This window comes from Saimiri boliviensis, chromosome 14 (assembly GCF_048565385.1).
Source record: "Saimiri boliviensis isolate mSaiBol1 chromosome 14, mSaiBol1.pri, whole genome shotgun sequence".
NCBI classification, from domain to species: Eukaryota; Metazoa; Chordata; class Mammalia; order Primates; family Cebidae; genus Saimiri; species Saimiri boliviensis.
In genome coordinates, this window is record NC_133462.1 from 2,475,617 (window position 1) to 2,617,270 (window position 141,654).

Sequence of the window (141,654 nt, forward strand, 5' to 3'; positions counted from 1 at the left end):
CCTCTGGACTGTCAGGGGCTGCTTCCTCAGCTTGGGGCTTTGACTTGATTGTGATGTATTCCGAAGTTGATTCCTGTAACTTTCCTGCCAAGGAGGGTGGAAGAACAACAGTGTAGGGCCCTTCCCAGCTTGGCTTAGGGAAGGAGACAGAGGTGAGAGATTTAGTAATACCAAATTTTTTGGGTTAAATAGACATGGTTCCTATTGGAAGTGAGCTAGAGAGGTTACATCTTTAACCGATTTAGAGGTTTCCTGCCTGAAAACAATTTCTGAGCATATCGGTAAGTTTTATCTATTCCCAAGTGAAAAGCTTGGTGAAGGATTTTAAGGATTTTCCATTGGCTGGAGGCTGGCAATCTGACTGTATCCATCCTGAGGGCTGAAAAGTATGCCTTCGAGAAGTGGCCTATTCTATTTTTGTAGGGGAATACTGAGGTTTAATTTCTCTTATGGAGCTTTTCTAGATTAAAAGGGTCTTGAAGTGCGTTAATGACTTGAAGCTTTCATGCCTTTGACTTAGCTGCCTGGTCAGTTAATTTATTTCCTCTGGCTACCTTTTTTCCTTTTGATGTTCCCTTAAAATGCATCCCTGCTATTTTTTTGTGGAAGATCAACTGAGGATAATAACCTGCTAATTATCTGGGGATATTTTATAGGAGATCCATTTGTGGTAAGAAAATTTCTTTTCTTTTAAATGGCACCATGAACATGGAAAGCTAAGAAAGCATACTTAGTGTCAGTATAAATATTAGCTACCTTTCCCTTGCTTAATTTAGGTGTTCTTGTAAGAGCTATTAGCTCAGCTAATTGAGCGTTCCTGGGGAGAGTGACTGCTGCTTATCCTGCCTTAAGTACTTCTTGCCCTACTGGCCGTCAGCTAAGAGCTCCCCCTAGAGGACAGAGATCCTGTCACGTGACGTGGACTGTTAACTGTTAAATTATTTCCTAGGTTTAAACTTGGAGGCTTTTCTTTTTTTTTGAGACGGAGTTTCAATCTTGTTACTCAGGCTGGAGTGCAATGGCGCGATCTCGGCTCACCGTAACCTCCGCCTCCTGGGTTCAGGCGATTCTCCTGCCTCCGCCTCCTGAGTAGCTGGGATTACAGGCACGTGCCACCACGCCCAGCTAATTTTTTGTATTTTTAGTAGAGACGAGGTTTCACCATGTTGACCAGGATGGTCTTGATCTCTTGACCTCGTGATCCACCCGCCTCGGCCTTCAAAAGTGCTGGGATTACAGGCCTGAGCCACTGCGCCCGGCCAGAGGCTTTTCTAATAGAGCTATCGTGACAATGGCTTGGAAGCATTTGTCAACTAAGATTGAGAAAAATATTGGATTAGATTACTTCAAAGTATGTGGCAATATAGAATATATTTTTGGATTAGACTCTTTCCTGAGATGCCCCTTACAGTCATGCTCTGGGAAGAGGGAGGTCTGGATTAGAGAGGAGAAAAGAGAGAGAGACTGGGTCTATTGTTTAGAAGGAGGTTTACTTTTTTTTTTTTTTTTTTTTTTTTTTTTAATTTTTGGAATCATTTCAGGCTCATGTGCTATAATGGCAGTTTGAACCACTGGAGCCGAGATTTCAGCCCAGGGAACAATCAATCCTTCTGGACCATCTGTGAGACTGGTCCTGAACCCAGTGACCTCCACCTGTGGGGACAATTCCATCTCCAGTGGTTTTTGCCACAGGCTGGAAAGGGTCGAGGCTGCTCAGTCTTGCCGTTAGGCAATCCATAAATGCCCTGGCCATCCGCATCAATAGCAACTAGCAGATGCACCTTGGGGATTCTGGATGTTACAAGCCTGCAAAGCTGCTGCTAGAGCCTCTGTCATTCTCCTAGAGCCTCTGAGCTTTCTGTCTTTCTTTTGGGCCTCTTCCTCCTCCTGGTTCCTATTATTAAAGACAGAAATGGCCACTTTCAGGAGGTTCTCTAAGGTGCTATCTGGTCCTATACCTTGCTTTTGTAGATTCCTTCTAATATTGGGAGTTGTTTTTGTAATAAACTTGTCCTTCAGGGTGAGCTGTTTCTCTACTGAATCAGGGGATAAGGAAATGTACTCTATTAGTGTGTCTCTTAGCCTTTCCATAAAGCCTACAGGATTCTTATCTTGCTTTTGGTCCATTATAGACAGCTTAGAGTAATTAAGAGGTTTGGCCCTGGTTTTCTGTAGGTCTTCTAAAATGCATAATAAAAAGTGCTTTCTTTTCCAATTATCCTCCTGAGTTAATGGGGTTCCAATCAGGGTTTTTAGGAAAACTGTGTACCTTTCAACTGGGAATGGTCTTTCTTCACTTTTCCTGTCTACTTTCCTCCTTTTTAGGTGTATTATAGGAGATATATTGCTCATCTCCAAAATTTTCTGCTGCTTGCAGAGCTTCTTGCTTTTTAGCTGCTGTTAGGGTCTGGTTTAGGAGCAACATAACACCCCTCCATGTGAGGTCAAATCCCTGAGCTGAATCTTGGAATGCTCCTATATACTTATTAGGGTTTTTAGAAAATCAGCCTGTGTTTCCCATTATTTGCCTAAGATCCTGTAACGAGAAGAAAACTTGGGGGGACCCCAAATAAAGGTAATCCTCAGATGCTTCCCCTCAAATTTGCTTTTTAATTTTGGGAAACTATTTTCCCTGGGCCTCAGTGATATGATGGCCAAAAGAGCTGGGTTGATCTTACAACGTTTGCAAAGCTTTGGTATAAATGTCATGCCTTTGAGCAAAAGAAAATTAGTTGCTTTTCTCTTCAAAGTTCTGAGTTTAAGAAAATTCCAGTGTTTCAGAATGCACTTCAAAGGAGTGCAAGTGGAAGATAATTTATTACACATCTAGAAAAAAGAAGCAAGAATAAAAGCATCCTCTTAGGTTCCTTCCTTTCCATATGACCCAGAGCAGAGGAGAAGACATGGAGCATCCTTCGACTGTTTCCCCTCCCTGGTTTCTGAATCCTGACACCTTGTTTAATGTAGCCCATGGTTGTAGGTGTGGTCCTCCAAGCTATGGAACCAGATGAACTAAGTGATTGGTTTAACCAGCTTACCCACACAACCTTAGCTTATACGCCTTGTGTGACTTCACTTGGACTTCCTAAACATGTGTGATTTGCCTGGCTTCCTGAAAAACGGATCTCCATAGACACTGTGTCATCTTTGGGCAAAGCTCCTTTAATGGAGCAGCTAGATGACCTGCTATTGTGGCCTGTGATAAAGCATTTACCCTTAAAAAAATGGTACCAGTTAACTTCTGAACAGAACACCCCCTTAATAATTAACTACTACTGTCTTAGAGACCAAATAGGTGCCTTAAAAAAAAAACATAGGAACCACATGGCCATTTTCCTATGGGACAGTATTGGGACTAAAATCTGGCTGTGGAAGACATGGTACTTCTAACTGTTGAAAGCAGAACTCTCCCGTCAACAGGAGTAGCATTAAAAAAAGCACAAAATGGAAAAGTTGTGAGGCTGCAGTGTACTGCAGAGAACCAGCAGTGTGTCTGATGAAGAGGATTTCTATTTCCACTAGGTGGCGATGTTGGATTAGAAATACCATGTGCCCGTTGGGCGTCGGCAGGGAGGTTCCACAGGCTAATCATGGTCAATCAGTAAATACAACTTAGCTGTGACTTATTTTATCGGAGAAACCCAACTCCATAACAAGCATAAGCCAGAAACTTAAAAAACCCTTGGGAGTCTCTCTTCACAATATCTCCACATTCGCATATTTCCTCCAAAATATCCCCTAAATCATTTCCTACTTCATCTTTGTAATGGCTTTCACCTTAATTTAGATAATCTATGTGTCTTACCTTTACTGTGTAAAAAGCTTGATTACAAGTCAGAGGAGCTGAGGATAATTCTTTGTGTGTTTGTGTGCGTGTGTGGCTGGGGGAGTGTTTTGCACAGGAAAATGTTGAGCAGCATCACTGGCCTCTAAACGCCAGTCACAAATCCTGCCGTCTGGCAAAGATCCTCTGCTTAACTTGATTTTACTTATGCTTCCCTGAGCCTTCTTCTTTGCTAGGTCTAGACCTTAGACTTCTGTGTCCATCCTTGCCACACCACTTTTAGCAAGAACCTGCTAACTAGGTTTCATGAGAATTCCCCTATCCTTGATATCTGATCATGTTCCTCATCACCCACCCTTTAAAGTGAACTAAATATGGCCTGAGAAAGACTCTGTACTTCTATATTTGAGTCACTGTGGACGAACTGCAACCTAACTTAATAGGTCGCCAAGACTGAAAACCTAACTTGGGAGTATGCACCTGTAACAGTAGCTGAGTCCTGTCCAATCTCAGCAGCCATACTTCAATCATTCATTCAAACTGCTGAGTGTTTGAACTGTGTTTAAATAAGGCAAACGCCAACCCTGGAACTAATCTTTGTACTTCACTTCTAATTTCTGTTTGTCATTTCCTTTTCTTTTTTTTTTTTTTTTTTTTTTTTTTTTGGTCTGTAAATCTCCTTCCACCATGTGGCTGCCCTGGAGTCTGAATCTGCTGTGATTCTGTGGGCTGCCCGTGAATCTTTTATTGTTCAATTAAATTCCTTTAAATGTAATTCAGCTGAGCCAGGCGCGGTGGCTCAAGCCTGTAATCCCAGCACTTTGGGAGACCGAGGTGGGTGGATCACGAGGTCAAGAGATCGAGACCATCCTGGTCAACATGGTGAAACCCCGTCTCTACTAAAAATACAAAAAATGAGCTGGGCATAGTGGCGCGTGCCTGTAATCCCAGCTACTCAGGTGGCTGAGGCAGGAGAATTGCTTGAACCCAGGAGGCGGAGGTTGCGGTGAGCCGAGATCGTGCCATTGCACTCCAGCCTGGGTGACAAGAGCAAAACTCCGTCTCAAAAAAAAAAAAAAAAAAAAAAAAAAAAAAAAAAAAATTAACATTCTAAATTGACTAGACCTGTGTCAGATTTTCAGGATTCACATTTTGGTAATCGCAAAGAGATTCTAAGTATCAGTACCTGACCTTTGCCAAATCTTGTATCAGGGCATGGAAATCAGCTAAAGCTATCTTTATGCCTCAAACACATAGGACAATTTGTGGCCTGGAACACCCCCTCCAGAGAATCACTGATTTTGCAAAATTCAGTTGATACCAAAAGTTTATTTTGCTGTACAACTCTGTTGTTTATTTAGAGTTTTACTTGCTTCTAACACACAAAAAAAGGCCAGGTTTTCCTTCTTTGATAACGGTGGAAGAGAGCAACTCCTTTATAGAGTTTGAGCTTGCTTCCAACAGGAAAGATAAAGTTTTTTTTCCTTGCTCCCCTCATGGTAGAGAGCAGTCTTCAACCTGTGACTCATCCCTAGATAATTAACTGAGTTGGGGATTGTCTTGGCTAAAGATAAAAGTAACAACCAGCTGGTCTCAATTTCTCCTTAACATTAGAGTACTCCGTAATCATTTGTGTGATCATTTGCTTGGCTTAACTTTTTTTGTTGTTGTTGGTTTCTGTTTTTGATGTTGTTTTGCTTTATCTCCCATTGGGTTTTACCAGCTCTACCTTGTTTTGTTTTTTATGTTGAGCAAAAGTTTTTTCTTTTCAACTGACTAGAGTTTTCTTCATTTACATCTGCTGTCTCTCCTTTCTCTTACACCCTCTGCTGCATGACAGACAAAACATAACCGTGTAATAGTCTGGAGTTCCTTAAAGAAAATGGAGGAGGTGCAACTCCCATGGGGGAGAAACATGTTTTTCCTTATCAAACCCCAAGTTTGTAAACAGAAAACTTCATCTCAGCTCTTGAAGTGCTTGCTTTTGTATTGTGTTACCTGATTTATTGACTAAAATAGTTATTGCAACAGAGGCTACTCTTCGGGTTTTAAAGAAGAGTATAGTTTAGGCAGTTAGAAATGTCACCGTTTAGCCAGGCACGGTGGCTCAAGCCTGTAATCCCAGCACTTTGGGAGGCCGAGGCGGGTGGATCACAAGGTCGAGAGATCGAGACCATCCTGGTCAACATGGTGAAACCCCGTCTCTACTAAAGATACAAAAAACTAGCTGGGCATGGTGGCACGTCCCTGTAATCCCAGCTACTCAGGAGGCTGAGGCAGGAGAATTGCTTGAACCCAGGAGGCGGAGGTTGCGGTGAGCCGAGATTGCGCCATTGCACTCCAGCCTGGGTAACAAGAGCGAAACTCCGTCTCAAAAAAAAAAAAAAAAAAAAGAAATGTCACCGTTTAAAAAAATTTTTTTTTCTAAGTGCACTGTAAAAACATCACATGGTGTTTTATAATTCTCCCTTTTTGGATACCCAGCATTTAATGTGGGTTTCTGCCCAGAGCTCAGAGAGCCACTTAAAAGATAGATAGTCCCTATCTAAATAAAATTGGTCTCCTTATACAATCCTATGATAGATTTTTAGAATTTTATATTTGATTTGGCATCCCTCTTTAATCTCCTAGCATGCCAGACCTTTTCTCCTAATTATTTATGGTGCAAATTTTTCTATTTGATGTCCATCTGAGTTGTTTCCTTTAATATGCAAATTTAAGGCTGTTTAGCTGACAACTCCCTAGGGCTGTGCTATTAAACGCGTGATACCTCTTCTGCTTCAGTTTCTGGCTTTGCTTCTTTCTGTTTCAAAATATGTAGCTTCCTCTTTCGTACAACAAAAAACTCATTCTCACTTTTGCTAAATATACTGTAAGAGTTATCATTGATTTCATTTTTCTTTCTTATGCATCTGCAAAGATGTTTGGCATATGAATGTAATACTGAAGTTAATGATGCCATAACTTGCAATGTTTGCTTCATGTCAACCTTTTTTAAGGAGTGAAAAAGCCCTATTGTTTTTAAAGAATGGCAAGTGTAAGCTCAGCACTAGGTGAATATACACACTGCACGTGTGCATATGTGGTACTTTTATGTTTGGACTGTTAAATACTATGTGTGAGGCTGGATTGCCATTTTTATAACTGTCTTGGTGTTTTATGGCCATTATTTATTACTTTTGTTGTTCAGAATGAGCTACATGCATTTATAGACCCAAAAGAGGATGTATTTAATGTACCTTGTTTTTAACTGAATAAGAACTGGAAGCATGAATCAATAAAACTGATTAAAATGGTTAAAAAAAAAAAGCTGGTGAAGTGTTAATGTTTTTCTTTAAAACACATGCAGAACACACACATGCACACTTGTGCGTGCACGCACACACACACTCACACATACACCAGCCACATGGTGTATCTAAATGGAGCTGTGGTAGTAAGAACTCTGGGCAATGGAATCTTACCCCAAATGTGCAGTGCTCCGTTTTGGACATAGTGATGCCCTTTTTATTTCAGATATAAAACAAGGCAGGCTCTATCCTGAAAATCATTATCCAAACAAGAAAAAGGAATGCTGCCTTCCCAAACAGGAGACCTTCCTGGCCTATGATGAACCTTTGGGCCTGGCTCTGGCACGCACAGCCTTGTCCTACTCTGCCCTCTCTGTTCTCATCCTTGTGGTGTTTGCGTGGCACTGAAACACTCCTCTGAGCTACGCCCTCCTTGTCTCCCTCATGTTCTGCTTTTTCTCTTCCTTGCTCTTCATCGGCCGCCCCGCCCCTGCTACCTGCCTCCTCTGACAGACCACCTTTGCAGTTATGTTCACAGTGGCTGTGTCTTCTGTTTTGGTGAAAACCATCACTGTGGTCATAGCCTTCCAGGCTAAAAGGCCAGGAAGCAGGATCTGAAAGTGGATGAGTCCCCAGAAATTCTTCCTGTTGTTTTTCTTTGCTCCTTTATCCAAGTGACCCTCCGTGGAATCTGGCTGCAGGCATATCCTCCCTTCATAGACAAGGACCCTCAGACCACACCTGGCTACATGATCATCCAGTGTAATCACTGCTTTCTATTCTATATTGGGCTATTTGGGCTTCTTAATTTTGGGGACCCTTGCTGTAGCCTTTCTGGCAAGGAACTTGGCTGATGCCTTCCATGAAGCCAAGTTCCTCAGCTTCAGCATGCTGGTGTCCTGCAGTGTCTGGGAGGCCTTCCTCCCACATTACCACAGCACCCAGGGTAAGGCCACAGTGGCCATAAGATCTTCTCCATCATGGGCTCCAGCGCTGGGTTACCTGGCTGCATCTTTGCTCCCAAGTGCTGTGTGATCCTCCTTCATCCAGAAAGGAACACTCTTCAATGTTTAAAGAAGCAGCCTAGACCGGGCGTGGTGGCTCACGCCTATAATCCCAGCACTTGGGAGGCCAAAGGGGCTAGATCGCTTAAGCCCAGGAGTTTGAGACCAGCCTGGGCAATGTGGCAAAACCCCATCTCTACAAAATATACAGAAATTAGCTGCAGGTGGTGGCATGCGCCTGTAGTCCCAGCTATTCAGGAGGCTGAAATGGGAGGTCAAGGCTACAGCGAGCCGAGATCACACCACTGCACTCCAGCCTGGAATACAGAGCGTGACTTGGTCTCAAGAAATAAATAAATAAGAAGCCCAAAAAACCAGAAAGAGACCAAACAATAAACAGACTGAGAAGGACTGTAATGATCATTAGTGGTAGTGAATTTGTAACCTAATTGAAGAAAGCGTACCTGAAAATTAATAAAGATTGAACTATTTGAAAAAAATGGCAATGAAAGGAAATTTACAGAGGCAAAACCTGAATATCCAGTGAATAATAAAAGGATTCTGGCTGGCTCAAAGGTAGTGGGTTTTACCAACTGATTGTCCACAGTCAGTCACAGACCAAATTCCTTGTTCTACTCTTTCACCCCTCCTCACTAATGCACTTGACTAGTCATTAATGAAGAAAATAAAAATGCTAAGCCTAATTGATAGTCAAAAATTCAAATTAAAAAAAGTTATTTACTTCTCACTACAATGACAAAAATTACAAATCTGTAATCACTAAGTGTTGATTGGGATGTGGAGCATAAAGAGAGGTCTGTGAAGATGCTAGAACTACTGACTGGGATTTTAGCACCGAAATCAACCTCAAAGTTCAAGTGTGTACCCTTTGGTTACGTTACAGATGGTGCCATGCTGGGCCACAGAGCTTGCCCCAGGTCCCGAAGCAAAGTGGCAGTGCCTGGACTAGAAGTTCATCCCCATCAATTTTGACTTATGGAATCTCAGGGCTCAGTAAAGAACGATGACTGACGGAGTCACACAGCAACCGGTGTGACAGGGACAGGTTTCCAGAATTCCAGTGTCTTAATACGAAGCCCTTGTAGCACTTCTCAGAGAGAACAAAACCATTGGTCTTGTGTGCTCAGAAGAAAGCTCAGTGGTCATAAGATCCGATACATACAACTTGCAGATCAACACACCAAGACTCTGGAGGAAGTGAGGGCGGTCACTTGTCCAAATCTCCAAAGAAAAGGTAAGAATGGTGATCATCAAAGCTGCTGACACTTAAGTGGTCACTCTGTGCCAGCTACTGCTCTGAGGTTCCCTTAATTCTTATAACCACCCGTACATTTGAACATCAAATTCTAACATCATCCTCACTGTACCTGTGGGGAAACTGAGGCATAGGGTGTGTGTGTGTGTGTGTGTGTGTGTGTGTGTGTCTGTCTTGCCTGAGGCCCTAATACTAAGGGAGCAGATGTGGGGCTCCATACACTGTTTCACAAAAAGGGAAACCGAGGCCCAGAGAGGGTGAAAAGTCACCGGCTCACCCTCTCCGGAACGAGTGGTACTGGGTAGGTGGCCTCAAAGACATAGCTTGACTCAGAACCCACAGCCCCTTCAACTCGGCTTTCTCCCCTCCGTGGGCGGCAGTGAAGTCGCAGGGGAACAGGGAGGGGCCGTTACCATGGAGACTGGCCCATTCAGAAACAGGGTGGAAACTGGGAGTTGCCCTCAAGTCCCGGGCCACCACTTTGGAGCCAGCATTTTCGGTCTCGGAAATGAGACCCAGAGCGCCTCGCGCGAGCAGCCCCAACTTCTCCGCAGGCGACATGCGGCAGCGCCCGGGTGACGGAAGCACCCGGACCCCTGGACTTCGCAGACGCAGCATGAGGGCCGAGCCGCCGCAACGCGCGTGTGCAACTCTGTCCTGGCCTCGTGGCATCTCCACCAATCGGAATCCTGCTTTTTGCCTGGCCCCGCCTTATTCCCAGACTTCCGGTGTCTTGCGGGCTACAAAACCACCTTAAAAGTGGAGGACTCGGCGACTTCCAGAGACTTCTGGGTATTGTAGTCTCAAAGGTGCAGAGCAACAGGTGGCGCACGTTTTAGTAAAAAGAAGCTTGGAATACAAACGCCTACACCAGTGATGACTTGGCGGGTTGGAAACGCTTGTTAGATTCTTTCACCTGCTAGTATTTGTGGGAAAAGCAGGAAGGGAGGAGAAGGAAGGTGGCCGCAGAGGCTTCTGGGAGTTCAAGTTCAGCCGACGGAGCAAGGGCTGGGAGCTGCGACCCCCGCCCCGGATCCGGAAGTGGTCGCCGAGGCCTCCTAGCAGCCAATGTGAATGCGGGAAGTCCCCGATCCAGGCGTCCCGCTCTCCCCGGCCCCGCTCTCCAGGTCCTACCACGATGACTGACTCGTTTGCGGCTTTGGGACCGGTTGTAGGGGGCTTGACCGTCACTAGTAGACGTTTCTGATTGTGTCGCGGTCACCATGGTAACGACTTTCGCTTCCCTTCCGCCCTCTATGGTGACGTCATTGGAGGAGGCCGGGCTGGGGTGGCTGGAGGACAGGGAGTGCGCATGCGCCTGGGGCGAGGAGGCGGGAGGAGGGGAGATCCGTGGGAGGACCGAGCTCAGAGGTGGGGTTGGAGGAGTTCCCTTGACCTTCAGGGTTGTTAGTGCGGAGGGGCAGCTTTATTTAAATAACAATATGCGTGCAGGCGACCTGCCTGATTTCTGGCGGCGTGCTTTCTAGTAAGTGCGCCGAGACTTTTTGCAAGAATTGGTTGACTTTTTTCCCCTCCCTTCCCGGTTTTTGGTTGGAAACCCAGACTTTGTTTCACGCCTGTCGCCAGGTTAACTAGGTCACTGTTTGCTCTCAGGAGCAACCCTTCCTCCCGCAGTTCGCTTGGTCCTTGATTACAGGTTCGTGCTGTGCATTCATTCATTCAGTGAGTGCCGAATAAGTGCTAGTGGCCAAGGATACAGCGGCGAGCTCCGCAGCTGAATGGCTTCAGACCTTAGGAGTCCCTCAGTACCAGGGTTATTAACATTGGGGGCTGACATTGCTTTGTTGTTGGGGGCTGGCTGTCCTGTGCGTTGTAGGATGTCGAGGATCTTCCCTGACCTCCACCCACTGGATGCCAGGAAAAATCCTCTCCAGCCTCCAGCTCCCTCGTTGTGACAACCAAAAGTGGCTCCAGATATTGCCGAATGTCCTCTGGGGGCTGAAGTCAGCCTACTGAGAACTACGGCCCTAAAGGTTTTCCTGAACACCCTTCTATACCTTCTGATAACTTGGTCACCCAGTAAACTCTCACCAGCTTGTTGAAATCTCATATGGATGTCTGGACATGATCTGACACATTAATTTCATTTTAAATCAAATTTAAAAGCATTCCCACCATCAAAGGGAAGGGATGATTAAATGTACAAAGGCCATTAATGGTATGCAGGAGAAGTTACAAAAAACTAACATCAAGCACCTGGGCATATAATAATCTGGTTAGCATATAAAACCTTCTAATGATAAATGAATTTATAAAGCTAGTTTAAAAATTAGTTACTACTGGGTTCCACCAAAATAAAATACATTATTTTTGCCGAAGTTATCTATGGAGGGATTGGCATTCTCTTCTGATATGGTTTGGCTGTGTCCCCACCCAAATCTTATCTTGAATTCCCACATATGGGAGGGACCCGTGGGAGGTAATTGAATCATGGGGGCAGGTCTTTCCCATGCTGTTCTTGTGATAGTGAGTAAGTCTCACGAGATCTGATGGTTTTTTATAAAGGGGAGGTTCACTGCACAAGCTCTCTTCTCTTGTCTGCCGCCATGTGAGACGTGCCTTTGACCTTCTGCCATGATTGTGAGGCCTCCCCAGCCACGTGAAACTGTAAGTCCATTAAACCTTTCTTTTGTAAATTGCCCAGTCTTGGGTATGTTTTATCAGCAGTATGAAAACAGACTAATACATCTTACATCTGTCTGTCATCAACTTACTGGGTGGTTTCCGTGGCTTTTAGCAGTTTATTACATTTTAAAGGATCGTTTGCACATGAATTGCCATAAGAAAAGACAAGAGCTTCCTATGAGCTGCTATGCAAACACAGCCATATCAACTCAGTCAGAATGTTACAAATAAAAGATCATAATCATAGCAGCAGCGTGTAGTAACACTAACTGGTGCTAGCAGGCATGGTGTGGTGACAATGCCTGAGCTATGGTTGCAGGATTTCTGTGGAAACACTGTCTTTAATTCCCACAGTGACCATATGAAATAGGTACAGTGCGTATCCCCATTTAACAGAGGAGGACATGGAGACACAAGTAAAATAAGTGCAGCTGAAGGGTGAAATATTTTTTATTTTACATTTTTAATTTTGAGATAATTTTGTGTTTACAGAAAAGTTGCAATGATATAGTACAGAGCGTTCTCATGTATCCCTTCCCCGCTTCCTCTACTGTTAACATCTTGTGTAATCCTAGTAGATGTGTCAAAACTGTAACATTGTTGCAGTACTGTTAACTCCAGACTTTGTTCACATTTCCCCAGTATTTCCTCTAAAGTCCTCTTCCTGTTCTAGGGTCACATGTGGGACACCACATGACGTTTAGTTGCCATGTCTTCCTGCCCTCCTCTGATCCGTAGCAGTCTCTGACTCTCCTTGTTTCTGATGACCTTGACAGTTTTGAGGAGTACCGACTAGGTGTTCTGTAAAATGTGTCTCCATTTGGAATTGTCTCATGCTTGCTCATGACTAGACTTGGGTTATGGGGAAGGGAAGGACTGACTTAAAAATTTTTTTTTAATTTTAATTAAAAATTTTAAATTGATACTTGGTTCAATTATTAGACAATCTTTAACCCATGTTTGGAAAAACCTAGATATGTGAATCTCCTTTTTAACTATAAATGTTAGAAAATGTAATTGCAGATCAATTTTAGCATTCAAATTGAGATGTGCCACAAGTGAAAAATACACAATGGATTTCAAAGACTTAATACAAAAAGGAGGATATAACAGATCTCATTAACAATTATTTATATTGATTACTTGTTGTAATGTATCTTGGGTATATTGAATTAAATCGTACATATTGTTCAAATTGATTTTACTGGTTTCTGGGCTAGCAGGAAGTGTGAATTAAATGTGGCTCACAGATGTTTATTGGATAACACTACCCTAAATAGTAGCAATACATTAATTGAGAAATATGTGCCAGGCAGTGTGTTTGAGAAATATTATCTCATTTAGAACACGTGGACACAGAGGGGGAACAATGCACACTGGGGCCTGTCAGGGTGTGGGGTTGTGGGGAGGGGGAGCATTGGGAAAAATAGCTAATGCATGCTGGGCTGAATACCTACGTGATGGGTAGATAGGGGCAGCAAACCACCATGGCACGTATTTACCTATGTAACAGAACTTCACAGCCTGCACATGAACCCTGGAACTTAAAAAAAAAAAAAAAGAAAAAAATTATCTCATTTAAACTTTATGAGGCAAGCTCAATAGACTGTTTCTTAAACTCCACTTTTGAATGATCCGTGGGGTAAAAGAAGATTCCATCCCTCTATGCAATATACCAACTGACGCTTCAGGCTCACCGAACGCCCCTGGCTAGTACAGTGCTTTCTAATATGCCTTCATCTTCTCTGTAGGTTCAGTTGTGTGATTACCAAGAGCTGCTTGTATTTATTCTAAACCTTTTCATTCTAATGGATTTTATTTAAATTATGTAATGCAATTACATTTAACATAAATGAGGAAAATATGAGTATGTAGGCAAAGAATATTTTCCCATCAAAACAATAATTTAGTGGGAAAGATGTGGTAAAGGCTGACTGTTAATAAGAGCCACAACAAAAAATATGTGAAGTTGAAATGGGCAAGGTGGCTACTGGGGTAATCTTTTTCTTTATTTTTTAAAGTAGTGAGAATTTTGCTTAAATAGCTTTGGAAGCATGCCTGTGTCTCTACTGACCTTTTAAGGGACAGACTGGAAATTGTAGGTCCATAGACAGGTACAACAATAACAACAACAAAAAACCCTGGTATTGTATCAAAATATTGGCAAATGAGTGTACAGTTTTATATTTTAAAACAAAGTGGTGAAAGTATTTTTAATTACCTATTGGAACCAGCTTATTTGATGAACCAACAAATGATGGTTCTGATCATGATGATAAGAGGACTTCTACCCTGCTCTTACTATCCCCATTTTACGATGGTAAAATAAGGCATTAAGAGACAATAACCTCCCCAAGGCTGCATATCCAGTAAGGGGTGGAGCTGGGGTTCAAACCCAAGAAACCTGTCTCTAGGTTGACAAGCTGTCAACCAGGACATGAAACCTCCTCCAGAATAGGCAAGAAACATGCAGGCTGGAGAGCTGGACACATCTTTCCCTTGGAGCAGCCACATCCTCACATCTGTATTTCCTCGGTGGGGGAGTCCCAAATCTTTACACAAAAGAATACGGAATTTGCAATGAGTCAAACTGGGTCAAATCTCAGGTCTGTAGCTTAGTGTGATGTTGGGCGAGCCATCAGTCCCTCTGAACTGTAGTTTCTTCACCTGTAAAGTACACAATTAGCTGGTATTGTTTATGATTCTTGGTAAACCACCAGCATACCTGTTAATTCTCAATGTTGGTCGAATGGAATAACCAACCCTTTTCAGCCATTTCAACAAGTATATGTTTTATTATGGAAGTAGTGGGGAAAGTTTGAGAATGATCTGGAGGAGAGATTTTAGGAGAAACCCCTGCAGATGCTCTCTCAGACGCTCTGGGTGCATCCTCCCAAGGCACGGCTCCCACAGAGACCTTCCAGCCATGCCTCTGGGCACCCAGGTGCCGTTCCTCAAAGGACCCAGTTCATTACACTCCACACAGAGAACTTTCTTCAGAGGTAAGAATGCCAGGGAGATGGAGGCCTTGTGAAGGCTCAGCTGAGATGGAGCAGGCTCACTAGAAAGAACAGCAGGGATCATCCCTAAGAACGGAAAGAAAAGAGAGAGAAATCTGTGCATTGATTTCCATCATGCATTCTCAAAACTCCTTGCCTGGTGCCGTCTCTATCCTCCCCTACAGGAATCTCTGTGACCCGCCTGAAGCCCACCTCCTCCCTCCATCATCCTGGTCCACTCTCCCCCATCACTAAGTTCCACCCACTTTGTTCCTACACCCACCAACCAGGCTGTTCCAGCACCTGGAACACACTTCCCTCAGATCTCACGGACCCTAGGTTAGCCCAGTCACCAGGGCAACTGTCTCCTCCTCAGAGCAGGGCTCTTTTAGAGACCAGCCAGCAGAAGGAACCGCCCCGCCACCCCGCCCCGGGCCCTCCCCCGCCCCGGGCCCTCCCCCGCCCCGTTCCTCACTGTCCCAGCGCCGGGCTGGAGCGCGTCCTGCTGCCCCACCTCCCACTAGAGGGTGAGCCCCACAGGAGCAGGGACTGCCCAGGCCTGCCTGCACTGCACCCTCAATCTGGTGCCCTGGAGTCAGGGTTGCAGGAAGAGAACTTAGTTTGCCAGTGGAGGCTGGAGTTCCAGGGATGCATCAGGGGTACTTCTTGCTCCCAGAGGGGCTCACACGTCTGTGTGAGCTGGGGTCCTCAAACTGTGTTCCACAGGGCCAACTGCGGCTGCATCCCTTTCAATAAAGTTTGTTTTTGTAATTGAGGTAAAATGCCCATAACATAAAATTCACCATTCTAACCATTTTGAAAGTGCACAATTGAGTGGCTTTTACTAAATCTATGCACAAATAGATGTTGCGCCCTTGTCACCTCTAAGAGTGGCACATTTTCATCAACCGAAAAAAGAAATCTCTTAAGCAGTCACTCCCCTTATCCTTCTTCCCCTCAGCCCCTGGAAACCACTAGTTGACCTTCTCCAAATCTGTGTATGTAATACCTATGGCATCATATACTGTGTGGTCTTTTGCATCTGCTGCTTTTACTCAGCACAAGGTTTTCAAGGTTCAGCCATGTCGTTGCACATGCCGGGACCTAATTCCTTTTTTTAGGGCTGAGTAAGAATCTATTGTATGATTGTACCATGTTTTGCTTAGCCAATCGTCAGTTGTTGGCCACAGTCACAGCCATCGGTGTATTCTCTGTGATTGCTTTGACCTCCGACAGCAGAGTACAATAGTTGCAACAGACGCCATATGCCCTGAAAAACCAACACTTACTATTTGGCCCTTCACAGGGAAAATTTGCCAACCTCTTGGCTAATGGGTCGGAGGCACACCGTTATATGAAAATAACTATATGGTTTGACTGGTACTTTAATGTTTGGTTAAAGAGAGCCTGAAAAACCAGTCAGCACTATTCATTTCCCTCAGCAGTCTTCCTCAGTGAAATCTGAAGGATTGCTGAACCAAAGCATTGCTTAGGTGAATCGAGAGGATTTTTCTAGTTAGACACAGATCAAGGGATCAATGTGTGTAGTGGCATATGGAGTTGGGGGAAAATGTGGTATTTTCAGGGGAATCCAAAGTGGTTTAATACAAGGTGGGTATGGTGGCTCATGTCTGTAATCCCAGCACTCTCAGGACGGGTGTTCAAAACCAGCCTGGCCAACATGGTGAAACCGCATCTCCACTAAAAGTACAAAAATTAGCCGGGCATGGTGCATTCACCTGTAGTCTCAGCTACTTGGGAGGCTGAGGCAGGAGAATCGCTTGAACCTGGGAGGCCAAGGTTGTACTGAGCCGAGAGCCTGGGCAACAAGAGCAAAACTCCATCTCAAAAAAAAAAAAAAAAAAGTTTAATATGGACAGGGGATGGAATGTGGGACAAAGAGAAGTGGAGAAAAATTTAGAGAAGCAGGAAAAGTTTGGAGTCTGAGAACCCTTGGGTTCCACGCCAGGAAGCTGAACTTGATCAATGGGTCAGAGGCTTCCTGCCGTGTTCCCTGAAAACCTGGGATGTTTTAGGGATTCCACAAAGGTTTGCTTTGATTTCCATTTCAAAAATGAAACTGTTTCTTAAAATGGGTGTGTACCTAAAACACAGCCCATGGACTAAAATTTTTATTCACTGGAGAGCCACACCAACCTGTTGCATGCTTTACATATAGAACTTGGAAAAAAAATTTTCATTAACGGAAGGGCATGTAGAGTTTACAAGGCAAACTGTTAGATAACTGTTAACATTTGAGTGACTTATCTCTGGGTTAAGATTTTTTTCTCCATATGAACAACTGAAAGGAAATACTGAAAGAAAAGGGATAATAATACAAAGAAGCATAAGACTGCAAAGGCCTCAGCAGATGAGAATAGTTAGGAGGTAAAGAAAGAAAAAAAAAAAAAGACTGCAAAGGCCTTCAGAGTAAGATGTAAGACCAAAAGATCTTCAGAGTTCAACGTAAGACCGCAAAGGCCTTCAGAGTAAAACGTAAGACAGCAAAGGCCTTCAGAGTGACGTAAGACCGCAAAGGCCTTCAGAGTAAAACATAAGACCGCAAAGGCCTTCTGTAACCTGTGCTTGCAAATCTTATCACCTGACTTCATCATAGGTAAATGCCACATAGTTAACCTTATGAAAAGTATTTCTGGTAATGAAAAGCAACTTTGAATTTTTTATAGATTGGGATTCCATGTAAGATTTCAGTAGAAACATGTTTTGGATTTACTTTCTTTTAAAGTGTGAAAGACACTGATAATAGTTGATGAGCTTTCACTGGTGGATTTAAGCTGGAGTGTAGCAGGGGGTAGAGGTATATTATATCACGCCACTGCCTCACGTGATATAATTTACACTTTTTAATGTAAAGAGAGCACTGGGGATGCCAGTGGCAGGATGAAAGGCAGACAGCGTAGGAGAGGCTCTTTGTAGCTGTCAAGGGAAGAGAAATATCCCATCTGTCTTTAGTACTTTCTCACCATGCCCTGGACCCTAGCCATGACCAGGCTACCATCATCTCATGGAAACCGAATAGCCTCTCAACTGGCCTCTGCACTTCATGTCACTGAGACATGTCCCATTCCCTCCGACAGCCTTTCTGTGGCTTCGCCTGACTCTTAGGGTTGGGTCTAAATGCTTGCTCTCATCTTGTAGGTCTGAGGTGGTCTGCTGAGCATGCCACCCACGCTTCTCCCACAGTGCTCTCCCACTCCCTCCCCTTCTTCTGCCCCATTTTTCTTTCTGACTCCAGGCACGTCTAGGCCACTCTCCACCCCAGGGCATTTTTACAAGCCAGTTCCTTCACCTGGAGTCTCTTTCACGTGTTTTCTGTCGGGCTGGCAACCCCTAATTCTACAGGCCTTTAATTCAACGTCACTTTCCTAAAGAACCTTTCCTCCATCACCCAACTATCCAGGGTCAGGTTCTTCAGTTTTCTTTTGTATAATAGTCTGTGCTTTTCCTCTGTAGCTCTAAGCATCACCTGTAATCATCTAATTGTTTTCTTGTGAGCACAGGAATGTAGTCTGCCCTGTTCACCACTGCATCCAGGACACATCAATGAGTAGATGTAGACACAGAATTATCATATGACCCAGCAATTCCACTCCCAGGTATATACCCCAAAAGATTTAAAAACAGATATTCCAACAAAATTTGTTTATAAATGCTCATAGCACCACTACTCACAACAATCAAAAAGTAGAAACAACCCAGTGCACTTTACCTGATGATGGAGAAACAGAATGTGGTGTATCCATGCAGTGGAGTACTCAGTGGGAGTGAATACAGTACTGATACAGGGTAGAACATGATGAACCTTGGGAATACTATGCGAAGTGAATGAAGCCAGACAGAGGGCCACGCAGGTTGTGATTCCATGGGTATGACGTGTCCAGAACAGGTAAGTTCTCAGAGACAGAGCAGATTAGTGGTTGCCTGGAGCCAGGGGAGTGGTGATGTCATTGCTACCGAGTTTCCTTTTAGGATGATGGAAGGATTCTGCAAACAGTGCTGATGGTTGCCCAACATTGTGAGTGCACCGAATGTCACTAATGGTTCATTTTATGTTGTGTGTGTTTGGCCACAAGTCCTGAGACTTGCGGAAAAATGATAAAGTGAGTTCATAAAGGAGCTCCTCCTGCCTGAGACGTCCCTGTCATTTACACTGTGTTTTCCGGCCCATGTCGGGCAGTGGCTTGCATTTAAGGGTGACAAACTTGGGACTTATGCATTTCTGGGTTTCTATGATCATAACTTCCAAATCCACCTGTGTTCCTGACCTCAAATGCCAGGCAGTTGGGATGAACCTCCCCCACCCCACCTCAGCGGTGGAAAAAGCCCCACTTCCCTGCCATCACATACCTGATGTCCAGTTCCAAGTTACAGTAGTGGCAGTAACACTTGGGAGGAAAAGGTGAACCGGAAACAGAGAAGGAAACAGTTGGGGTGAGGCGAGGGAATTCCTTCCCTCCCTCCCTTTCTCCCCATCCTCCTCTCCCTTCTTTCCTGCTCTCCCCCTCTGCTGTTTCCCTCCAGTGGTGACATCCCGTGGGCTCTATTCAGCTCCCCCCTCTCACCACTCCCACCTTCTTCCCCATCTTCCAGCCAGTTCTTCTCCCCAGAAGCGGCACAGTCTCCTAAGCTGGGGTTTCTCAGCCTCCGATTCCCGCCATGTTGACCTGGGTTCTCTCTGTCGTGGCGAGCTGTCCTGGGCCAGGTAGGATGTTGAGTGGCATCCCCGGCCTCCACCCTCTAGATGCTGCTAGTGCTCCCTCTGTCACAACCAATCATGTGCTCCAGACACTGCTGAGTGTGCCCTGGGTGGCAATGTCACCCCAGTTTGAGAACCACTAGCCCGTCACTGTCCCAGGCTCATCTCCCTGGCCGCTCCGTTTTCCTCACTCCTCACACTCAGCGCATAAGCAGTGCCTGTAGAACTGCTGCGCGGCTCCCATCTCCACGGGCACCACGGTATCTCCTGCCCTGGCAGGGGACTCCCCCTCTCCGCCTCCACTCCCGCCTGATTCTGATTTAACTCCCCACAGGCAGCACCCAGAGGGACGCTGTCATAACCCAGAAGGGATCTCACTGGTGGCTGTCCACAGGTTTAGAACACACACTTCCTCCTCGTGTGGTCTGTGAGAACCTTGCGTGACCGGGGCCCCCCTGCCCCTCTCAGGTCACATGGATTTTCCTTTGGTTCCTGGACGGCACTCAGCATGTGCCTTTCCCAGGGTCAGCTGCGTGGCCTGCTCTGCTCACGGTGGTTGCCCCCAAGCTACTCTGAAGGCACGGTCCTTCCGGTCTGTCATCTCTATGTCCTGCCCGGGGAAGTGGCCCATGGCCCTGCTCACTCAGCGATCTCACCCTGATTTACTTCATGCTTTCTGGAGCTTGTTTCTCTGCAGTCCTCCTGCTGTTAGTCACTGTCAATCATGCGAGCTCCGGGGACTCTAGGACCTTATGGGCTCTGTCGTCCTCTGAGTCCCCAGCATCTAGGGGGGGTCCTCTGCCCACATGAGTGTCTCAAGACTGAATGAATGAATGATGCCTTGTCACTTCTTTCTTTCCTGCCTTCTTTTTGTTTTTCTTTCCTTCCTCTTTCCTTTCCTTTCCCTTTCCCTTTCTCCCTTTCTTTTCTGTCTTTTCTTACCTTTACTTTTTTGAGGCAGGGTCTCACTCTACCACCCGGGCCGAAGTGCAGTGATGTGATCTTGGCTCACTGCACCCCCCCACCTCCCAGGTTCAAACAATTATTCTGCCTCAGCCTCTCAAGTAGCTGCAATTACAGGCGCCTGCCATCACACCTGGCTACTTTTTTTTTAGTAGAGACGGGGTTTCACCATTGCTGACCAGGCTGGTCTCGAACTCCTGGCCTCAAATGATCTGCCTGCCTTGGCCTCCCAGAATGCTGGGATTACAGGTGAGAGCCACCACGCCGGCCTGGCTCGTGGTTTCTTGCACCCTGCCATATTTTCACATCTCTGAGTCCTGCACATGGTATTTAATCCTCTGGAAGGCGTCCCCGGCTTCTTCTCTTCAATTGGCTGATTCCTTCCTGTCCTTAACCCACAGCGGAGGGGTCACCTCCCGTAGAAAGCCTTCCATGTGCCCATGCTTCCCCTAGGCCGCAGTAAGCCCCACTGCCTCCTGCGCTGGCACGTGCTCACGAAGTGCCACCACTCAGTGATCTGGCTCTCTCTGCGGAGGCCTGCCTCCCTTGCAGTATTAGGACCTGCTCGAAGGTAGCTCAACCATCAGAGTCCCCAGCAACCAGTCAAAGCCTTGGTCCTTATGAACGTCCCTTAGAAATGGCAAGAGACAGTGACAGAGAGAGAGGCAGAATGAGTGACAGTATTTCAGAGGAGCCCCCGGGGCTGTGTTAGTGCAGAAGGGAGTAGCTTTTGTCCCAGTCTAGAGGTGGAAGGGAGGGAAGAAGGAGAGAGGAGGAGGAAGGTGGGAGGGAAGAAAAGGGGGAGGAAGAAAAGGAAGGGGGGAGGGAGAGAGGAAGGAAAGAAGGGCAGGAGGGAAGAAGGATGGGGAAGGAAGAAGGGAGGGAGGAAGCAGAGGGAGGAAGAAAGCGGGAGAAAGGCATGAAGGGAGAAGAACAGAGTGGAGGGAGGGAGGAAGGAAAGAGGAAGGAAGAATGAAACGCGAGTGGAGGGGGGGAGGGAGGGAGGGAGGGAGAAAGAGAGGGTGTTTTACAGAAGAGCTCTCCCGGCATTTCCCTCTGGGCACCTCAAGGCTCCCTCCGTCCCCTCCTCTGTGTCCCCACCTCCCTCCTCCTCCCTCCTCCTCTGTCCTTCCTCTCTTCACCCTCCTCCCCTCTGTGCTGGCCTCCTCTTACCCAGTCCCCTTTGTTGTAGGTCACGAAGAGGTAGGTTATCACCATGTAGGCACATTTCAGGAAGTTCCATCTGTTCCTCCTCTTGGGGGGTGGTTTCCTGGATGGGGTGGTGGCTGCGAGAGGCTTAACTGAAGAGAACCGTGGAGACGAGTTATGCTGACGGCCTTCCCTCCCTGCCCTAGAGCTTCCTGCCCCTGCTCTTTCTCCATTCTGATCTCCAAACTCACATCTCTGCCTGCCTCCGGAGTTGGAGTTTTGGTCCACACCTGCCACCATTGCCAGCTTCCCCCTTCTCAGTGACCTCCATACCCCAGACAAACAGTCAGGGAAGCCTTTTGGCTGTCTCACACCTCACATCCAAGACATCACCGAGTCTGACCCTGTCTTGCCCAGGTTTCTCACCAAACTGTCAGAGGGGTTTGAACCAGAGCGGCTCCATCTTGAATCGGGGCTGGATGAAATGAGGCTGAACCCTACTGGGCTGCATTCCCAGGAGGTTAAGATAGTCTTAGTCACAGGATGAGAACAGGAGGTCGGCACAAGATACAGGTCACAAAGACCCTGCTGATAGAACAGGTTGCAGTCAAGAAGCTGCCACAACCCACCAAAACCAAGACGGTGATTAAAGTGACCTCTGGCCGTCCTCACTGCTCATGGTACACTAGTTATAATGCATTGGCATGCTAAAGAAGATGCCTACCAGGGCCGTGACAGTTTACAAAGCCATGGCAACATCAGGAAGTTACCCAACTTGGCCTAAAAAGAGGAGGAACCCTCAGTTCCAGGAAATCTCCACTCCTTTCCTGGAAACCTCGTGAATTATCCACCCCTTCTTTATCATAGAATCAGGAAATAACTATAATATAGTCAATACAGGCCGGGCGCGGTGGCTCAAGCCTGTAATCCCAGCACTTTGGGAGGCCGAGGCGGGTGGATCACGAGGTCAAGAGATCGAGACCATCCCGGTCAACATGGTGAAACCCCGTCTCTACTGAAAAAAAATACAAAAAATTAGCTGGGCATTGTGGCGCGTGCCTGTAATTCCAGCTACTCAGGAGGGTGAGGCAGGAGAATTGCCTGAACCCAGGAGGCGGAGGTTGCGGTGAGCCGAGATCGCGCCATTGCACTCCAGCCTGGGTAACAAGAGCGAAACTCCGTCTCAAAAAAAAAAAAAAAAAAAAAAAAAAAAAAAAAATATATATATATATATATATATATATATATATATATATAGTCAATACAGCAGCCTTTGCTCTCGGCCTATGGAGTAGCCATTCTTTTACTCCTTTGCTTTCTTAATGAACTTGCTTTCACTTTATGGATTTGCCTCAAATTCTTTCCTGCATGAGGTTCAAGAACCCTCTCTGGGGTCTTGATTGGGACCCCTTTCCGGTCACAAGGCCATCACCTCTCCCCCATCCTAGTCTCAGGCTCTGCTCTTGCTGGCTGCCTCTGCCTCCTCTGCCATACTTTCTCTTTCTCATGAGCGTGAGCAGGATCACTGTAGCACCAGATCAGACCGCGGCGCGTTCTTATTTCGGACCTCACGTGCTGCACGCATGCTTCTTTTGCCTGTGTAACATTTCCCCCGTCTTTTTATTTCGAAAGTATTACACTCAGAAAATCTGTTTTTTACAGGTAGACCTGTCTGTCAAAAGAGGTTTTCAATAAAAAATAAAACATTATCAGTGTAAACGCAAATGCAAATCAAAAAAGGAAAAAAGTTACTTCTCCCATTGACAGCTCAGGAAGCGATTCCTCCCTGTCCCCTTTGCTTAGCGCGTTTACTTTAGAAACCTTGCCACTGCAAGTCTCTGTCTCTTCAAAGGGTACACACATCTTTTTCAAAGCTAAGGAAGCCTGCTGCCAGCACTGTGAGCCAGGCAGGTGTTTTCAACGACCTTGAAACCATCCCTTGGAAATGTAAACACTGAGGAAGGTACTACCCACTTCTCCCCAGCTTCTTGTTAGGAAGGATGGAGCCTCACTTTGGTGGGCACCCCACTGCTAGTAGCAAATTTATCTCCTGTAAGAAACATATTAGAAGTTTATTTTTGGGCCAGGTGCCGTGGCTCATGCCTGTAATCCCAGCACTTTGGGAGGCCGAGGTGGGCAGATCACGAGGTCAAGAGATTGAGACCATCCTGGCCAACATGGTGAAACCCCATCTCTACTAAAAATACAAAAAATCAGCTGGGCGTGGTGGCGGGCACCTGTAGTCCCAGCTACTCAGGAGGCTGAGGCAGGAGAATTGCTTGAACTCGGGAGGTGGAGGTTGCGGTGAGCCAAGATGGCGCCATTGCACTCCAGGCTGGGCAACAGAGCAAGACTCCCTCTCAAAAAAAAAAAAAAGATTTATTTTTCCCTTAGATTAACAAAATAAACACAGATGGCTGCCTCAATAAGCAGGTTAATTTCAGATGAACCATGTACAGCAAATAGAGTTGCTAAGTCCTCCTCTTCCTTGAGGACTAGCTGCTGTTTATCTTGAGAGCGGGTATGTAATAAGTTGTATCTGTTTGGCTATATAAAAGGGTGAACATTTTTTTTCCGTCTTTGCAGTCTCTTTGAATATCACGTTCTGGGTTTAATACTTACCCATCAATAAAACTATTTTCGGCCGGGCGCTGTGGCTCAAGCCTGTAATCCCAGCACTTTGGGAGGCCGAGGCGGGTGGATCACGAGGTCAAGAGATCGAGACCATCCTGGCCAACATGGTGAAACCCCATCTCTACTAAAAATAAAAAAAATTAGCTGGGCATGGTGGCACGTGCCTGTAATCCCAGCTACTCAGGAGGCTGAGGCAGGAGAATTGCCTGAACCCAGGAGGCGGAGGTTGCAGTGAGCCGAGATCGCGCCATTGCACTCCAGCCTGGGTAACAAGAGCGAAACTCCGTCTCAGGAAAAAAAAAAAAAAAAAAAAAAAGAAATAAAACTATTTTCTTTCTCTTCTACCTGTGTGGAGAAGATCACTGGGTCTGGAGGATATTTTGTGTTTAATTATATGTCACCAACACCAGCCTATCCCAGGCCTCTCAGAAATCCCCTCCCAATCAAAGGTACACAATCACATCTATAAAAAAAAAAACGAGGCTCTTCTTTCTTTCTTTGTTTGCAATCCTTTTGCCTCTTCTTTCCTTTTCCTTGCCTGGCTAGGACTTGCACTAGCTAGAACACTCAGTGCAATGTGAAATGCAAGCGGTGATAGCAAGAACATCTCAACTGTGACCTCAGAGGGGACATGCTCTACCCCATCAGCCCTCTGTGTCGCTGGATTCCACGTCTGAGGACTCGGCCAACAACTGGCCAAAAATACCTCTAAAAATCCCAAGAAAAATAGCAATACCACAATTTAAAAAATACAAAAATATAACAGTATAGTAGCTAAGGAGCATTTACATGGGGTCAAGTATTATGAGTAATCTAAGATGATTTCCAGTGTGCAGGAGGCAGGAGGCTGTGCATAGGTTAAATGCAAGCACCGGGCTATTTTGTATCATGGACTTGAGCATCAGTGCATTTTGTTATCCGCACAGAGGTCCTGGACCCAACCCCTGAGGATACTGAGGGTTTTACCTTAAATAGGTTGTTCCTTGTCATTTTTTTGGTAGTTATTACTTATTATATTAAGATGTTCCCTTCTACTCCTAGCTAGCTGAGGTGTTTTCTTGTTTGTTTTTTTAATTTTGTTTGCTTGCTTGTTTTATCATGAGTAAGGCAGGGCATGGTGGCTCACATCTGTAATTCCACCACTTTGGGAGGCTGACGTGAGAGGTCTCTTGTGCCCAGGAATTTGAGACCAGCCTGGGCAACATAGGGAGACCCCCAACTCTACCAGAAATTTAATATATTAGCTGAGTGTGGTGTTGCATGCCTGTGGTCCCAGCTACTCAGAAGCTGTAGGGGGAAGATCACTTGAGCCCAGGAGTTTGGGGTTGTAGTCAGCTGTGATCATATCACAGCACTCCAGCCTGGGCAACAAAGCTAGACCCTGTCTCAAAAAAAAAAAAAAAAAATCATGAATAACTGTAAAATCATACCATATTCTTTTTCTGTATCTGCTGAAATAATGTGCTTTTTTATGTTAATAAGGTGGGAATACTATGTATTGGTTTTTATCTATGAAACCATTGTTGCATTGTTGGAATAAAGGGAATTTGGTCATGATTCTTTAAACTATCTTGCCAAATTGGATTTGCTAATATTTAGTCTAGGATTTTGCATCTATGTTTGTGGGAAAGAGTGGCCTGAAATTTTCCTTTTTCATATTTGTCAGATCTTTTATCAAGGTTACTCTGTCCAAAAATGAGTTGGGAAATGACCATTTTTAATGTTGTAGATTTCATGTAGGATCAGTGTGATTTCTTCCTTAAGTGTTTGAAAGAATTCACCATTAATGCTGTCTTGAACCTGGAAGACGCTTTTGTGTGGGGAAAGGATATTTAATTACAGATGACTTTTTTTTTTTTTTTTTTTTTTTTGAGACGGAGTTTCGCTCTTGTTACCCAGGCTGGAGTGCAATGGCGCGATCTCGGCTCACCACAACCTCCGCCTCCTGGGTTCAGGCAATTCTCCTGCCTCAGCCTCCTGAGTAGCTGGGATTACAGGCACACGCCACCATGCCCAGCTCATTTTTTGTATTTTTTAGTAGAGACGAGGTTTCACCATGTTGACCAGGGTGGTCTCCATCTCTTGACCTCGTGATCCACCCGCCTCGGCCTCCCAAAGTGCTGAGATTACAGGCATGAGCCACCGCGCCCGGCCCCAGGTGACATTTCTTTAACATGTGGAGGATTGTTCAGATTTTTTATATCATGTCATTTGTTTTGGTAATTTGTAGTTTTCTAGGATTTTGTCCATTTTATCTAAACTTTCGATTTTATTGGCATAAAGTTTCTCCAGTTATCTCCTTACTGTTATTTTATTTATGACGTTCTCGCTTCCTTCCGAATATCGACAGTTTGTTTCTCCTCTGTTTTTTCTTATCAGTAATGCCAAAGAATTAAATTTCTATTACTCTTTTCAAAAGAACCCACCGTTAGTGTTGTTCTGGTTTTTTTGTTTTTTGTTTTTATTTGAGGCTTGCTTAGTTACCCAGGCTGGATACAGTGGCACAATCACGGCTCACTGCAGCCTCCACCTCCCCAGCTCAAGTAACCCTCCTGCCTCAGCCTCCCAGGGAGCTGGGACCACAGGCGCTGCCACCATGCCCAGCTCTACCTATTTTAAAGCGCTCATCTCCACCATCTGGGTCACTTGGAGGCTTGCTGCTATTATCTGGTTTTCCTTCCCTTGGTTTTCTGCCCCACAGTCCTGTCACCCAGGACTTAACCTGGTAATTTCTAGTGGGGAAGAGAGGACTCAACAGTCCCCAGAAGCAGCAGCTGGGACAAAAATGTCTCCCACTCACATCTGAGTATGTTGGGTCTTCTTGATGCCCATGAGCAGTGTAAAGGGGGCAGGTGGCTTGCAGACTTTGGATACCCTTTGGGAAGGCAGCCTCTCAGGTACCAAAGCCCCTGGTCTTATTACCTGAAATCTTCTTTTTTTTTTTTTTTTTTTTTAAAGACAGGGTTTCACCATGTTGGTCAGGCTGGTCTTGAACTCCCAACCTCAGGTGATCCGCCCGCCTTGGCCTCCAAAGTGCTTGGATTACAGGTGTGAGCCACGGTGCCCGGCCCTACCTGAAATCTTCTAAGGCTTTATCCTAGCCCAGACTGAGGGACACACTGTCCTGTGGATGAGGAATGGCGTGACTCCATGCACTCACCTTCCTCCTTGCAGTCACTTGTTTCTTCTGAAAATGAAAAGGAGGAGGAAGAGGGAAGGAAGAAAGGGGGCGAGAGAGGGAGGGAGGAAGAGGAGGAGGAGGAGGAGGAGGAAAACAAGGAAAAGGAACCGTCAGGTGAATGATGAAGCGGATGGAGACCAAACTCTAAATAGGGCTTCTGGGTGCCTCAAATGAGAGAAGAGAATGCAGTTAGTTTCCTCCGTGTCCCTGGATCCCAGGGACTCTCCTGCCTCAAGACCTTTGTTAGGACTGTTGGCCCCACAGGGTTGTGAGGTGTCCCTTATGCTGTGCTGAGATGCGGGATCCGAGAAGTAAAGAGACAGGACGCTGAAGAACTGGAGATGAGCAGCTGGACTCGGGGCGGGGAGGTGGGGGGCACGCCACCTGTGAGTTGAGACAGGCGAGGCCTTGAACACCCAGAAGCGTCTGTATTTATTAGGTACAGGCAGGGGGCAGGGTTGTGAGTGAGGTCATCATCTATAAGCTTAGTGATAAGGCATACATAATCACGTGAGTGACAAGCGAGGGGGCCACCCCATTACGTCACCTGGGCAGAGAGGTGCGCCGTGAGCAGTAGGGGGCCATGCCATGCGCAGTAGTAGAGGGTCATGTACAGAAAAGGGGTCCACCCCCATTAGGTCACTGAGGCAAGAAGGTGGGCTGTGTGCAGCAGGTGTCGTGCGCAGCACTTCTTATCTGGGGGCTGGAGACTTCAAAGGGTTTCTAATAGAAGGATACTGTAAGCCAATGCAGCGGGAGCTGACAGACATGTGCTCTTCTCTTAAGATCTTTATGGGAGGATGATCTGAGCTAGCACAGAAGCGAGGAAAGGCTGACAGGGTGTCCAGCCACCGTGACTGGTCACACCAGAGGGGTTTTTCTCCCTCGGTTGTTTGTGGGATCTCAGGCCTGAGGCCTGCTTTCCACAGGAACTGGATGCAAGGTACTACAACTCCTTTATCAGGAGGAGTGGCTCCTGCTCCAAGCCTGCCATACAGCGTATGTCCTTTCAGGCAGGGACGCCACCCCCGGGGTCTTTGGTTCTTGTCCTGGTCTGACTGTTTTCCCATGTGCGGCTTCTGTTCTGTGACTGCTCTAGGCATTCCTCCTACTACAAACTACTATATGGTTATATGGAAGGATTCTATAAATCGGCACTAAATGTGTCGGTACAGCTCCGACTACAATACCGTTATGATTATATAAGCTAGATAGATGTAAGCAGTAAGTTATACTTCAGGCAGTAATTCCATAAACTAATATATGATTATATATAAAGGATTATATAAAGGAAATAGCTGAGTAGTAACACTACAAGATATTCTTCAGGCACTAATTGTGCCTGGGGTTTGCACAGCTCTCCTTCCTTGGTGCCCATGTGGAGGGTTACCCACACATTTGCACATGCTGTTCTATCTTCCTGGAATGCCCTTCCCCAGCTACGTGTGCCTCACCTGCCCTTCTTCTTCAAGGCTTTGCTCAAATGTCATGTTCCCCTGACTGCCCTTTAAAAACTTCTTTTTTTGAGACAGAATTTCGCTCTGGTCGCTCAGGCTAGAGTACAATGACATGATATCTGTCACTGCAATCTCCACCTTCCAAGTTCGAGCGATTCTTCTGCGTCAATCTCCTGAGTAACTGGAATTACAGGTGCACGCCACCACGCCTGGCTAATTTTTTGTATTTTTAGTAGAGACAGAGTTTCACCATGTTGGCCAGGCTGGTCTCGAACTCCTGACCTCAAGTGATCCACCTGCCTGGGCCTCCCATAGTGCTAGAATTACAGGCATGAGCCACCGCGCCCGGCCCAAAAATTTAACTTCTCCCACACTGCATTCCCTCTCCATTACTCTGTTGTCTTCATAGGACATGACAGCACCTGACAGACCTGTAACCTGCCTCTTTATGTGTTTTCTCCTCTGATTGGAATACAAGTTCCACTTGGTCCCAGGCTTGTATCTGTTTTGTTCTCTGCTGTATCTCCAACACCTAGAATAAGATTTTGTATAGGATAGCTAACATCAATTCATATTTGTTGGACAAATAAAAACAGGCTAAACATTTGTGATGCAGATGATGGTGTGGATAAAAAGTGTAAGGTCTGATGCTATTTAAGGCTCCTCCACCATAGTAAAAGGCCAGTACCGTATATTTCTGTGCACAGGAGTCAACACAAAATAGCACAGTCAGCAGACTTACCATGCAGTACTTGGAGGCTCAGCAAACCTAATAAGGAAGACAGGGGCATACAATGCAAGTCAGAGGGAGCAGCATGAGAAATACTTCCAGGCCAACAGGTCCAGCAAGCTCGCCCCAAGCACTCTTCCTCCGAGAAGCCCTTCGGGATTCCCCCATCTTCCCCTTTCACACTGTCCCCAAGGCCACCTCCTCCTGGCTGTAAAGTAACTGCCTGTGACTTGTCCGTCTCCCCCCCCTGCATTAGACTGTCAGTTGGTGTGAGGGTGTGAGCATGTCAGATCCGTCTTTCAGCTTTCCCACATGGCCCTGCCTACTATTCATACCGAATGCTAGGTATTATAGAACATTCTTCCCAAACCAGCTTCCCACAAAGTCCGGGGCATGCACGGACTGAGGTTTTACCTAGGATCTCTGATGTGATCCATCCGGAAGGAAATGGGGTGCAGGAAGCAAGACATAGGTCAGGCGAGCAGACAGGGCCCAGAGTGTGGAGTTCCAAGGAGCCATGAAGGAGGCGGCCGCATGTGGGGAAAAACCACAACATCAGAAGACGGAGGGAGGAGCCCTGGGTGGGTCGTGGTGGATGGTCAGGACGTGCAGAGTTAACAAGGCAGACAGTCGAAGGCTGCATGGTGGGTCAGAGGGGATGGCAGTGCCTTGCAGGACTCTCACAGCAGCCGGGTTAGGCTGGGAGGGAAGCTGCCACGCCGTTCCCATCTTTTCTGTTTGGAGACGGAGTCTCATTCTATTGCCCAGGCTGGAGTGCAGTGGTGCAATCGTGGCTCACTGCAACCTCTGCCTCCCAGGTTCCAGCGAACTTCCCGCCTCAGCCTCCCGAGTAGCTGGGGTTACAGGTGCCCACCACCACGCCCAGGTAATTGTAGTTTTGTAGAGATGGAGTTCTGCCATATTGGCCAGGCAGGTCTCGAACTCCTGACCTCAGATGATCCACCTGCCTAAGCCTCCCAGAGTGCTGGGATTACAGGCGAGAGCCACTGCGCAAAGCCTTTTTCCTATGTGTTGTGTGTCCCTCTAATGTGAGCACCTACATACGTCATCCAAGGGGTGGCACACTGCATTCCCTCCAGTTCTTGTTGTTTTCTTAGTAACAGCTTGCTTGGTATATTAATATAATTCACGTAACTTACGAGTCACCCGTTAAGTGTACAAGATAGTGTTTTTTAGTACATTTACAAAGCTGTGCATCTGTTACCACAATCAATTTTAGAACATTTTCATCACCCAAAAAAGAAACTGTGTACCTGTTGGCCATTGTCCCCCAAACCCGGTGCCGCTACACAGTCAGTCCCTGTTTCTCTGGGCTCACCCTCCTCTCCCGTGGTCCTGGGCAACCACTAAACTGCTGTTTCTACCTGTGGACATTTCATAGAGCTCAAGTCATAGCCTCTGTGCTTTTGTGTCTGGCTTCTTTCACCAAGCACTGTGTTTTCAAGGCTCATTGATGTCGTCTCCTGTGTCAGCACTTTCTTTGTGGCCGAATAACATTCCATTATATGAATAGACACATTGCGTTTACCCATTCATCAGTGAGTGGACATCCTGACACCTGCTTTTGTAGATAAAGTTTTATTGGAACAGAGCCATGCCCATTCACAGCGTGTTGGTTACTACTTTTGTAAATAAAGTTTTATTGGAACACAGCCATGCCCATTCTCTCTGTGTTGGCTACTACTTTTGTAAATAAAGTTTTATTGGAACACAGCCATGCCCATTCTCTCTGTGTTGTCTGTGGCTGCTTTCAGTCCACAAAGGCAGCATTGAGTATCGAGTGGCCGCAGAGACCACCTGGCCCTCAAAGCCTAAGATATTTACTATTTGGCGCTTTACAGTAAAGAAAAAAAAATTGCTGATTCATCCCTGCTTTATATCATTGAATTCTCAAACAGAAAAATATTATCTCCATTAATCAAGTAGGAAAACAGAATCTAAGGAAGTTTGAGTAAGTTATACCCAAATGACAGGTGATGGGAGTAGAGTTCTCACCCAGATCTGTTTGCCCTAAAACTCAGGCTGTCTCGGCTGAACCTCACGCATCCTGGGTAAATGTGCAGGTCAGGGAGAAAGAGCCCCTGTGCCTCGCCGGGCACAGAGCTTGGCACCTGGCGGGCCCTTAGGCCTTACTAAAGACGGGGTTTCACCATGTTGACCGGAATGATCTCAATCTCTTGACCTCGTGATCCACCCGCCTCGGCTTCCCAAAGTGCTGGGATTACAGGCCTGAGCCACTGCGCCCAGCCACTTTAACCATTTTCTAGTTTACACTGTTTAATAGCACCGTTTGGGGATCAGATTGGGCTTCAGCTATTCTCTGCACCTTACTGGCTATGTGAGCACGGGCAAGCTACTCGCCTTCTCTCACCATCATGTTTTCAGTTGTAAAACAAGGATGATGGCTTGGGGACTATCACGAATCAAGCACTTACAACTGTGCCTGGTACCTGAAATGTGCTCTCGAGCTGCAGGATACCCTTTTTCAATTTGTTTTTTCATATCAGGATGTCTTGGGTTTCACTGAGGCTCTGGCTGCATAGAAGTTGGGTTTGGAGGTAGGTGAGAGACGTGGACAGGATGATGTCTCAGAACTGGGTTTTAGATGGCTTTGAATGCAGACCAAAAGAGAAGAGTGTGTCCTCAGCCAAAAGGTAGAATCAACCCGAAAGTCTATCAATGGATGGTTGAATTAAAAGTGCAATCTATCCATATAATGGAGTATGACTCAGCCATGAAAAGGAATGCAGCACTGACACAGGCCACAGTCTGGATGAACCTCGAGGATACTATGCTGAGTGAACGAAGCCAGACTCGAAAGACCACACAGTGCATGATTCCACGCCTGTGAGGTACCTAGAATCCTCAAATTCATAGAGACAGAAAGTGAAGTGGTGGTTGCCGGGCTTGGCCAAGAGTGGACCTCCCTTGGCAGAGATGAGAACAGAAGCAAAATACAAGGGGTCAAATGTGAAAGAAGACTTACGTTTCAATACTGTTGAGATGCCAGGAGCAGACAATCCAGTGGGCATTGTTGGGCACCAGTGGAGGCACCGAGAGGAGAGGAAAAGGAAGAAGTTAGTAATGCCTCCTCCTAGCTCCTCCCACCCTGCTGGTTCTCAAAACAGACCTTCCCAAAAATGAGAAATAAAGTATCTTCCAGATTTGATGGGTTAGGCTGGGGCCCATGGTGGATGACTTGAGATGCTTCTTTGAGACTTTACTCCTTTAGAGATGCATTAATCCAGGTGGACAGAGCCCCAGGTATCCAGTTTCCATGGGGATTAATGTTCCAGAGATTAAGAAGCTATGAGAGCATCCCTTTGAGTCTCCAGGGTTCTCTCTCCTTTCTCCCCTGAGGGTCCGGAGGGACAGAGCTTGGGGAAGGAGCAAGGCACTCCTCTTTGGTTCTCTTCTCAGTCACCCTCCCAACAAATCTGTACAACTCAATACTTTCTTGTCTTCTGGGGCAATACTGTGAGCTCCCTGTGAGCTCGGGGACGTGATATGCTAAGGGCTCACACACTCAGTCCTGCATGTAGCCCCAGACCCACCCATACACCAGACACACCCTCACAGCTCTCCACACAATCTGGGGCTTGCTGTCCACCCTGAAACTCCTTCAGAGAAGGGGGCAGCTGATGGAGGGTCTCTCTCAACTTGTGTTCTACATGGAGAAGAACTATCCGAAGATTCCCTTCTTTTTCTTGTTGCCTTTTCTTCCCAGCACTTGAATACTTCCAGGTGACCCATAGGAAAGGAAAAATAACTTACTTTTTACTGGAGGAAGTAGCAGAACCAGCATTCAGGGAGTTAGTATGGAAAAGAGTGAGCAAGAGAATAGAATCAGCAGACATGACATTCAGTTATTCCTCCATTCAGTGTTTTAAACTCTTTATGTATTAATTTTCAATAGAGAAGGGGTCTCCCTACGTTGCCCAGGCTGGTTTTAAACTCCTGGGTTCAAGCCATCCTCCCACCTCTGCCTCCCAAAGTGCTGGGATTACAGGCATGAGCTACCACATCTGGCCCAAAGAATCACCATTTGGGAGGCAAACACAAGAGCTTAGAAATCCATCACAGACATCCTCCTTCTTTGATATGAAGTAGGGTCCCGTACCATAATTTTAAACAAAGACCCTGAGAAGCACTGCTCTAGCTCAGAGGTCAACAAATGTTCTCTCTAAAGGGTCTGATAGTAAATAGTGTAGGCTTTGCAGGCTACATGGTCCTTGTCACAGCTAGGCAACTCTGCCATTAAAGCACAAAGACAACTACAAATAATACCTAAATGAATGGGTGTGACTGTGTGTCAGCAAAACTTTATTTATAAAAGCAAGCAGTGGGCCTGTCTGGAGTTTGCTAAGTCCTGCTTTATCTCAATAGTTCTCAAACCGTCTGAGCCAAATCATCAGAAGCACCTGAGAAACCTTCTGAAAGAACAGATTCCTGGGTCCCACCCCTTGGTATTCTCATGCAGAAGGCCTAGATAGAACACAGAAATCTGTCTTTTTGAAAAAGTTTCAGATAATCAGTTTGGGGAAACTTCCCTTTGTAACTTGTGTTCCATTTGACCGGTGCTTTTGTAAGAATTCAGTAATATAACAGAGGCAGGTTCTCCAGTATTAGTTTTCTTCAACTCCTTCTAATGAACAAAAATAACATGAATAAGACGTACAAGAAACGTGTGAGGGCCGGAAGTGGTGGCTCATGCCTGTAATTCCCCCACTTTGGCAGACCGAGCTAGGAAAATCGCTTGAGCCCAAGAGTTCGAGATCAGCCCGGGCAACATGGTGAGACCCCGTCTCTACAAAAAAAGAAAATATCAGCCGGGTATCATAGTGTGCACCTGTAGTCTTGGCTATTCAGGAGGCTGAGGCAGGAGGATCGCTTGAGCCTGGGAGGTCTAGGCTGCAGTGAGCTACGATTGCACCACTGCACTCCAGTTTGGGCAACAGAGTGAGAACCCATCCCAAAAAACAAACAAAAAAAACCATCCACACACAAGAGAAACATTTGTGTAGTCCAACTACGTGCCAAACGGTTTTCTAGGACATGTACTAAAAGATGGACAAATCTTTGATCTTAAGCATCAGTACTCATGAGAAGAGGGGCCTCGTTCCATCTTCCCCACACTAGATAGAGTATAAATATATCTGTCTTCACAAGAGACTGCTCCACCATCTTTCTTCCTTGAAATTTCCCCACCCTCTATAAAGGGCCTGGCCCCTTTCTCTCCCCCAGACTATCACTTTTCCTTTGGAAGATGAATGGGGTAAGCTCCCTCGCATTGGAGCAATTTCTACACCAAATAAAAAACATATAGTTTACACTTAGTGAGGCGCTGAAGATGGTTTACAAGAGACAATTACTAAAATGCAGGAATTGTACAAGGCAGCTGTTAGACCCTTAGTAGCCTGAAATCAGGCATGGTCAGAGTATTTACACCATGGGAAATGGCAGTCACTACAAATCAGGGCTTCCTTTCCCACTGTCCCCGTGCAGAGGTGGTTGTTAGACATTTACCAGCATAGCATAGCTTAGATTCTTCAGCAGAACCTGTACTGATGATGCTCCTGCTGCCAGGCCAATGGCTAAACTCTGGGGCCTGGACCAGCCCTTCCCTGACGTTTTTTAAAGAGTTTGAAAGCCCAGAGTGGGTTATGAGAATCTAATTTCAGAGACAAAGACTGTCACAGTACTTACTTTCTTCTTCTGTCCTATCTGGAGGCGACAATGTGGGCAGCCCAGGTTCCAATGGAGGTGCAGAGCAGAGAGAGAAATCAACATGAAGACATGGGTCTCAGACACCACCAACTAAGCATCCCTGACCAGACAGGACAGCAGAGGCAGAGATGAGGCAGCCCAGCTCACTCATTTTATGGGTAAAGACCCAGACTCAACTCCTTAGTCACGCCTTCTAACAAATGTTTGTGAGGCATCTGCTGTGTGCGGGGCATCACACAAGGTGTGGAGGATGCAGGGGATAGACAGCAAAGCAGGCCTGCCCCAGATGCTCGGGGAGCTCACACACTAGTCAGGGAAGCGGGCAGCAAAGGCATGAAAAAGTGGAGCGAGTATTTTGGGTAGACCTGCTGGGTTCCATGGGAACCTGTAAGTGGGTGATGGTTGCTGACCTTGTGGGGACGCCAGGGGAGGCATCTTGAGGGAAGTTAGGTTGTGTCTGAGACCTGGAAGATGAGCAGGGGTTAGCTGGGGGAAGAAATCTGGCAGAGGAGGGAGGAAAGGGTCGCAGACAGAGGGGACAATGTGGGCATCTTCCTGGGCAGGTTGGAGCCCGCAGGTGCGGGAGGATTGAAGGAGGCCCACTGTCGGGGGTCTGTTCACCCGCTGGCGTTCCTCACAATGTGGTGCCCCTATTGTGAGGAACATCGGCAGGTTAACAGACCCCCAACAGTGATACCCAACATGGGGCGATCCCGACAGCAGCCCACCTCAGGGGCACGGTGGTGGGAGGTGACCGTGGCAGGAGGTGTGGCTGGAGAGTGTCTGGAGCCCAGTGATGCTGTGCCCTGGGAGTCAGCTTAAGGGCCTCAACCTTCACCCTGAGAACAGCGGGGTGCCACCTGTTAGGACCCGTGCTGCAGCCCTGGCTCTGCCACCCCAGCCTCGTGACCACCAGCAACTCACTCCATCTACTTGTGCCTCAGTCTCCTCATCGGAAAAGTGGAGTCAGAATTAAGAGACCAACCATCCTGGTTTGCCCAGAGTGGAAGGGGTTCCCAGGATGCGAGGGTTTCAGAGCTAACACTGGAGATGTCCTGGGGCGAGCTGGTCACTCTAGATGTTGTAGCGTGTACACCTCTTAGAGTGGTGAGAAGGACTAAAAGAATCAGTGCACGTGAATACTTGGAAATTCATGGGCTCATTTAAGGTGCCGAATGAGTCCACTCTTAGTGGCTACCTTGCCTCTGATGCTCTGCCTCCTTCCAGGCCTCAGTTTCCCCAGCTGTTTAGTGAATCAGATGATTTCCAGCCCTGTGAGTCTGTGACTCCCGCCACATCTACCTCAGCTCCATCCATCACCTCATCCATCTGACAGTGGCTACGTTAGATTGGTACTTGGTTTCATGGCAGGCACTTCACATGTGGAATAAGAACATTTTGCTTTTTATAAAGTCCAGCTGTTAGCTGGGCGCAGTGGCTCACGCCTGTAGTCCCAGCACTTTGGGAGGCTGAGGGGGGCAGATCATGGGGTCAGGAGTTTGAGACCAGCCTGACCAACATGGTGAAACCCTGTCTCTACTAAAAATACAAAAATTAGCTGTGCGTGGTGGCGCCTGCCTGTAATCCCAGCTACTTGGCAGGCGATGTGGGCGGGACAGAAGGCAGGAGGAGAAGAAAAGGAGAGGTGAGGAGAGGTGAGCAGAGCTGGTAAGGCGGGGAAGTTGCGTGCTCTAGGCTGGGGTATTCCTGACACTCTCACCTTCATCAAAACTCAGTAGTAATTCTAAGTTTCTGTAAGATTTTTCCCACCACACGTTTCTGGGGGGAACCCATGGAGGAGAGTCCTACTTCCCGGTTGATGGGCAAACAGAGAAAGTGCGTGGTTGTTTAGCCACCTAAGATGGACAGAACTCAAACTGTCATCATAGGACTAACAGAAACCACAAGGAGGGCTTTGGAGTCCAGAACCCATGGAATGGTGGGGGTGGCGGGGAGCCGAATCCATTCACCGGCGCCCTAATACCTGAGTATTTCTGACGTTGTATCATAATCTCACAACCACAGTGCAGTGTGTGCTGCTAATGCTAGTTTACCGGGAAGCAAACAGACTTGGCCTGGGTGGTGTGTGCAGGTAAATAATGGAACCAGGTGGAATTCTGGATGCGTATGCTTTGTGAAGTCTGGCTGGCATTCCCTCTGCTGGGCATCTCTAGCAGTGAGAGCTGAAGGCTTAGTGACGCTGAGGAGATCTCAGGGGGACACAGATTCAGCTCTAACTCCTTGGGTGCCACATGGTGAGAGTTTTTCTCCTTCCAGTTCTCTTCCAACCAGAGGGAATTTCTCAAAATGGTGCCAACTCATCTTTAACTCTTTAAAGCTTGCTAGTCTTCCTTTCTACCAAAGAGCAAGAACAACCTTCACGCAATGAGCCTTGGAAGAAAACAGCGTCGAGTTACAGTTTAATGATGTTTTGTTTTCATGTTTATCTTCACAATTGTCTCCTTACGACAAGCAGTCATGCTGGCTGACCTCAAGCAGCGTAGAGTGCTTTTCAAGTTTATTAAGGAAAAGGCTGCATGTCCATTTAAAGAATGATAGACGTGGGGGTTCTGGTAGTGCATAGATGCAGCAAGAAATCTTGATGAGGTTCAGTCTATCTGTGAGAAAAATACTAGGGGGGCAACTTTTTTTTTTAGCCAACACATTGTCCAAAGTAAAAAGCGAGATAATATCCCATGTTGCTGAAGGTGTGGGGAAACAGGTGTCCCCGCAGGCTGAATATGAGGGGGCAAATGTGTTCAACACCTGTCCACATTTAAAAGGCAGATACCCTTTGACCCAGCCACTTCCCTTTTAGGAACTTAATAGCTACGAATTTGCAAAACTAAAAAAGCCATGACTGTATAAGGATTTCCATCATACTGCTGTTTGTAATAACATCAAAACAAAATAAAACTGAAATCAAAATACGTTAGGAATCCCAGTCAACAGGGTGGAAGGAAACTAAAAACTAGAATCATATATTAGGAAAAAAACTAAATGTACAAGAACCAGAGGCTCATTAAATTATGGGAGTCGGCCGGGTGCAGTGGCTCACGCCTGTAATCCAAGCACTTTGGAGGCCAAGGCGGGCGGATCACCTGAGGTCAGGAGTTCAAGACCAGCCTGACCAACATGGTGAAACCCCATCTTTTATAAATTAAAAAAAAAAAATTATGGAAGTCTACATGAAGCATTTTTCAGGTATCTGAAAGAGGTAAAGTTATATTGCTAAAATACATAATACTTTTAGCTTGAAGAGTTAAAGGCTGTACATATATGTGTATGTGACTATTTCTTGGGAGAGTACACGTGAAACTAGACATGGTGCCTGCTTCTAGAGAGCAGAGCTGGGAATGTGGTGAAGAGAATGATTTTGACTTCACTTTATGTTCCCTCGACATTTTCCCACATGCATATGCTATTCATAAAACTTTAAAATGCCACAGCGTAGTAATTACTAGGCAAAATTCTAGCTGTAACCTTATATAGTAATAAATATTTTTATTACATCAAAGCTCCAACAAAACATGCGATTGGATAATGCCTGAAATGTTCTATAGACTCTTCATAAAAGCATAAATGACTCAATAAGTCTGCATTATCTTGCAGACAAGAGAAAAGAAAGACAAGGTTCAAAGGACGTAATCCCAGCACTTACCATCAGGTGACAGTCTGCTCATCAGACCTGAGGAGGAAGACATAACAAATGATGTGCAAATGCAACAGAAGGAAATATTTCTGATGAATAGATTCCCCCCAGTTCAACAGCTTTAACAAACTCCTCTTCAGGAAGTGTGGCTATCATGCCTCAGTCATGCCTCATTATTCCCACTTAATCCCTGTTCCTGCCTCCATGAATCACAGTAAGGCCAGGCACAGTGGCTCAGGCCTGTAATCCCAGCACTTTGCAGGGCTGAGGCAGGTGGGTTGCCGAGGTCAGGAATTGAAGACCAGCCTGCCCAACATGACAAAACCCCGTCTCTACTAAAAATACAAAAATTAGCTGGGCATGGTGGTGGGCGCCTGTAATCCCAGCTACTGGGAAGCTGAGGTAGCAGAATCTCTTGAACCCGGGAAGCAGAGTCTGCAGTGACCCTAGATCGCGCCACTGCACTCCATTCCAGCCTGAGCAAAAGAGTGAAACGCCCTCTCGGAAAAAAAAAAAAAAAAAAATCATAGCAAGCATCGCTTGTGTTTACTTGTGTCTGTTTCCCACCAGACTCTGAGTTTATACAGAATGAGCATATCAGATCCACCTCTGGGCTCCCATGCCCAAGCGTGAGTCCAGGTACATACTAGATACTCAGAAATCCTTGCTCAAAATTTCCCACCAAAGTACACAGTCCAGGGGCATTGCGAAGTAGCAAGGTATTTACCTACGATCCCTGATGGCAGCCCATCCAGGAGAGTCAGCGTGGCAGCCAGTGTTACATGCATGGTGCAGAACGTTGTGCCCAAGAGGTCGCAGAGGGGAAGCCATAATCAGAAAACCAAAAAACAAGGTCAGATGCCGGGGGCTGGGAAGTAGAATCCACGACGGGTCGTGCATGGTGAGCAGTCGGGGACTGGGACTCAGAACGCTATGAGGTGATTGAGGACCCCTGTGCATTTGGTGCAGGGAAGAGCTTCCGAAGTAGGAAAACAGACTGGGACAACAATCATGAACCGTTCTTCATTCATGCAAGGAACAGAAGAACAGATGAGCCTCGATTGCCTCTACAAAGAGGAGCCAAGCTCTGTCCTTGTATTTACCCCACACCAACCCTCTGAGCTCAGATATCGTCTCTGTGTTGCTGATGAGGACAGGTCAACCTCCAAAGAGTTGTGTGATTTGCAAACACCTGTGCAGCCGGTGAGTGAAAAAGCAGGAGCTCAGACTCAGATCTGACTTCTATAAAAATCCATTTCCTCATCTACAAAACGGGAATGTTAACTGGGGCAAGGCGTCCTACGTATTGAAGAATCCCACGGAGTTTGCTAGTGGAAAGTGCTGTATTTATGTAGCTCGCAACACCATTCTCCGTATCCGTTAAATTCAGCTGGTAGATAATGCCTAATGTTGGGAATATGGATGTGGGCATTGAATGCTTGATATCCAGGTGATGCATTTTACTAAGTGGGTGGCCTTGGGATGATCAGTGAATTCTCTGTACTCCGCAAAATGGAGATGTCATTTCCTGTTTGGAGCTATGTCAATAAAGGAAGAGAATGCAGTTTGAGTACTTAGCATAGCTCCTGGCTCAAGGTCAATTAGTAAAGTTAGAAGTAGTACTATGAGATAGGTAATAACAACGATGAGGATAATAATACTGCAGTCGTACGTAAGGGTGTGCCCGTGTGTGCGTAGTGGGGCAGCGACGTGGACTCAGAAGGAGGTAGTGATGAGAATAATCATATTGCAGTCATACGTAAGGGCGTGCCCATGTGTGTGTAGTGGGGCAGTGATGTGGACTCAGAAGGAGGTATGATGAGGATAATAGGATTGCAGTCATACGTAAGGGTGTGCCCGTGGGTGTGTAGTGTGGCAGTGACGTGGACTCAGAAGGAGGTAGTGAAGCCTGAGCTGAAAATGTTTTGCGACTGTAACTTCATTTAACTTTGCAAACCAGGCACAGAGAGGTGAAGTGACTTCTCTAAGGTGGCCCCACCTGAGAAGGAGAAGTATGCTCTGAAAGCAAAGTGTATAATGTGGACCCTGCTGCCTTACTGCCAGCCATTATCTCACTTTCTGACCCAGCCTCCTGCCTCCTAATCTTGTAAACTGAGTGAAAAGCCATGGTTTCATTCCACCTAACTGGTTCCAGATGGCTATCTCTAGGAATTATTAAATAGCCAGAGATGATGGTGGCTTTTAGTTCCTGACCTCAGAAAGCAAAGATGTAAGTCAGTGTGTCTAACCAAACTTTATTATAGATGTCAGGTAGACCTGAATTTAGCTCGCAGACCTGACAGCTTTCCTTGAGCCATGCGCGGACCTTCCTGAAGTTGGGACCATGAAAGAGTGCTCAATTTCTGGGCACTCTAATGGCGTTTGGGGAGGTGGGGGCAAGTGGTAAAAAGTTCGTTGTTGCTGCTGTTCATCAAAGGAGAATTCCAGCACTTGGTTTTACTAGTTCCTCTATTAGAAGCTAAGCGGTGAACAGACCAGAGAAGAAACAAAAGTTGAAGTTCAGCAGCAATGATCCCTTTGGGACAAAGGAAATCGAACCCAAAGGGCAAGAGATGGAATGAGAGTCTTACCTTTGAGCACTGTTGGCAGGCAAGCAGCAGGAAGGGCAGGACCAGTGGTAGCCAGAGAGAGCCACGTTGCCAGTAAAGGTTCAGAGAGAATATGAAACGGATTAAGTCATCCTTGGGACCTGATTGTACCCCATAGGTCCTGAGATGGGTTAGGGAACTAGAATGGGGAGCTGCAATCCATTCTAAGTGGATCGGACCCCTTTGGAGGCACATTTGCCCTGAAGTCAGAAGTTTCAGGGGTACCAGTAGCCTGGGGAATCCAAACCCTCCTTTCTCCACCTGAATTTCTAGCATAAGGAGGGTCTCCATAATAACCAAGTGTCATCTCCACTTCTCAACTGGAGACCCGCATGTTAATTCTGGGAAAGGAAGAAGTCTTACCCACCCTGTACCATATTTTTCTCATCTAAAACCCACCAACAAATACATACAATCTAATGCAAGTGTGCATTCTAGAGCAAAGGTTCCTAGATTGTGTTAGGTCATTGGTCCTTCCGAAAATCTAATCAAAGCTGTATTCTGACAACAACACACAGGTTCTCTTTCTCTCTGATGGCACACCCAGTTTTAGACCTGATGACAAAGGCTTCTTGGCCTCCTGGAAGTCCTTCCAGTTGCACCCTCCTACCCACTGCAACCTGCAGATTCTGGATGAAGAGCCCATGTTTGCACTGAGGGCATCTGTATCTGCCCAGTCTGAATGTGGTAGTGGTTGTGCCTCTCCCTTTCATTTCCTTATTTCCCTAGGTTGAAGGGCTCCCCATTTGTGTAGGGAGAAGGAGATGTGACTTACAGTTGACTGGAAAGGGCAGCAGAGCCAGGAGCCAGCGAGTCAACATGGAAAATGCAAGGAAGAGAGTAGGGTTAATACTAATATCATCCATCCCTGTTAACTTTCACATGCATTTCTTTATTCCTTCATGGAGTATTTATTTGCCCATTGTTATACGAAGGGGAACCTTTCTATGGGACCCGATTTTTATGTAGTTTGTCATATAGATTTGACAAAGATCAATACAGCGATAGCATTGTAGTGGCATGAGTGTTGGAAACCCTTTAAGTTTGCAGTTTCAGAAGTTAATCTTACAAGTGAAAATGGATCATTATAAAGGTCTTCATCCCTGTCATCTTCACACTGAGTAGGCTGCGCAGAAGCAGGAAGGGCAGGGGTTGGTCAAGGGTCAACTGTGTGTGTGCGTGTATACACATACATGTATACACCTGTATCTACGTAGAGATACGTGTGTATGTGTATACACGCACACACACAGTTGACCCTTGACCAACACAGGTTTGAACTGCATGGTTACGCTTATGCTTATCCACTTACATGTGAATTTTCTTCTGCCTCTGCCACCCCTGAGACAGAGAGACCAAACCCTGCCCTTTATAATGATCCACTTCCACTTAATGAGTAGTAAATATATTTTCTCTTTCTTAATAACATTTTCTTTTCTCTAGCTTACTTTATTGTAAGAATCAGCATGTAATATTTGTAACATACAAAATATGTGTTAATCTACTGTTGATGTTATTGGCAAATCTTCTGGTCAACAGTAGGCTGTCGGTAGTTAAGTTTTGGGGAAGTCAAAAGTTTTACGTGAATTTTCAACTGCGCTGGAGATTGGTGCCCCTCACTCTCACACTGATCAAGGGTCAAATGTGTATGTGTTATGGTTTGAGCGTGTCCCCCAAATAGCATGTGCTGAACACTTAATCCCAAATGCAACAGTGTTGGGAGGTGTGGCCTAATGGGAGGTATTTACATCACGAGGGCTCAACTTTCAGGGATAGATTGATGCCGATTATAGAGGGGCTTGAAGCTTTGAGCTCGCTTGTGAGCTTGGTCTCTCTGTCCTTCCATCACAGGATGGCACAGAAGGCTCTTACAAGGTGCCAACCCCTCAGTCTTGGATTTCCCAGCCTCCAGAACATGAGCCAGTAAATTTCTATTCATTATAAATTATCCAATCTCAGGTTGTTATGGCAGCCCCAAACAGACTAAGACAGTAGTTATATATAGATGATAAATATATATCTACATAGAGATATAATTCTCTATGTAGAATTATCATAGATAATTATATATCTATATAGATAATTCTCTATGTAGAATTATCATATATGATCCTACAAATATATAGATCTACATTGATATATATCTCATATATCTAATTTAATGTAAGCTGAATTTTTCTTCGAAGCATTGTTTAAAAGAGCAAATGGCTGGAAACAACATGAGTGGCCGTTAGTATGTGACTGGACAAATAAGTTACGGACTTCCATACAATAAATATTATGCAGCCAAAAATATATAAATAGGATTTGAGGATGCTCCTTATGAACTGACATAGAGTCATCTTCAGGCAGTATTATTAGGAGAGAAAAGTAAGGTGTGTACAGAACAGTGTGTGTAATATGCTGTCTTGTTTGTAAAAATAGAAACAAGAAGAATTTGAACATGTTAATACATATTTGTTTCTACTTGCATAAAATATCTCTGGAAGGATCTGGAAGAAATAGTTAATATCAGATTCTTTTAGGGAAGGGAAATGAGTGAATAGGTTGGGAAGGAATTTTTCTCCAGTATAACCTTCAGAACTTCTTGAATTCCGAACCCTGGAAATCTTATTTTAAATGAAAATAACATGATGTTTTATATCAAATATTTAATTAGTAATTTAAATGTAATTAATGTTTATTTTAATTAATTTAAATATTAATAAAATGATTTAACATAAAACATTTAAATTAAAACAGCATAATATTTTAAATTGAAACAAAAACAAAGTGTGGATCATGAGATGTTTGCATTTGTCTGGGTTTAGAAAGTTCAGCTTTCGAAGACAGGAAGAACTCATACAGGGTAGCTTTTTAGGTGTAAAAAACCCAAAGTCTGATCTGCAGGCATTTTAGCTCACCAGGTCTGGTGTGGGGATTACATATTTTTTAAGTTTCCAAAGTGATTCTCATGATGATGGTTCTGTGAGGATTCAGAGCTTTGGAAACCTCAGACCCAATATGGGACACTTACTACTTTGAAAATTCAATCGCATGACATATTTTAAATTCTCAGTGCATGCTAGATGCTTAATTAATTCATGTTGGTTCCTTTTATCTTCTTTCGATCGATCGGAAATAATAACACTAACTTATGTTTTCCCAGTGCTTTCCATTTTGCAGACCTCTTTGCATTTATTTAGTCCTGCTGAGCGCTAGGAATTTTGCTAGGCTGTAGAAATAAACAGAGGAGTAAAATACAGTCCCTGCCCTTTCGGAACTTAGGGTCCTGCAGTCTCGTCAGGGTGGAAAAAAGAGATCTTTTTCCCTTCCATATGACTTGGAGCAGAAATTGTCAGAGTATCATCCAAAGACCACTTGGTAGGGGTGCGAGATGGTCCCCGAGACCCTTTCTGGGGATGTGATGGTTGATCTGGGGTGTCAACTTGACTAAGAGGTACCCACAGAGCTGGTAAGACATTTTTTTTTTCTTGGCTGCTATAACAAAATATACGTGTTTATTCTCAGTGCTTCAGTAGGCACAGGGTCCATCCACCTGCTGAAAGGGAAGCCCTAGTGGTCTGGCAGTTGATGAGAGTGACTGGGCTGCCCCAGCTGTGTCTGTGAAGGTGTTTCTGGATGACGTTGGTGTGTGAGTTGCAAGACTGGGTGGGGAAGATCCACCCTCCTGGTGGGTGAGCACCATCCAATTGAATGGAGGCCCAGATGAAGCAAAGAGGTGGAGTAAGAGTCAATTCTTGCTCTCCCTTCTGCAGCTGGGACGCCCTTCTCCTGGCCTTGGACGTCAGAACTTCAGGCATTCCAGCTTTTGGGATTCTAGGACTTGAGCAAGCAGGCCCCCTGAGCTCCCAGGCCATTGGCCTCAGAATGAGAGTTAGACCATCCATCAGCTATCTTGGTTATGAGGCCTACAGGCTTGGACTGAGCCACCCTGCCGGCTCTCCTGGTTCTCCAGCTTGCAGACCCCACAACTGCATGTGCTAATTCCCCTAACAGATCCATCCTCAGATATCAACATCTATATCTGTATGTATCTCTCCATTCATGATTCTGTTTCTGGAGAACTCTGCCTGAAACAGGGGTCTGCATGATCTTCCCTCTTCCAGCTCCTCATCTGCATGAGATTAGGTTTTCATTTGCTTCAACCAAAATAGCATATTGTGGCAGGGTGGGGCAGCTCACCCTTGTAATCCCAGCACTTTGGGAGGCTGAGGCGGACAGATCACTTAGGTCAGGAGTTCAAGACCAACCTGGCCAACATGGTGAAACCTTGTCTCTCCTAAATATACAAAAATTAGCCAGGCATGATGGCATGCACCTGTAATCCAGCTTCGTGGGAGGCTGAGGCAAGATAATTGAACACAGGAGGCAGATGTTGCGGTGAGCCAAGACTGTGCCACTGCGCTCCAGCCTTGGTGACAGAGCAAGACTCTGTCTCCAAAATAAACAAATACATACAATATTTTTAAACATAGCACATGGTGACAGACTGAAGCAGAAATGAGAATTCAGCTGTTTTCTATTAAGCTAGACATGAAAGAGATTTGCAAAAATGTAAAATAATACCTTTCTTCTCAGTAAACTTTTTCAGTTTGGAAACAAATGGCCATTTCACTAAAACATTTTATTTATGTCAATATGTGTATTTATTATCTTTATTTTAAAAATATTTTTAATTTCCTGGCCAGGCACAGTGGTTCACACCTGTAATCCCAGCACTTTGGGAGGCTGAGGCAGGCAGATCATCTGAAGTCAAGAGATGGAGACCATCCTGGCCAACACGGTGAAATCCTGTCTCTACTAAAAATACAAAAATGAGCTGGGTGTGGTGATGCGTGCCTGTAATACCAGCTACTCAGGAGGCTGAGGCAGGAGAATCACTTGAACCTGGGAGGTGGCAGTTGCTATGAGCTGAGATTGCACCTCAGCACTTCAGCCTGGGCGAAATGAGACTTTGTGTCAAAAAAAATTTAATTTCGATAGCTTTAGGGGTACACGTGTTTTTGGTGAGTGGATGAGTTGTGTAGTGGTGAAGTCTCGGATTGTAGTGCACCATCACCTGTGGTAGGTACATTGTATCCAATAGGTAGTTTTCATCCCACTCCTCCCTGCCACCCTCCTTCCTTCTGAGTCTCTATTATCCTTATTTTTTAATGAAGTAATAGGTATTTTAATAATAGCTTTACTGACATATAATTCACGTACCATGCAGTTCACCCTTTTCAGTGGTTTGTAGCATACTGAGACTTGTGCATCCATCACTACACCAAATTTAGAGCTTTTAATCACCCCAAAATAAACCCTGCACCCCTTAGTCATTGTCCCTAAATTCCCCCACCCCTCAACCCCTGGAAATCACTAACAGACATTGTGTCTCTGTGGATTCTGCCTATCTTGAATGTTTCATATACGGTAAACGGAATCAGGTAATATGTGATCGTTTATCACTGGCATCTTTCACTTAAAATAATGTTTTCAGGGCTCCCACATGTTGTTGAATGCATCGGAACTTTGTTTCTTTTTATGGATGAATACATTGTATGCATGCACTGTAATTTTGTTCATCCATGCATTAATTGAGGCACACCAGGATTATTCCCACGTTCTAGCTCTTAGGAATAGTGCTGCAGTGAACATCTGTGCACAGGTTTTTGTGCGGACTTACATTTCATTTATCTTGGGCACATACCTAGAGTGGAATTTCTGAGTAACTCAGTGTTTAACATTTGTGCACAGGTTTTTGTGCGGACTTACGTTTCATTTATCTTGGACACATACCTAGAGTGGAATTGCTGAGTAACTCAGTGTTTAACATTTTGAGGAACTGCCAGACTGTTTTCCAAAGCAGCTGTATCATTCCACATTCCCACCCGCGGCATATGAGGGTTCTAATTTCTCCGCCCTAGTAAGTGTGACGTGGTACCTCACTGTGGCTTCGGCTTCCGTTTTCCTGATGGCTTCTGATGTGGAGCATCTTTTTATGTGCTTATTGGCCATTTGTATATGTAAATATTTTTAAGTTAAAAATCTTGAATTTATAATAAGGTAAATATCAATAAAGAAAACCCTCACTGGAAAAAAAAAAAAAAAAAAAAAGAGCTCTTTGGATCCTTCATAAGTTTTTAGCCTGTTCAGAGGCCCTAAGACCATAAAGTTTGCAAACCACCAGCTTGTTAAATATAAGTCAAGATATTATTCTAATGGAGATCTGCATGACACTTGTCTTCCGTGATGAGTGCTCTTCATTTTCCTAGTGAGCCTCTCTCCCCGAGACCAAAGAACGAAGGAGGGCTGCCCTTTTAGTTGTAAGACAGCAATAGAAAGGTGGTTTGCTTTCCTGAGTCATGCCCAGACCCCATGGCAAGTCCGTGTCCCGGATCCAAGTCCCACCCTTCCCCAGAATTGCCAGAGAGATTGCAAGATCCAAAACAATTTTAGGGGAGATAGCTATGAAAATACAGACTTGGGGGGTTCCACATTTCTTACTTTTTTCTTTAGTTGCAACTGGAGACGAAAGCATTCAGCCAGCCGGTTCACAACAGGATCAGGGAGCAGGAAGCAGAGAGAGAAGTCAGCATTAGACTCAGATTACTGCAGGAACCAAGGAGGCCAGAGACAGATGTGTCCCTGGAGACCAGCTGACCCGCCCACTGCTATCAATAAGGCTACTCGGGCCCATCTGTCAGCCAGTCCATCCATATATACATCCATTCAATCATCCTGCGTCCAACCAACATTCACATGGTCCACACTCTCAGCATTGGCCTATGTTTGGTGCTGGAGACTCAGATAAATCAGATTCAGTGCCTGCTGTGTAGGTGTTTGCAAGGCTGACTGGAAAGAGGAGTTCTGGTATAAGAGTACACTAGCCCGGGCACGGTGGCTCACGCCTGTAATCCCAGCACTTTGGGAGGACGAGGGGGGTCAAGAGATCGAGACCATCCTGGCCAACATGGTGAAACCCTGTCTCTACTAAAAATACAAAAAAAATAGCTGAGCACGGTGGCGCACACCTGTAGTCCCAGCTACTCGGGAGGCTGAGGCAGGAGAATTGCTTGAACCCAGGAGGCGGAGGTTGCGGTGAGCCAAGGTTGCGCCATTGCACTCCAGCCTGGCTCCTGGTGATGGAGTAAGACTCTGTCTCAAAAAAAAAAAAAAAAAAAAAAAAAAAAAAAAAAAAAAAAGGAGTACACTAGACATCCCAAACTGTGTTCTCATGGAACTTGCTGTCTATGGATGTCCCAAACAAGCTTACCCTGTTCGAAACAGCATCTGTGGTCATCACACTCCTGTCTATCAAAAAATCATCTGTTAATACAATACATTTTATTCTTATTTATTTGTTTTTTGTAAAGATGAGTGTCATTATGTTGCCCAGGCTGGTCTCAACCTCCTGGCCTCAAGTGATCCTCCTGCCTTGGTCTCCCAAAGTACTGGAATTAAAGGCTTGAGCCACTGCTCCCAGCCAACAAATATCCCTGAGTTTACACTGATAAAAACAAATACAATACTTGAATAAATAAATGGGGAAGAAAAGACAGCTTTTCCTTACAGAGAAATTCCATCCAATCTATGTAGAAGGAACAAGGGGTATAGAAAGTCACCATTCGAAAAACACTGTAGCAATCATTTCTGCGAGTGAGATCCACAGATGTATGCCAAAGTTAGTGGGCAAACGCTGAAGGAGAAACAGCCTATTTGCATAACCTCGAAATTTCTCCCCCAGCACATTTAGTAACTACAAAGGGGAAAATAATAACAACAGTGGAGAAGCCGGGCAGTCACCACCTTAGCTAAGTGACTAAAGTTAACACCACCGTGGGTAATAAGACACATCAACATCATGCGATCCCTGATATAATTCCCTGAAAGGGTATGACACCCCTTCTGCAGTATTCCCGCCCCAAATGCATGGTCACAGTCCCATCATGAGAAAGCCTCAGACAAACCCAAATTGACAGACATTCTGCAAAACAACGGGTCAGAGCTCTTCAAATGTTCCGAGGTCATGAAAGACAAAGAAAGATTGAGGAGGTTCAACCACACGTTCTAAGGACACATCCCCAGACCAAAGGAGATGGGATAACAAAATGCCCCATGGTTGAGCAAGAGCTGGATTTCATGCAAAAAAAAAAAAAATTATTTGAAAATACGAGGTGGGATTCTGGATTGGATCCTCAAATAGAATAGTGTTTCTATTAGTAGAAAAATTAGTAAAATTTGCATAGGTCTGTAATTTCTTTGTTTTGTTCTGGTGTTAGGTCTCGGTTTTGATCATTGTGCTTTGGTTAGGTTAGATGTTAACAGCTCGGATAGCTGGGTGAAGACTATTCAGAAAGTCAATTTTTGTGACTTTTCTATAAGTCTAAAGTGATTTCAAAATAAAAAAAAAATTTTTAATGTGTTGCTCTACAGTTTTACTTTCTTTTGAGTCTTGCTCTGTCGCCCAGGCTGGAGTGGATTGGTGTGATCTTGGCTCACTGCAACCTCCACCTCCTGAGTTCAAGTGATTCTCCTGCCTCAGCCTCCCTGAGCAGCTGAGACTATAGGCACCCACCACCATGCCCGGCTAACTTTTTGTATTTTTAGTGGAGACAAGGTTTTGCCATGTTAGCCAGGCTGGTCTCGAACTCCTGACCTCAGGTGATCTGTCTGCCTCGGCCTTCCAAAGTGCTGGGATTACAGGCGTGAGCCACTGCACGTGGCCTCTACAGAGTTTTCTTATCTCAGTTAAGGGCAGCCTCAATTACCCAACTGCAAATACATTTATGTATAGAGAGAGCCTTTCTGCACGCTTCTCTTTCTCTAACTGCCAGCATCTGACCCATCATCACTGAATCCTGTAAGCTCTTTCCTCAATGTCACATAACCTTCCACTCATCCCCATCTTCACCCTGATGACCGAAACATTCTCTAACTTGTGTGTTTGTCCCTGCTCTGATTGCTACCAAATCCATTCTTTCCTGAGGGGCAAGACAGATTATTTAAACACACACACACGCACGCACACACACACACACACACACACACACACGCAAACACTCTTAAATATGACAGTCCTTTGCTGAAAACCTTTTCACAGCTTCCTTTTCCCTTCAGATAACACCCCAAATCATTCATGTGACCCACATGCCCCTGTCTATTCTGTTTCCTGCCTCCTCTCTCTTACTTGTAACAATCCTGCCGCCATGCCCCTCCCTCTCTCTGCCATGTTCCTGACACACCATCTTCTCTCTGATGAAAGGACTCAGTGCCTTCTGCCCCAGGACCTTTGCATATGCAAGTCTCCCTGCCTGGAATAGTCTCTCCTAACTCTTCAGCTGGCCAGCTCCTATTCCTCACCTCAGATGTAGCTTTTCTAGAGAAGCCTTTTCTGAATCCCCACACTAGAATGTAAGTTTGTTTAGGGTGGGAGGTTTGTCTTTCCACGAAGACAGGAGTATTTCTGTCTTTCTCATCACTATTCCCAGCATCAAGCTCGTGGAAAGAACCAGGAGTAAACATTTGTGGATCAAACGAGGAACGAGGAGCTCAGTGTTGTGACAAGACTCAAGTCCTCTTCCGGTATACTCCTTTACATTGCAAAGGTCTGGAGTCTCACTAGAACTGTCTAACCACAGTGAGGTTAACTTCCAGACACTGCACAACACGAGCTCATCAGTGACGTGCAACAGTCCTGTGGACTGGGGGTTCTTGCGGGCCCCATTGGTCAGATGAGGGCAGCAAGGCTTGCAGAAGCAATGTCCCTCCAATGTCACAAAGAACGGGTGAATAAAAACCAGGATGCAGACATAAGTCTATCTCCAAGGACAGGGGCTAGCAACCCAGACTCATTCACTCCACCACGTCCATCAGGAGAAATGTGAATGTCTAAATACAGAAGCAAGAAGAAGTCTGTTAGACTTCAGGAGATTCTGTCTGAATCCAGCCCATGAGAGCCTCCCCAGTTGTAGGAAAATACACAGGAGAGACAAGGCGTGGCCGAAAGCATTACCTTCACGAGGAATACAGGCTTCTGCCAATCCCAGGAAAAGCAGAATCAGCAGCGACATTTTTAGAAATGGCTCTGATCTGCGCATAGTGGGGCTGGAATTTGGGCTGAATGTTCTCCTCTCAGGATAGACAGGACTCTCTACTCACCCACTGTCTTCCCAGACTCCAGGGATAAAATGAACTGCCCACGCCTGCCTGGAGGCTGGCAGGTCTCCAGACCTGTGCCCACGCCACCAGCTGCTGACCAAAGAACCATATCTGCTTTTTCATCTTAAAGCAACGTTTTACAACAGTTTCATGTGGAGCGTAATGCTTCTCATCCTGTGATCTGCAGGCCAAATCTTGTCCTCCTCCTGTTTTTATAGGGCCTGTGAGCTAAAAGCAATTGTTAAATATTTTTTGCTATCTTTTTTTCAGGAGACTTTCAAAGCTACTGCAAATCAATTGTTCTATTTTTTAATGGTTGGAGGGGAAAGACAAAAGGGAAACATTTCATGACATGAAAATCATAGAGAATGTGAATTTCAGTGTCCGTGAATAAAGTGTGATTGGAACACAACCATGCCACTTCCCTATGTATTGTCTACAGCTGCCTTCAGCCTACGAGGCTGAGCTTTGTGGTTGTGACAGAGACCATCTGGGCTGAAAAGCCTAAAGTATTTACTGTCTGGCCCTTTATAGAAAAAGTTAGTGGACCTTTGTCCTAGACATATTATAAATTTCAGAAAAACAACACGCAAACAACAGCTAATAGTATTTCTCCCCAGAGGTAAGTATTATTTTTACGTTTTTCTGTATATTCCTTCCCAAAGATGTCTGTATTTCTCCTTATCTCTAGCACTTACTGGCTGTGCACCCTGAGCATATTATTTAACCAGTGTGTGCCTCAGTTTCTTCATCTATGAAATCGGGATAATGGTATTTCCAATTTCATAGGGTTGTTGGAAAAATTGATTTCAGATATTTGTATCTGTAAAGCACATTGAACAAAATGCATATTATCTCTGTGTGCATATCTATATTAAGAATACAGGCCAGGTACAGGGGCTCATGCCTATAATCTCAGTGCTTTGAGGGGGCTGAGGCAGGAGGATTGCTTAAGCCCAGAAGTTCAAGGCTGCAGTGAGCTATGATTGCAACACTGCACCCCCGCCCAGGTGACAGAGCGAGACTCTGTCTCAAATAAAAACAAACGAACAAGAACAGCCAGGAGTGATGTCTTATCCTTGTAATCCCAAAGCAAGAAAATCACTTGAGGCCAAGAGTTTGAGACCAGCCCAGGCAATATAGTGAGACCCTATCTCTACAAGAAATTAAACATTAGCTGGGCATGATGGCATGTACCTCTTGTCACAGCTAATCGGGAGGCTGAGGTGGGAGGATTGCTTGAGACCAGTAACTGGAGGCCACAGTGAGCTATGATCACACCACTGCACTCCAGCTTGGGTGACAGAGTGAGACCCTGTCTCTGAAAGAAATTTATTTTTTTTTAATTTTTAAAAAAGAATACAATGTACACTATGCATATATCACATATATACATATGTCTAGTATATGCCTATATGTGAGACCTAATAAATGAATGCATATCTTAAGGCATGATTATTTCATGCATAAAGAATTTAGGCTGCTTTATTTTTATTTTTAATTTCTTTATTTTTCAGCAGCAGAAAAAAATAGACAAATAAAAAATAAAGACAAATGCTTTATTATTTATGCATGGTATGTGCTGAACATTTCTCCAAGGCTTCAAATGTTTGTTGACTACAAAGTTAATAAACTGTATGATCAAAGAGATCATACAGTGTGTGACAGTTTTGAAACTGGCTTTTTCCACTCAGCATAATGCCATTAAGATCTGTCCAAGCAGTGTGTGTTTAAAGGCTTGTTCCTTTTTACTGATGAGTATTCCATGGCATGGATATATCACAGTTAGCTTAATCATTTACCTATTGAGGGGCATTTTGGCTGTTTCCAGATTTGGGCTATTGTAAATAAATTAGACCACTTATATTTAATATTATCATTGTTATGCACAAGTTTAAGAATACAACTTTGTATTTTATTTTCTGCTTCATTCTTCTGTTTTTCATTTCACTATTTTCTTTTTCCTGTCCTCTCGTGAAATTTTTAGAATGCTATATTTATCCATAGTGATTTTGAGTTTATCTCTATTAGGCATTTTCAGTGGTTGCTCTCAGTATTAAATTATAAATACAACTTACCATCGTTAAACTGGCTCATTTTAAAAGGTTAACTAGATCCATGTCATAGGAGGCAGAAGAAAGACCTCCCAAAGATGTCCGCATCCCAACACCCAGAACATATGAGTATGGTACCTTACATGGCAAGAAGGACTTTGCCTTGAGTCAATTAGGGATTCTGAGATGGGGATGTTATCCTCAATTATCCTGTTGGAGCCAACGGAATCATAGGAGTCCTTATAAGAAAAATAGAAACAAACACAGTCGAATCAGAGGAAGAGACAGAGAGAAAAAAATTATCCGGGCATGGTGGCAGGTGTCCATAATGCCAGCTATGCAGGGGGCTGAGGCAGGGTAATTGCTCAAACCCAGGAGGCAGAGGTTGCAGCGGCCCAAGATTGCACCACTGCACTCCAGCCTGGGTAACACAGCCAGACTTGAACTCAGGAAAAAAAAAAAAAAAGAGAGAGAGATTTGAAAATGCTACATGACTGACTTTGAAGATGGAGGAAGGAGCCGTAAGCAGAATGCAGACAGCCTCTAGAAGCTGGAAATAGCAAAGAAATGAATTATCCCCAAAAACGTCCAGAAGGAGCACAGCCCTGATGATATGTTGACTTTAGGAGACTTCTGACCACTACAGCCCTATGATAGTAAATTTGTATTGTTGTAAACCATTACGGTTGTAATAATTTTTCATAGCAGCCACAGGGAACTAATTCTTTCCACTGGTAATTCTTAGAAATTGCTTAGACAGTCAAGAGCTTTGGCTGTCAGTGGAGATAAGACCCAGTATCCTTCTGGAATAAAGGCAGAGTGTAGTGACCACTGGTCTGTCTCAGCTCTGAAGGCTTTTCTTTTTTTATTTTTACTTTTCGAGACAGAGTCTTGCTCTGTCACCCAGACTGGAGTGCAATAGTGCAATCTTGGCTCATTGCAACCTCTGCCTCCCAGGTTCAAGCGATTGTCCTGCCTCAGCCTCGCAAGGCTGGGACTACAAGTATTTTTTAGTAGAGACAGGGTTTCACCGTGTTAGCCAGGATGGTCTCCATCTCCTGACCTCATGATTGGCTCACCTCGGCCTCCAAAGTGCTGGGATTATAGATGTGAACCACCACGCCCAGCCCTGAAGGATTCTATGGTACTTCCTTCAACCCTGATAGAAACAGAGAATTGTGTGTGGTCTCCTGGAAGGAAGGAGTTCCAGGCGTGGAGGGATGTCCACTCTTGCAGGGGACTCTCCTGCTGCCATCTCTCTGGTGCTGTCTATGTTTCAATCCCGAGTATCAGCTGAACCATCTCCTGTACACTAGGGGATACCTAAGCAATCCCTCAGACTAGGCTGGAGGGGAGAGTTCTTCCTGGCCATTTGCCATATTCCAGAGCTCCCCTCCTTTGTGAGCACAAAGTCATGGGAACTCATCACTGGGAAAACATGGTACCGCAGGATTCATGATAACAGGAAGATACAAGGGCGTGCGACACGTAAAGGGCTTTTCACGTCCTGTGCTATGCGGAAATCAACAAAAACCACCCAGTGAAAACAAGCAAAGGCTATCAATTCAGAGCTTGCTCTAACAAGGGAGTCAACCCACACCCTTTGCGTTTGGCACAGACTCAAAGGCAGGCAGGGTAGTGGGAAAACTTACAGTGAAAGGAAGGAAAGGCTTCAAGAGCGCCTGACTGGAGGCCGTTGGCTGATCAGAGGCCACTGTGATTGGTTGGGGGAGCATATTTGGATTTTTCTGCTTGGTCCAACATTTCGATTTTCCGTCCGTCCTTAGCAGCCTGGTTGCCCGCACAGCTGTTTCTTTGCTTCATCAAATGTAATAATAGCCCCTAACTCACAACACTAGGGTTTAAATGCCACAAATGCCTGGGAGGTGGAACAAAATTAATATTCTTTAGTGTTATCCACTCTGCCAGACTGTGATTTGGGGACAGAGATGAATCAGATACTGGCCTTGCTTGTGAAGAACTCACGCTTTAGGAAAGATCAGGATTTCTCAGAACTGGCACAGCTGACATTTAGGACCAGATCACGTTTGTGGTGGGGGCTGTCTCAATGCTTTGTAGGATGTTTAGCAATACCGCTGGTCCCTAGCCACCACACAGTAGCACCCACCCCACACCAACCACCAACTCCACCATGTTTTGGGAGCCACAACTAAGAAATGATGAGCTTTTAGTGCTTTTTTTGTGGGTGTGTGAGACGGAGTCTCACTTTGTTGCCAGGCTAGGGTGCAGTGGTGCAATCTCAGTTCACTGCAGCCTCCGCCTCCTGGGTTCAAGCGATTCTTCCGCTGCAGCCTCAGCTCGTGCAACCACGCCTGGCTAATTTTTTTGTATTTTCAGTAGAGATGGGGTTTCCCCATGTTGGCCAGGATGGTCTCGATCTCTTGACCTAGTGATCTGCCCACTTGGCCTCCCCAAGTGCTGGGATTACACACGTGAGCCACTGCTCCCGGCCCTACTTTATTTTAATTATACTTAACTTAAGTTCAAGTTTATGCAATTTAGTTTTGAGTACTGGGCTATGTTTAGCGTAAGTTGAGGAAGTTTACCTCAACGTAAAAAGTTTTTAAATGTTGAAAACCAAAAACTTAATGGACCCTCATGATAAGCTGGCCCCAATACACCTGTGTAATATTATTTCGTGTGTTTTTACATTTCTTCTAAATGGTATTTTACTGACTCTTTCTTGCATAACTTGCTTTTTTTTTTTTTTTTAACTCGACATGATGTTTGTGAGATCCACTCCTGTCTGTGTGGAGCAGGGAAGTGGTGTTAGACCTGGAGATGGCAGAAAACCTGGTGATTATAATCACAGACACGGAGGCCAATCAAATGTGGATGCCAGTCCCTGCCCCACAGCACTACGGCTGGCAGGAGTTTCTTCTTACTGCCATAACGAATTGCCATGAATTGTGTGACTTAAAACAACATGGATTTGTTACCAGGCAGCTCTGGGATTCAGAAGTCTGACACGGGCTGACTGAGCAGAACGTGTTGTTGGTAAAGCTCCATTCCTTCTGCAGTCTCTAGGAGGAATTCTTTCCCTTGCCTTCCGCAGCTTCTCCAGGCCGCCTGCCTTCCTGACTCCTGGTCGGCTTCCTTCATCTCCCAAGCTCACAGTATAGCATCTTCGAATCTCTCTTCCACCCCCTCCCACTTTCAGGCCAGCGGTGACCTGACCGGTCAAGTCTCAGTACCTTGCTCTGACTCTGCTTTCATCATTACGTCTCCCTCTGTTACCCACTTCCCTCCCTCTTTCACTTACAAGATCCTCTGTGATTACATTAGACCTACCCCAGTAATCCAAAATAATCTCCCCACAAGGTCAGCGGATTAACAATCTTATTTTTGTCACATCTACAAGCGTCCTTTTGCCATGCACAGTAACATACTCCCAGGTTCCGGGAGTTAGTTGGGATACCTTCAAGGGCAGTTATTCTGCCTGCCACACAGCTGCATGAACTTGCTCAACTGACTATATTCCTGAGCCTCGTTGACTGTATCCCTCATATTAATGATAGCAATGATTATTATCATTAATTATTATATTATTATGCCATATCATTGTAGATTTTTTTAAAGTATATTGAGAGAATGCGGAGAAATTGAAACTCTTACACATTGCTGGTGGAAATGTAAATTGGTATAGCCACTGTGGAAAATAGTTTGGCAGTTTCTCAGAAAGTTAACTCTAGGGCTACCATATAATCCTCAAAGTCCACTCCTAGGTGTGTACCCAAAAGAATTGAAAACAGGCCACCAGGTGCAGTGGCTCACACCTGTAATCCTAGCACTTTGGAAGGCCAAGGCGGGTGGATCACAAGGTCAAGAGATCAAGACCAGCCTGGCCAACATGGTGAAACCCTTTCTCTACTAAAAATACAAAAATTAGCTGGGCGTGGTGGCGTGTGCCTGTAGTCCCAGCTACTCAGGAGGCTGAGGCAGGAGACTTGCTTAAACCTGGGAGGCGGAGGTTGCAGTGAGCTTAGATTGTGCCACTGCACTCCAGCCGGGCAACAGCGTGAGACTGTCACAAAAAAAAAAAAAAAAAGAAAAAAGAAAAAATTGAAAACAGGTTATTAATCAAATATTTACACATGTTCACAGCAACACTATTCGCTGTAGTCAAAATATGGAAATGACTTGAATGTCCATCAACAGATTAATGGGTAAAGTGTGGTATATCCATATAACAAGATATGATGCAAATGTACAAAGAAATAAAGTACTGATACATGGTAGAACATGGGTGAACCTTGGAAACCTTCTGATGAGTAAAAACAGCCAGACTCCAAAGAGCACAGTGTCCGGTTCCGCTCATGTGTGATACCCAGGACAGGTAAATCCTTAGAGACAGAAAGGAGATTGAATCCCGGAGGGAAGGAGGAAGGACTGCTGAGTGAGACGGGGGGAGGGGGAGGAAAATGTCTTAGAACTAGACACCGGGGATGGCTGAACAACGTGGAGAATGCACTAAAGGCCACCGAATTGTACACTTAAGATGGTTCATTTTATGTCATATGAATTTTACCGTAACTAAAAAATGTTTTTAATGTAGAAAATACGTTAAAAGCTCTAAAAATAGCAATTTAAAAATCTCATGTTACCAAACAAAACAAAAACCAGGACAAGCATGGGGACTGTGCATATCAAAAGTAACTAAATTTAGGCCGGGCGCGGTGGCTCAAGCCTGTAATCCCAACACTTTGGGAGGCCAAGGTGGGTGGATCACGAGGTCAAGAGATCGAGACCATCCTGGTCAACATGGTGAAACCCCGTCTCTACTAAAAATACAAAAAACTAGCTGGGCGTGGTAGCACGTGCCTGTAATCCCAGCAATTTAGGAGGCTGAGGCAGGAGAATTGCCTGAACCCAGGAGGCGGAGGTTGCGGTGAGCCGAGATCGCGCCATTGCACTCCAGCCTGGGTAACAAGAGCGAAACTCCGTCTCAAAAAAAAAAAAAAGTAACTAAATTTAATAACCAGCAGCAGCATCTGAGCCTTCTACAGGAAAATTAATGGAAATAGCTCAGTCCGTCTGTGCAGTTCCTGGGGCAGTCCCAGAGCTGGATCAAGTGGGAGGGACGAGCGTTCTGTCCCTGCCACAGGGGCCATTACACCCACGAGGCAGCAGCACCCACGCAAGGGGTCTTGGCTGCAGCTGGCATGACCTGCTCAGCCACACCAGTGCCTCTCTGTCCTGGACAGTCTGGCTTCCCAGCCTCCAAGGAGTCCCACGGCCCCGGCTAGGTCCTAGAATAGACAACCCGCCTCCTGGGCTCTGGCTAGCTCTCCAGTCACTTCCTTAACATCTCTCCTGAATAGAGGACCCCCTGGGAGTCTTCTGTCCCCCACTGAACAGATAAGAGAGCAGGAGGTCAAAAGTTTAAGGGATTTTCTCAGAAGGGACCCGAGAAGTGTAATCAGATTTAGCCAGGCTGAGAGATCATAAAGCTGTGGGATCAAACCTCAGCTCCCTCCACCTCCCAGTTCTGGGAACTAGGACAAGGATTTCTCGTCTTTGAACCTCAGTTTCTCAAGGAGTAAACACGGAGGCGTCATAGCAACAGCTGATATTTTTCCTGCCATTGACGACATCCCAGATGCTCTTCTGAGTGCCTTTGCCTATAATAACTCCTGTAGCACTATGCGATGGGAACTGTTACTAGCTTCATTTTATAGACAGAAAAAGCGAGATCTAAAAGCATATGGTCAACTCAGAGTCACACCACTAGTAATTGGCAGGACTGGGACTCGAAGCTAAGCTGTATCTGCCTGCTCAAAACCAGCCCTGTCCAGTACAACTTTCTGCAGTGATAGGAGTGTCCTCTATCTGGGCTACCCAGAGTGGTAGCCACTAGCCACATGTGGCTGCTGAGCACTTGAGGTGACAATAATGCAACTAAGGAAATGAAGTTTTAATTTTATTTAATTATAATGCATGTACATCTAAATAGCCACATGTGCTGGTGGCTACCGTATTGGATAGCACTGCTCTAAATGGTGATACGCAGCGACCTCTCAGCCTTATCCGACTATGTACCTACCAGGGTTGCTAGGAGATGTATTGCAGAACCATATATGTAAAATCTCCCTCTGTGAACCAAACAGTCTCGGTGTTGGTGATGAACTTTCTCTAACCCTATGGCGTTTATAGTCTGGTGTAGGAAGACAAACAAGAATATTGACATACATATATAGTTTCATGCACTGGTCACTGCTGCAGAGGTCGGGAGTTGGAGACCAGCCTGACCAACATGGAGAAACCCCGTCTCTACTAAAAATACAAAAAAATGGCTGGGTATGGTGGCACATGGCTATAATCTCAGCTACTCAGGAGACTGAGGCAAGGAGAATCGCTCAAACCTGGGAGGCGGAGGTTGCGGTGAGCTGAGATCATGCCATTGCAAGCCAGCCTGGGTGTCAGAGTGAGACTTCATCCCGCCCCCCCCGCAAAAAACAGGGCCACGTGTTAGAGAGTGATGGTGTTGAGATGCTGCCATACGTAGAGTTGTCAGCAGAGACCTCACTGAGATGGTCACATTTGAGTTTAGATCTGAATGAAGATCTGGGGCAAGCGTAGCTTAGACAGAGGGAACAGCTTGTGCAAAGACCCTGAGGCAGAAAAAAGCAGCAGGAATTTGACAGGCAGAGAGGTCACTGTGGATGGTGCAGGGTGAGCTCGTGGGAATGTGGAGGGAGGGAGGTTAGACTGGTAGGCGGGGGCCAGATCGTCGGCAAACATGAGTGCGCACTGCCGCGGGAATGAGAGTCGGCACAAACCACCAGCATTCCTCTTTGTCTGCTTTCCCTGGCCCTCTCACGCCCACTTGGTTCACTATTAAATATGGGCATCTCCCATGCGGAGAGCAAAGCCTACTCACTTCTTTGGGAAGAGAGGAAGAAAGTCCTGGACACTAACTGAGCATCCTCTGGGCACCTGCCCCAACAACTTCACACACGTTATCATCTCATTTGAGCTCGGCTTGGCAGAAAGAGTGGGAGCTTTGGAGTGAAGGCCTAGATCTCACCATGGCTCTACCGCTGGGGTGTTATTTTTAGCAAGCATACAGTAATAATCGTAATACTCTCGGCTGGGCGCAGTGGCCCATGCCTGTAATCCCAGCACTTTGGGAGGCTGAGGTGAGCAGATCACAGGTCAGGAGTTCAAGACCAGCCTGACTAATATGGTGAAACCCCGTCTCTACTAAAAATACAAAAAAAAAAAAAAAAATTAGCCAGGCATGGTACCTGTAGTCCCAGCTACTCGGGAGGCTGAGGCAGGAGAATCACTTGAACCCAGAAGGCAGAGGTTGCAGTGAGCTGAGGTTGTGCCACTGCACTCCAGCCTGGGGGACAGACCAAGATTCCGTCTCAAAAAAAAAAAAAAAAACTCTTCGCAGGTAAGCTTAATTGGGTGCTTATGATGTGCCAGACATGGTTCTAAGCACTTTATGCCTACTAACTCATAGTTTTAAGAGTTGGGAATTACTATTATTTACTCTTTGCAATTGAGATAACTTTGCCCAAAGTCACAAAGCTGATAATTGGAAGGGGTAGAATTTGAATCTATATAGGCATGACTGACATTCGTGAACTTATTTAGCCGCTAAGTCTCCATGCCCTGATTTCCTTTTGAAGAATTACCTCCGCTCCATAGTGTGTGGTCCTGGTGGGATAGTTAATGCACGTGCCCGTTTTCTCATAACAAAAAGCAAGCAGGGTCCCTCAAAGCTCCTGGCACCAGATCCTTATTTGCACACGAAAGCCAACCAACCTGTGTCTAAGCCAAGCTAATCAGACTGCTTACCTGGCACTTTAAATCTTGAGCAAAGCAAGGCTGGAAGAAGCAGATTTAATGCTTTTCAGATGAGAGTGTTGAGTGGCTCATGATACAGAAGCCTCTTGGTTTCCCAGGTTTTGCTCTGTCCCAAACCCTCTCTCCAGCCTTCACTTTAATCCTCTGAACTCCACCCCTCTGCCAAATCCAGCGATTTCTCCTTTAAGCTAGCCATTCCCAACTCTTAAAATTATGAGTTCATTTCTGCCACTGGAACCCAAAAAGCCTGGTGGTTGATTCAGGGAGTTCAGCTCTGTTTGTGTTGTAAGGCAACCTCTGGCCGCCGTCCTCGGAACTTCATCTTCCTCCCAACGTATCTCCCAAGAGAAGCTCACTTCCTCAGTTTACTTTCCGCCAGCTTTAAGTTTCAAGACTTAACTGCTTTAACCACTTACATAGTGCGTAGGTGCATACTAGACGCTCAATTAATATTTGTTGAAATGGTAGTCAAGGTGAATGACTGAGAAGGGAAGACGGTTTAGGATTTTGTTGTTGTAGATGGCTTTCTGTGCTGGGATGGATCTGAGAATGATTTTTGTAATTCTGAAATAAGCCCAAGTGTCTCCCCTACTCCAGATCCTTCCATGGCTCAACATCACATACAGGATAAGCATTTATTTTATTTCTTTCTTTATTTTTGAGATAGAGTCTCACTCTGTCACCCAAGCTGGAGTACAGTAGTACCATCTTGGCTCACTGCAACCTCCGCCTCCCAGGTTGAAGCACCTCAGCCTCCCGAGTAGCTGGGATTACAGGTGCATGCCACCCACACCTGGCTAATTTTTGTATTTTTAGTAGAGATGGGATTTCACCATGTTGAGCTGGTCTCAAACTCCTGACCTCAAGTTATCTGCCTGCCTTGGCCTCCCAAATGCTGTGATTACAGGCATGAGCCACCGAGCCCAGCCCTAGGATAGATTTATAACTAAAAGCTTTAGTGGGACCTTGATCAAGGATGGGAAAACTTTTTCTGTCAAGAGCAAGATAGTAGCTACTTTTGTCTTTGTTAGCCATATGATCCCTGTTGCAATTGCTCAACTTTGCCATTGTAATGAGAAAGCCACCATAGACAATAAATAAACAAGGGAAGCTAGCTATGTCCCAATAAAACTTTATTTATAAAAACAAATGGTGAACTATAGTTTGCCAACCTCGGACATAGATTCTTCATACTTCTTTAGTCCAATATCCCAACACTTCCTCATCTTACCTTGTTTTTCTACCACATGAAACTTTGACTTCAGGATTCAGGTCTGATGTCACTTCCATAATGCATATTTCTTGGAATGTACCACATCATTCCTGGAACATGGAAGGTCTCCGTTAGTAGGAAAACCTGAACAAATAGGTCATTTTCTGTAGTGGAATGAGCATGAGCTTGAGAGTCAGATCCAGGTCCAAATCCCAACCCTGCTACTCACTTGCCCTGAAATACTGTCCAAAAAGTCTTTCTTGGACAGACTCAGCGCTTCGACAGGCCGAGGTGGGCAGATCACTTGAAGTCAGGAGTTCGAGACCATGCTGGCCAACATAGTGAAACCCAGTCTCTACTAAAAATAGAAAAAATTTAGCAGGGCATAGTAGTGGGCACTTTCAATTCCAGCTACTTGGGAGGCAGAGGCAGAAGAATCGCTTGAACCTGGGAAGCAGAGGTTGCAGTGAGCCAAGATCACGCCATTGCATTCCAGTGTGGGTGACAGGATGAGACTTCATCTCAAAAAAAAAAAAAAAAGTTTTTCTTGAAGTTTCATTTTTCTTTTCCATAAAATCAGACTTTTAGGGGAAATAATGAGGTGAAGCTTATAAAACACTTAGCAATGTTTATAGCACATAATATTTATAGGGCTCATAGAAGCATAATAATACTACTATAATTATTGTTATTGTATGTTATTGTCATGCATTACCATCATCTTAGGGGTTCTTATGAAATGGTTACTTTCTTTAAAGTGTACCTGTAGCAATTTTTAGGTGATTTTTAGCAATTCCTGGTCTTTGTTTAAATGCATAAGTCTCTTCTCTCATGCCTCTCTTCTTTCAGATGCTTTAGGTAGAAGTAGAAAGAGGAAAGTATTAAAGTTTCTTCTAAAGAATAGGGGGAGATGTTCTGGTTGCCTCGTTTAGCACATCCAGGGTCTAAAGTTGCCGTTTTTCTGTGTTAAGGCACTGTGAAGCTCCCAGAACATTTTGTCTATCGAACACAGCCACTTGGGACTGGTAGGTCCCGGTAGCATAGATGCAGGATTCCTTATCTTAATGCGCTTCGGAACCCCATCCCTGCAAATCCAGTGAGCCTCCTCCTGGCTCAGAGATGAGGATCAATAAGATGATTCTTACTAGATCTGGGATCCCAAAGCTCTGGCTTTTGGAAAAGTGCCTCCAGAGGGCACATAACATGTTCCTGGCTCATTGAAGGGCTACTCCTCATAAGCTGGAGCCCAGCACTAGCCCTTAAAATGCACCTCACCCAACCCTCTCAGGAAGGTCAAAGCTGGAAAAACGTTAGGTGTCACCGAATTCCAGTGGCCCGTTGCTAAATGCTGAATGTGTGGGCATTCTTCTTGGAAGAAAGGTCGAAGCTCTTATCAGGTCACTGACTAAGTCCCAAGGCATCATTCAGATGTGCGTGTGAGGGTCTCTACCACCTTCTCTACGTTCAGTAACATGTCATCCTACCTTACCCATCAGTAAGGAATTTATAATCTACTAAATTTGTTTTTTTTAAAATATTGTTTCTACCAAAAGACATATGCAAAAAGACTTACAGCATAATTGTACATATAGATAGACATTGGAAATAATCCCAGTGTCGTCAACAATAGAATGGATAAGTAAACCAAGGTCTGTTCCTGCAATGGAATATTGCACAGCAATAAAAAGGATGAACTATTGATACATACAACAGCATGGATGACTTTCATAAATACAATGTTGAATGAAAATCAGGGCTGGGCGTGGTGGCTCCTGCCTGTAATCCCAGCACTTTGGGAGGCCGAGGCGGGTGGATCACTTGAGGCCATGAGTTCTAGACCAACCTGGCCAATGTGGTGAAACCCCCATCTCTACTAAAAATACAAAAATTAACTGATCATGGTGACATGCACCTGTAACCCCAGCTACTCAAGAGGCTGAGTCGGGAGGATCACTTGAACCTGGGGGCGGCGGCGGGGGCGGGAGGCGGAGGTTGCACTGAGCTGAGATGGCCCTACTGCACTGCACCTGGGCAACAGAGTGAGACTTCATCTCAAAAAAAGAGAAAAGTTAGAAAAGGGAGACTTCTGAGGTAATGGAAATATTCTGTCTCCTTATCTGGGTCATAGTTATATGACTCTGTCCCTCTAGCCCTATGTAAAAGTTTATTAAACTGTAACCTTAAGAATTGTACATTCACTATATGTAAGTTATACCTCAATAAATAAAAATAAAGAAAAATTGTGATAGCCAAACTTTAAGACTTGTATTGTTCTTTAAGCTCTTCATGGTACATACGAAATTTTCAGTCATAGCTTTTCGTGTTCCTGAACAGGATATTAGTCTGAAAAAAATCTCTTTTTCTCCTTTGCACTTTTCAGTTTTGTTTTGATCCTCTCTTTCAGTCTTTCTCTGAATTTGCTCATGGATCGGATCCAGTCCTGAAAGACACTTTCAAGTCAGGCAGCTGTCTGTGCCTTATCCAGCCTCTTCCAGGGAATACTGGACAGATAACAGGGTTGTCTCTAAAGGAAGTGAGGTTTCATTCACCAGTGGGGGCTATTCTTAGCAGAAAGATAGAGCTGTGCCTGAGCTAGGGGAAGGTCTCAGCTCAGATGTCACCTCCTTCAGGAAGTCCTCCATGATTAATGAAGGCAAATTAGATGCCTGCTCTAGGAATGTCACAGCCCTCAAGCTGCCAGTGTGAGATCAGTACCATATCCTGTAGACAGCATCAACTTGGCCATCAGCCAGGCTTTGGACTTAATTCCTGTCTCTGTCACTTAAGCTCCCAACATTTTCTTTTTTCTTTCTTTCTTTTTTTTTTTTTCTGAGACAGAGTCTTGCTCTGTCGCCCAGGCTGGAGTGCAGTGAAACCATATAGGCTCACTGCAACCTCCGCTTCCCAGGTTCAAGCGATGTTCCTACCTCCCGAGTAGCTTCATAGATTTCAAAAGTGCTTCTCTCAAACAAAGGGGCAGAGTGGACAGAAAGGATAAATGAGAGGCATGAACAGGAACCAAATCCCAAAGAAAAGGCTGACTGAATTCTAGAGACTGAGATCCCAGGGAAATGGTACGAGGGTCCAGGTGAGGAGAGGCTAAGATCAGAATTACAGGGTGGAGCCGGGCGCGGTGGCTCGCACCTGTAATCCAGGCACTTTGGGAGGCCGGGGCTGGTGGACTGCTTGAGCTCAGAAGTTTATAGTTCTGCCATATTGCTCAGACCAGCCTGGGCAACATGGTGAAACTTCATCTCTATTAAAAAAAAAAAAATTAATAAAATAATGAAGTACAGGGTGGGAGGACACAGTGCTGTTTCAGTTATCTGCAGCTGTATCACACATCACCCCAAAACTCAGTGTCTAAGAAGATGGTGCAGGGGTGGGAGGCAAGAGCCAGGTGCGAATGGGGCCAGCTCCTCAGCCAGGTCACAACAGTGGGCATCCAGTTCCCACCTACCAGTGATCTGTTTGGTACTGGAGGGACGCCGCGGTCCGTATCCCCGGGACAAGTGTTCCGTATCCTCCCCTGGCGTCTCTTGAGCACGTGGAGATCAGCCCTGGGGTTCATCTCTGGCTGCCTCCCTTTGTTCTCCTCCCAGCCCTGATCAGTTACCTGGCTCCAGGGATTCAAGCTTCTAAATCGCACTCTCATCTCTCTGTTTGTGTCCATTCACATGGCCTCTCTCTGAACACGGGATGCCCCTGGTTCCCTGATCCCTGGCCATTACTGATTCTGCAGACTCGCCCCTCTCGGACCTAAGACTGATATGCAGTGCTTCCCTCCACACTCTCTCAGCTTTTGAGGGGCCATCTAACCCGTCTACAAGTGATGGCCAAGTCAGGTGTCTATTCCAGAGCCCTTACCCAGGTATTCCACTCACTGCAAATACACCTCTGGACATCCCACGTGTTAAATTAAATGAGCATTTGATTTCCCCTCCCCAACAGCTCCTCATCTTGGGTTTCCCTTTTAGGGGAACCCCAAAGCCACCTGTTGGCTTTTTTTTTTTTCCCACCACTATCTGCAGCAGGCAGTCCATCTCAAAACAGGTGCTTCCCGGCTTTTTTAGTGCTTCTCAAACGTTTCTTCTGCTTCATCAACAGCACCTGCCTTAACTCAGGACACAATCATCACATGCCTAGGTGTCCGGGATCAAGTCCTGGGTGACCTGCCGACTGGTCCCTGCCACCAGGGGGCTGCCCCTATATCTGACTCCACACTAACTGCCAGAATGATGTGAAATTTAGATCATGCCACGCCCATGTTTAAATCTCTTCAGTGTCTACCCCAGTTTTTCTGCATCCTAAAATATATGTGTGTGTGGCTATGTGCACATACGCATATATAATGTATATATGTATACATGCACACACCTGAAAAGTATAAGGACATGCACTACATAAAAATCTAGGCTGGGCACAGTGGCTCACTCCTGTAATCCCAGCACTTTTGGTTGGGAGGCCAAGATGGGAGGATTGCTTGAGCTCAGGAGTTCAAGACCAGCCTGGGCAACATGGCAAAACTCCGTCTCTACAAAAAAAACACACAAAAATTAGCCAGGTGTGGTGGTGCACACCATAATCCCAGCTACTCAGGAGGCCAAGGCAGGAGGATTGCTTGAACCCAGGAGGTTAAGGCTGCAGTGAGCTGTGATCGCATCACTGTACTCCAGCCTGGGCAACAGCGTAAGACCCTGTCTCAAACAAAAACAAACCAAAAAAAAAACACAAAAATTGTAAAATCCTCTCTATGTGGTGGGATATGGATGCCGTATATTCTCCATTATCCTTTTTTCTGTATTTTAGAGCATTTATTTCTGACTGCTCCTTCTTTTGATTGTTTCTGGTTTTGAGTGTGTGTGCATTTCCTCTTCTGAACTTTCCCAGCTCCTTAACAAGTTCTATTCAAAGATCTCATTAAAAGTTCCATTGGAATACAATTTCCAAATGTTTTCACGACATGCGTGCATATTACCTTCAGGATCAGAAACAGGCAATAATGACTGCTTTTTAAATAAGCCCTAAGATAAATCAAGTCACCCTCGAGGCCGGCAGTTAACACATCATGTTTTCTGCCTCACAGTTAACTTTTTGATGCCAGTTTAGCGGCTCAACGGGCAGAAACAGAGCCACATGCCTTGGGACTCATTAAAACCATCCTAACAGCCCTCTCAGGGATCCTGAGAGTAGAGGCACCTGTGTTTCTCATCCATCCAAGCAGGCTGTGTAATTATGATCAATTTATTCAACCCATCTCAGGGCTGGCAAGAAAAACAGCTTCTTTGAGGGAGGAAAAAAAAAAGCCAATGGGAAAAACCACCTTGGGTGACAGGCAGGAGGGGTTTGGGAATTAATTGCATGGACTCGTTCGAAGGAGTAAAAACAGAAGTGGCCGGAGGAGAGTTGCCCGGGCCTGTCAGCTACACAGGGTCGGCCTCTGAGCACAGAGGCAGGCTTTGGGTTTTTTTGTTTTGTTTTGTTTTTTCTGCTTGCTCACTGGCAGCAGCAGACGGCAGACTTTCTAATCCTCTGTGGCCGACTGGGCAAAGTCTTCCCCATCACGAGCAAATCCGCAGCTCCCCTCCCCACGCCCACCCTGTGCACTCAGCCGGCTACTGTCCACGCTTGGCTCAGTACTGACCTTCTCGGAACTGTAGATTATCAGATATAATTTTGTGTATTTTTTGGACTATCTAAATATTATTCAAAAGCTTTGCTAACTAAAGTGGAAATTCCTTTCCTGTTTCCAGTGGGAGCTGCTTTAAACACGCAGAGAAAGCCCATGCCTCCCTGAAGAGTCCTCTCCCCCAGTTATCTTCTCCTCACTGTAATCTTCTCTACAGCCTGGTGTTGATCTTTATATGTGTGCATGGGCACGCATACCGACACACACACGCCTGCACTCACATGCCTGCGCACATGCACCTGCACTCACACGCCTGCACTCACATGCACCTGATTTGCAAATAGGACCACATCATGCTTACGGTTAGGTAACCTGGTTTTTCTATTCCTTTATTATCAATTAGTTGTGGACGTTTTCCCAGAAAAGTAAATGTCTGTATACTACCGTATTCTTTCTCCATGGCATATACTCTTCCCTTCTGTGAATACACCACGCAGGTGTTCATTCGCTCTTTCAGCAAATACTTTTGGGGCATTAACATATCCAAAGTACTGTGCAATACAGTGGTGAAGAAAAAGTAAACAATCCATTCCTGGAGATATGGTTGTAAACAAAAAGTGATACAAGATATATTCTACCTTCTCAAAGTCTGGGTATTTGGTAAAAATAAAAGAAAGAAAAGATGATATATTTCAGTGAAACTTTTAATGGGATATTTTAATAGAAAGTGTTAAGTAGTGCTGGGTGCGGTGGCTCAAGCCTGTAATCCCAGCACTTTGGCAGGCCGAGGCAGGTGGATCACAAGGTCAAGAGATCGAGACCATCCTGGTCAACATGGTAAAACCCTGTCTCTACTAAAAATACAAAACATTAGCTGGGCATGGTGGCACATGCCTGTAATCCCAGCTACTCAGGAGGCTGAGGCAGGAGAATTGCCTGAACCCAGGAGGCAGAGGTTGCGGTGAGCCGACATGGTGCCATTGCACTCCAGCCTGGGTAGTAAGAGCGAAACTCCATCTCAAAAAAAAAAAAAAAAAGAGTGTTAAGTAGCTTCTAAAGTTCAAAAAAGAAAATATACACACACCAAAAAATAAAAATAAAAACAAATAAACTAGAAATAAAAAGAAAAACAGTGAGGATAAAAAATGCTTTAAGACTGCAGTGATTAAAAGAATGTTTTACTTGAGCAAGGATGCATAAGTTAGATCAATAGAACAGGGGAAAAAAAAGTCTGAAAACACACCCACATACACAGGAAGATTTTGCACATAATAAAAAGTTACGTTTTACAGCTCATGTCTATTAACAGATAAAGAGATAAATGATGTGTCATGTTTAAACTGAATAATACTTAACAAGAAAATACAGGAATTATTGAAACAGAGGATACTAGGGGTGAATCTCAGAATTGGAATTATCAGTGAAAGAAACCACCCCGAAAGAGGACACACTGAGTGAACAATTAGATTTATTTACAATTCTAGCCGGGCATAGTGGCTCACGCCTGTAATCCCAGCACTTTGGGAAGCCAATGTGGGTGGATCACCTGAGGTCAGGAGTTTGAAAGCAGCCTGACCAACATGGTGAAATCCTATCACTACTAAACACAAAAATTAGCCGGGTGTGGTGGCACATGCCTGTAATCCCAGCTGCTTGGGAGGCTGAAGCAGGAGAATCGCTTGAACCCGGGAGGCGGAGGTGGCAGTGAGCCGAGATCATGTCACTGCACTCCAGCCTGGGCAACAAGAGAGAGACTCCAACTCAAAAAAACAAAACAAAACAAAAGTATTAAACAGTGCAACTAGCCTATAACAGCAGAAAGCCAGTTAGTGACTGCCTGGATGTGAGGAAGGGGTGGGTTGCAGGGACCCACGTGGAAACTTTTAGGATGGATGGGACTTGTTATGTTCACTGTGACAATTGCTTCCCAAGTTTACATAGATGTCAAAATGCAACGCATCATAAACTGATAACGTGCTGTTTACTGTACCTCAATTAATTATACCTAAATAAAATTGTAGTAACGATATGTATTTTGAGACGGAGTTTTGCTCATGTTGCCCGGGCTGGAGTGCAGTGGTGTGATCTCAGCTCACTGCAACATCTGCCTCCCGGGTTCGAGTGAGTCTCCTGCCTCGGTCTCCCAAGTAGCTGGGATTATAGGCGTCCACCACCACACCTGGTGAATTTTTGTATTTTTAGTAGAGACGGGATTTCTCCATGCTTGTCAAGCTAGTCTTGAACTCCTAACCTCAGGTGATCTGCCCGCCTCAGCTTCCCAAAATGTAGGGATTACAGACTTGAGCCACCATGCCTGGGCAAGAAAATATATATTTTAAAACTCACAGTCTTTGCCTCAAAGGTCACAGTCAACAGAGTGACAGCCACCTATGGAATAGGATACCATATTTGCACATCATATATCTGAAAAGAGGTTCATATCCAGAGTATACAAAGAACTATCGTAACTCAACAACAAAAAACTAACAACATGATTTTGAAATGGGCAAAGAACTTAAACATTTCTCCAAAGAAGATATACTGATGGCCAACAGACACATGAAAAGGCACTCCACATCACTAATAATTAGGGAAAGGTAAATCAAAACCACACCATCGCTATCAAAAAACAGAAAGTAACACATTTTCCCAAGGATATGGAGAAATTGGAGCCCTTGTGCACTGTTAATACACAAGGAAAACCGCATGGCAGTCCCCCCAAAAAATTAGACGTAGAATTACGATATGATCCAGGAATGCCACTTCTGGACGCATACCTAAAAACATTGGGAGCAGGAACTCATACCCCATGTTCACTGCAGCGTTATTCACAGTAGTTCAAAAGTAGAAGCTACCAGGTGTTCACTGAAGAAGGAATGGGTAAACAAAATAGGGCCTATCTGTACAGTGGGATATCATTCGCCTTTCCAAAGGAAGGACATTGTGGCACATGCTACAAAGACCTCACTTGACACTAGAAAAAAATAATAATGTTAGCACTTTATTCTAGAATCTGTTACAACTAATAGGTAAAATGATGAAAACAGTGGTCTTATAAAATTGTATAATAGTTAAAATGGGCTACACACTAATTAGAATATAATTATATATAGGGACCACAATTTATGTAATACTTTGGGACTAACAACAATGATTTGTATAATAGTAAAATATTCCACGATAAAATTTGAATATACCGTTCTAATAGCGTACAAGAAAAAATGTCAGATAATGTGATATGAACCACCAAATTTATCCTCACACTAACAGGAGAAAGGCTTATTTAAAAAAAAAAAAAGACACTCATTTGAAAAAAGATGTATATCAGTTAGATAAACTTCTTTTGTTTGAAGCATTGGTTATGTGTCGTCAAACAGAAGCAGAGCCATCTAGCTCTACCTGTTAGAACAAGATCTTTTCTGCCATCTGCTGGACATTTGTCATCACTATACAATTAGCTATAAAACATTCTAACTTTATTTATTTTTTTATAAAGATGGGGTTTCACCATGATGGCCAGGCTGGTCTTGAACTCCTGACCTCAGGTGATTCACCCACCTCGGCCTCCCGAAGTGCTGGGATTATGGGCATGAGCCACCGTGACTGGTCTGGAGGCATTTTTAAAAAAGTAACTCTTTGGCCAGGCACAGTGGCTCACACGCCTGTAAGCCCATCACTTTGGGAGGCCAAGGCGGGTGGATCACGAGGTCAGGAGTTAAAAGACCAGCCTTCCAATATGGTGAAATCCCATCTCTACTAAAAAAATACAAAAATTAGGCAGGCATGGTGGCATGCACCTGTAGTCACAGCTACTCGGGAGGCTGAAGCAGGAGAATCGCCTGAACCCAGGAGGTGGAGGTTGCAGTGAGCCCAGTCATACCACTGCACTCCAGCCTGGGTGACAGAGGCTCTAGCTCCAAAAAAAATTAACTCTTCATTTTTAATTTTTGTGGGTACATAGTAGGTGTAAAATGTAGGGGTTACATGAAATATTTTGATATAGGCATGGAATGCCCAATAGTCACCGGGGCAAATATCCATCACCTTAAGCGTTTAGCCTTGTGTTACAGAAACTCCAATTTACTGTTTTAGTACCATTGAATTATATTTGATTATAGTCACCCTGCTGTGCTAGCAAATACTGCCTTATATGTTCTTTCTATTTTTGTACCCATTAACCATTCCAACCTCCCCACAACCGCTGCCTATCCCAGCCTCTGGTAACCATCCATCTACTCTCTATGTCCGTGAGCTAAATTGATATAATTTTTAGATCCCACAAATAAGTGAGAACATGTGAAATCTGTCTTCCTGTGCCTGGCTTATATCACTTAACAGCATCACCTGCTGAGAGCATTTTTTTTTTTAAAGATGGGTTTTACCATGTTGGTCAGGCTGGTCTTGAACTCCCAATCTCAGGTGATCCACCCGCCTTGGCCTCCAAAGTGCTTGGATTACAGGCGTGAGCCACCACGCCCGGCCTTTTTTTTTTTTTTTTTTTTAGCTGAAAGCATTTTTAATGCTGTTTCCTCATTGCTTGATCAACTATTTCTAGGCATTTAGACATAGATTCAATCATCCTAAAGGACTTTTGCTGGGGGTCATTATTGAAATCTTCGCTCTTAATAGTTTATTTATTTATTAGGTAGCTATACCACCTAATACTTAAAAATGCATTTTTCTTAAACAGTGGGCCCCTGGTTCTCTCTTACCTTCATTATTTTAAAGACTATAGATGAGGGCATCATGGACTTCTTTATACAGAACCCCAAGAGTAGAAAGACACCCTATCACTAGCAGGCCCCAGGCAGTTTTGGGTCAGGCCACCTTGCAAAATGCTTAGTAGAACAGAACTCGCTCCCTCTGGGCAGACTCTCTGCAAGGGAAAGGGACAGGGCTTCTGTGTCAGGTACCAGTCTATTGCTTCCCAGCTTCTCAGTCCACCAGTTCCGGGTCGGCTCAAAAATAACAGGGCTGTCCTGGCTCCTTTGCAGCTAGTGCAGTTCTAAGCTCAGCCACTAGAGGGGGCATGAGGGCTGTCCCAGGAGGAAGAGACCCCACTGTGCCGCCATCTTGTCTGTCTTCTTGCTCCTGTTGTGGCCTGTCAGTCCCACAAGAATGGGATCCCCCAGTATGTTTGTGGCCCCAGCTCCTGCCTGTGACTGCCTCACCACAGCCCTCTTCACACCCCGGCCACCAGCCTTGGCCCCGGCACCCCAGGGGGCTGTCTCCTACTTCCCTGGTGACCATGGTCCAGCCCTGGAACAACCAGAGGCCTCAACCAGATCCCCCCCAGTGAGGTTCATACCTCCACTCTTGACTTGCTCCTCCCTTGGTATAATCAAAAGTCCGGCCGCTTTTTGATGTTTGTTTCTTATCACCTCGCAGCTGGACAAACTGATAAGCCAGGGTGCTCCCTCTTCTAGTGCCAGTGGGGAGTTCAAACTCTGTGCTGTAGCCCTGGCTGTGGAAACCCCAACCAGCCTCCTTTCTCTGCCCTCTCAAGGTACATTCAGACCATTTTGGGAAAGCCCAATCTGCTCTCTTTAGAAATCCTGTTATGTAATAAGCTTCATACCCTCTTGGAGAGTGTGTGTGTGTATAGGGGTATGTGTGTGTCATCAGTCTTAACATTCGAACTCAATTTTGGGTGATGTCATCCTTTTTCTCCAGGGTGGTCCCAACGTTTGCGTTGTTACAGCCTCTCACCTGCTCAAGCCAGGATTGGGTAGGTGCACCTGAAATCCATCAGTTCTCCTTTTTCTCTCCCAGAAAACCATAAGAGAATCTTGATTTCTCCCATATCCTCTTATACCCAGCACCCTCCAATCCAGGCGTGCTGAGCTTAAGTTAGGTAAACCTAATTGTACTGTTACAGGCTTTAAAATTTGTCAGTGGATTCCCAGTCCTCTGAGAAACTTTCCTCCCTAGGTATCCTTCCTTCGGAGGTCTTTTTTCTTTATAGTTAGGCCCATGTTGTGGTTAATAATTATTTCGGAGGTCAGAAAGCTTTTCTCCATAAAGGAGCAGAAAATATGTATTTTATGTTTTGCAGGCTATTTGGTCTCTGTTGGATAGTCTTCTCTGGTTTGCTCATATTACAACTCTTAACATAAAAAACAATTCTTGTCCAGGTGTGCTGATTCACACCTGTAATTGCAGCACTTTGGAAGGCCAAGGGAGGAAGATCCCTTGAGCTTAGGACTTTGTGACTAGCCTGGGCAACATAGTGACACCCTGTCTCTACAAAAAAACTAAAAAATTAGCGAGGCTGACTGGGCAGGATCGCTTGGACTGGCTTATTTCACTTAACATAATCACGTGCTGGAAGCTCCGGCCCAGGAAGTCAAGACCTCAGTAAGCTATGATCATGCTATTGCATTCTATCATGAGAGGCAGAATAATACCCGGTCAGAAAAAAAAAAAAATCCTATTTTCTAGCTTGTGGGCTGTTGAAAAACTAGGTAGCAGGTCATTGTGTGCCGATCCGGTCCCTGCTTCCTATTAAGTGCTACTTGTGCAAATTGCTCTGGGCTTTTCCTCTTGATTGGACCCTGACTGATACAACTTCTCAGTGCAGTTTCTCCTCCGAAACTCCCCAATCATTTTTCCCCAGAGAAAGAATACATTAGAAAGTGGATAAAGGCCAAAAGTCCAAAACTGGTGCATCTCCAACCACACAGAAAAGCACCAAGAGTGGGCCATACACATCCCCCATTCAACAAAATTAAACATCATGGAGGAAGGCACCCCTCAATCCATCTCTGAACTCAGACTGGTCTTCCTGAAGTACAGAGAGTAGCTGAGACTGACAGTCACAAGGGTCATCAGTGGTCATTCACTAAAATGAAGTCATTTTGTAACACACACTCTCAGGTCACACCCCTACTCTACTAAATCTCTGAGTTTAGGGCCCACCCATCTGTGGATTAACAAAGCCTTCATGGGATGGTAATGCCACTAAGACCAACTAGTCACCAGAGACTCCGAGTGCCTCCGTAGTTCGAGTCAAATCAGGAATTGAGAGGTTGCCAACTTTAGGCCAAAAAATACACCATCTGGGGCAGGGAGGTAAATAGGCAGGGCAGAGAGGATTCGGGGGGCAGTGAAGATACCCCCCATGACACTCCAGTGGTGGATACTCATCATTAGGCCCTTGTCCAAACCCACAGGATGTACAAGACCAAGAGCGAGACCTAATGGACACCACGAAGTCCGGGTGGTGAGGATGATGTGTCCAGGCAGGCTCACTGATGGAACAAGCGCCCCACGCTGCTGGGGATGCTGGTGGGGAGAGGCAGTGCTGTGTGGGGAGGGCGTCTAGGGGTACTCTGTGCTGCCCACTGAATTTCCCTGTGAACCTGTAACAGCTCTGAAAAATAAAGTCTAAAGCCAGGTGTGGTGGCTCACACCTGTAATCCCAGCACTGCTGGCGGCCAAGGTGGAAGGATTGCTGGAGGCCAGGACAGATCCCATCACTACAAAAAATATTTCAAAAATTGTGAATAAAATAATACTGATAAAGCCTAATACAATCAATATGGGACACACTGGCTCACACCTGTAACAGCACTCTGGGAGTGCCAAGGCAGGCAGATCACTTGAACTCAGGAGTTCAAGACGAGGCTGGGCAAGGTGGCAAAACTCATCTCTACAAAAAATACATAAGTCAGCTGATGAGGTGTGGTGTGCTCTTCAATCCCAGCTGCTCCAGTGGCCAAGGCGGCAGAATTGCGTGAGCCTGGGAGGTCAAGGCTGCAGCGAGCTGTGATCAGGCCCCTGTGCTCCAGCCTGGGTGAAAGAGTGACACCCCATTTAAAAAAGAAAAAAAAAGAAAAACCAGTACAGGATACCAAATAGAAGCTGAGTTTCAGTTAAATAAATAATTTAGAACATGCTCATACTTAAAAAATTGTTTGAAACACAAATGTCCCCAGGCATTGTGTATTTAATCTGGACACCCTACTTTGACAATTTTACTTTACAGCAAGACAGTGGGTAACAGCATGTCAATCAGAAGCCTCAGCTGTTTGTTATGTTTGACTTTTGAAAGAACAACACAAACCAAAATAACCCTATAAGAAAACTACAGACATAATGAAACAGAAAACACAAGTCAGTGTGGAGAATAAATATTTCCTCAGACATCCTGGTGAATCCTATCTACGCGCCGCCCCCCGTCCCCCCATGTGTCAGGCCCTTGCATGTGCTCTATGTGTCATATGTCATCGGACAACAACAGTCAAAAATCATCCTTCACGTAGGATGTGAAGACATAGATCTGATTACGGAATCACCAGGAAGTGGTTTTGCAATGTGTTTTCTGGTGACGTTTTAACGTTTCAAGCCGACCGAAGGCTCTTGGACATGTGGAGCATTTATGGGGTTTCTCTCCAGAGTGGATGCGCTGGTGCTCTTTCAAGTTTTTCCTGTAGGTGAAATCTCTCTTGCAGATGTCACATTTGTAGGGCTTCTCCCCTGTGTGGCTCCTCTTGTGACATTTCAAGGAGAATGTCCTGGTGAACTGCTTCTGGCAGACTTCACACGTGTAGGGCTTCTCGCCCGTGTGGGTGCGCTGGTGAACTCGGAGGTCTGAGGACTGCATGAAGCGCTTCCCACAGAGATTACACTGAAAGCTTCTCTCTCCTGTGTGTGATCTCTTGTGGATGTCTAGCTTGCCGTAATACTTAAACCTCTTACTGCACACGTCACACGCAAAGGGCAGCAGTGCCGCGGCTTCTTGGCCATCGGGGTGACTGCCTGTGCTCTCAAGGCCTGGGGAATGAACCGGATTCATCCCAGCTGGGCCCGGGGAGTCTCTGTTGCCCACAGGTGTGGCTCCTCCTTGAGGCTCTTCTTGGGAAATGGAGGTGGCGTCTGGTTTGCTTCTTTTGGGACCTCTCGGATTCGGAGAGTCTCTGTCCTCGCTGTGAGTCGAAGCTTCTGTCTCCACCGCGCAGGCAGAAGCTGTGTCAGCATCCACATTCTCCACAGAGGCTCTTTTTTGGGGTTCCTTCCCATCCTTTGCCCTCTCCAGATCTGCTGGAGTAAGAGATTCCATGCACAACAGTTAATAAGGCACATTTTCAATACACCAAATTCATTGCAACCAAAAACTGATGTTGGCTGAGAACATCCACCTTAACCTCAGACCTAAGAAACTGGACCATAGATCTCTGGAAAGTGGGGGATGGAGAGGATTTGGGAGCTGAGCACCAGCTCCCCCCAGACATGATACTGCTGGGTCCCCAGTCCCATACCCAGGAAGAGAGTGGCTAATTTTTCCAGGTCCAAATCTTCATACTCACCGTGGCCCTTTGGAAGCTGAGGCTCTGGGGATGTGAGTCCTGGCTTCTCTTCGCTGTTTTCCTTCAGATTCTTCTCCAAGGTCTGCTTGGGTCCTGGAGACTTTGGGTTACCTTTTATGTCAGTAGTCTCTGGCAGCAGGAAGTCCCCTCCCTAACGATGAGAAACCAAGAGCAATGACTGCCGGGTCTACACTGGTGGAAGCACAAACATCTCCGTCCCTTCCTGACTGGATGCACCAACTTTTCTAATGACACAGGTGTGGAAACATGTGCACACTTCCTCTGGGCCACCCCACCACCCCAAGTCAGCATCACCACCTCATTTCTGAGTCTGTCCCTAATTGGGACCCTCCATAGTCTAAATCAGCTCCTGTGCCTGGTGGTTTTCACTCTGGTTCTCTGAGCCTATTTCTCCCAGCGATGCCACCGTCTCCCTGCCCCCGACGCTGGAAGGAGCAGGACTCTAGGTCAACGTCCCTCACCTGTGGCACCACTGGCACAGGGGCTGCATCACCCTCCTGGTGGGGGCACTCCTGTGCAGTGTGGAGACCCCGCCTCTACCCTCCAGAAGCTGCGAACACCCCACCACCCTCTACAATGACACACAAAAACATCTCCACGCATGGCAACTGGGTCCTGAAAGCCAAAATCACCCCAGTTGAGAAACACTCCTCAAATTAAGAAATTGACAATCTGTAGAAACCAATTCCTTGCTGAATTATTACGTGAAATGTCTGAGGAAGCCGGCCGTGGGGAAGGGACCTTCACTTCATTCATTTGTGCCAACTGCCTCCCTCACTTCACTGACACCATTTCTTAGCCCCCACCCTAAATGCTAAAAGTTTTCATGGAAAAGTAGACAAGCCTTCACTCTCTTTGATGGTTCAGGAATGTCTGGGGATGTACCATGTCCATGGAGGATGGCTCTAATTTTGTCCTGTGCCAAATCTCTCAATCAGTCCAGCAGCCACACGATTTCCTCCTGTTCCTTCTCCCACCTCTGCCCAGACACCAGAGCCTCACACACTCACCTGCCCCCTGGACAGTGCGGGGACCCTGGGCAGGGTCTGCAGCTCTCGGCTGGCCTGGCCTTCCCCCGGGTGCATGTCGTTCACAGAGGAGGCCCGCTGGCTGGACACTTCTCTCAGATCATCCCTGACGCTGGCGGGGGCTTCGGCCATCTCAGCATCTGAGTCCAGCATAAGATATTCGTTGCCAAGCAAGTTGACCACAGACTGTAGAGGGAAAAAGACCATCAGACTCAGGGTGAGAACCTGAAAGTAGCTCTCACATTCCCTGGGTCCTGCCATCATGCTCACACTTTACTGTAATTAATGTTTAAAATCGCCTTCCCGATGCCGAGTTAGCTCTGTGGACACAGCAGTCCAGTTTGAAATGTTATCCTCTCTAGACTCCAGCACCTGCCTGCACCTGGAAGATTCTAAGTAAGAACATAAATATGGGTCCTTTGGATGAAAGGGTCTCTAAACCAAGAAGAAAAGGGGAAATACTCTGGGTGAACCCAGCTCAATTTGCTGATGGCAGTTCACCTCGTTATGGAAATTAGGGGCTTCTGTGAGGACCTCCAGAGAGATGCCTGGATCTCTGATGCCAGCCACTTTCCCGCCTCAAGTGGGGACTTTTGGACCTTCAGTTCGCTCTAATGCCTCCTTCTGTACGTTCCATCAGGCGTAATATTTCACCAATGTCTTTCTTTCATGCTGGCCTCACACAGGGTGTGGGTCCCTGTATCCCCTCTGCCTGTCCATTTCTTAGACCAGGGATTTGCAACATTGGCTGTGCTGATATTTGAGACTGGATAATTCGTTGGCCCCCAGCCCGGCTCCCCTTCCCTGCACCAACCACGAGGGTCCCACTCACCCATTTCTTGGGTCTTCCGTTGTTCCGTAGCAGGTCCTCCAGCTCTTTGCAGCTCCGCACACCGTTCATCATGACTAAGACCTGGAGCTCCTGGGGCATGGAGATCATGAACTGCTCCATCACCAGCATGTCCAGGATCTGCTCTTTGGTGTGGAGGTCGGGCCTCAGCCACAGATGGCACAGCTCAGTGAGTTTCCTCAGAGCCTGGATGGGGTCCGACCGCTCCGGGCAGCTGAACATCCTGAAGTTCATGTGCCAAGTCTCAGGGTTCCGGTCATGATTTCCAAGTGGAGTTTCTGGGGATGCCACAGACCGTGGCAGCTCTGACCCAGGACTGTTGCACGCTTGTCCCTGACCCCATGAGGGTGTGCAGTTTGCAGCCATAGCTACTGGAGACTATTTCGGTCAGTCTCTTAGCAAGCTCTTCCAGTAGCTGGTATCTAACTGAGACCTGTGTACACAGGTCTTTGGTTTTCCTCAGTTATCGATTCACTGTTCACTCAGAAGTCTGCAAAGAAGAGCATGAACCCAATCAGTTTAAGTTTCTACTCCATCCGCCCCTCCCTTTCAAATCCTTCATCCCAGTGCCGGATACAGCTTCTCCACAGTATCAGACTTGGCACCGTGGAAATGAATCCACTTTCTTATTCTTCCAGTGTCTGCCTGCCTACATGTTCTGGCTTAAAATCCGAATCCTCCCCTGGATTCTGATCTCTAGGAAATCATTGTGCAAAGGTTGAATCTGTTTTCCTTTCGGTCGGAGTAACATGGTTTTCAACTGTACATTAAATAGGACAGTTACATGCAGCTCCTAAAATCTGATGCAACAATCATGTCAGTTCTTTGTTTTCCTCTGCACACAAGATTCAAGGCAAAGTCCTTAATCATCATTATGCGAAAAGATAGAGAAAAATACTTATAACCTACAATTTTCCCCCAACACATTTTCTTGTTAGCCTCAGAACATTTATTTGCTCCAGGGAAGGGAAAGCATTAAGTAATCCTATGAGAATTAAGCTCCTACACAGATGTTGTTATTTTGGGTAAAATGGACATTCATAAATTTTATCATTTTTACCCCCTGTAAGTGCACAATTTCATGGCACTAAGACAGGCACTGTGTTGTGCAAACATCACCACAAGTCTATTTCTACAATTACCTCATCACCCCAAAAAACCCCATCCCGGTCAGTAATCACCCGTGCCCCACCCACCCCAGCCCCTGGCAATCACTAATCTACTTTCTGTCTCTAAAGGTTTCTGTATTCCTAATCTCATCTCAGAAAATAGATTTAAAGTCTAGTGCTTAATGAAATTTTCAGGAAGTGGAATCAGACAATAGGAGATTTTTAAGGCTAGGCACCGTGGCTCACGCCTGTAATCCTGACACTTTGGGAGGCTGAAACAGGAGGATCACTTGAGGTCAGGAGTTCAAGACCAGCCTGACCAACATGGTGAAACCTCATCTCTACTAAAAATAAAAAAAAATTAGCTGGGTGTGGTGACACATGCATGTAATCACAGCTATTTGAAAGGCCGAGGCAGGAAAATCACTTCAATCTAGGAGGCGGAGGTTGCAGTGAGCCAAAATCACGCCATTGTGCTCCAGCCTGGGCAACAAGAGCGAGACTTTGTCTCAAAAAAAAAAAAAAAAAAAAAAAAAGAAATTATTTTTTGAAATGTGGTTCCAACTGTAGTTTCTTTAGGCAAGAACCACTATGTGATACTCTCCAGGCATCCGTTATTATCCAAGTTCAACAGCTATGAGAACACAGCTCTGTTTTCCTAGCCACAGGGGGGGATGCTTTCTGAAGGTGTTCAGAAAGAAGAAAGACTTGACGGGAGGGTCTCGGGAAAGGTCCCTGGAAGCCTGGAGGATATGAACCCACACCTCCTGGAAGGAATCTGAGCAAGTGCAGAGCAGACAGACAGCCAGGGAGCGCATCGGCAGAGCGGGGAGACAACCCAGAGGAGGAGACAATATTTACACACCACGCATCTCACACGGGCTCCTATGCCAAGCACAAGCAACTCAAACATAGAACCCACTAGAAGGGGGTTACATGTGAAAGGCCAGCAGGTCTAGGAAAAGGTGCTCATCATCACTCATCTTCAGGACATGCAAATCCAAACCACAGGACACCCCTCAGGCCGGCTAGAGCGGCTGCTCCCAAAGACCCGTGTCGCGAGTGCTGGAGAGGATTGGGAGGACAGGGAGCCTCGGAGCCCTGTGCTGGGAATGTAAATCAGTGGAGCCGATTTGGGAGACAGTGTAGAAGCTCCCCAAAACATTAAAAGTGGAACAACTGCATGATCCGGCCGTCCCGCTCCTGGGCGTGTCCAGAGGAAAAGAAATCAGGACGTGGACTCCAAACCAGTGAACCTCGGGAGGCACAGAGGGAGGGAAGGTTGAACAACTACCTATTGGGTGCTGTCCTCACATTCTGGGTGACCGGTAGAGTCACACCCCAAACCTCAGCATCGCTCAGTATATTCATGTAGCAATTCTGCACAAGTACATGGCAAATTTAAAATAAAACTTAAAATTATAAAATAATTTTAAAAATAAAAGAAGTGAATGCTGTAAATAATAATTAAAAACCCAGTGGACTCACAGTAGCAGCGAGTAAAATGCTGGTTACCAGGACTGGGGCGGGGGCTGGGGAAATGTAGGTCAAAGGGTACGAGTTTCAGTTGAAGAAATCAGCTCAGGAGAGCAATTGTCAAACACCGTGACTTCAGCTCATAACAATGTTTTGTACACTTGGACATTGCTAGAAGAGTAGATTTTAAATATTCTCATGACCAAAGATGATTAGTACATAAAGTAGGGCCTATGAAAATTAGCTCAATTTAGCCCTTTTACAAGTTTTATATCCTGCAAAGCACATGCTGTACACCACAAATATGTACAATTTTTAGCTTTCGACTAGAAGCAAGTTAATTTTTTGTTGAAAATGCATAGAGATATGAGAGGGAAAAAGCAGCCTGAAATTCTGCATTAAAAGTGGTTTTGCCACAGGGAGCCAACTGCTGCTCAGAAGGCCAAGGCGGGAGGATCACTCAAGCCCAGAAGTTTGATAACAGCCTGGGCAACATATTGATAGCCTGTTTCTTAAAAAATTGATTTCATGCTCCTAGAAATCACCTTGTATTTGCTCTCACTTCTTTTCGAAGTAAAGCAAGCAACAGGACACGGGAGAAAATATATGTAGGTACAGGGGTCAGTGTTCCATTCTGGGAGTAGACAACACACAAGACACCCAAGTAGGGACACTTAGTTCAGATTCTCACTGGCCTAGTAGGTTGATGCTCATTCATTAAGGGCTTGATTTTATACCCTGTGGAAAGAGAAATTCCAGTGACGTTTTTTAACAAGTGGTGTGTGGGCAGCAAGGTGGCTCATGCCTGTAATTCCAACACTTTGGAAGACCGAGTTGGGAGCATGCTCGAGCCCAGGAGTTCAGGACCAGCTTCGGCAATGTACTGAGAACCCATCTCTACAGCAAAGTAGCTGGGTGTGTTGGTATGTGCCTGTAGACCCAGCTGCTGGGGAAGTGTCTGCCGATGGCTTGAGACCAGGAATTGCAAGCCAGCCTGGGCAATGAGTAAGACCCTGTCCCAAAAATGTAACCTAACCATGATGAAAAAGTTAATATCGTTCCTATTTTGCAGAAGAGTTACATAACAAACCAGAGTTAATAATGGGGTGCAATACAGACCCGCTGCCTTCACAATGTCTGTGAGCAAATGCATGAGAAAATAAACCCACATCTTTCTGAAACCAACCCTCCCCCGCACGCCAACCCCTAAACCCCGTAGGCATCCCTACTGGACACTCACTGCCTTCCTGGCTTCTGCCTCCGACCTCCTCGCATGTGGGATGCGCTCTACACCCAGCTGAGAGCTGAACTGCTCTATTTATACAGAAGCCGAAGGACTCCAGGCCCCTTTTCTGGTTCCCTACGCCGCCCCATGATTGGTTTAGGGCCATAGAATCCATTTTAGGTGATTGATTTAGGTGATTGCATTTCCCAGTGAAACCCAACCCACAGGAAATTAAAGTATTAAACATGCCTACTGTGCACATAACATTGGTTTTTCCACTCTACTGAATTGTCATATTTCTGAAGTATTTGGAGGCCTTAGAAAATATAGATCCGTAAGTTTTAATCACTTTGGGTTTCTTCATGCCACACAGACAGTAATATCCTAATAAGTAAAGTTAAAGACGTGTTCAGAGTTGGTGGGGGCTGGGCGCAGTGGCCCATGCATGTAATCCCAGCACTTTGGGAGGCCGAGGTGGATGGATCGTCTGTCAGGAGTTCCAGACCAGCCTGACCACCATGGCAAAACGCTGTGTCTACTAAAAATACAAAAATTAGCTGGGAGTGGTGGTGGGCGACTGTAATCCCAGCTACTTGGGAGGCTGAGGCGGGAGAATTGCTTGAACCAGGGAGGTGGAAGTTGCAGTGAGCTGAGATTGCGCCATTCCATTCCAGCCAGGGCGACAGAATGAGACTTCATCTCAAAAAAAAAAAAAAAAAAAAAGGAGTTGGTGGATTAATATCAAACCACTGATTTAATCCAGTTTAAGCAAAGTCTTCACATATGAATGTCAAGATATTGAAAAACAAAGATAGTCAGTGCTGATATATAATGATATTAGTGATAATTCTTTTCTTTTTCAAACTCTTGGAATTCACATGGGAAAGCTTTTCTTGAACTAGACTAAATCACTAGTTTGATATCAGCCAACTTACCCTTATATAAAAACAGTGGGAACCAGAGAAAGGCACATGGTCACCACTCTGCATTCACTCCAGGATGGTGGGACGTGGTTTATAGATCCACTGAGGGTCCTAAAGGGTTCCCTAGTTCTCAACCCCCTCAGGGCCCTCAAGCATGAAAAGCCTTAACAATGGATGTGAATTTTACTGCCTGGATCATGGAGTCGTTGTGGAATGACAACTAAGTGCTAGGCATAATTAAATTACAATTTGGAAAGTTCACAGCATCAAGTGACTTACAGATCAAATTGTGACTCTTTTTTTTTTTTTTTGAGTCTTGCTCTGTCACCCAGGCTGGAGTGCAATGGCACCATCTCGGCTCACTGCAACCTCCACCTCCTGGGTTCAAGCAATTCTCCTGTCTCAGCCTCCTGAGTAGCTGGGATTACAGGCGCCCGCCACCACTCACTGCTAATTTTTGTATTTTTAGTAGAGAACGGGGTTTCACCATGTTGGTCAGGCTGATCTTGAACTCCTGATCTCATGATCTGCCCGCCTTGGCCTCTCAAAGTGCTGGGATTACAGGCGAGAGCCACCGCACCCAGCAAACTCATTCATTTTTAATTAAGAGTAAACTTTCTCATCTAACATTTAAGATAAGTTGGAGGGCTGTTAATTTTACACTGATTCTGGTTGCAATCTTTGGGAAATCTTAAGGAAGCCACTGAATTTTGGGAACTTCAAACTCCCCGTGACTAGAACCAGAGATTTATTATCTTCCTGATGTTGTTTTTAAGATAAATAAGATTATGTGAGTAAGGTGCCTGATACGAGGTCATTTTGCCAAAAATTTCTGACACTTATTTCCTGGTGCATTTTCTCATACTTTGTGATATTTTTCTTGTGAACAACTGAGATGTTGATAGTGAGTCAGAATGGAGTGATTAACTGGAATGAACTGCAGTTTGCCTAAAACCACCATCTAGCCACCCACCCAATTCCCTCAAATCCTCTCCTCTTGAAACATGACCTCTGTCTCCATGAAGAATGTCCTTGGCATCTTGGTAAAGAATGTGTTGGATCTGTAGATCTCTATTAATATTATGGTCATTTTCACAATATGAATACTTCCAATCCATGAACATGGAATATCTTTCCATTTTTCTGCCCTCTTCATTTTTCTCTCATCAGTACTTTGTAATTTTTCTTGTAAAGATCTCCTACCTCTGTGGATAAATTTATTTACTTATTTATTTTTAGAGCCAAGGTCTTACTCTGTCACCTTGGCTGTGTGCAATGGAGCACTCATAGGTCACTGCAGCCTCGAAGTCCTGGGCTCAAGAGATCCTCCAGCTTCAGCCTCCTGGGGAGCTGGAATTACAGGCGAGCACCACCACACTTGGCTACTTTTGAAAGAATTTTTTGTAAAGATTGGGGTATCACTACGTTGCCCGGGCTGCTCTCCAATTCCTGGGCTCTATCTCTCCTTGGTGACTAAGGTCCTCATGCTGATGTTTACATATCCCTATACAGGGTGTGGTTATCACTACAGTCAAGCTAATTAATGTGTTCACCAACTCACACAGTTACTATTTTCTTTTCGTTAGTTATTTATTTGTGTAATTCCTGAGTCAAGCAATCCTCCTGCCTCAGTCTTCCCAGTAGCAGGGACAAAGAACATGTGCCATGACACCTGGCTTGCTTTTTTGGTGTGGGGGGTGGGAAAGGGGGTGAAACACCTATGATCTATCATTTTTATTCTTTTACTTCTTTGAGACAGAACCTCACTCTTATGTCACCCCAGCCTGGAGTGCAATGTCACAATCCTGCATCATTGCAACCTCTGCCTCCCGGGCTCAAATGATCCTACTGCCTCAGCTTCCCAAATAGCTGGGAATACAGACACCACCATGCCTGGCTAAGTTTTATAATTTTTATAGAGATGGGGTTTTTGCCATGTTACCCAGGCTGATCTCGAACTCCTGGTCTCAAGCAATCCGCTCTTCTCAGCTTCCCAAATTGATGGAATTACAGGCATGAGCCACCAAGCCCGGCCCATAATCTATCTTTTTAGCAAATTTCAAGTGTACAATACAGTATGGATGCTCCTAAGCTTACAATAAGGTCATATCCTGATAAAGCCAGTGTAAACTGAAAATGTAGAAAATAAAATTGCATTCAATATTAGGTCACCTACGGAACATCCTAGCCTAGCCTACCCTAAAATCTACTCAGAACACTACATTCCCCTACAGTTGGGTAAAAGTGTCCAACAGGAGATTTATTTTATAATGAAATGTTGACTATCTCGTGTAGTTTATTGAATACTGAACTGAAAGTGACCATCAGAATGGCGGTGTGGATCCTCCTCAGCAGTGTACACAGCTGAAGGCAGCACCGTAAAGGAAAAACATTGTAAGTGGAGCTGTTGCCAGATGGAGTTGTCCACGGTCTAGGTGTGTTGAACAGAAAATTGACCGAAACGCACAAAGTCACAGAAGGACAAAGCAACGAAAGATGAAGACACAAAAAATGGAGTAAGGAAAGCACAGATTTATTGAAGACAACTCACAAACTGGGAGCGAGACTCCAGCAAGAGGCTCAAGAGCCTCCTCAGTTAGGATTTTTATTAACCTAATGAACCCAGTAATACCCTCAGTGCGAGAGGCCTCCCACTGGCTACACCCAATGAAGGGCTGACCTGCAACCAATCAGAGGCTGAAGGGGAGGCTTGTCTTGTTATCGCAGGAGTGAGGGTGTATCCTGTGTGCTGCCTAATTCTGCCTAGAACTGGATGCACCTGCTCTTTTGCTTCTGCCTTAACCCCCGGTTACCCTGATTCCCTATTCTCCTGCCTCGGAGCCATCGGAAGTCGGAGACGGTCTCTAACGTTGAATACAGTCCCTAGTCTGTATAATACATCTTCAGAGCTTGTTCACCCTGCGTGCCGCAAAAATTTCTCTTTTTTTTTTTTTCTTTTTATGAACCTGAACCTGGGAACGCAGTCATTTTTGTAATCTTCCAGAGAACTCTTTACTCTTCGGTGGTTTCTTCCACCTCCCTTTGTGAACCAGGAAGACATGGAACGTGGAAACATGTTTTGTTTTTTCTTGTTTTCGCTTTGCTGCTTCTTACCAATTTCTCTGCCTCATCCACTGAGGAGCTGGCTGCTAGCCCACATATCCCCTCTCCTACTTGTATTTTGAAATCTTTGTGACTTCAGCATCCAGGCACACAATCTCTTAATTTACTTGTAGAGGCAGGTCTCACTATGTTGCCCTGGCTGGCCTCAAACTCTTTGTCTCAAGAAATCCCCCTGTGTCAGCCTCCCAGAGTGCTGAGATAGCAGATGTGAGTCACTGTGGGTGCTCACGGTGCCCGGCCCAGGTTGCTTTTCTGCCAGCCTGGAAGGGCAACCCCATGACTGAATGTGACTCTGAGGATGGCCCAGCAGTGAGATCCTTGTCACAGTGCATCCACCTGAAACACCGCACATCTGAACTGGGACTGTTAACACTCCTGCCAATGCAGTGTGGGATGTCAAGAAGTGTCTGCTGATATTTCTGGAGGAAATAATCTGTTTTCTTTATTACTTACTGTATTAAAAGAAAGTCTGGGGTGAACAGTAGCTTTTTCTTTTTAATCAGCTTTAAAAAAAAGTTGCAGATCTTCCAAAAAAAAAAAAAAGATAGGAGGGCTATTTCATGGGAAAGTGGAGGGATTCATTGTGGGTGAGGCTGCATCCGATTCCTTATTTGTTTAGAAGTGACTGATTCGGCAGGGCGTGGTGGCTCACACCTGTAATCCAAGCACCTTGGAGGCAAAGGCGGGCTGATCACCTGAGGTCTGTAGTTCAAGACCAGCCTGACCAATATGGTGAAACCCCGTCTTTAAAAAAAAAAAAAAAAAAAGGAAGTGACTGATTCACCCACTGCCGGGATGCCTCATCAAGCAATGGAACCATTTACCTTTATGGTGCGCAGCTGTAGTATCCAATCATCTCCAGGTGCCAAGCATGTCCTCACTGCATTCTCAACACAATAACAAGCGGAGAGGGTTTTGAAAGACCACTGAAAGACAGAAAGTGGATGCGGTTTTGACAGACGATGATGTTTGGACTAAATGAATGAATGAATGACATGACTTTCTCAAGAGTCTGAAGCTAAATAGAAACAAGCAGAAGTCTCATCTCCAGCCTGCCAGGCCCCATCCTTTGAGCACATGTGAAATGTTGAAAGTCGACCCATTGTACTAGGAGGTGGAGCTGCCACTATTTGAGTCATTGAATAGGGTTAAGACAGAACTGGGTTGACACTGCCACCTCCTAACATTAGATCTAGACATTGCAGGTACATCACTGAATGCCCGGACAAATGCCTCTGTCTTCATAGAGTAGCTTTCTGACTTCTGTTGAGCATTTTTTTTTTTTTTTTTTTCAGAATAAGGTCTTGAAAATAGCCCATATATATTCTGGATGTGATGGCTGATGCCTGTGATCCTAGCACTTTAAGAAGCTGAGGCAGGCGGATTGCTTGGGCTCAGGAGTTAAAAACCAGCCTGGGCAACATGATGAAACTCCATGTCTACAAAAACATACAAAACAATTAGCCAGGCCTGGTGATGCACAGCTGTGGTTGCAGCTACTGGATAAGCTGAGCTGGGAGGCTTGCTTGAACCAGAGAGGTTGAGGCTGCAGTGAGTTATGATTGTGCAACTGTACTTCAGCCTGGGCAACAGAGCAAGACCCTGTCTGAAAAACAGAAAAAGAAAAATAAATTATGCCATAAAGGGGAAGAGAAAGAACAGAGCTCAGTCACCATAAGACCAGAGTCATCCAGGTTGATGGCTACAGCTTGCCCGTGAGTACTGGTAGCTGAGATGAGGAGAACTGGGCAAATTCTGAACTCATTTTCAAGTTTTAAGAGAATCTCCTGCCGGGCGCGGTGGCTCAAGCCTGTAATCCCAGCACTTTGGGAGGCCGAGGCGGGTGAATCACGAGGTCAAGAGATCGAGACCATCGTGGTCAACATGGTGAAACCCCGTCTCTACTAAAAATACAAAAAATTAGCTGGCCATGGTAGCGTGTGCCTGTAATCCCAGCTACTCAGGAGGCTGAGGCAGGAGAATTGCCTGAACCCAGCAGGCGGAGGTTGCGGTGAGCCGAGATCGTGCCATTGCACTCCAGCCTGGGTTAACAAGAGCGAAACTCTGTCTCAAAAAAAAAAAAAAAAAGAGAATCTCCTTTTTTTTCCCCTCATAGTCTTATTGAGGTATAGTTGACATGCAATAAATCGCACATATCCAAAGCGCCCAATTTAGTAAAGTTTGGAATACTACTCAGCGGTAAAACCGAGGACACGGATGAATCTCAAAATAATGATGGAGATGAAAGGGGACAGACAGAAAAAAAAAGTGCATCTGGCCTGATTCTATAAATAAAAAATTCTAAAACTTTCTATCACTATGCCGGGCACCGTGTCTGACACATGTCATCTCAGCACTTTGGGAGGCAAAAGCAGGTGGATTGCTTGAGCCGAGGAGTTCAAGATCAGCCTAGGCAATATAGTGAGACCCCATCTCTACAAAACATAGGAAAAATTATCCAGACATAGAGGTCCCAGCTACTTGGGAGGCTGAGGTAGGAGGATCACTTAAGCCCAATAAGTCTACGGTGCAGTGAACCATGATCGAACCACTGCGATCATACCACTCCAGCCTGGGCAACAGAGCAAGACCCTGTCTCAAAAAAAAAGGGGGGAAGGAAGGAAGGAAAAGAAAGTTCTGTCACTGATCTGTGATGACACAGAGAACATTGGTGGTGGTCCAGAGTTGTGGGAGGGAGAGATGCTGAAGAGCCTGGGGAAACCTTGGAGGATGGTGGGAATGCTCACTTTTCTGATTACAGTGATGACTTTGTGAGTGTGCACAAATGTCAGAACTTGTACTCTGGACATGCAGGCACAGGAACTAGCTAGGAGCGGCTGCACAACAGCATGAATATACCAAATGCCACTAAACCACACAGATAAAACAGTTAATTTCATTTTGTGTGAACTTTATGTCAGTAAATAAATTAATAAGGTATAGGATTTGTTGAGAGGGTAAATTTGCCATGTGAAGGAAACGTAGGAATCAAGGATAACCCTACAAATCTTCTGGATTGCACACCCAGGGGGCTGGAGCAGCCCTTACCTGAGATGGGGAAAGGATTGTGGTTGCTCATACATTCTTATAGAGGCTTTATTTTCTTTTCGTTATTATTACTTTATAAAATCACTAATAAAACTGGTACATATTTAGGGTGTACAACATGATGTTTCGACATATGTATACAAAGTGCAATGGTTGCCGGGCTTGGTGGCTCAAACCCGTAATCCCAGCACTTTGGGAGGCTAAGGCGGGTGGATCACGAGGTCAAGAGATCGAGACCATCCTGGTCAACATGGTGAAACCCCGTCTCTACTAAAAATACAAAAAATTAGCTGGGCATGGTGGCGCGTGCCTGTAATCCCAGCTACTCAGGAGGCTGAGGCAGGAGAATTGCCTGATCCCAGGAGGCGGAGGTTGCAGTGAGCCGAGATCGCGCCGCTGCACTCCAGCCTGGGTAACAAGAGTGAAACTCCGTCTCAAAAAAAAAAAGAGCTGGTTGATGGTCTCGATCTCTTGACCTCGTGATCCGCCTGCCTCGGCCTCCCAAAGTGCTGGGATTATAGGCATGAGACACCGCACCCGGCCAAGTCAGTAGTGTTTTGATACACCAACAACAAACTAGTGGGACAAAAATCAAGAAAGCAATCTCATTTGCAACAGCAAACGAACCCCCCAAAACCTGAGAATAAATGTAACCAGAGAGGTGAAAGATTTCCACAAGAAAAACTAGTAAGCACTAATGAAAAAAACTGGAAAAGACCATCAAAAATGGATACCTTTGTTCACAGAATGGAAGAATTAATATTGTGAAAAAGACCACACTGTTAATAGACATGGACAGATTCAATGCAATCCCTTCCAAAATACCGATGACATCCACAGAAATAGACCAAGTTTCCAGAGGGGAGGATTTGGGGGAATTGGTTAGGCAGATGGTAGTTTAGACAGCTCCCAGGTAATTCCAGTGAATAATTCCATTCTTAACTCTAACTCATTGTCAACACCTCGGTGGTAACCAGAAAAAATATGACAAAGTATGAGAACATGCATCAGAGAATAATTGTTACAACTTCTTGGCAAAGTGACCTTGTATAGAGCACTTTACTGACGTAGTCTTATTTCGTCTTCAAAACAACACATCAAGAAAGTTCTACTTGCCAGAAGTTTGAAGTTTCCAGAGTGAAGGGGCTTAAGATTTTCCAAGGATTTAAACCAGAATCAGTGTAAAACCAATAGCCCTCCAACTTATTTGAAGATTAGATGAGAAGGTTTCCTCTGAAATTTAAATGAGTAAGTCACTATTTGAACGGATTTATGAGTCATTCAGCTGTTGATATGAATGTCCAAAATTATATTCTAATCCTTCGTAGCACTTAATTTTCATTCCACGTGGACTCCATGATCCACACGGTAAAATTCCCACCCACCATTAAGGCTTTCTGTGCTTGAGAGCCCCAGCTGAGGGGGCTGAGAACTAGGGAACCCTGCGGGACCCTCAGTGGATCTGTAAACCATCCTCCCACCGTCCTGGAAAGAATGCAGAGTAGGGACCATGTACCTTTCTCTGGTCCCCACTGTTTTTTTTTTTTTTTTTTTGAGACGGAGTTTCGCTTTTGTTACCCAGGCTGGAGTGCAATGGCGCGTTCTCGGCTCACCGCAACCTCCGCCTCCTGGGTTCAAGCAATTCTCCTGCCTCAGCCTCCCGAGTAGCTCGGATTACAGGCATGTGCCACCATGCCCAGCTACTTTTTTGTATTTTTAGTAGAGAGGGGGTTTCACCATGTTGACCAGGATGGTCTCGATCTCTCGACCTCGTGATCCACCCACCTCGGCCTCCCAAAGTGCTGGGATTACAGGCTTGAGCCACCGCGCCTGGCCCCCCACTGTTTTTATATAAGGATAGATTGGCTGATATCAAACCAGTGATTTAATCTAGTTCAAGCAAAGCTTTCACATGTCAATTCCAAGTTTTGTTTTGTTTTTGTTTTTGTTTTGGTAAAAAATTATCACCAGTATTCATTATGTGTCAACAATAACTGTCTCTTTTTTCAACATCTTGACATTCACATGTGAAAGCTTTCCTCGAACTAGATCAAATCACTGATTCGATATTAATCCACCAGCTCTTAACATGTTCTTTATTTGTTATGATATTAGTGTCTGTGGCATGAGGGGACCCAAAGTGGTTAAAAGTTGTGGATCTGTATTTTCCGAGGCCTCCAAATACTTCAGAAATATGACAAATAACTCAGTAGAGCGGGACAACCAATGTTATGTGCACAGTAGGCATGTTTAATACTTTAATTTCCTGTGGGTGGGGTTTCATTGGGAAATGCAATCAACGTCAGTCACCTAAAATGGATTATATGGCCCTAAACCAATCATGGGGCGGCGTAGGGAACCAGAAAAGGGATCTGGAGTCCCTCGGCTTTTGTATAAATAGAGCAGTTCATCTCCCAGCCACGAGGAGAGCGCATCCCAGACGCGAGGAGATTGGGGCCAAAAGCCAGGAAGGTGGTGAGCGTCCAGTGGGGATGCCTATGGGGTTTAGGAGTTGGCGTGGGGCGGAGGGGTTGGTATCAGAAAGATGTGGGTTTACTTTCTCATGCATTTGCTCCGAGACCTTGTGAAAGCAGCAGGTCTCCTTTCCATCTCGTTGTTAACTCTGATTCTTATGCAACGCTTCTGTAAAATAGCCATCCGCCCGCCTCTGCCTCCTGAGTAGGTGGGACTGCAGACATAAGCCACGACGACCGAATAAATGTTTTAATTTGTTCTGTAGAGGTGAGGTCTCGGTGTGTTGCACAGGCTGGTCCTGAACTCCCAGCCTCAAGCCTACCTCCCATATGGGACTTCCAAAGTGTTGGAATTACAGGTGTGAGCCACCTGGCCTGCCACACACCCTTCTTAAAAAGCGTTGCTGGGCCGGGGCGGTGGCTCACGCCTGTAATCCCAGCACTTTGGGAGGCCGAGGCGGATGGATCATAAACTCAAGAGATTGAGACCATCCTAGTCAACATGGTGAAACTCCGCCTCTACTAAAAAATACAAAACATTAGCTGGGCATGGTGGCGCACGCCTGTAGTCCCAGCTACTCAGGAAGGCAGAGGCAGAAGAACTGCCTGAACCCAGGAGGCGGAGGTTGCGGTGAGCCGAGATCGCGCCATTGCACTCCAGCCTGGGTAACAAGAGCGAAACTCCGTCTCAAAAAAAAAAAAAATTTTTAAAAAGCGTTGCTGGATTTTCCCTTTCCATAGAGTCAAATCAAGCCGTTAATGAATGAGCATCAACCTACTAGGCCAGTGAGAATCTGAGCTAAGTGTCCCTACCTGGGTGTCCCGTGTGCTGTCTACTCCAAGAATTGAACACTGACCCCTGTCCTGCCTTTATTTTTTCCCTGTGTCTTGTTAATAGTTTTAATGGGAAATGAACTGAGATCAAATACAAAGTAGTTCCTAGGAACATGAAGCGACTTTTTTTTTTTTGTAAAGACAGTCTCTCACTATGTTGCCCAGGCTGTTATCAAACACTTGGGCTCCAGTGATCCTCCTGCCTCCGCCTCCCGAGCAGCAGCAGGCTCCCTGTGGCAAAGCCACTTTTAATTGAGAATTTCAGGCTGCCTTTTCTCTCTCACATCCGTATGCTTTTGCAACAAAAAATCAATTTGCTTCTAATTGAAAACTAATAATTGTATATATTTATGTCATACAGCATAATGTGCTTTGTAGGATATGAACATTGTAAAATGGCTAAATTGAGCTAATATTCATATGCCCTAACTCATGGACTAACCATTTTTGGTTTCCAGAACACTTGAAATCTACTTTTTTAAAGCAATACCCAGGTGTACAAAACATTGTTATGAGCTGAAGTCACCATGTTGGACAATTGCTCTCCTGAGCTGATTTCTTCAACTGAAACTTGTACCCTTTGACCTACATTTCCCCAGCCCCCGCCCCAGCCCTGGTAACCAGCATTTTACTCGCTGCTACTGTGAGTCCACTGGGTTTTTAATTATTATTTACAGCATTCACTTCTTTTATTTTTAAAAGTATTTTATAATTTTGTTTTATTTTAAATTTGCCATGTACTTGTGCAGAATTGCTACATGAATATACTGAGCGATGCTGAGGTTTTGGGGTGTGACTCTACCGGTCACCCAGAATGTGAGGACAGCACCCAATAGGTAGTTTTTCAACCTTCCCTCCCTCTGTCCCACCCGAGGTTCACTGGTTTGGAGTCCACGTCCTGATTTCTTTTCCTCTGGACACGCCCAGGAGCGGGACGGCCGGATCATGCAGTTGTTCCACTTTTAATGTTTTGGGGAGCTTCTACACTGTCTCCCAAATCGGCTCCACTGATTTACATTCCCAGCACAGGGCTCCGAGGCTCCCTGTCCTCCCAATCCTCTCCAGCACTCGCGACACGGGTCTTTGGGAGCAGCCGCTCTAGCCGGCCTGAGGGGTGTCCTGTGGTTTGGATTTGCATGTCCTGAAGATGAGTGATGATGAGCACCTTTTCCTAGACCTGCTGGCCATTCACAGGTCTCCATCTGAGATGTCCACACAGGCGCCTTGCCCCCTTCCAGTGGGTTCTGTGTTTTCTCGCTGTGGAGTTGTTTGAGTTGCTTGTGCTTGGCATAGGAGCCCGTGTGAGATGCGTGGTGTGTAAATATTGTCTCCTCCTCTGGGTTGTCTCCCCGCTCTGCCGATGCGCTCCCTGGCTGGCTGTCTGCTCTGCACTTGCTCAGATTCCTTCCAGGAGGTGTGGGTTCCCATCCTCCAGGCTTCCAGGGACCTTTCCCGAGACCCTCCTGCCTGTTCTTTCTCCTCTCTGCAGACCTCGAGGTGGCTTCTTCCACCTCTGGCTAGGGAAGCAGGGCTGCGTTCTCATAGCTGTTGGCCTTGGAGGATGGTTAGCGCCTGGAGAGTATCACACAGTGGCTCCTGCCTGATGCAGCTACATTTAGAACCAAATTTCAAAACATTTTTCTATTGTCGAATCCCACTTCGTGAAAATTTCATAGAGCACTGGACTTTAAATCCATTTTCTGAGATGAGATTAAGAATACAGAAACCTTTAGAGACAGAAAGCAGATTAGGGATTGCCAGGGGCTGGTGTGGGTGGGCAGGGGGGATTCCTGATGGGCATGGGGCATTTTTGGGGGTGATAAGATAATTATGGAACTAGACAGTGGTGATGTTTGCACAACACAGTGCATGTCTTAGCGCCATGAAATTGTGCTCTTGAGGAGGGTAAAAATGGTGAAATTTCTGAATGTACATTTTACCAAAATAACAAAAATATCTGTGTAGGAGCTTAATTCTCACAGGATTCTTTTTTTTTTTTTTTTTTAAAGGGGGGGCGGATTTCACCATGTTGATCAGGTTGGTCTTGAACTCCCGACCTCAGGTGATCCGTCCACCTTGGCCTCCAAACTGCTTGGATTACAGGCGTGAGCCACCACGCCCAGCCCTCACAGGATTCTTTAATGCACTCCCTTCCCTGGAGCAAGTAAATGTTCTGGGATTAACACAAATATGTGTTTGGGGAAAATGTTACATTCTAACTCTTTTTCTCTGTCTTTTTGCATAATTATGATGAAGGGCATTGCTTTGGATCTTGATGGGAAAACAAAGAATTTATCTTATTTTACATCAGATTTTAGGACCTTCAGATAACTATCCTATTTAAGTTATAGTCGAGAATAATGTTGTGTTGGCAGGGCGCGGTGGCTCACGCCTGTAATCTCAGCACATTGGGAGGCCGAGGTAGGCGGATCATGAGGTCACCAGTTCGAGACCAGCCTGGCCAACACAGTGAAACCCTGTCTCTAATAAAAATGCAAAAATTAGCTGGGCATGGTGGCACATGCCTGTGGTCCCATCTACTCGGGAGGCTGAGACAGGAGGATTGCTTGGACCAAGGAGGTGGAGGTTGTGAGTGGAGATCGCACCACTGCACTCCAGCCTGGGAGACAGAGTGAGACTCCATCTCCAAAAACAACAAAGCATAATATTGTTTCAATTGAAAGGAAAACGGATTCCATCTCTGCACAGTGATTTCCTAGACATCAGAATCCAGGGCGGCATTTAGATTTGAAGCCGGAGCATACAGTCAGGTATAGACACTGGAAGAATAAGAGAGTGGACTGATTTCCACGGTGCTGAGTCTGATGCTGCTGAAGAACTAGCATCCAAGATGAGGGATTTTGAGGGGAGGGGCAGATGGAGTAGAAACTTAAACTGATCAGGCTCATGCTTTTTTCCCCCCAGACGTCTGAACAAACAGTGACTCCATTACTGAGGAAGGCCAGGGGAAGCCTGTGTGGAAGGAGAGAACCCAGGACTTACCTCCACATATCTGCATACCTATCCTGTATAGACAGGTATCATCAGTTAGATACCAGCTACTGGAAGAGCTTTCTCAGAGACGGATCACAAAACTCTCCACTAGCTATGGCTGCAAACTGCACACCCTCATGGGGTCAGGGAGAAGCCTGCAACAGCCGTGGGCTGCAGCTGCCACGGTCTGTGACATCCTCAGAAACTCCACTCGGAAATCATGACCGGGACCCTGAGACCTGTCACATGAACTTCAGGATGTTCAGCTGCCCGGAGCAGTCAGACCCCATCCAGGCTCTGAGGAAACTCACTGAGCTGTGCCACCTGTGGCTGAGGCCCGACCTCCACACCAAAGAGCAGATCCTGGACATGCTGGTGATGGAGCAGTTCATGATCTCCATGCCCCAAGAGCTCCAGGTCTTAGTCATGATGAACGGTGTGCGGAGCTGCAAAGAGCTGGAGGACCTGCTACGGAACAACAGAAGACCCAAGAAATGGGTGAGTGGGACCCTCGTGGTTGGTGCAGGGAAGGGGAGCCGGGCTGGGGGCTGCAAGCTGCAGCTGGACTCGAGAGGACACGAGGGGCTGCTCTAGGTCAGGGTTTCCAAGTAGAGGAGAGTTTGCCCATCAGGGACACACAGTAGTGTCTGGGGACAGTTTTTGGTTGTCACAAGCTAGACATTCTCCAATGCTGAGGAGAGCCCACCATGACAAATACTCATCCAGCTTCAAATATCAGCTGTGCTGAGATGGCACATCCCTGGTCTAGGAGATGGACAGGCAGAGGGGAAACAGGGACCCACACCATGTGTGAGGCCAGCATAAAAGAAAGACATTGGTGAAATATTATGCCTGATGGAACGTAGGGAAGGCGGCATTAGAGTGAACTGAAGGTCCAGAAGTCCCCACCTGAGGCAGGGAAGTGGTTGGCATCAGATATCCAGGCATCTCTCTGGAGGTCTCCACAGGAGCCCCTAATTTCCATAAGAAGGTGAGCTGCTGTTGGCAAATTGAGCTGGATTCACCCAGAATATTTCTCCTTTTCTTCTTGGTTTAGAGACCCTTTCATCCAAATGACCCATATTTATCTACTTATCTAGAACATTCCAGGCACAGACAGGTGCTGGAGTCTAGAGAGGAAGAAATTTAGACAGGATTGCTGTGTCCACAGAGCTGACTCTACATTGGGAAGATTTTGAACATTAATTACAGTAAAGTGTGAGCCTGATGGCAGGATCCAGGGAATGTGAGAGCTACTTCCAGGTTCTCACGGTGAGTCTGGTTGTCTTTTTTCTCTACAGTCTGTAGTCACCTTCCAGGGAAAGGAATATATCGTGCAGGACTCAGATGTCCAGATGGCCGAAGCCCCCGCCAGCGTCAGGGATGATCTGAGAGACGTGTCCAGCCAGCAGGCCTCCTCTGTGAATGACATGCACTCAGAGAAAGGCCAGGCCAGCCAAGAGCTGCAGACCCTGCCCAGGGTCCCTGCACTGTCCGGGGGGCAGGTGAGTGTGTTAGGCCCTGGTGTCTGGGCAGAGGTGGGAGAAGGAACAGGAGGAAATCGTGTGGCTGCTGGACTGATTGAGAGATTTGACACAGGAGAAAATTAGAGCCATCCTCCATGAACATGGTACATCCCCAGACATTTCTGAGCCATCACAGACAGTGAAGGCTCGTCTACTTTTCCCTCCAGCATGGAAGCTTTTAGCATTTAGGGTGGGGGTAAGAAATGTTGTCAGTGAAGTGAGGGAGGCAGTTGGCACAAATGAATGAACTGAAGGTCCCTTCCCCATCGCCAGTTTCCTCAAAGACATTTCATGAAATCATTCAGCCAGAAACCCATTTTCTACAGATTGTCTTTTTCTTAATTCTAGGAGTGTTTCTTAACTGGGGTGATTTTGCCTTTCAGGACCCAGTTGCCATGTGTGGAGATGTTTTTGTGTGTCATTGTAGGGGGTGGTGGGGTGTTCACAGCATCTGGAGGGTGGAGGCGGGGTCTCCACACTGCACAGGAGTGCCCCCACCAGGAGGGTGATGCAGCCCCTGTGCCAGTGGTGCCATGGGTGAGGGACGTTGACCTAGAGTCCTGCTTCTTCCAGCATCGGGGGCAGGGAGACGGTGGCATCCCTGGGAGACATAGGCTCAGAGAACCAGAGTGAAAACCACCAGGCACAGGAGCTGATTTAGACTATGGAGGGTCCCAATTAGGGACAGACTCAGAAATGAGGTGGTGATGTTGACTTGGGTTGGTGGGGTGGCCCAGAGGAAGTGTGCACATGTTTCCACACCTGTGTCATTAGAAAAGTTGGTGCATCCAATCAGGAAGGGACGCAGATGTTTGTGCTTCCACCAGTGTAGACCCGGCAGTCATTGCTCTTGGTTTTTCACTGTCAGGGAGAGGACTTCCGGCTACAAAAGAGTATTGTCATGAGAGGTGACCCAAAGGTTCTGAGACCCAAGCAGAACCTGGAGAAGGATCTAAAGGAAAACAGCAAAGAGAACCCAGGACTCACATCCCCAGAGCCTCAGCTTCCGCAGGGTCCCAGTGAGTATGGAGACTTGGACCCACAGGGAGTTAGCCCCTCTCTTCTGGGGTGGGGGGCTGGGCCAGCATGATCGTCTCCTGGGGGAGCTGGTGCTCAGCTGCCAAAGCCTCTCCATCCCCCACTCTCCAGAGACCTATGGTCCCATGTCTCAGGCTTGAGGTGGAGGGGAAGTTCTCAACCCACTTCAGCATTTGGTTGCAATGAGTTTGGTGAATTGAAAATGCACTTTATTCACTGTTTCATGTGGAATCCCTTTTTCCAGCAGATCTGGAGAGGGCAAAGGATGGGAAGGAACCCCAGAAAAGAGCCTCTGTGGAGAATGTGGATGCTGACACAGCTTCTGCCTGCGCAGTGGAGACAGAAGCTTCGACTCACAGCGAGGACAGAGACTCTCCGAATCCGAGAGGTCCCAAAAGAAGCAAACCAGACGCCACCTCCATTTCCCAAGAAGAGCCTCAAGGAGGAGCCACACCTGTGGGCAACAGAGACTCCCCGGGCCCAGCTGGGATGAATCCGGTTCATTCCCCAGGCCCTGCGGATGCAGGCAGTCACCCCGATGGCCAAGAAGCTGTGGCACTGCCGCCCTTTGCATGTGACGTGTGCGGTAAAAACTTTTCATGCAATTCCAAGCTAGTCATCCACAAGAGATCACACACAGGAGAGAGACTCTTTCAGTGTAATCTCTGTGGCAAGCGCTTCATGCAGCTCATCAGCCTCCAGTTTCACCAGCGAACCCACACTGGCGAGAGGCCCTACACGTGTGATGTCTGCCAGAAGCGGTTCACCCAGAAGTCCTACTTGAAGTGTCACCAGAGAAGCCATACAGGGGAGAAGCCCTACGAATGTAAAGTCTGCAAGAAAGTTTTTACCTACAGAGGGAGCCTAAAGGAGCACCAGCGAGTCCACTCCGGAGAGAAACCCTATAAATGCTCCAAGTGTCCGAGAGCCTTCAGCCGGCTGAAATTGCTAAGACGCCACCAGAAAACACATCCAGAAAACACTTCTTAGTGATCCCATAATCAGGTCCACGTCGTCTGCACCAGGAAGAAGTGAATGATGAATTTCTCCAATGTTGTCAGATGACAATATGACGGGGCAGGGTTGCCTGACACACAGATGGGGTGCCCTAGATTGGAATTCCCAGGATGTTTGAGTAAATAGGTTTCCCCCCCAGTGAGTCTGGTTTTCTGTTTCATTATGTCTGTTGTTTTCTTATAGGTTTATTTTGGTTTGTTTTGCTGTTCTTTCAATAAATGATTGTCCTATTAGTTTTCAATATTTGTATCACAAAAAACTGAGTCTCCTGATTGACATGCTGTTACGCACTATTTTGCTGTGAAGTGGTCCAAGGAGGGTGAAAAGATTAAATACATGATGCCTGGGGAAATCTGAGTTTGAGATGAACAAATTTTTTTAGTATCAACATGGTCTAAATACTATTTAACTGAAACTCAGCTTTTATTGGTTATCCTGAAGAGTCTTTTTCTTTCCTTTCTTTCTCTTTCTCTCTCTCTTTCTTTTTCTTTCATTTCTTTCTCTTTCTCTTTCTTTCTTTTTTTCTCTTTCTTTCTCTTTCTCTCTCTCTCTTTGTTTCTCTCTCTTTTTTTCTGCACTGGCACCGTCACTGCTCATTGCAGCCGCCACCTTCCAGGCTCCAGCAATCCTCCCTTCTAAGGCTCTCAAGCAGCTGGGACTACAGGAGCACGCCACCCAGTTGGCTAACTTTTGTGGGTTTTGTAGAGGTGGGGTTTCCTCATGTTGCCCAGGCTGGTCTTGAGCTTCTAAGTGCAAGTGATCCACCTGCCTTGGCTTCCTTAAGTGCTGGCATTACAGGCATGAGCCACTCCACTCTGTATTGTTTTTATTAGATTTAATTTAATTTAATTTATTTATTTATTTATTTTGAGACGGAGTTTCACGCTAGTTACCCAGGCTGGAGTGCAATGGCTCGATCTCGGCTCACCGCAACCTCCGCCTCCTGGGTTCGGGCAATTCTCCTGCCTCAGCCTCCTGAGTAGCTGGGATTACAGGCACGTGCCACCATGCCCAGCTGATTTTTTGTATTTTTAGTAGAGATGGGGTTTCACCATGTTGACCAGGATGGTCTCGATCTCTTGACCTCGTGATCCACCCGCCTCGGCCTCCCAAAGTGCTGGGATTACAGGCTTGAGCCACCGCGCCGGGCTAGATTTTATTAATTATAATATTAAAAGTTTTTGCAATAATTTTTGGTAGTGATGAGATCTGGCTTTGTTGCCCAGGCTGATAACGGTATAAGCCACCATGCCTGACTTTAGACTTTATTTTTCAGAGCTGTTACAGGTTCACAGGGAAATTCAGTGGGCAGCACAGAGTTCCCCTAGACACCCTCCCCACACGGCACAGCCTCTCCCCACCAGCATCCCCAGCAGAGTGGGGCGCTCTTTCCATCAGTGAGCCTGCCTGGACACATGATCCTCACCAACCGGACTCCGTGGTGTCCATTAGGGCTCGCTCTTGGTCTTGTACATCCTGTGGGTTTGGACAAGGGCCTAATGATGAGTATCCACCACTGGAGTATCAGAGTATCATGGCGGGTATTTTTACTGCCCCCCGAATCCTATCTACTCTGCCTATTTACCTGCCTGCCCCGCGTGGTGGATTTTTTGGTTTACATTTTGCAATCTCTAAATTTCTGATTTGACTCTTGACCTACAGAGTCATTTGGAGTCTCCGGTGACTAGTTGGTCTTAGCGATATTACGATGCCCCGAAGTCTTTGTTAATCCGTAGATGGGTGGGCCCCGAACTCAGAGCTTCCAATTTCGTAGATCGGGGGTGGGGCCTGAGCATGTGCAGTAAAAAATAGAACTCGTTTTAGAATAACTTTCTAAAGTCCATTGAGCTCCCATTGTCACACACCATTGCCCCCAGTATTATTGTACATTTACCACAAGGGATAAACTGACTCAAAGTATTGGCGTGAACTGAGGCCCCTACCTTACTGAGACCTCCTTCGTGTTTACTCAGTGCCCTCCTCCTTCCTCCCCATCCAGGACGCCACATTGCCTTCCATTGTCACGTCTCCCTAGGCTCCTTTGGGTGATGATTTCTCCGATTTTACTTGATTGGGATCACCTGAGAATCTGCATGTTGGGCCCTGCTGATGCTGCTCTCCTTGGAGGGCATTTTATGGATGGCTGGTTGAGCTCACAGTAGGAGGTCTGGAAAGGTCACTTCCCGAATCGGTTGGATTCGTTTATTAGGTTCACCGTTGTGACACCTCAGTTCTTGTCTTCTTAATTTAAAGGAATTTCAACAAGAGGCACAGAGCAAAAGAGATACAGCATAGAGTAATTGATTGCACAGAAATAGAATATTTTGAAGTTAAGTTCAGAATAGATAGGACATCCTGAGAGGGAGGATTCAGGGCGGGCTGCTCCTAAGGATGAGACGGCAAAGACCCGCTCCAGGGAGACTCCCTTTATGGGAGTGGCGGCACCAGCTGTGCACATGTCTCTTCAGCATCTTAAATCTCCACCTACGGGTGTGTTTTTTGCTATCATAAAAAGCAAAGTGTCAGTGTGTGGATGAGTGAGATCAAAGTGTGCGTGCTCTCCACAGGGGAAGTTCCCTACTGGAGATGGCTCTGCTTGAATGAACTCAGTACAGTGTGAATGCTGAGTCTTCTTGTGCTGACTGCGGTCACCACGCGTGCAGAAACCCAAGCATGTGGTCACTTCCCTGGCTACCTATCCTGCCTCACCCAGGTCCCTTTCGGAGCAGAATTCTTTGAGGCTGGCACCTGGACTCCACTATAGAATGTACATCGACTCCGCTTTCCCTCAAGAAGTGGATGTAGGGGTGGATGGTGGTTCTCTCTTTTGGTGGTTGGGTCCAGCCTTCTTCACCAGACCTAGAAAATATTTTGATGTTACCACCTGCCCATTTAATTTCGATCATGGTGCTCTAGGATCCACGAATGACATCCAGTGTTTCTTTAGACCTTCATTTCCTAATTTGGCTACATGTTCCAGTGACTTCAGTTTTTAATACTTTTTTTTTTTTTAAAAAAGCAATGCCTGGGGTCCAGCCCAGAGATAATGACATGATTGGTGTAGGTTGTGGCCTCTGTGATGAGCTTATAAAACTCCCCATGTGATCTAGCATGTTGCTGAGTCTGGCAGGTCAGTTTTCTGATTGCCTGGTCACTCCAAGTCCTGTCCTCTCATGGACATCAGTGAGTTCATTTCCATGGCAGGATCATGCACCTCCCTTCCCAGTCTACAGAAGGTCGACTCCACTGCTGGCTCCCACCCACCCTGGAGGGGGCTCTGTCCTGCCATAACTGGCTTCATGAACCACTCCAGAGACTGCCCCTCATGGCTCAGGGCACACCTGGCACTAGGGGGCCTTTGCACTGCTGCTCCTCAGCCGCCTACGCGCTCTGGTGAATGAATGCCCCAGGCCAAGAGGCTGATTTATCTGATGCCCTCAGTGATGATAAAAACAAGATACTCACTGTAACCCCATAAGCCCAGTGCTGGAAATGACTTTGAAGTGAATTTAGAAGGTGCATTTTTTGACAGAGAAGCAACAACCCAGCATTGCTTGACCTACCCAAGCTGGAGACAAATCTGCTCCACCCAACCTGGCCCACGTGATGGCTTTTTAGACACTACCCTTACTGATGGGACATGAGGTGGGCAAGGAGGTGGTAGCACCGACATGGGAAGAAGGGGGAAGAGATCGGCTCCCCTGGCATGACCCCTGCGGTCTTGGAGGCTGGGCAGGTCAACATGTCTGGAATGGTTTCCAGCTTTCTGGCTTCCCGGAAAAAGGAGCTGGGAGGACAGGCTCAAGGGATTCTCCTGCCTCAGCCTCCCCAGTAGCTGGGACTACAGGTATGCGCCACCACATCCAGCTAATTTTTAAATAATTTATAGAGATGGGGCCTCACTATGTTGCCCAGGCTAGTCTCCAACTCCTGGGCTTGAGCAATCCTCCTGCCTCAGCCTCCCAAAGGGCTGGGTGACAAGTGTGAATCACTATACTGCCCATGGAGCTTGGCGAAGGGTCTTTTTCTGCCAGCTTGGAAGGGCAGCCCCATGACTGCATGTGACTCTGAGGATGGTTACGCCGTTGTCTGTCACCGTCATTGCTTAGGCAGACTACAGACTAGAGCTGAGGGCATCATGGACTTCTTCATGCAGAACCCCAGGAGTAGAAAGACACCCTGTCACTCACAGGCCGCAGACGGTGTTGGGTCAGGCCCCCTCGCAAAAATGCTGAGCAGAACGGGACTCGTTTGCCTTGGGCAGACCCTCTACAAGGGGAAGGAACAGGGCTTCTGTGCCAGTTATCGGTCTATTGCCTCCCAGCTTTAAGTCCACCGGTTCAGTGCCCCCGCCCGACAATAATGGAGCTGTTGTCCTTCTTTCGCAGCAAGCACAGTGCTAAGCTCTGTTACTAGAGAGGGTGGGAGGGATATCACAGGAGGAAGAGGGACCCCAGTGTGCCGCCATCTTGTCTGTCTTCTTGCTCCTGTTATGGCCTGTCAGCCTCTCATGAATGGGGCCCCCTGGCATGTTTGTGGCCCCCGCTCCTGCCTGTGACTGCCTCACCATGGCCCTCTCCACACCCCGGCCACCAGCCTTGGCCCCGGCACCCCAGAGGGCTGTCTCCTACTTGCCTAGTGACCATGGTCCAGCCCTGGAACAACCAGAGGCCTCAACCAGACCCCCCAGTGAGGTTCATACCTCCACCCTTGACTTGCTCCTCCCTTGGCATAATCAAAAGTCCGGCCACTTTTTGATGTTTGTTTCTTATCACCTCGCAGCTGGACAAACTGATAAGAAAGCGTGGGTGCTTCCTCTTCCAGTGCCAGTGGGGAGTTCAAACCCTGTGCAGTAGCCCTGGCTGTGGCCCCACCCTCTGAGCACCATAAAACCCTCAATCAACCTCCTTTCTCTGCCCTCTCAAGCTACATTCAGACCAACTTGGGAAAGCCCACTCTGCTCAACTCAGAAATCTTATTATGTAATAAACGGCATACTCTCTTGGAGCATGTGTGTGAATACATGTACATGTAGGTCATCCGTCTTAACATTCAAACCCAATTTTGGGTGGGTGTAGTCCTGTTTCTGCAGGATGGCCCCGGTGTTTGCATTTTTGCAGCCTCTCACCTGCTTAAGCCAGGATGGGGTAGGTGCACCCTACCTCAAGCCAGGTAACAGGCCATGTGTGCCAGCCCCTGCTTTATGTTAAATGCTGTTTGTGCTCATCATTGTGCGTTTCTTTCTCCTGATTGGACCCGGACTGATAACAGCTTCTCCATGCAGTTTCTTCTTTATAACTCTCCAATCATTCTTCCCCAGCAAAAGAATGAGTGAGAAGGTGAATAAAAGCCAGGAGTCCTAAGCTAGTACATTTCCAACAACACAGGAAAGCATTGAGAGTGGCCGTAGACGTCCCCTATTCAGCAAGACTAAACATCATGGAGGAAGGCGCCCGGATCAGGCAGTGAACACGGGGGTCTTCCTGAAGTACAGAGAGTAACAGAGACTGACAGTCACGCAGGTCACCAGTGGTCACTTAGTTGAATAGTATAGGCCACATAACGCACTTGGTCCTTTCACTTATAAGAATGGGAGTCCTCGCCGGGCGCGGTGGCTCATGCCTGTAATCCCAGCACTTTGGGAGGCTGAGGCGGGTGGATCACGAGGTCAAGAGATCGAGACCATCCTGGTCAACTTGGTGAAACCCCGTCTCTACTAAAAATAAAAAAAATTAGCTGGGCATGGTGGCGCGTGCCTGTAATCCCAGCTATTCAGGAGGCTGAGGCAGGAGAATTGCCTGAACCCAGGAGGCGGAGGTTGCGGTGAGCCAAGACCTCGCCATTGCACTCCAGCCTGGGTAACAAGAGCGAAACTCCCTCTCAAAAAAAAGAATGAGAGTCCACTGAAAAAATGTAGAGTGTAGCAGCAGGATTAGATTTATGCCCTTTCATGGTCAAAATGGCTGCCACGTGAAAATGGGTTAGGAGGGTATTGGGTAGGAGTGGGTGTGGCAGAAATCAGACCCCTAGTATAGTATTCCGGGTGAGAAACAGGAGAACTGATGATTTCACATGCACTTGTCGGGCGCTGGACTCAAGATGCTGATTTGAACAGTAAGGGATTGTAACGTTGCTCAGTTGGTGAAAACCTGGAACCAAGGGGTCTCCCTTCCCACTTCTCAGGTGGTCTACGGCCCAGCAGCATGTGCCTCACTCGGGAGCCTGCCAGGAGCTCAGGAGCTTGGTTTCACCTCAGATCTGCTGAATCAGACCCTGCATTTTAACAAGATCTGAGGGGGAATTATATGCCCATTAAAATTTGAGGGCAATGAGGTTAGACTAAATCAAGTGGGATGCTAGAATTTCTTTTTGTAACATACACTGGTGGTTCTCAAACTTCAAGGCACATTAGAACCACCTGGGAAAAAGTTTTATTTTTGTTTATTTTATTTTATTTTTTGAGATGGAATCTCACTCTTGTTGCCCAGACCAGAGTGCAATGCCACAATCTCAGCTCACTGCGACCTCCGCCTCCCAGGTTCAAGCAATTCTCCTGCCTCAGCCTCCCAAGTAGCTGGAATTACAGGCATCTGCCACCATGCCTGGCTAATTTTTTGTATTTTTAGTAGAAACGGGGTTTCACTATGCTGACCAGGCTGGTCTTAAACTCTCAGTCTCTGGTGATTTGCCGACCTTGGCTTCCCAACGTGCTGGGATTACAGGTGTGAGCCACCATACCTGACAAAAAGTTTTAAATCCTGATTTCTGGGCTGGGCGTGGTGGCTCACACCTGTAATCCCAACACTTTGGGAAGCCCAGGTGGGCAGATTATCCGAGGTCAGAAGTTTGAGACCAGGCTGGCCAACATAGTGAAACCCCATCTCAATTTAAAATATAAGAATTAGTTGGGTGTGGTGACATGTGCCTTTAATCCCAGCTACTTAGAAGCCTCAGGCACAAGAATCGCTTGAACCAGGAGGTAGAGGTTGCAGTGACCTGAGATTGTGCCACTGCACTCCAGCCTGGGTGACAGAGTGAGGTTCTGTCTCAAAAGTAGAAAATACCCAAAATGATAGATCGTAAGTATTTCACCACACATGCACGGATACACACATGGACACACACACACACACACACACGGACACAAACACACGTCAAAAAAACAAAAACCAAGCCAGGTATCATGGCATATTCTCTTAGTCCCTACTACTGGGGAGGCTGAGGCAGGAGGATTGCTTGACCCAGGAATTAAACAAATAAATAATGAAAATACAATAGTAACTATGTGAGTTGGTGAATACATTAACTAGCTTGATTGTAGTGGTACCTACACCCCATATAGGGATATGTAAACATCAGCAAGGTGACCTTAATCACCATGGGCAACATAGCAATACCCCCATCTTTACAAAAAAATATTTTTTAATTAGCTGTGTGTGATGGTGCTTGCCTGTAACTGCAGCTACTCAGGAGGTTGGAGCAGGAGGATTTCTTGAGCCCAGGAATTAGAGGCTGCAGTGAGCTATGAATGTTCTATTGCACCCAGCCAAGGTGACACAGTGAAACGTTGTCTCTAAAAATAAATAAATAAACAAACAAATTTATCCACAGAGGTGGGAAATCTCTACAAAAACAAACAAACTATATGGCTGGACTCAGTGGCTCAAGCCTATAAAGTGGGCAGATCACAAGGTCAGGAGTTCAAGACCAGACTGGCCAATATGTTGAAACCCTGTGTCTACTAAAAATATAAAAATTAGCTGAGTGTGGAGGCATGTGCCTGAAGTCTCAGCTGCTCGGGAGGCTGAGGCAGGAGAATCACTTGAACCTGGGACACAGAGGTTGCAGTGAACCGAGATCATGCCATTGCACTCCAACCTGGGCGACAGAGCAAGACTCTGTCTCAAAGAAAAAAAAAACAGCTATAAAATACTGATGAGAGAAAGTGAAGAGGGCAGAAAAATGGAAAGCTATTCCATGTTCATGGATTGGAAGTATTCATATTGTGAAAATGACCAATATTGTTAATAGAGATCTACAGATCCAGCACAATCCCTACCAAGATGCTAAGGACATTCTTCAGGAAAACAGATGTCATGTTTCAAGAGGAGACTATTTGAGGGAATTGGGTGGCTAGATGGTGGTTTTAGGCAGACTGCAGTTTATTCCAGTTAATCACTCCATTCTGACTCACTATCAACATCTCAGTTATTAACAAGGAAAAATGTCACAAAGTATGAGAAAATGCATTAGAATTTAAGTGTCAGAAATTTTTGGCAAAATGACCTTGTTTTGAGCACTTTACTGTCATAATCTTATTTCATCTTCAAAACAACACATCAGGAAGGTAATAATTCCCTGGTTCTTTTCACAGGGGATTTGAAGTTCCCAAAATTCAGCGGCTCGCTTAAGATTTCCCAAAGATCGAAACCAGAATCAGTATAAATTTAATGGCACTCCAATTTTATCTTAAATGTTAGATGAGAAAGTTCACTCTAAATTTAAAATGAATGAATAACCATTTGAATGGAGTTGTGGGTCATTCAGTCATTCACTAATGCTGTGAGCTTCCACAATGTTAATGCCTAGCACTTAATTATCATTCCACAGGGACTCCATGATCCACAGAGCCAAATTCACACCCACCATTAAGGCTTTTTGTGCTTGAGATGCCTGAGGGAGTTGAGAACTAGGGAGTCCTCAGTGGATCTATAAACCACCTCCCACCGTCTGGAGAGAATGCAGAGTGGGGACCATGTGCCTTTCTCTGGTTCCCACTTTTATATAAGTGCAGGCTGGATGATATCAAACCAATGATTTAGTTTAGTTCGAGCAAAGCTTTCCCATGTCAATTCCAAGATTTTTAAAAGTAAAAAATTGTCACTAATATCCATTGTGTATCAACAGTGACTGTCCCTTTTTTTCAATATCTTGACATTTGCATGTGAAAGTTTCCTCAAACTAGACCAGATCACTGGTTTAATATTAATCAGCAAACTCTTAACATGTCCTTTACTCATTAGTATATTGCTATCTATGGCATGAAGGGACCCAAAGTGGTTACAACTTGGAGATCTGTATTCCCTGAAGCCTCCAAATGCTTCAGAAATATGAAAAGTAATTTAGTAGAGCTGGACAACCAAATATATTTGCACAGTAGGCATATTTAACACATTAATATCCTGAGGGTGGGGTTTCATTGGGAAATGTAATCAACACCAATCACCTAAATTGGATTATTATGGCCCTAAACCAATCATGGGGAGGCTCAGAGAGCCACAGGAGAGGCCTGGAGTCCTTGAGGTTCTCTATAAATAGACGAAGTTCAGCTCCAGACTAGGTGGAGAGCACTTTCCAGAGGAGAGGAGGTGGGAGGCGGAAGGAGGTAAGTGTCCAGTGGGGATGTCTGTAGGGCTTAGGAATTGACCTTCGGGGGTTGGTTTCAGAAAGATTTGGGTTGGGAGGGTTGGTTTTAGAAAGATTTGCGTTTATTTTCCCAGGCATTTGCCTGGAGACCTTGTGAAAGCAGCGGGTCTCCTTTGCACCCCATTATTTACTCTGACTTGTTATAGAAATCTTTTGTAGAATAGGAATATATTAACTTTCTCATCATAGTTAGGTTACATTTTATTTTAATTTTTAGAGATGAGCTCTCCCTCACTGCCCAGACTAGCCTGGAATTCCCAGGCTCGAATGATACGCCTGACTCTACCTCCTGAGTAGCAGAGACTGCAGGCTTATGCCACTAAGCCTGAAAAAATTTCTTATTTTTCCGTAGAGATGGAGTCTCGGTGCATTGCCCAGGCTGGTTCTAAACTCCTGGGCTCAAGCATGCTGCCGTCTCAGTCTTCCAAATTGTTGGAATTACAGGAGGGAGCCACCTTGCTGGCCACTCACCACTTGTTAAAAAGCATTGCCGTGCAATTTTATCAGGGAACATGAACCAGAAAAGGAAAAAAAAAAAAAAAAGCATTGCTGGATTTTCCTTTCCACAGGGTGTAAAATCAAGCCATTAATGAATCAGCCTCAACCTACTGGGGCAATGAGAAAGCTCAGTGTCCCTACCTGGGTCACCCGTGTGCTGTATACTCCCAGAATTCAATACTGACCCGCGTGGCCGCCTTTATTTTCTCTCACGTCCCATTGCTTTCTTTAATGGGAAATGAACTGACACAGAATACAAAGCAGTTTCTGGGAACATGAAAACGCTTTTTTTAGAGACAGGATCTCACTATGTTGTCCAGGCTGTTATCAAACTCCTGGGCTCAAGTGATCTTCCGTCTCAGCCTCATGAGCCGCAGCAGGGACCCTGTGGCTAAGCCATTATAATTCCAGAATTCAGGCTGCCTTTTCTCTCTCATATCTGTATGCTTTTTCAAAAAAAATTAATCTTTTAAATTGAAAAAAATGATACGTATTTGTGGTGTACAGCACAATGTGCTTTGAGGAATATAAGCATTGTAAAATGGCTAAATTGAGCTAATTTTCATATGCCCTACTTCATGTACTAATCATCTTTGGTCATAAGAATATTTGAAATCTGCTCTTTAAGCAATGTCCAAGTGTACAAAACATTGTTATGAGCTGAAGTCACCATGTTGGACAATTGCTCTCCTGAGCTGATTTCTTCAACTGAAACTCGTACCCTTTGACCTACATTTCCCCAGCCCCCGCCCCAGCCCTGGTAACCAGCATTCTACTCACTGCTACTGTGAATCCACTGGGTTTTTAATTACTATTTTTTCCGTTTACCTGTTTTATTTAAATTTTTTCATAATTTGAACTTGTATTTTAGATTCGGTGAGTACGTGTGCAGATTTGTTGCAGGAGTGTACTGAGTGATGCTGAGGTTTGGGGTGTGACTCTACCGGTCACCCAGAATGTGAGGACAGCACCCAATAGGTAGTTTTTCAACCTTCCCTCCCTCTGTGCCTCCCGAGGTTCACTGGTTTGGAGTCCACGTCCTGATTTCTTTTCCTCTGGACACGCCCAGGAGCGGGACGGCAGTTGTTCCACTTTTAATGTTTTGGGGAGCTTCTACACTGTCTCCCAAATCGGCTCCACTGATTTACATTCCCAGCACAGGGCTCCGAGGCTCCCTGTCCTCCCAATCCTCTCCAGCACTTTTGACACGGGTCTTTGGGAGCAGCCGCTCTAGCCGGCCTGAGGGGTGTCCTGTGGTTTGGATTTGCATGTCCTGAAGATGAGTGATGATGAGCACCTTTTCCTAGACCTGCTGGCCATTCACAGGTCTCCATCTGAGATGTCCACACAGGCGCCTTGCCCCCTTCCAGTGGGTTCTGTGTTTTCTCGCTGTGGAGTTGTTTGAGTTGCTTGTGCTTGGCATAGGAGCCCGTGTGAGATGCGTGGTGTGTAAATATTGTCTCCTCCTCTGGGTTGTCTCCCCGCTCTGCCGATGCTCTCCCTGGCTGGCTGTCTGCTCTGCACTTGCTCAGATTCCTTCCAGGAGGTGTGGGTTCCCATCCTCCAGGCTTCCAGGGACCTTTGCCGAGACCCTCCTGCCTGTTCTTTCTCCTCTCTGCAGACCTTGAGGTGGCTTCTTCCACCTGTGGCTAGGGAAGCAGGGCTGCGTTCTCATAGCTGTTGGCCTTGGAGGATGATTAGTGCCTGGAGAGTATCACACAGTGGCTTCTGCCTGATAAATCTAGGTTTAGAAACTAATTTTAAAAATCTTATTATTATATGAACTCACTTCTTTAGAATTTCATAGACCGCTAGACTTTAAATCCATGTTCTGGGATGAGACTAAGAATAGAGAAATCCTTAGAGACAGAAAGCAGATTAGGGATTGCCAGGGGCTGGCGTGGGTGGGCAGGGAGTGATTCCTGATGGGGCTGGGCTTTTTGGGGAGTGATGAGATAATTCTGGATCTAGACAGTGGTGATGTTTGCATAACACGGCACATGTCTTAGTGCCTTGAAATTGTGCTCTTGAAGCAGGTAAAAATGATGAAATTTATGAATGTGCATTTCACCAAAATAACAAAATATCTGTGTAGGAGCTTAATCCTCATAAGGTTCTTGAGTGTTCTCCCTTCACTGGGCAAATAATTCTGGGATTAACAAGAAAGTTTGTTGGGGGACAATCATACATTGTAACTATTTTCCTTTGTCTTATTGCATAATTATGACAGGATTTGCCTTGGATCTGATCTTGATGAGAAAACATGAAGAACTTACATTATTGTTACGTCAGATTTTAGGAACTTTGCATACCTATCCTATTTAATTTACAGTCAAACACTGTTCAATGCACCGGAAAACTGATTTGGCCTCTGCACAATGAACCCCTAGAGGTCAGAATCCAGGGGACGATTCGGATTTTACACCAGAACACGTAGTCAGGCATAGACAATGGAAGAATAAGAGTGGACTGATTTCCACTGTGCTGAGTCCGACACTAGAGGGAAAGAGGGATCCAGGATTGGGATGAGGGATTTGAAAGAGAAGAGTGGGTGGAGTCAAAACTTAAACTAATTGAGATCATGCTTTTTTCCCCTGCAGATTCTAACCAGTGAATCAATTACTGAGAAAAACCAGAAGCGGTCTGTGTAGATAGGTCTCAATTAGACACCAGCCACTGGAAGAGGTTTCTCAGAGACTGGTTGAAAATTCTCAAGTAGATATGGCTGCAAACTGTACACCCTCGTGGGGTCAGGGAGAAGCCTGCAACAGTCCTGGGTCAGACCCGCCACGGTCCATGGTGACCCCAGGAACTCAACCTGGACATCAAGACTGTGATCCTGAGACTTGTCACATGAACTTCAGGATGTTCAGCTGCCCGGAGCAGTCAGACCCCATCCAGGCTCTGAGGAAACTCACTGAGCTGTGCCATCTGTGGCTGAGGCCCGACCTCCACACCAAAGAGCAGATCCTGGACATGCTGGTGATGGAGCAGTTCATGATCTCCATGCCCCAAGAGCTCCAGGTCTTAGTCATGATGAACGGTGTGCGGAGCTGCAAAGAGCTGGAGGACCTGCTACGGAACAACAGAAGACCCAAGAAATGGGTGAGTGGGACCCTCGTGGTTGGTGCAGGGAAGGGGAGCCGGGCTGGGGGCCAACGAATTATCCAGTCTCAAATATCAGCACAGCCAATGTTGCCAATCCCTGGTCTAAGAGATGGACAGGCAGAGGGGATACAGGGACCCACATCCTGTGTGAGGCCAGCATGAAAGAAAGACATTGGTGAAATATTACGCCTGATGGAACGTACAGAAGGAGGCATTAGAGCGAACTGAAGGTCCAAAAGTCCCCACCTGAGGCGGGGAAGTGGCTGGCATCAGAGATCCAGGCATCTCTCTGGAGGTCTCCACAGGAGCCCCTAATTTCCATAACAAGGTGAACTGCTGTTGGCAAATTGAGCTGGATTCACCCAGATATTCCTCCTTTTCTTCTCTTTGGTTTAGAGATATTTTCATCCAAAGGACCCATATTTATGTTCTTACTTAGAATATTCCAGGTGCAGGCAGGTGCTGGAGTCTAGAGAGGAAGAAATTTAGACAGGATTGCTGTGTCCACAGAGCTGACTCGGCATCGGGAAGGCGATTTTGAACATTAATTACAGTAAAGTGTGAGCATGATGGCAGGACCCAGGGAATGTGAGAGCTACTTCTAGGTTCTCACGGTGAGTCTGATTGTCTTTTTCCCTCTACAGTCTGTGGTCACCTTCCACGGAAAACAATATATGGTGCAGGATTCAGATGCTGAGATGGCCGAAGCCCCCGCCAGCGTCAGGGATGATCTGAGAGAAGTGTCCAGCCAGCGGGCCTCCTCTGTGAACGACATGCAGCCGGGGGAAGGCCAGGCCAGCCAAGAGCTGCAGACCCTGCCCAGGGTCCCCGCATTGTCCAGGGAGCAGGTGAGTGTGTGAGGTCCTGGTGTCTGGTCAGAGGTGGGAGAAGGAACAGGAAGAAATCGTGTGGCTGCTGGACTGATTGAGTGATTTGACACAGGAGAACATAAGAGCCATTCCCCATGGACGTGTTGCCTCCCCTGACATTCCTGAGCCATCACAGAGAGTGAAGGCTCGTCTACTTTTCCCTCCACCATGGAAGCTTTTAGCATTTAGGGTTGGGGTAAGAAATGGTGTCAGTGAAGTGAGGGAGGCCGCTGGCACAGATGAATGAACTGAAGGTCTCTTCCCCGAGGCCAGTTTCCTCAGACGTTTCATTCAGCAAGGAACATACTTTCTACAGATTGTTGATTTCTTAATTCGTGGCAAGTTTCTCAACTGGGGTGATTTTGGCTTTCAGGACCCATTTGGCCATGTGTGGAGATTCTAGGGTGTGGTGAGGTGTTCACAGCATCTAGAGGGCGGGGTCTCTGCACTGCCCAGGAGCGCCCCCACCAGGAGGGTGATGCAGCCCCAAGGCCAACGGTGCCACGGGTGAGGGACATCAACCTAGAGTCCTGCTCCTTCCAGTGTCAGGGGCAGGGAGACGGTGGCATGGCTGGGAGAAGTATGCTCAGAGAACCAGAGTGAAAACCACCACACCTGTGTCATTAGAGAAGTTTGTGTATCCAATTATGGAAAAGGCAGAGATGTCCATACTTCAGCCATTTAGACATGGCAATCATTGCTCTTGGGTTTCCATTGTCAGGGAGAGGACATTCTTCTGCCAGAGACTACTGACATGAAAGATGACCAACAGACTCTGAGACCCAAGCAGAACCTGGAGAAGGACCTAAAGGAAAACAGCAAAGAGAACCCAGGACTCACATCCCCAGAGCCTCAGCTTCCGCAGGGTCCCAGTGAGTATGGAGACTTGGACCCACAGGGAGTTAGCCCCTCTCTTCTGGGGTGGGGGGCTGGGCCAGCATGATCATCTCCCGGGGGAGCTGGTGTGCAGCTCCCAAAACCTTTCCATCCCCCACCTTGCAGAGACCTACAGTCCCATGTCTTAGGCTTGAGGTGGAGGGAAAGTTCTCAGCCCACTTCAGCGTTTGGTTGCAATGAGTTTGGTGAATTGAAAATGCACTTTATTCACTGTTTTATGTGGAATCCCTTTTTCCAGCAGATCTGGGGAGGGCAAAGGATGGGAAGGAACCCCAGAAAAGAGCCTCTGTGGAGAATGTGGATGCTCACACAGCTTCTGCCTGCGCGGTGGAGACAGAAGCTTCGACTCACAGCGAGGACAGAGACTCTCCGAATCCGAGAGGTCCCAAAAGAAGCAAACCAGACGCCACCTCCATTTCCCAAGAAGAGCCTCAAGGAGGAGCCACACCTGTGGGCAACAGAGAATCCCCGGGAAAAGCTGGGATGAATCCAGGCAGTCACCCCGATGGCCAAGAAGCCGCGGCACTGCTGCCCTTTGCGTGTGACGTGTGCGGTAAGAGGTTTAAGTATTACGGCAAGCTAGTCATCCACAAGAGATCACACACAGGGGAGAGACGCTTTCAGTGTCATCTCTGTGGCAAGCGCTTCATGCAGCGCATAGGCCTCCAGCTTCACCAGCGCACCCACACTGGCGAGAAGCCCTACACGTGTGACATCTGCCAGAAGCGGTTCACCCAGAAGTCCTACTTGAAGTGTCACAAGAGAAGCCACACAGGGGAGAAGCCCTACGAATGTAAAGTCTGCAGGAAGGTTTTCACCTACACGGGGAGCCTGAAGGAGCACCTGCGTGTCCACTCTGGAGAGAAACCCTATACTTGCTCCAAGTGTCTGAGAGCCTTCGGCCGGCCTGCAACCTTAAGACGCCACCAGAAAACACATCGCGAAACCACTTCGCAGTGATTCCGTCATCGAGTCTGTGTCTTCTGCACCAAGAAAATGTGAATGATGATTTCTCACCGATGTTGTCAGATGACATTTTACACATGAAAGGAGCCTGGCCACACACAGGGGGTGCCTCGAATATGAATGTTTCTTTAAATCCTTTTCCTCCTCAATGAGTTTTGTGTTTTGTTTCGTTATGTCTGTTGTTATCTTATGGGTTTATTTTGGTTTGTGTTGCTGTTCTTTCAATAAACAAACCTCTTGTTAGTTTTCAATATTTGTATAACGGAAAACTGAGTCTCCTGATTCACATGCTGTTAACCACTGTTTTGCTGTAAAGTACAAGTGTCCAAGGAGGATGGTCAGATTACATACACGATGCCCAGGGTAGTCTGAGTTTCAGATAAACATTTTTATTAGTATCAGCATGTTCTAAATTATTCCTTATTTATCTGAAACTTAGCTTTTATTGGGTATCCTAGTTTTATATATTTTTAATATGGAACACTAAAATAAAAAATATTTTTTATTTTTGAGATAGAGCCTCTCTCTGTCAACAAGGCTGGATTGCAGTGGCAGCATCATTGCTCACTGCAGCCGCGACCTTCCTGCCTCAAGCAATCCTCCCGTCGAAGCCTCCCGAGGATCTGGGACTACAGGATCATACCACCACTCTGGCTAGTTTTCGTAGAGATGGGATTTCGCCATGTTGCCTAGGCTAGTCTTGAAGTCCTAGGTACCAGTGATCCACCTGCCTCAGCCTCCTTAAGTGCTAGTATTACAGGCATGAGCCACTGCACCCTGTATTGTTTTGTTAGACTTTATTGTAATCATTATATTCAAATGTTTTGAAATAATTGTTTGTAGGGATGGGATCTAGCTCTGTTGCCCAGGCTGGTCTGGAACTCCTGGTCTCAGGTGATGCTTCCACCTTGGCCGCCAGCAGTGCTGGGATTACAGGTGTGAGCCACCACGACTGGCTTTAGACTTTATTTTTCAGAGCTGTTACAGGTTCACAGGGAAATTCAGTGGGCAGCACAGAGTACCCCTGGACACCCTCCCCACACGGCACAGCCTCTCCCCACCAGCATCCCCAGCAGCGTGGGGCGCTTGTTCCATCAGTGAGCCTGCCTGGACACATGATCCTCACCAGCCGGACTCTGTGGTGTCCATTAGGGCTCGCTCTTGGTGTTGTACATCCTGTGGGTTTGGACAAGGGCCTAATGATGAGTATCCACCACTGGAGTATCATGGGGGGTATCTTCACTGGCCCCCGAATCCTCTCTGCTCTGCCTATTTACTTCCCCACCCCAATGGTGTATTTTTTGGCCTAAAATTTGGCAACCTCTAAATTCACAATTTGACTCTTGAACTACAGAGGCACTCGGAGTCTCTGGTGACTAGTTGGTCTTAGTGATATTACCAATCTCTTGAAGACTTTGTTAATGCACAGATGGACAGGCCCCAGACTCGGAGCTGCTGATTTAGTAGACTGGGGGTGGGGCCTGAGAATGTGCATTAAAAAATAGAATTCACTTGAGAATAGTTTTCCGCCAGGCCCGGTGGCTCAAGCCTGTAATCCCAGCACTTTGGGAGGCCGAGGCGGGTGGATCACGAGGTCGAGAGATTGAGACCATCCTGGTCAACATGGTGAAACCCCGTCTCTACTAAAAATACAAAAAATTAGCTGGGCGTGGTGGCACATGCCTGTAATCCCAGCTACCCAGGAGGCTGAGACAGGAGAATTGCCTGAACCCAGGAGGCGGAGGTTGCGGTGAGCCGAGATCACGCCATTGCACTCCAGCCTGGGTAACAAGAGCGAAACTCCATCTCAAAAAAAAAGTGGGGGGTAATAGCTTTCCAAAATCCCCTGTTGTCCCCACACCGTTTCCCATATTGGGTTTTTTTGTTTGTTTGTTTTGTTTTTTTTTTTTTTGAGATGGAGTCTCACTCTGTTACCCAGGCTGGAGTACAGTGGTTCGATCTCAACTCACTGCAACCTCCACCTCCTGGGTTCAAGCTATTCTCCTGCCTCAGCCTCCCGAATACTGGGACTACAGGCATGTACCACCACACCCAGCTAATTTTTGTATTTTGTTGTTGTTGTTGTTGTTCTAGGAAAAGTCTTTTTGCTTTTTCACAATATAGTGAGTCATTTATGAAGAGGAAGTGAGTTCTGTTGAAAAATACTTGAAATATTCTCTTAGGGGGAGAAAGCAGTTCTTCAGCAGCTTGGCGGGCCGCTGGGCGGGGAGCTTAGCGCTCTGCCTGTTCGCAGCCGGCATGGACAATTCTTCAGCAGGCAGGGCCAAGTGCCTGCTCCTTATGGCTGGGATGTTGCTCTGCACGTGGACAGCATTCTGTAGGCCTCAGCCGCAGAGATCCGGGATGGTGGCCGGCTCCATGTCCTGGAAGCAACACACCACCTCCTGGTCTTCTCTGTTGAGCACCAGATGGTCCACGAACATCCGGAAGGCCCTGGGGCTGCCCGTGGGCCACGCGTACTGCAGGAGCAGGTGGAACTGGAACAGGTACCAGGCGGGAGGGTCGCAGGCGTGGCGGGGGGAGGTGTGGCACCACACAGGAGACCGAATAGGCCCCACTCTTCCACGTCCTCCCTGTCTGTGGCATTATCCAAACGCTTCAGCTGTCCCCAGTCAGAACCGCTTTCCAAAAAGCCCAAACTCGTCAGCTCTTTCTTGGTGTCCCCAGAAAGGGACAGCACCCACACCGGCTGTTTTCTACACACAGGCACGGTGTCGAACACCTCAAGGGTACTCTTCGACTCTTGGTCGTACCAGGCGTTGAGGCGGCCGCGCCACTTTTTCCGCCGCGGGAGGAAGGCAGGCACAGGAGGCACGCCCAGTTGCTCGTGGCTTGCAGCTTCTCCGAGGTCCCGGGGCCGACCAGGATATCCACACGCTCCAAGCAGTAGCACCGGGCGCAACCGGGGTTTTCGCAGAGGAGCAGCGCCCCTCCGGAGCAGCAGGTGAAGCAGGAGCATCAGGTGCAGTCGGGGTTTTCGCAGAGGAGCAGCAGATGGAGAAGCAGGTGAAGCAGTAGCGTCGGGTGCAGTCAGGGTTTGCACAGACGAGCAGCGTCCCTCCGGAGCAGCAGATGGAGCAGTAGCATGGGGTGCAGTCAGGGTTTGTGCAGATGAGCAGCAGATGGAGAAGCAGGTGAAGCAGTAGCGTCGGGCGCAGTCAGGGTTTGCGCAGACGAGCAGCGTCCCTCCGGAGCAGCAGATGGAGCAGTAGCATCCGGTGCCGTCGGGGTTTGTGCAGATGAGCAGCAGATGGAGAAGCAGGTGGAGCAGTAGCGTCGGGTGCAGTCAGGGTTTGCGCAGACGAGCAGCGTCCCTCCGGAGCAGCAGATGGAGCAGTAGCATGGGGTGCAGTCAGGGTTTGTGCAGATGAGCAGCAGATGGAGAAGCAGGTGAAGCAGTAGCGTCGGGTGCAGTCAGGGTTTGCGCAGACGAGCAGCGTCCCTCCGGAGCAGCAGATGGAGCAGTAGCATGGGGTGCAGTCAGGGTTTGTGCAGATGAGCAGCAGATGGAGAAGCAGGTGAAGCAGTAGCGTCGGGTGCAGTCAGGGTTTGCGCAGACGAGCAGCGTCCCTCCGGAGCAGCAGATGGAGCAGTAGCATCCGGTGCCGTCGGGGTTTGTGCAGATGAGCAGCAGATGGAGAAGCAGGTGGAGCAGTAGCGTCGGGCGCAGTCGGGGTTTTCGCACAGGAGCAGCGTCCCTCCGGAGCAGCAGATGGAGCAGTAGCATCGAGTGCCGTTGGGATTTGTTAAATCAGCAGCAGATGGAGGAGCAGGTGGAGCAGTAGCATCGGGTGTAATCCGGGTTTTCACAAAGGAGCAGGAGATGGAGCCTCGGGTGAAGCAGTAGCATCGGGTGCAGTCGGGGTTTTGGCAGAGGAGCAGCGTCCCTCCAGAGCAGCAGGTGGAGCAGTAGGATTGGTATCCGTCATTGTGAAGGGAAGAGGGCGTCCAGGAACTTGTCCTTCCATCGGGCGCACATCCCTCCCTCAAACAGAGGGTGCTGCGTGTGAACCTGGAAACCTCCGCAGCAGAGGCAGATGTCTTCTGTGTTTCGCTGGTTAACCTTGACTTCATAGGTAATAAGACCCCTGCCTGCCGCCGGGGGAACCGGGCTTGAGAGCTCGCTGGATCCCACCAAGATCACATCCATGCTCCCTCGGCCTCCAGGTCCAGGGCTAGGGTGGCGATTTCACAGGGCTGCTGCCGCGGCTCGGGATAGAGGCAGTAGGCGGGTTCAAGGTTACACACGTCGGGGTCTTCCAGGGGAGGACTGGGCCGTGTAACCAGGGACGGTGCAGGGAAAGAATCTTTTTTTTGAGACAGAGTCTCACTCTGTCTCCCAGGCTGGAGTGCAGTGGTGCAGTCTCTGCTCACTGCATCCTCCGCTTCCCAGGTTCAAGGGATTCTCCTGCCTCAGCCTCCCGAGTAGCTGGGACTACAGGTACACACCACCACACCCAGCTAATTTTTGTATTTGTAGTAGAGAGGGGGTTTCACCATATTGGCCAGGCTGGTCTTGAACTCCTGACTTCATGATCCCCCCACCTTGGCCTCCCAAAGTGCTGGGATTATAGGCGTGAGCCACCGTGACTAGCCTCCCCTGTTGTTAACATGGTTTGTTAGTATGGCACGTTTGCCACAAGCGATGAACTGACTGGATACATTGTCATAAACTGAGGCCCCTACCTTACTGAGACCTCCTTCGTGTTTACTCAGTGCCCTCCTCCTCCTTCCTCCCCATCCAGGACGCCACATTGCCTTCAGTTGTCACGTCTCCCTAGGCTCCTCTTAGTGACAGTTTCTCAGATTTTACTTGCTTGGGATCACCTGAGAATCTGCATGTTGGGCCCTGCTGATGCTGCTCTCCTTGGAGGGCATTTTATGGATGGCTGGTTGAGCTCACAGGCAGAGGTCTGGAAAGGTCACTTCCCGAATCGGTTGGATTCGTTTATTAGGTTCGCTGTTGTGACACCTCAGTTCTTGTCTTCTTAATTTAAAGGAATTTCAACAAGAGGCACACAGCAAAAGAGATACAGCATAGAGTAACTGATTGCACAGAAATAGAATATTTTGAAGTTAAGTGCAGAATAGATAGGACACCCTGAGAGGGAGGATTCAGGGCGGGCTGCTCCTAAGGATGAGACGGCAAAGACCCGCTCCAGGGAGACTCCCTTTATGGGAGTGTCAGACGATTACACCTAAGTGGGTGGGAAGAGGAGTTACCAGTCAGCATGCTCTGGGTGGTCCTCTGGGTGCACACAGGCAGTAGCTGTCCACACGTCTCTTTAGCATCTTGAGTCTCTACCCAGGGTGTGTTTTTTACTATTACAATGAGCAAGGGGTCAGTTTTCGAACAGGTAAAATCAAAGTGCTCATGCTCTTTACAGGGAAAACTCCCTTTTGCAGATGGCTTTGCTTGAATGAACTCAATTAGGAGGTGAAGGCTGGGGCTTATTGTTTTGACTGTGTGGTCACCACAGCTGCTGTGTTTAGAGGACGTGGTCACCTTCTTAACTACCTATCCGGCCTCACCTAGGTCCCTTTAGGAGAAAGATTCCTTGACGTGGAAACCTGAATCCACCATCACATGTACACTGACTCCCATCTAATTCAACAAGTGGATGAAGGGGTAGGTAGTAGTTTTCCATTTAGACGACTGGGTTCAGCATCCTTCGCCAGACCCAGAAAATGGTTTGCTGACACAACCTGCCCACTTAATTTCAATCACGGTGCTCTATGATCCGTGAACGACGTCCAGTGTTTCTTTAGACCTTCATTTTCTAATTTGGCTACATGTTTGAGTCACTTGAGGAGTTTTTAATTTTTTTTTTATTGTTTTTTTGAGATGAAGTCTCACTCTGTAGCCCAGGCTGGAGTACAGCAGTGCGACCTCTGCTCACTACAACCTCTGCCTCCTGGGTTCAAGTGATTCTCCTGCCTCAACCTCCCGAGTAGCTGCGACTACAGGTGCATGCCACCATGCCCGGCTAATTTTTTGTGTTTTTTGTAGAGACGGGGTTTCACCATGTTAGCCAGGAAGGTCTTGATCACCTGACCTCGTGATCTGCCCGCTTCAGCCTCCCAAAGTGCTGGGATTACAGGTATGATCCCAGCCTCGAATATTTTTTTTTTTTTTTTTTTTTTTGAGACGGAGTTTCGCTCTTGTTACCCAGGCTGGAGTGTAATGGCGCGATCTCGGCTCACCGCAACCTCCGCCTCCTGGGTTCAGGCAATTCTCCTGCCTCAGCCTCCTGAGTAGCTGGGATTACAGGCACGAGCCACCATGCCCAGCTAATTTTTTGTATTTTTAGTAGATACGGGGTTTCACCATGTTGACCAGGATGGTCTCGATCTCTCGACCTCGTGATCCACCTGCCTCGGCCTCCCAACGTGCTGGGATTACAGGCTTGAGCCACCTCGCCCGGCCGAATATTTTTTTAAAAAACAATGTCAGCAGTCCAACCCTGAGGTAATAATGTGATTGGTGTAGGATGTGGCACCTGTGTTTTCAGTTTATAAAACTCCTCAGGTGATCTAATGCGTGGCTGAGTCTGGCAGGTCGGTTTTCTGATTACCTGATCACTCCAAGTCCTGACCTCTCATGGACATAAGTGAGTTCATTTCCATGGCAGGATCATGCACTTCCCTTCCCAGTCTATGGAAGGTCAACTCCACTGCTGGCTCACACCCACCCTGGAGGGGGGTCCCTCCTGCTATTGCCGGCTGCATGCACCACTCCAGGGACTGCCCCCATGGCTCGGGGCACGCCTGGCACTGGGGGGCCTTCACACTGCTGCTCCTCAGCTGCCTACGTGCTCTGAGCCAAGAGCTTGATTTACCTGATGCCCTGAATGACAGAGAGCCCTGAAAGCAAGATACCCACTGCAACCTCAAAAAAGCCCAGTGGTAGGATGACTGTGTCTTGAATTTAGAAGGTGCCCTTACTTTCAGAGAAGCAACAACCCAGCATTGCTTGACCTACCCAAGCTGGAGCCAAATCTGCACCAGCCAGCCGGGCCCACGTGGTGGCTTTTCAGACTCTGACCTTGCCGATGGGACAGGAGGTGGGGAAGGAGGCCATGGCATAGCCACGGGAAGAAGGGAGAAGAGACCAACTCCCCTGGCATGACCTCTGGGGTCTGGGAGGCTGGGCGGGTCAACGTGGCTGGAGTTGTTTCTGGCTTTCTGGCTTCCCAGAAAAAAAGGCTGTGCTTCAAAGAAAATGCAGAACAAGGTAAGGTCGACATGGAAAATCATCCCAACACCAAGCAAACTAACCTGGACTCTGCTAGCTTCGTGCACTCAGGCCAACCCCCACATGAAGCATTTACAGTGAGAGGAAGGAAGATATTCATTTGCAGGGCACAAGCAAGGAGAGTCGGGCAGCTAATGTTTAAGACCTGAACACCCCCCACAATGGCTTATGAGTAAGGGTTTGTTGGTGGTGGTTGGTTGGTTTGTGTGTGGGAGGTTTTTGTTTTGTTTTGTTTTGAGACAGAGTCTTGCTCTGTTGCCAGGCTGGAGTGCAGTGAAGGGATCTGGACTGACTGCAACCTCTACCTTCCAGGTTCAAGCAATTCTCCTGCCTCAGGCTCCTGAGTAGCTGGGATTACAGGCACGCACCACCACACCCAGCTAATTTTTATATTTTTAGTAGAGACGGGGTTTCACCATGTTGGCCAGGATGGTCTCGATCTCTTGACCTCATGATCCGCCCACCTTGGCCTCCCAAAGTGCTGGGATTACAGGCATAAGCCACCATGCCCAGCCTTTATTAAGGGCTTATAAAGATGAAGAGGCAGAGGTGACAGGCAAAGTCATACAGCATTACATGGAAATTATACATTGGTTTGACCTAAAAAAGCAGGTCATCTCCAAGCAGAAGCCCACAGGTCAGAGGCTTTTCAGAGATGTTCTGATTCGTGTGTGATTGGTTAGGCTTTGTCTAGAAATGTGGGGGCAGCAGAAAGGCATGTTGGGCTCTGGCCTGTGGGTGTGGCTTTCTCTAGACCCCTCCGGAAGAAACTTAGAACCAAGAAAGGTGGTTAGAGTTCAATCCTCAGTGCCCTATGTGAGGTGTGTGTGCCAGCAGGCGGCTTTTGCCTTTAGGTGGGGGTCTGGGTTTCTGAGAATCACCTCAAGGACCTGTGCTAAGGTGTCATCTTTAGTTTCTCTAGGGAACCGAACGTCGTGACTCTAACATCCTTGGCTGCTGTTTTCAGCCACTATTGCCTTCTTGCTTCTCAGATTGCTTGTTTATGTCTCAAGACTAGCTAGGTGCCTGGAATTTCCAAACAGTCAATATTTTCCTTTATTTGCATGCTTGGGGACTTAGCAGGCCCCTATGAGTGGTTCCTGTCCATCTTTTTCTTTCTTTTTTTTTTTTTTATTTGAGACAGAGTCTTACTCTTGTCACCCAGGCTGGAGTGCCACGGCAGGATCTCGGCTCACTGCAACCTCTGCCTCCCAGGTTCAAGCAATTCTCCTGCCTCAGCCTCCTGAGTAGCTGGGATTACAGGTGCCTGCCACTATGGCCACTAATTTTTGTATTTTTTTTTTTAGTAGATATGGGGTTTCACCATGTTGGCCAGGCTGGTCTTGAACTCCTGACCTCCGGTAATCCACCTGCCTCAGCCTCTCAAAGTGCTGGGATTACAGGCATGAGCCACGGTGCCCGGCCTCATATTCTTTTAAAGAGATAGAAGGTTGTGAAAAAACAAAAAACAAAAAAACAAAAAACAAACAAACAAACAAAAAACCAGACATTCAATGCAGAATTACAACACTTGATGAGGCTCCTTCCCAAAGAGCCAGCTGCAGGTGGGCAGAGCCCGCCCGGCCGAGAGCCAGCCCCCACACCTCCCTGCCTGGTGTTCATGTTGGATTCTCAGCGTTCATTTTGAGACATGCCTGGAAGGTCACAGATCCAGTAAGCTGTGGTCATGCCACTGTACTTCAGCTTGGGTGACAGAGACCCCTATCTCAAAAAATAAATAAATAAATAAATAAATAGACAAAGAAACAAGATAAAACTCTACAGGATACCCCCAAAAAGCTGAGTTTCACATAAATGAATAATTTAGAACATGCTGATACTAAAAAAGTCTTTATTTAAAACACAGATTTCCCCAGACATTGTGTATTTAATTTGGACCCTCTCTTTGGGCAATTGTAAGACAGTGGGTCACAGCCTGTCAATCAGCACACGCAGTTTTCCGTAATACAATATTGAAAGCTAATAAGACGATTGTTGATTGAAAGAACAGCCACACAAACCAAAATAACCCTGTAAAAAAACCACAGACATAATGAAAACAGAAAACCCGACTCACTGGGGAGGAAACACATGTACTCAAACATCCTGGGCGCCCCCTCTGTGTGTCAGGCACTCTTGCCCCTGTCCTATGTCATCTGACAACATTGGAGAAAAATCATCATTCACATTTTCTTGGTGCGGAAGACAGACCTGATAATGGCATCACTGAGAAGTGGCTTCTGGATGTTTTTTCTGTGGCGTCTTAACAATTTCAGCCATGTGTAGGCTCTCGGATACTTGGAGAATTTATAGAGTTTTTCTCTGGAGTGGATGCCCTGGTGCCCATGTAGGCGAAAACTTCCTTGCAGACTTTACATCTGTAAGCTTTCTCCCCTGTGTGGCTTATCTTGTGACCCCTCACGTGGGACCTCTGGGTGAACCGCTTCTGGCAGACGTCACACGTGTAGGGCTTCTCGCCAGTGTGGGTGCCTGGTAAAGTTGGAGGGCTATTTGCTGCATGAAGCGCTTGCCACAGAGATGACACTGAAAGCTTCTCTCTCCTGTGTGTGATCTCTTGTGGATGTCTAGCTTGCCGTAATACTTAAACCTCTTACTGCACACGTCACACGCAAAGGGCGACAGTGCCGCGGCTTCTTGGCCATCGGGGTGACTGCCTGTGCTCTCAAGGTCTGGGGAATGAACCGGATTCATCCCAGCTGGGCCCGGGGAGTCTCTGTTGCCCACAGGTGTGGCTCCTCCTTGAGGCTCTTCTTGGGAAATGGAGGTGGCGCCTGGTTTGCTTCTTTTGGGACCTCTCGGATTCGGAGAGTCTCTGTCCTCGCTGTGAGTCGAAGCTTCTGTCTCCACCGCGCAGGCAGAAGCTGTGTCAGCATCCACATTCTCCACAGAGGCTCTTTTCTGGGGTTCCTTCCCATCCTTTGCCCTCCCCAGGTCTGCTGGAAAAAGGGATTCCACATAAAACAGTGAATAAAGTGCATTTTCAATTCACCAAACTCATTGCAACCAAACGCTGAAGTGGGCTGAGAACTTCCCCTCCACCTCAAGCCTAAGACATGGGACCATAGGTCTCTGGAGAGTGGGGGATGGAGAGGCTTTGGGAGCTGCACACCAGCTCCCCCGGGAGATGATCATGCTGGCCCAGCCCCCCACCCCAGAAGAGAGGGGCTAACTCCCTGTGGGTCCAAGTCTCCATACTCACTGGGACCCTGCGGAAGCTGAGGCTCTGGGGATGTGAGTCCTGGGTTCTCTTTGCTGTTTTCCTTTAGATCCTTCTCCAGGTTCTGCTTGGGTCTCAGAACCTTTGGGTCACCTCTCATGACAATACTCTCTCGGCTCACCACAACCTCCGCCTCCGAGGTTCAAGTGATTGTCCAGCCTCAACCTCCTGAGTAGCTGGGATTACAGGCATGTGCCACCATACTCGGCTGGTTTTGTATTTTTAGTAGAAATAGGGTTTCTCCATGTTGGTCAGGCTGGTCTCAAACTTGAGACCTAAGGCAATCTACCCACCATGGTCTCCCAAAGTGCTAGGATTACAGGCATGAGCCACAGCACCCAGCCTTAGTTCCACAATTATTTTATCACCGAAAAAGGTAACCACTCCCTTGCCCCACCCACGCCAGCCCCTGGCATTCACTAATCGACTTTCTGTCTCTAAGGGTTTCTCCATTCCTACTCTCATTCCAGAAAATGGATGTAAAGTCTAGTGGTTTATACAAATTTCAGGAAATGGCTTCATACAATAAAAATATTTTTTTGAAATAAGTCCTAAACCTAGCTTCATTAGGTAGGAGTCACTGTGTGATATTCTACAGACAGCCCTGCTTTCCTAGCCACAGGTGGAAGAAGCCACCTCAAGGTCTGCAGAGAGGAGAAAGAACAGGCAGGAGGCTCTCGGGAAAGGTCCCTGGAAGCCTGGAGGATGGGATCCCACACCTCCTGGAAGGAATCTGAGCAAGTGCAGAGCAGACAGCCAGCCAGGGAGAGCATCGGCAGAGCGGGGAGACAACCCAGAGGAGGAGACAATATTTACACACCACGCATCTCACACGGGCTCCTATGCCAAGCACAAGCAGCTCAAACTACTCCACAGCGAGAAAACACAGAACCCACTAGCTGTGTTTTGTGGTGGGATTTTTTTTTCCTATCCAAAAATTATTTACTGGGTGGGTGCTGGTATCACAGGTGTGAGCCACCTCGCCCAGTCTTAGATTCAGAAATTTTTGTGAGTTCAGCATCCAGGTATACAATCTCTTATCTTCCTGGCCACTGAGAATCTTTTCTTCCACATTCCAGTTAAGGTTTCGACCCCTTTCCCTCTGATACCGTCCCTCACCATCAGTTTCTGAACCTCTTCGGAAACTTGCAAGACCATCAGAAGCTTACTTACACAAACCTATATGGTAGAGAACCACGTCTGGATTGAAGATGCCAGGCTGTGCCGATTCCACGGTGGGCCAAGGGGTTTTACAAAGACTCAGTAATCAGTTCAAAGCGTTTGAAACCACAGTTTATTTGTGAGGCTTTCAAACACCAACAAGCAAGCAAATAGACTTAACACACTGATCAGAGAGAGGGGGAGTGACTCGGGGGAGTGGCTCTGAGAGGCCCCAATGTTAGGTGACCTGACATTTTTTTTCTTCCTGTACTAACCGGTTTGTTGCTGCTGCAGGGGCCAGGCCCTCTGAAGGAGTTGAAAATACACCCTACTGGCAAATCAGCTGTTTAAATTAAAGGCACTTAAACAGCAGGATCACTCTGACCTCCCTGTGGTATTTTTAAAACAGGAAATAGAGCCGGGCGCGGTGGCTCATGCCTGTAATCTCAGCACTTTGGGAGGCTGAGGCGGGTGGATCACCTGAGGTCAGGGGTTCGAGACCAGCCTGACCAATACGGTGAAACCCCGTCTTAAAAAAAAAAAAAAAATTTTTTTTTTAATAGGAAATAAAATTTCCATGTGAAAGACACCCTCCCTATACCAAAGGAACAGGGTGGCTCACACCTGTAATCCTGGCATTTTGGAAGGCCCAGGCAGGAGGATCTAGGAGGCACTCAAATTCAGGACCCGCCTAGGCTATACAGTGAGACCCCATTCCCCCCCCCCCACACACACACAAAAGCAAAGCTGGCTTGGTAGCCCATGCCTGAAGTCTCAACTACTTGGGAGGCAAGTCAGAGAATCGCTGGAGCACAGGAGGTCGGGGCTGCAGTGAGCTGTGCCCCTGTGTCCCAGCCTGGGTGACAAAGGAGACCCTGTTACAAAAAAAAAAAAATCAATAAGTAAACAACACTAATAGTCCACAGGAGCTACTCCGAAATCCACACCTTCGCCCTGTGTGTGGGGGTGTTGACCGAGGCCCTTCTGCGTTTCTCAGGGTCCCTGCAGGAGGACGGGTTGCGGCTCCACTCAAACTGCACAGCTGATCCCGCTGGGATCAAAACAGTGGGGCAGACCTTAATCCCAGCCCTTTGGGAAGCGAGGCGGGCGGATCCCCTGAAGTTAGGAGTTCGAGACCAGCCTGGGTAACATGGGGAGACGCCCATCTCTATTAGACACACACACACACACACACACACACACACACACGGCACGCGATAGGCAGCAGCGGTGGGCTCACGTTCCGCGGGGGCTCCAGCCAAGCGCCACCCGCCCGTCCAGCAGTGAGCTACCACGTCCGCAGCCTCCGCTGCCGCCTCGCCACCCCAGCCAGGAGCTCCAGGGCAGCTCGCGCAGGCTCCCCGCGTGGTCCTCCCAGTTCCCCAGATGATCCTCCCGGTTCCCCAGATGGTTCTCCCGGTTCCCTGCGTGGCTGCGCCCCAGGCGCACGGTCCCGGCATGGTGGTTTCTGCGCCCTGTGTTCCCCGAGCTCTTTCTCCCGGGTTCTCCCGCGCAGCTGGGGGAGGACAAAGAGTCCAGCCGCGAGCCCCGCCTTCCCCGCGCGCAGCCCCCACGCGGCGGGGAGACAGGACCAGGCGGGCGCGCCGGGCTCGGGAGGGCGGGCCAGTCCGTGATCAGCGCGCAGCTGGCACCGGCTCCTTCCTCGAGAGGCGACCCGCCCCCCAAGGACGCCCCCGCAGGGAGACAGAGGGGGAGCGGAATCCGCGCCGTCGGTGCCGGGGACCCCGGACACGGCGGGCACCGAGCGACCCCCGAGCCTGGAGAACGGCCGGCGCTTCACCCTCGTCTAAGCCTCCCCCGCACCCAGCACAGCGTCCAGGCCCTCGAGCCCAGGCGGGCCCAGGTCCTAACGCGGGAGGCAAGGCCAGCGCGCGCCTGGGGTCCTGGTGGACCACAAGGCGGACCCGGAGGGCGAGCGCGAGATTCGGACGGCGCAGGCAAGTCCTCGGCTGAGGGTGGAGCTGCCCCTGCGCGGAGACGTTGGCCAGAAACACAGGCCGGGGAGACACGGGGTTGCCGCGATCGAGCGGCGGGTGAGCCCCGCTGCGACTAGGGCGCGACCTCGGAGGACCCGGGACCGCCGCGCTCTGCGCACAAAAGCTACACGCACCCGACCCCTGAATGTACCTTCTCTTCCTGCTTCGAGATCGAGATCGGAGGCGACCTGGCCTGGGCCGGGGTGTCCCGGGAGCCTCGCTGGCCTCCGCCCTGTACCCCGAGTCCGAGCGGCGCCCGCTCCTCCTGACTTCCCGAGACTCCGCTGGGAATGGGGCCCTTTCAGCACCAACATTTCTCCTGATTTTGGTGGGCGCAGATTTCCTGGTGAAAATAGTCGCTAGGGTTAGGGTTAGGGTCTAGAAATAGACATCCCATTTGACCCAGCAATCCCATTACTGGGTATAGATCCAAAGGATTATAAATCGTTCTACTATAAGGACACGTGCACACGAATATTCATTGCAGCACAGTTTACAATAGCAAAGACCTGGAACCAACCCAAATGCCCATGATAGACTGGACAGGGAAACTGTGGCACATATACACCATGGAATATTACGCAGCCATCAAAAACGACATCGTGTCCTTTGTAGGGACATGGATGAACCTGGAAACCATCATTCTCAGCAAACTGACACAGGAGCAGAAAATCAAACACCGCATGTTCTCACTCATAGGCGGGTGCTGAACAATGAGAACACATGGACACAGGGAGGGGAGCATCACACACTGGGCACACTGGGGTCTGTTGGGGGGAAATAGGGGAGGAACAGCGGAGGGTGGGGAGTTGGGGAGAGAGAGCATGGGGAGAAATGTCAGATATAGGTGAAGGGGAGGAAGGCAGCAAACCACACTGCCACGTGTGTACCTATGCAACAATCTTGCATGTTCTTCACATGTACCCCAAAACGTAAAATGCAATTTAAAAAAAAGTGAAAAAAAGAAAATAGCCGCTAGGCAGTATCCACAGTTTGACAGCCTGGGGACAGAAAGGCGGGGTCGAGGAACAGTGTGGGAAAGTGGGGAGGCAGATTTTTGGGGTCAACCATTTTCTAGTTTCCAATTTTAATTTAAATTTTTTTTTTTTTTTTTTTTTTTTTTTGAGGCGGAGTCTCGCTCTGTTGCCCAGGCTGGAGCGCAGTGGCACGATTTTTGCTCACCGCAACCTCCACCTCCCAGGTTCAAGCGATTCTCCTGCCTCAGCCTCCCAACTTTCCAATTTTAAATACATGGAGGGAAGTTCGTGGGAACCACGGAAGGAAGTCGAGGAGGGAGAGAGGAAGAAACTCTTTTTCCTTGTTTTCTAAGAGTAACTGGAAATTAAGAAAGGACCTTGCTCAGTCACCCAGGCTGGAGTGCAGGGGCGCAATCTCTCTGCTCCCCGCAGCCTCGACCTCCTCGGCTCAAGGAATCCTCTCACTCCAGCCTCCCCAGTAGCTGGGACCACAGGTGTGCGCCACCAGGCCCGCTGAATTTTTAAGTAATGTGTAGAGATGAGGGTCTCACTGTGTTGCCCAGGCTGTTCTCCAATTCCTGGGCTTAAGAAAGCCTCCTGCCTCAGCCTCCCAGAGTTCTGGGATTACAGGTGTGAGTCACTGTGGGCGCTCCTGTTGCCTGGCCCTAGTTCCTCTTCTGCCAGTCTAGAAGGGCAACACCATGACTGAATGTGATTCTGAGGATGGCCCAGCAGTGAGATCCTTGTTACAGCCATTCACCTGAAGCACCGCACATGTGAACTGGGACTCTTACCACCCCTGCAATGCAGTGTGGGGTGCCAGGAAGTGTCTGCTGATATTTGTGGGAAAAAAAATCTCTTTTGGTCACCTATTGTATCAAAGGAAAGTCTGGGGAGAACTGTAGTATTTTTTTTAATCTGATGTGAAAAACATTTACAGGTCTTCCAAAATAAAGTCAGGCGTGTGGCTCATGCCTGTAATCCCAGCACTTTGGGAGGCTGAGTTAGGTGGATCACCTGAGGTCAGGAGTTTGAGATCAGCCAGAGTAATATGAGGAAACCCTGTGTCTACTAAAAATACAAAAATTAGCTGAACGTGGTGGTAGGCACCTGTAATCCCAGCAACTTGGGAGGCTAAAAAGGGAGAATTGCTTGAACCCGGGAGGTGGAGGTTGCAGGGAGCCAAGATCATGCCACTGCACTCCAGCCTGTGCGATGGGAATGAGACTCCATCTAAAAAAAAGAAAGAAAGGGGAAAAAAAATAAGATAGGTGGGCCATTTCCTAGAAAAGTGGAGGGATTCAGTGGGGTGGGGCTGATTCCGGCTCAGTTGGCACAAGCGCATTATAGCCTTTTCTGTCAGAATGTGCCATGCTTGGCTTCTAGATTCTGATATTTGTGCAAGTTCCAGAAAAGAGAATGTTGAGAATGTGATGACAAGAGAGGATACTGCAGGCAAAGCCATCAGAACCATGATTGGACTGTGGAGGAAATGGATTTCCGTGGCCAGAGTGGTGAGAGGTTGTGTGCCTGGATGCTGAACTTACAAAGAAGACTTCAGATCTAGGTAGGAGAGGAGGTGTGTGAGCTAGCAGCCAATTCTTCAGTGAGTGAGGCAGAGAAATTGGTAAAAAAGCAGCAAAGTGAAGACAAGAATCCTGTTTCCATTCCCCAGGTTTCCTGCTCCATGGAATGGGGTGGGAGAAATGAGGAGATGCTGGCTAAAGAGTGCAAAGTCCCAGCCAGGCGCAGTGGCTCACACCTGCAATCCCAGCACTTTGGGAGGCCGAGGCGGGTGGATCACGAGGTCGAGAGATCGAGACCATCCTGGTCAACATGGTGAAACCCCGTCTCTACTAAAAAGTACAAAAAATTAGCCGGGCATGGTGGCATGCGCCTGTAGCCCCCAGCTACTGAGGAGGCTGAGGCAGGGGAAATCGCTTGAACCCAGGAGGTGGAGATTGCAGTGAGCCGAGATCACACCACTGTACTCCAGCCTGGGCGAACAGAGGGAGATTCCGTCTCAAAAAAAAAAAAAAAAAAGCATCTACAGATTTGATGCAATCTCTACCAAAAATACCAACAATGTTCCTCAGAGAAATAGACCATGAGTTTCCAGAGGGAAGAATTCAGAGGAATTGGGTAGGCAGATGGTGGTTTAGGCAGCTCCCAGTTAATTCCAGTGACTAATTCCATTCTTAACTCTAGTCCACTGTCAACAGCTCAGTGGTTAAGAGGGAAAAATATCACAAAGTATGAGAAAATGCACCAGAAAATAATTGTCACGACTGTTTGGCAAAATGACCTTGTATCAAGCACTTTACTGACCCCGTCTTACTTCATCTTCAAAACAACACATCAGGAAGGTTCTACTTACAAGCAGTTTGAAGTTCCCAGAGTTAAATAGCTTAAGATTTTGCAGCGGGGCATGGTGGCTCATGCCTGTAATCCCAGCACTTTGGGAGGCTGAGGTGGGTGGATCACCTGATGTCAGGAGTTCAAGACCAACCTGGCCAACATGGTGAAACCCCCATCTCTACTAAAAATACAAAAATTAGCTGGGTGTGGTGGCACGTGCCTGTAATCCCAGCTACTCCAGAGGCTGAGGTAGAAAAATCGCATGAACCTGGGAGGCAGAGGTTGCAGTGAGCCAAGGTCGTGCCATTGCACCCCAGCCTGGGTGACAGAGTGGGACCACCATCTCAAAAGATTTTTCAAGGAGATTCAAACCAGAATCAGTGTAAAACCAACAGCCCTTCAATTTATTTTAAAGGTTAGATGAAAATGTTTACTCTGAATTTCAAGTGATTGAGTCACTGTTTGAATGGATTAGTGCCATCCAATTGATGGTGTGAACTTCCCAAATTATAATCTAATCCTGCCTAGCACTTGATTATCATTCCACATTAACCCCATGATCCACACAGTAAAATTCACACCCACCATTAAGGCCTTTCGTGCTTGAGAGCCCTATCTGAGGGGGCTGGGAACTAGGGAACCCTGTGGGACCCTCAGTGGATGTACAAACCAGCCTCCCACCAGGAGGCCTGAAGTGAATGCAGAGTGTGGACCATGTGCCTTTCCCTGGTTCCCACTGGCTTTATGGAAGGGTAGGTTGGCTGATATCAAACCAGTGATTTCGTCTAGTTCAACCAAAGCTTTCACATGTGAATTCTAAGATTTAAAAAAAAAAAAAAAAAAAAAAAGAAAGGTAAAAAATTATCACAAATATTACTTACACATCAACAATGAATGTGCACTATTTTCAATATCTTGGCATTCACATGTGAAAGCTTTGCTCAAATGAGATTAAATCACTGGTTTGATATTAATCAACCAACTCTATTTTGCTTTTTTTCTTTCGTTTTTCTCCTCTTTTTTTTTTTTAAACCATTTCGTTTTTATCAGCTAAGTCAACCAGCTCTTTTTTTTTTTGAGACGGAGTTTCACTCTTGTTACCCAGGCTGGAGTGCAATGGCGCGATCTCGGCTCACGGCAAGCTCCGCCTCCTGGGTTCAGGCAATTCTCCTGCCTCAGCCTCCTGAGTAGCTGGGATTACAGGCACGCGCCACCATGCCCAGCTAATTTTTTGTATTTTTAGTAGAGACGGGGTTTCACCATGTTGACCAGGATGGTCTCGATCTCTCGACCTCGTGATCCACCCGCCTCGGCCTCCCAAAGTGCTGGGATTACAGGCTTGAGCCACCGCGCCCGGTGTCAACCAGCTCTTAACACGTCCTTTACTTGTTAGGATATTACTGTCACCCAAAGTGGCTAAAACTTACAGATCTCTATTTTCTGAGGCCTACAAATACTTCAGAAATATGACAAATAACTCAGTAGAGCGGGACAACCAATGGTATGTGCACAGTAGGCATGCTTAATACTTTAATTTCCTGTGGGTGGAGTTTCACTGGGAAATGCAATCAACGTCAATCACCGAAAATGGATTCTATGGCCCTAAACCAATCATGGGGCGGCGTAGGCAAGACAGAAAACGGGCCTGGAGTCCCTCTGGCTCTGTATAAATAGAGCAGTTCAGCTCCTGGCCGCATGGAGAGCGCATCCCAGACGCGAGGAGGTCGGAGTCGGAAGCCAGGAAGGCGGTGAGCGACCCATGGGGATGCCTACGGGGTTTAGGAGGTGGCGTGCGGGCAGGGGTTGTGTTCAGAAAGGTTTGGGTTTACGTTCCCAGGCATTTGCTCGGAGACCTTGTGAAGGCCGCGGGTCCCCTTTGCACCCCATTATTAACTCTGACTCGTTAAGTAACGCTTCTGTGAAACAGGAGTAATGCTAACTCTCTCGGCCTGCCGGCTGCGGTGGCTCATCCCAGCACTGTTGGAGGCCGAGGCGGGCGGATCGCGAGGTCAGGAATTCGAAACTATCCGGGCTAACATAGTGAAACCCTGTCTCCACTAAAATGCAAAAAAAAAAAAAAAAAAAAAAAATCAGCCAAGCCCGTGGTGGCACGCGCCTGTAATCCTAGCCCTGTGGGAGGCGGAGGCAGGAGAAGGGCTCGAACCCGGGAAGCGGAGGTCGCGGTGAGCGGAGCTCGCTGCTGCACTCCAGCCTGGGCAACAGAGGGAGACTAAGTCTCAAAGAAGGAAGGAAAAAGAAATACTAACTTTCTCATCATGGTTAGGTTTTTGTTTTATTTTTTGGAGTTGGGGTCTCGCTCCTTGCCCAGGCTGGTCTGGAACTCCCGGGCTCAAGCCATCGTCCGGCCTCAGCCTCCCGCTAGCTGGGGCTGCAGGAATACACACCACGCTGCCCGACTGCGTTTTTCATTTATTGGAGAGATGTGGTCTCACCACTTTGCCCAGGCTGGTCTCCAGCTCCTCGAATCAAGCAATTTGCCCCGCCTCAGTCTCCACCTCCTGAACAGGGGCACTTAAGGAACCCGGCAGGAAAACCTCTTTAATTCCCAGAATTTCAGGCTGCCTTTTCTCCCTTATATCTGTATGCTTTTTAAAAATAAATTGATTTACGGCCAGCCACGGTGGCTCATGCCTATAATTCCAGCACTCTGGGAGGCCGAGGTGGGTGGATCACAAGGCACGAGGTCAGGAGTTCGTGACCAGCCTGGCCAACATGGTGAAACCCCATCTCTCTACTAAAAATACAAAAATTAGCTGGGTGTGGTGGTGGGCGCCTGTAATCCCAGCTACTCAGGAGGCTGAGGCAGGAGAATCACAAGTATTGATTTACTTAATAAAAAATAAATAGCCGAGCGCAGTGGCTTACGCCTGTAATCCCAGCACTTTGGGAGGCCGAGGCGGGTGGATCACGAGGTCCAGAGATCGAGACCATCCTGGTCAACATGGTGAAACCCTGTCTCTACTAAAAATACAAAAATTAGCTGGGCATGGTGGCGCGTGCCTGTGATCCCAGCTTCTCAGGAGGCTGAGGCAGGAGAATTGCCTGAACCCAGGAGGCGGAGGTTGCGGTGAGCCGAGATCGCGCCATTGCACTCCAGCCTGGGTAACAAGAGCGAAACTCTGTCTCAAAAAATAAATTAAAAATAAATAAACAAAACGAGAAGGTCTCTGGATGTGTCTCCCAGGCTGGAGCACAGAGGCACGATCACGGTTCACTGCTGGGCTCACGCAATTCTGCCGCCTTCACCTCCGGGAGTGCTGGGGTGACGGGTGAGCCACCACGCCAGGCCTAATTTACTTTCAAATTGAGAAATACGTATGTTTAATCGTGTATGTGCATGGTGCACAGCGTTATAGGTGTGCCTTGTGCAATGGCTAAATTGAGCAAACTCTCATAGGCTGTACATCACAGTACATATTTCACGGTACAGTCTTACCAGTTTTTTGTCATGAGAACACTTCCAATCAACTCTCTTAGCAATTTCCAAGTACCCAATACATTACTGTGAACTACAGTCACCATCCTGTATAGTAGACCTATGTAATGGTTGTTTTTGTTTTTGTTTTTTTTAAAGGCGGGGTTTCACCATGTTGGTCAGGCTGGTCTTAAACTCCCAACCTCAGGTGATCCGCCGGCCTTGGCCTCCAAAGTGCTTGGATTACAGGCACGAGCCACCACGCCCAGCCGATTTTTGTGGATTTTTTTTTTTTTTTTTTTTTTTTTTTTGAGCCAGAATCTTGCTCTGTTGCCCAGCCTGGAGTGTAGTGGCACAATCTCGGCTCACTGTAGCGTCTGCCTCCTGGGTTCAAGCCAGGCGCAACTTCCAATACGATACAGTACATTGCTGTGAACTACAATCACTATGCTATACAGTAGAACTATTTCATGTTCTCAGTTCACTGCAACCTCCGCCTCCCGGGTTCAAGTGATTCTTCTTCCTCAGCCTCCCCAGTAGCTGGGGCTGCAGGCACACACCACTGCACCAGGTGAATTTTTGTATGTTTAGTAGAGACAGGGTTTCACCATGTTGGCCAGGCTGGTCTTGAACTCCTGACCTTGTGATCCACCCACCTCGGCCTCCCAAAAGTGCTGGGATGACAGGCGTGAGCCACCATGCCCAGCCTTAATGTTATTTTTGTTATTTCCTTTATTTTAAAAAAAGTTTTAATGGCTGGGAGGGTGGTTCACACCTGTCATCCCAGCACTTTGGGAGGCTGAGGCATGGGGATCACTTGAGGTCAGTAGTCTGAGACCAGCCTGGCCAACATGGTGAAACCCCATCTCTTCTAAAAACACCAAAATTAGCTGGGCGTAGTAGCGCACGTCTGTAATCCCAGCTACTCGGGAGGCTGAAGGAGAGCCGCATGAACCCCAAAACAGGTGAGCCGAGATTGCACCACTGCACTCCAGCCTGGGCAACAGAGCGAAACTCCATCTCAAAAAACGTAAATAAATAAAATAATTAAACTAAAAAATAAAAACCTCTTGGTGGCTGCAATGCAATCACACCTGTAATCCCAGCACTTTGGGAGGCCAAACAATTGAATCACTTGAGCCCAGAGTTCGAGACCAGCCTTAGCAACATAAGGAAATCCCGTTTCTATTACAAAAATAACCTCTAAAAATTAGCTGGGCGTGGTGATGCAATTGTAGTCCCAGCTACTCGGGAAGGCTGAGGTGGGAGAATCGCTTGAGCCCAGGAAGTTGAGGCTGAGGGAACCATGGCTGCAAATTTCCCTCCAGCCTGGGTGACAGAGCAAGACCTTTTCTCAAAAAGAAAAAAGAAAAAAAGTTTTCTATGGTATGATCCCACTTCCTGAAGATTACATAAGACTTTAATCCTTTTTGTGGAATGAGATAAGGAATTGAGAAACTCGGAGGCAGAAAGCAGATTATTGATTGCCAGGGGCTGCGGGTGGGTGGGGCAGGGAGTTGTTAGTGATGGGTATAGGATTCCGGTTTGGGGTAAGGAGATAATTCCAGAAGTAGAAAGTGGTGATGGTTGTACAAAATAGTGCACGTTCTTAGTAAAAGTGATGAATGTTATGAATGTGTACTTTACCAAAATAACAGGACCTCTGTGCAGGAGCTTAATTCTCCTAGGATTTTGTAGCGCCCCCTCTTCCCTGCCGTAAATACATATCCTGGGGTTAATAAGAAAAATGTGTTGGGAAGCCGGGTGCGGTGGTTCACGCCTGTAATCCCAGCACTTTGGGAGGCTGAGGTGGGCGGATCACCTGAGGTCAGGAGTTCGAGACCAGCCTGACCAATATGGTAAAACCCCATCTTTAAAAACAAAGAGAGAGAGAAAGAAAAATGTGTTGGGGACAATCATAGGTTGTAACTATTAATATTTTTCTCTACCTTTTTGCGTAATTGTGAGTAAGGGTTTGCCTTGGATCGTCTCTTAATAGGAAAACATAAAGAGTCTACTTTATTTATTTATTGAGACAGAGTCTTGCTCTGTCACCCAGCCTAGAGTACAGCAGCGCTAGGCTCACTGCAACCTCCACCTCCCGGGTTCGAGCAATTCTCTCCCTCAGTCTCCTGAGCAGCTGGGGTTACAGGCACCTGCCACCCACCCAGCCAATTTTTTGTATTTTTAGTAGAGACTGGGTTTCACAATCTTAACCAGGCTGGTCTTGAACTCCTAACCTTGTGATCCTCCTGCCTCAGCCTCCCAAAGTGCTGGGATTACAGCCACTGGGCCCAGCCAGAACTGACATTATCATGGCATCAGATTTTAGGAGCTTCACAAACATACCTGATTTGATTTACAGTCAAAGACAATATTGTTCCCATTGAAAGGAAAGCCAGTTCCTGCTCTGCACAATAATCCCCTAGAGGTCAGAATCCAGGGGAGGACTCAGAGTTACCCCAGAACATGCAGTCCAGTATAGTATAGACACTGGAAGAATAACAGGGTGGATTGATTTCCACGCTGCTGAGTCCGATGCTAGAGGGGAAGAGGGATCTAGGATTGGGATGAGGGATTTGGAAGGGTGGGGTGGGTGAAGTATAAGCTTAAACTAATTGGGCTTATGCTTTCCTTCTGCAGACTTCTGAGCACAGTGAATCCATTACCGAGAAAAACCAGGGGTGGCCTGTGTAGACAGGTCTCAATTCGATGCTAGAGCTTGCTCAGAGACTGAAAAATTCTCCAGTAGATATGGCTGCAAATTGCAGACTCCCATGGCGTCAGGGAGAACCCCAAAACAGCCCTGGTTTACAGCTGCCACAGTCCGTGGCATCCCCAGGAACTCAACTTAGAAATGACTACGGGGACCCTGAGACTTGGCACATGAACTTCAGGATGTTCAGCTGCCCGGAGCGGTCGGACCCCATCCAGGCTCTGAGGAAACTCACTGAGCTGTGCCATCTGTGGCTGAGGCCCGACCTCCACACCAAAGAGCAGATCCTGGACATGCTGGTGATGGAGCAGTTCATGATCTCCATGCCCCAAGAGCTCCAGGTCTTAGTCATGATGAACGGTGTGCGGAGCTGCAAAGAGCTGGAGGACCTGCTACGGAACAACGGAAGACCCAAGAAATGGGTGAGTGGGACCCTCGTGGTTGGTGCAGGGAAGGGGAGCCGGGCTGGGGGCCAACGAATTATCCAGTCTCAAATATCAGCACAGCCAATGTTGCCAATCCCTGGTCTAAGAGATGGACAGGCAGAGGGGATACAGGGACCCACACCCTGTGTGAGGCCAGCCTGAAAGAAAGACATTGGTGAAATATTACGCCTGATGGAACGTACAGAAGGAGGCATTAGAGCGAACTGAAGGTCCAAAAGTCCCCACTTGAGGCGGGAAAGTGGCTGGCATCAGAGATCCAGGCATCTCTCTGGAGGTCCTCACAGAAGCCCCTAATTTCCATAACGAGGTGAACTGCCATCAGCAAATTGAGCTGGGTTCACCCAGAGTATTTCCCCTTTTCTTCTTGGTTTAGAGACCCTTTCATCCAAAGGACCCATATTTATGTTCTTACTTAGAATCTTCCAGGTGCAGGCAGGTGCTGGAGTCTAGAGAGGATAACATTTCAAACTGGACTGCTGTGTCCACAGAGCTAACTCGGCATCGGGAAGGCGATTTTAAACATTAATTATAGTAAAGTGTGAGCATGATGGCAGGACCCAGGGAATGTGAGAGCTACTTTCAGGTTCTCACCCTGAGTCTGATGGTCTTTTTCCCTCTACAGTCTGTGGTCAACTTGCTTGGCAACGAATATCTTATGCTGGACTCAGATGCTGAGATGGCCGAAGCCCCCGCCAGCGTCAGGGATGATCTGAGAGAAGTGTCCAGCCAGCGGGCCTCCTCTGTGAACGACATGCACCCGGGGGAAGGCCAGGCCAGCCGAGAGCTGCAGACCCTGCCCAGGGTCCCCACACTGTCCAGGGGGCAGGTGAGTGTGTGAGGCTCTGGTGTCTGGGCAGAGGTGGGAGAAGGAACAGGAGGAAATCGTGTGGCTGCTGGACTGATTGAGAGATTTGGCACAGGACAAAATTAGAGCCATCCTCCATGGACATGGTACATCCCCAGACATTCCTGAACCATCAAAGAGAGTGAAGGCTCGTCTACTTTTCCATGAAAACTTTTAGCATTTAGGGTGGGGGCTAAGAAACGGTGTCAGTGAAGTGAGGGAGGCAGTTGGCACAAATGAATGAAGTGAAGGTCCCTTCCCCACGGCCGGCTTCCTCAGACATTTCACGTAATAATTCAGCAAGGAATTGGTTTCTACAGATTGTCAATTTCTTAATTTGAGGAGTGTTTCTCAACTGGGGTGATTTTGGCTTTCAGGACCCAGTTGCCATGCGTGGAGATGTTTTTGTGTGTCATTGTAGAGGGTGGTGGGGTGTTCGCAGCTTCCGGAGGGTAGAGGCGGGGTCTCCGCACTGCACAGGAGTGCCCCCACCAGGAGGGTGATGCAGCCCCTGTGCCAGTGGTGCCACAGGTGAGGGACGTTGACCTAGAGTCCTGCTCCTTCCAGCGTCGGGGGCAGGGAGACGGTGGCATCCCTGGGAGACATAGGCTCAGAGAACCAGAGTGAAAACCACCAGGCACAGGAGCTGATTTAGACTATGGAGGGTCCCAATTAGGGACAGACTCAGAAATGAGGTGGTGATGCTGACTTGGGGTGGTGGGGTGGCCCAGAG

At 46.8% G+C, this 141,654-nt stretch overlaps 5 protein-coding genes and 2 pseudogenes across 9 annotated transcripts in view; 3 read left to right on the forward strand and 4 right to left on the reverse strand.

The window, feature by feature from the left end:
- Window positions 1-9,243: 9,243 nt before the first annotated feature.
- LOC101038212 (zinc finger and SCAN domain-containing protein 5A) lies at window positions 9,244-101,050 on the forward strand. Of its 4 annotated transcripts, none has more exons than XM_003944034.4 (5): window positions 9,244-9,333; window positions 97,059-97,625; window positions 98,429-98,632; window positions 99,522-99,672; window positions 99,936-101,050. In XM_003944034.4, exons 2-5 carry the CDS (start codon window positions 97,242-97,244, stop codon window positions 100,679-100,681), a joined length of 1,485 nt encoding a protein of 494 aa, XP_003944083.2. In that variant the 5' UTR covers window positions 9,244-9,333; window positions 97,059-97,241; the 3' UTR covers window positions 100,682-101,050. The 4 variants fall into 4 exon arrangements, with proteins under 4 accessions (XP_003944083.2, XP_074241977.1, XP_010330228.3 ...); XM_074385876.1 differs by lacking the exon at window positions 9,244-9,333 and adding an exon at window positions 11,892-11,982; XM_010331926.3 differs by lacking the exon at window positions 9,244-9,333 and adding an exon at window positions 11,892-11,982 and having other exon boundaries at window positions 99,939-101,050.
- On the forward strand, window positions 11,893-116,723 carry LOC101038746 (zinc finger and SCAN domain-containing protein 5C-like). 2 transcript variants are annotated; one of them, XM_010331927.3, is made up of 5 exons: window positions 11,893-11,982; window positions 113,233-113,737; window positions 114,385-114,588; window positions 115,331-115,481; window positions 115,745-116,723. In XM_010331927.3, exons 2-5 carry the CDS (start codon window positions 113,354-113,356, stop codon window positions 116,464-116,466), a joined length of 1,461 nt encoding a protein of 486 aa, XP_010330229.2. In that variant the 5' UTR covers window positions 11,893-11,982; window positions 113,233-113,353; the 3' UTR covers window positions 116,467-116,723. The 2 variants fall into 2 exon arrangements, with proteins under 2 accessions (XP_010330229.2, XP_010330230.2); XM_010331928.3 differs by having other exon boundaries at window positions 115,748-116,723.
- On the reverse strand, window positions 14,772-51,960 carry EDDM13 (epididymal protein 13). The gene is made up of 14 exons (XM_039466176.2): window positions 51,837-51,960; window positions 48,329-48,346; window positions 42,615-42,620; window positions 41,822-41,830; window positions 39,958-39,966; window positions 39,240-39,266; window positions 35,989-36,042; window positions 35,558-35,575; window positions 33,298-33,312; window positions 29,843-29,869; window positions 27,623-27,649; window positions 21,853-21,980; window positions 19,368-19,405; window positions 14,772-15,086 (listed from the first exon to the last, which is right to left on the reverse strand). The coding sequence occupies exons 1-14, from the start codon at window positions 51,919-51,921 to the stop codon at window positions 15,062-15,064; spliced, it is 486 nt and encodes a 161-aa protein (XP_039322110.1). The 5' UTR covers window positions 51,922-51,960; the 3' UTR covers window positions 14,772-15,061.
- On the reverse strand, window positions 77,008-80,287 carry LOC101043210 (zinc finger and SCAN domain-containing protein 5B-like). The gene is made up of 4 exons (XM_003944045.2): window positions 79,904-80,287; window positions 79,054-79,257; window positions 78,023-78,173; window positions 77,008-77,756 (listed from the first exon to the last, which is right to left on the reverse strand). The coding sequence occupies exons 1-4, from the start codon at window positions 80,285-80,287 to the stop codon at window positions 77,008-77,010; spliced, it is 1,488 nt and encodes a 495-aa protein (XP_003944094.2).
- A 1,881-nt stretch (window positions 116,724-118,604) lies between the features above and the next one.
- LOC101043532 (DNA (cytosine-5)-methyltransferase 3-like pseudogene) lies at window positions 118,605-120,643 on the reverse strand (annotated as a pseudogene).
- Window positions 120,644-125,610: 4,967 nt separating this feature from the next.
- On the reverse strand, window positions 125,611-127,104 carry LOC101043853 (zinc finger and SCAN domain-containing protein 5B-like; annotated as a pseudogene).
- A 12,565-nt stretch (window positions 127,105-139,669) lies between these two features.
- LOC101044171 (zinc finger and SCAN domain-containing protein 5B) overlaps window positions 139,670-141,654 on the forward strand; it is a 3,325-nt gene continuing 1,340 nt past the window's right edge. The window contains exons 1-2 of the mRNA XM_039465779.2: window positions 139,670-140,053; window positions 140,700-140,903. Coding sequence (XP_039321713.1) covers window positions 139,670-140,053; window positions 140,700-140,903 — 588 coding nt within the window. The remainder of the gene's footprint in view (window positions 140,054-140,699; window positions 140,904-141,654) is intronic.

Excerpts from the sequence above, each read along its gene's own strand:
- LOC101038746 (XM_010331927.3), top strand. The coding sequence starts at position 113,354 with ATGGCTGCAAACTGTACACCCTCGTGGGGTCAGGGAGAAGCCTGCAAC. Across the intron at positions 113,738-114,384 it reads ACAGAAGACCCAAGAAATGG|TCTGTGGTCACCTTCCACGG; the intron begins GTGAGTGGGACC and ends TTCCCTCTACAG. Across the intron at positions 115,482-115,744 it reads TCAGCTTCCGCAGGGTCCCA|CAGATCTGGGGAGGGCAAAG; the intron begins GTGAGTATGGAG and ends CCCTTTTTCCAG.
- EDDM13 (XM_039466176.2), bottom strand. The coding sequence starts at position 51,921 with ATGCGCAGATCAGAGCCATTTCTAAAAATGTCGCTGCTGATTCTGCTT. Across the intron at positions 36,043-39,239 it reads GAGCAGACTGTCACCTGATG|GTCTCAGACACAACCTAACT; the intron begins GTAAGTGCTGGG and ends CTCATCTTCCAG. Across the intron at positions 19,406-21,852 it reads CCTACAACAAAGGGGACTGG|TGTTACTGCCACTACTGTAA; the intron begins GTAAGAGGAGGC and ends TTTCCTCCCAAG.
- LOC101038212 (XM_074385876.1), top strand. The coding sequence starts at position 11,950 with ATGATTGTGAGGCCTCCCCAGCCACGTGAAACT. Across the intron at positions 11,983-97,058 it reads CTCCCCAGCCACGTGAAACT|ACGTCTGAACAAACAGTGAC; the intron begins GTAAGTCCATTA and ends TTTTCCCCCCAG. Across the intron at positions 97,626-98,428 it reads ACAGAAGACCCAAGAAATGG|TCTGTAGTCACCTTCCAGGG; the intron begins GTGAGTGGGACC and ends TTTTCTCTACAG.
- LOC101043210 (XM_003944045.2), bottom strand. The coding sequence starts at position 80,287 with ATGGCTGCAAACTGCACACCCTCATGGGGTCAGGGACAAGCGTGCAAC. Across the intron at positions 79,258-79,903 it reads ACGGAAGACCCAAGAAATGG|TCTGTGGTCAACTTGCTTGG; the intron begins GTGAGTGGGACC and ends TTCCCTCTACAG. Across the intron at positions 78,174-79,053 it reads CCGCACTGTCCAGGGGGCAG|GGAGGGGACTTCCTGCTGCC; the intron begins GTGAGTGTGTGA and ends TCTCATCGTTAG.